Source organism: Hyperoodon ampullatus (assembly GCF_949752795.1).
Source record: "Hyperoodon ampullatus genome assembly, chromosome: 8".
Lineage (NCBI taxonomy): Eukaryota > Metazoa > Chordata > Mammalia > Artiodactyla > Ziphiidae > Hyperoodon > Hyperoodon ampullatus.
In genome coordinates this window covers 55,981,394-56,125,572 of record NC_136921.1, presented here as the reverse complement: position 1 = coordinate 56,125,572, position 144,179 = coordinate 55,981,394, and the positions used below count along the sequence as shown (strand labels likewise).

General features: G+C 38.9%; 1 protein-coding gene across 1 annotated transcript; it reads right to left on the bottom strand.

Moving 5' to 3' along the window:
• Window positions 1-103,463: 103,463 nt before the first annotated feature.
• Window positions 103,464-139,503, bottom strand: HNMT (histamine N-methyltransferase). The gene is made up of 6 exons (XM_079710493.1): window positions 139,227-139,503; window positions 132,495-132,547; window positions 116,239-116,346; window positions 115,064-115,194; window positions 111,465-111,558; window positions 103,464-104,044 (listed from the first exon to the last, which is right to left on the bottom strand). Exons 1-6 carry the CDS (start codon window positions 139,361-139,363, stop codon window positions 103,689-103,691), a joined length of 879 nt encoding a protein of 292 aa, XP_079566619.1. The 5' UTR covers window positions 139,364-139,503; the 3' UTR covers window positions 103,464-103,688.
• Window positions 139,504-144,179: the final 4,676 nt, after the last annotated feature.

The following is a 144,179-nucleotide window of genomic DNA, read 5'->3' as shown; positions in this document are numbered from 1 at the left end:
GAAACTAAATGTTTAGCGATGCAGCTCAACTAAAGGATTAAGGAAGCTGTAAAACTACTCAAAGATGTTTTGATGCTGACAACAATGTGTAATTAATCAGCCATCATCTCCTAAGCACCTACTATGGTCATAACATTATACTATCCACAGAAGAAATATGGATGAAAAAAAATCGGCCTCTAGGAGATTAAAACCCTCCTTGGCAAATGAAATCAATGTATAAGAAATCATTAGAAAATCGTAAAATGTAGTATCCAATTAACTACTAAATTAGTGTGAATTAATTGCTTCAGTTACTTATTCAGTTATATCGAGAGAATCCTATGTGCATTTTCTTGTGTCAGGTACTCACTTAGGAAAGGAGATTTGGTGAACTCAGTGTGATGTTGTAAAGCATTTCTATTTTGTTAGTGTTAATGTCTGTTTAGCCCTATTAAAGGGGAGCTGTAACACCTACAACTGCCAAGAAAGAGCCAGACATAAGGTCCAGATGGGTTTTGTTGGATACACACTACAGAATGCATCTCAATTACCATGAGCAGCTGAAGAGTTAGGAATTGTAGAATACTGGGATTTTTTGCTCTTTACGTCAAAGTGTTCCTAAACAATTTTATTGATCATGAATATTTGTAATCCAGCATAAACTGACAACTCAGTCCTATAGCAATATCTTAAATCCATCAACTCTCTTAGAAACCCCTGATTTCAAACTGCTGAATACAAGATGTTTGTTATCGGGATAATTTGAGATCTGGGGCATCAATCTCAATTCAAGAGATTTATCCAGTTCATTTCTGAACTGATTTTCCCCGATGTTTCATTTGGGAAAAGTACATAAGAATTGTTGTGCTGTGATGAATCTAAATGTATGATCTAATCCAGCTCCAGGGCTGTGTTAAGTCACTGCTCGGCAGGACACTGCAACAGAGTGGAATGCCAGTGTGATGAAACACTGGTTACAGGAAATAAATTTTAAAGGCTCTACATTTCTAAATCAGGAGGAGCCACTTTTACTGCTCTGAATGTTCCTCCAGATGACAATCTATGGGATTCCAGAAATGAAATGACAAACAACTTCACTTTGGAATTCTGTATATTGAATCATGATTTACAGAATGGTCCATCTTTTTTAAGAGAAGAAAGTAAATCCAGCTTTGTAGTTTATAGCCACAAACTTTTCCCCCAAAGTAATGTAATTGTTGTTTTGAAGAAATCAAGGAGCAAAGGAATGGATTAAACAGAGTCTAGCTATTTAGCTTCCTCTGAAGTCCACCTATTACCCTCATTCAGGAATAGATTTGGTTCAAACCTTCCCAATTCTCCTCTCTTAACCCCTGTCCAAGAGGTCAGATAAATTTCTTGAGTCCTGTGAGCAGAGAATTGTAAAGCCAACAGTGTTTGCAGATTAAGCTCAACTATTCATTAGAGTTTGTTCAATAAAAACTTACAACAGTGTAATTATTGAATCTATGGATCAATTTGGGGAGAATGGACACCTTAAAAAAAGTGAATTTTCCAGTTCACAAATGGCCATATCTCTTCATTTATTTAAGACTATTACACTTTCCTAGGCAATATTTGGTAGTTTTCTGTGTAGAGTTCTTGCAGTCACACATTAGATTCATTCTTTGACATTTGAAATATTTTTATCCTAGTTAAAAAGTTTTAAAATTTCCTTTTCCTTTATTTACTTATTTATTTTTTAAATTGAAGTATAGTTGATTTACAGTGTTGTGTTAGTTTCTGCTGTACAGCAGAGTAATTCAATTATACATATACATATATGTCTATATATACGTTTTTTAAATATTCTTTGCCATTATGGTTTATCATAGGATATTGAATATAGTTCCCTGTGCTATACAGTAGGACCTTGTTGTGTATCCATTCTATATATAAAATCTTACACCTGCTAACCCCAGCCTCCCACTCCATCCCTCCCCCAACCCCCTCTCCCTTGGCAACCACCAGTCTGTTCTCTATGTCCATGAGTCTGTTTCTGTTTCACAGCTAGGTTCATTTGTGTCACATTTTAGATTCCACATACAAGTGATATTATATATGGTATTTTTCTTTCCGACTCACTTCACTTAGTATGATAGTCTCTAGTTGCATCTTTGTTGCTGCAAATGGCATCATTTTGTTCTTTTTTTATGGCTGAGTAGTATTCCATTGTATATAGGTACCACATCTTCTTTATCCGTTCATCTGTCGATGGGCATTTACGTTGCTTCCATGTCTTGGCTGTTGTGAATAGTGCTGCTATGAACACGGTGCACATATCTTTTTGAATTATAGTTTTGTCCAGATATAGGCACAGGGGTGGGATTGCTAGATCATATGGTAATTCTATTTTTAGCTTTCTGAGGAACCTCCATTCTGTTTTCCACAGTGGCTGCACCTACTTACGTTCTCAACAACAGTGTGGGAGAGTTCTGTTTTCTCCACACCCCCTCCAGTATTTATTGTTTGTAGATTTTTTGATGATGGTCATTCTGACAGGTGTGAGGTGGTACCTCATTGTAGTTTTGATTTGCATTTCTCAGCATCCAGTGATGTTGAGCATCTTTTCATGTGCCTATTGGCCATCTGTATGTCATCTTAGGGGAAATATCTATTTAGATCTTCTGCCTATTTTTTTTTTTTTTTTTTGCAGTACACGGGCCTCTCACTGTTGTGGCCTCTCCCATTGCGGAGCACAGGCTCCGGACGCGCAGGCCCACCGGCCATGGCTCACGGGCCCAGCCACTCCACAGCATGTGGGATCTTCCCAGACCGGGGCACGAACCTGTGTCCCCTGCATTGGCAGGCGGACTCTCAACCACTGCGCCACCAGGGAAGCCCTTCTGCCTATTTTTTGATTGGGTTTGTTTTCTTGTTATTGAGTTGTATGAGCTATTTGTATATTTTGGAAATTAAGCCCTTATCGATCGCATTGTTTGCAAATATTTTCTCCCATTCTATAGGTTGTCTTTTTGTTTTGGTTATGGTGTCCTTTGCTGTGCAAAAGCTTGTGAGTTTGATCAGGTCCCATTTCTTTATCTTTGTCTTTATTTCTATTGCCTTGGGAGACTGACCTAAGAAGACATTGGTACTGTTTATGTCAGAGACTGTTTTGCCTATCATCTCTTCTAGGAGTTTTATGGTATCATGTCTTATGTTTAAGTCTTTAAGCCATTTTGAGTTTATTTTTGTGTATGGTGAGAGGGTGTGTTCTAACTTCATTGATTTATATGTGGCTGTCCAACTTTCCCAGCACCACTTGCTGAAGAGACTATCTTTTTCATATTGTATATTTTTTCCTATTGTATATTCTTGCCTCCTTTGTTGAAGATTAATGGGGGGAAATCTGGTGGCCCAGTGGTTAGGACTCCACACTCTTATGGCCAAGGGCGTGTGTTCAATCCTGGGTTGGGAACTAAGATCCCACAAGCCATGTGGAGAGGCCAAAATATGTATATATATATATATCATATATAATGGTGGGGGGAAAAAAAAGATTAATTGACCATAGGTGTGTGGGTTTATTTCTGGGCTCTCTACTCTGTTCCACTGACCCATATGTCTGTTTTTGTGCCAGTACCATGCCGTTTTGATTATTGTAGCTTTGTAGGATTATCTGAAATGTGGGAGGGTTATACCTCCTGCTTTGTTCTTTTTCCTCAGGATTGCTTTGGCAATCCTGGCTCTTTTATGGTTCCATATAAATTTTAGGATGATTTGTTCTAGTTCTGTGAAAAATGTCATGGGTAGCGATTGCATTAAATCTATAGATGGCTTTGGGTAGTATTGCCATTTAACAATTCAAATTTCATTTTCAGTGCTTAATTGCTAGTTAATATTCTGTGTATTCTGTATGTCATGTGATCTTGCTGAATATACTTAACAGTTTTAGTATATTTTTGTAAATTCTTTAAGATTTTCTATGTAAAAAAGTACTGTCTATAAATGAAGATTATTTTTTTCTTTTCAACTTTTATGCCACTTTTTTCCTGCTTTATTGAACTGGCTTGGACTTTCAACACAATAATAAGAGTAGCATCCCCTAATTTAATTTTTAATTTTGATAAGTAAAGCCAGAGCAATCTTGAGTAATTCATAATGCTTCCAATGATATATAATAGTGCCTGTTTCCTTAAATACTCTCTAGAACTGAATGTTACCATTACTTAAGGCTTTTATCAATCTTATGAATGAGAAATGATACTTATTATGCTTTAAATTCACATTAATATGGTATAAAATAAGAATTTAAAAACATGATTTTACTAATATATCATAAATATAGAAAATTCAGTAGCTTTTCTCTTTATTACTAGTACTCAGAAACGGAAAAATGGGCAGCTCAATAATAATTGCTAGCCCTTCCATTGTTTAGAAATACATTTAATAGAGCCTATATAATGGAAATTATTAAATATAAACAAATACAAAATAAGGTAATATTAAGTGGAATGCAGTTCCACTGTGAATCTTAATGCATTTTGTTTGGAGAACTGGATTAATAAATTATTTTAAAGTTTAGATGATGGAATAAGCCTCTGAGAATAAGAAAATCAATGAATAAAAAAGAATACTTAAAAGAGGAGCTTGTTTATTTTCACTTTTATTGCCATCTATTTTGTTCCTTGCTGTTTCCCTTTTAATGAATTTTTCTATATCAGTATTTGTTCTTTCTGACTGCAATCTCCCTTAGTAATCTCATGTTGTTTGTTTTTTTAAACTGGACCCCCATCCATAGTAAGATGATCTATAGATTGAAATTCGTGGGAGGAATTTTCTTCTGTTCCTTTGGATATTTTCGTCTAGGCTAGGATTTTGTTTGTTTCATGTTGTGTTCCTTCCTTTCTGTCATTTTTCTCCTGGAGTATTTTGCATATTTGATATGCCTTCCCACCATCTGTCTTTGAAGTCGAGTTGTTTTTCCAGAATAGCTAACTTCGGATGTTGGAGTGGGGTGTGGAGGGTTAAACAGACTATCATGACATTCTTTCATTCTATCATGTCCATTGCAGGAATACCTGTAAAGACAAATTTTATTACTTCCTCACTTAATGTTGAAAATTTTCAGATAGTACAACTTCTCAGCAGACACAGATAATTGCTAATTTCCCTCAGATAGTAAAGCCCAACTTGAGTCATCAAAAACAAGCAAGGCCATAGTTTGATTGTTAGAGGGGAAATGACATAGCTTTTGAATCAAGACTTGGGATTAAATTCTCTTGATGCCATATGACCTTGGACATGTTAATTAACCTCTCTGAGCCTCAATTTTCTAAACCATAAAATGGGGATAAGAAAACTACTTCAAAACTTTTTTCAAAGATTAAATGGGATAAAATACCTGGAACATATTCAATAAAAATGAATTCCCGGGCTTCCCTGGTGACACAGTGGTTGAGAGTCCGCCTGCCGATGCAGGAGACATGGGTTCGTGCTCCGGTCCAGGAAGATCCCACATGCCGCGGAGTGGCTAGGCCCATGAGCCATGGCCACTGAGCCTGTGCGTCCAGAGCCTGTGCTCTGTAGCGGGAGAGACCACAACAGTGAGAGGCCTGTGTACCGCAACTCCTTTCACAAACCACCATTAGTTCAATAATTTAATCAACTGACATTTATTGAGCCTAGTACTTCATACCAGGAACTCTGCTTGACATTGAAGATGTAGTGACAGAAAAGAGGAGCATAACTCTGGCCTCATGGAGCTTGTGGTCTAGGAGGAAATAATGACAGTTAAGGAGTGATTTAGTAAGAAGATTGCTATAAAGGAAACATAAATTGGTGGCATGATGGCATGTTATGAAACAAATACAAAAAAGTTTAACTAGAATGCAGAGGTCTTTTTTTGTTTTAAAATGTCTTAGGTAAGAGGAAGCATTGTATAACCAAATGGAATCATCCACTGATTAATATGTTCTGTATCATGTATCAAATTAATGTTGAATATCTTCTTTTCCGACTGCCAAAGATCTATGAAAACATCTACTTTTGGTTTTCCCCTGTGGCACATTTGAAGCTGTGTGCACACTACCAAAATACAGGGAAATGTTTTTTTTCATTTTTTTCTTCTCTATTGTTGTTTTCCTAGACATACCCTTTTTAGAGCTAAAATCTACTACTACTCTTTAAGTACTAATAATATGCCAGACACTTTTTTTTTTTTTTTTTTTTTTTTTTTTGCGGTACGCGGGCCTCTCACTGTTGTGGCCTCTCCCATTGCGGAGCACAGGCTCTGGACGTGCAGGCTGAGCAGCCATGGTCCATGGGCCCAGCCGCTCCGCAGCATGTGGTATCCTCCCGAACCGGGGCACGAACCCATGTCCCCTGCATCGGCAGGCAGACCCTCAACCACTGTGCCACCAGGGAAGCCCCCAGACACTTTTTAAATTAATTAAGTTAGTTTTATTGATGTAACATTGGTTTATAACATTGTAAAAGTTTCATGTGTGCAAAATTGTATTTCAGCTTCTGTGTACAGTACAGTGTGCTCATCACCAAAAGTTTAGTTTTTATCTGTCACCATACAGTTGACCCCATTTGCCCTCCCCCCAACCTCTTTCTTTCTGGTAACCACTACTCTGTTCTCTGTATTTATGTGTTTGTTTTTGTTTGGTTTGTTCATTTACTTTTTTTTTTTAATATTCCACGTATGAGTAAAATCATATAGTTCTTGTCTTTCTTCATGTGATTTGTTTCACTTAACATAATACCCTCAAGGTCCATCCATGCTGTCACAAATGGCAAGATTTCATCTTTTTATGGCTGAGTAGTATTCCATTGTCTCTATATATAAAACACATCTTCTTTATCTACTCATCCATCAGTGGACACTTAGGTTGTTTCTATATCTTGGCTATTGCAAACAATGCTGTGATGAAAGGAGTACATATATCTTTTCAAATTAGTGTTTTCATATTCTTCAGATAAATACCCAGAAGTGGAATAACTGGATAATATGGTAGCTCTATTCTTAATTTTTTTAAGGAATCACCATACTATTTTCCATAGAGGCTGCACCAGTTTATATTCCCATCAACAATGTAAAAGAGTTCCCTTTTCCAATGCTTGTGATTTCTTGCCATTTTGATAATAGCTATTCTAAAGGGTATGCATTGATACCTTACCAATTGTTAGGGAAATGCAAAGAAAAACCACAATGAGATATCACCTCACACCTGTTATTATGCCAGGCATTTTAAATACATCTTCTGTGATCCTAACAGCAACTCCCTATGATAGAAATGATCTCTATTGTATGAGTATACTGAAGCTCAGAGAGTTAAATACCTTGCTATCATTCAGCTGTCACAGGGTCACTAAACTGGTAAGCTGACTATCACACGGGATGGTCCCTATTGAGCCAGACATAAAACTTTTGGTTGCTGGCTTGTGAGACTGTCCAGGAGTTGGTACCATGAAGAATGGGGTAGTCTTGGGTGTCAGACAACATGGATTTACCATATGGTGATTAACATCTGTAAGCCATACCTTTTGTCTTGTTATGCCAACTCAAGGGCAAACATTTTTCTAGGTCAAGACTAGTATCTAATAATATTTTATATCTTGATATAATTATGAGTGCTATAAAACACAGATCCTTACGTACAATAGACAACCAATAAATTTTTTCTGTCTGATTGAAAAAGAGACAAGAAATGTGTACTCAACTCCACAGTACTTATTTTATATATACCGTTATGCTTATATCTGGATAAAACAGAATTTGCTTATTTTCTTAATGTTGATTGAAATGAGTGATCTGTTTGGTTGTTTTTTTAATATTACATTAGGAGTTTTGCAGAAACAGTAACCCTCAAGAGTATGGAAAGTTTTTATGTCTTGTTGATGTTTTCTCTGAACAAGTTTTGCCTTTTGGCTTTCAAGTTGGCCCTAATGGAAATAATTGTAACCAAGTAAGACATGATGATTTTAGATAACCCACTTTCCTTCTTTACATGATGACTGGTTATTTAAACAGGGGTTGGTGATACAAATATTTTTAAGAGAAATAAATTTATAGCAGTAGATTTGTCTCAATAAGTTGAAGCCAGTATCAGTCATACCCAATTTTGGCCGTATCTCATCAGTAGGAATGATAAAGGAAGTTTCATGGTAAAATCGGTGGACAGAGACTTTTATGGTAAAATCAGTGAATAGAGACTTTTTAAAATAAAATAAACAAAGTCACTGACAATACCCAATGAAGTTAGCACATTAGCCCATAACCATTTGCTATGTTATTCTTCATTAAAGGAATGAGTGATACAAGTCCCTATCATATATAATGATGTTCCAGACTTAACAGTCCTTTTGTAGCCTCTCATTGACCCCAGGATCCTAGTTTTTTTTTCTAACAGGACTTACAATGCTCTTTGTGACAAAATGTAATTGATAGTGCTCAAGCTGTAAAGCCCAGTAAATATTGGTTTAAATCCTAGTTCATCTTCGCTGGTCGTGTGCTCTCAGGCAAATTCTGTTAACGTAGATTAGAATCTGAATGCACTTCCCTGTTTTTAAGTTAGGAATACTAGTACCTATTTCATAGAACTGTTCTGAGGATTCCAGAGATTATGTATAAAGAGCCTAACAGCTCCCAGCACATAATAGGTCTGAAAAACTGTAGCTTTCCTTTTTTTTTTTCTTTTTCCTCCCTCTCATTGATATAACATTAAGTGAGGATATTCGTTCTTGCTTCTGCTTTCTAAAGATTGTGATGTGATTATGGCTTGGATTTGCCTAAAACTGTGCTTACATTCTGAAAAGGACCTGGTACCTTCAAATATAACTGTGACTTTTCAGAGGGAGGTTAAAATATAAATAATGAGGACCTTTGAGGGACGCAGCAAGACTGATAACTGATGCAAAAATTTTTATTATTTTTTGAGTCTTTAAAGCACAAAGCTCATTAATGCATTCTGTAAAATCACCCCGTATTACACATTTGTCTGCTGGTATGTGAAAACATTCCTCCAACCTACCCCTTAGTTTCTGGGACCATCACAAAAATAAAATAGAATTTAAAAAGACACAAAGAATAAAAATAGTCAAAGACTTATTTCTTTCCTATTTCATTCAAGAGAGAATTATCAAGTCCTTTCTCAATACCATGCACTGCTCAGGGATGTGGGGATACATCAGTGACCTCATGGAGCTCACATTCTAATTGGGGGAGACATAAGTAACAAGTCAATCTTAGTGTAGAATATATCAAAAGGTTACATGTTATATGAAAAGTATACAAAGCAACATAGGAAAGATTGGAAGTGTAGGGACAAGGAGAAGCTGTAATTTTAGTTAGGGTGGTCAGTGAGCAAACACTTGAGGACATGAGGAGGGAGCCATGAAGATTTTGGGGAGCAGGGCTGACTTGTCCAGAGGGCACAGCAGACACAGGGCCAAGGGCCCACTAGATTTGGGGAGGCCTACAAAAATATTTTATCTTTTTTTTAAGTCAAGAAAAAATAAACTCTTAGAGCTGAAGAAAATGTTTAAATTTTTAACACAGACTGGATTATGTCCATCTTTATATCAAAAAAACCTGTAAAATATACTTTTTAAAATATGTTAAATATGTATTAGTTTTACATATGTGTGTAATATGTATATATGTTATATATTTATGTACATGTATATGTGTATATATATATATTTTTTTTGTTGTTGTTGTTCATTTGTTTGTTTTTTGTTAGAGTGAGGGACCCACAGAACAAAGTACCTAAGGCATAATGCAACCCTGTTTGGGAATAGGGCATCTAATCAACTGTCCCGTTAACATCAGGATGTGATACATTAATGAAATATAATTGGCTGTATCAACTAGGAAACAGTTTGGGGAAGAATTTGTAGGGCTTTCAGAGACTTATAAAAGTCATTTAAATTGTGATATTGTACTTCAAATTCTCAGATACCTAATTAGATCACAACAGATGAGCTATAGGAGTTAAAAGTAGAAATATCCTTTTTCCCCCAGTAGTCTGTCCGTTTGTTATTTCTTGTAGAATTTCCCAGTATCTCTGATGACAGTCACATTGATAAAAAGCCCTCCATATATTTTATACGGTTAGTACAGGGAGGATTAAAAAATAACAACACAACAAAATGATAAGAATAAAAGAGGATTGATGGTAATTTATTTTCATTGGGCAAATCATGGAATGGTGATGGGGAGTTAAATTTAACTTATTCAGAATACCCCCAAGGAGCAAGAAAAAGTATACTTCAGACTGTGGAGAAAAGGAAGGTAAAAAGTAGGATGAGAAATTAAAACACTTGGATGGCAAAAGTAATCTGATGAAAAATAAGGAACTGGGTTAACACACGAAATGTCACCAACTAAATTCAAAGATTAAGGGGAGTTTTAAAAAGTTAGACATCTCTGTTATGTTTGTGTAGATTAAGGGGAAATTATAAAATTCCATTCAGTTTCAACTATTTTTATTTCATGGTCACATAAAAGAGTCTCTGTATTTCTTAGACCAAATACAGATAGATGGTCTCCAATTTATGATGGTTCAACTTAAGATTTTTCTGCTTTATGATGGTACAAAAGCAATATGCATTCAGTAGAAATCATACTGCAGATTTTGAATTTTAATATTTTCTGGGCCAGGGGTATGTGGTATGATACTCTGACCTGATGCCGAGGTTGCAGCTCTCAGTCAGCCGCAAGATCAGGAGGGTAAACAACCCATACACTTATGACCATTCTGTTTCCAGACAGCCTTCCTGTTTCTCACTTTCAGTACAGTATTCAATAAATTTCATAACATATTCAACACTTTGTTATAAAATAGGCTTTGTGTTACTTGATTTTGCCCAACTGTAGGCTAATATAAGTGTTCCAAGCAAGTTTAAGATAGCTGAGGCTAAACTATCATGTTTGGTAGGGTAGGTGTATTAAATGCATTTTAAAAAAATTTATTTATCTTATTTATTTTTATTTTTGGCTACATTGGGTCTTCGTTGCTGTGCGTGGGCTTTCTCTAGTTGTGGCGAGCGGGGGCTACTCTTTGTTGCACTGTGTGGGCTTCTCATTGTGGTGGCTTCTCTTGTTTCGGAGCACGGGAGCTAGGCACACGGGCTTCAGTAGTTGTGGCATGTGGGTTCAGTAGTTGTGGCTCGTGGGCTCTAGAGCGCAGGCTCAGTAGTTGTGGCAGACGGGCTTAGTTGCTCCACAGCATGTGGGATCTTCCCAGACCGGGGCTCAAACCCGTGTCCCCTGCATTGGCAGGCAGATTCTTAACCACTGCACCACCAGGGAAGTCCCTTAAATGCATTTTTGATTTATGATATTTTCAACTTAACGATTGGTTTATCAGGATATAGTCCTATTGTAAATTGAGGAAGATTTGTAATTACATTCCAATTTTATTTCTTTTTTAAGATTTTTTTTTTTGATGTGGACTATTTTTTTTTTTTTTTTTTTTTTTTTTTTTTTGCCGTATGTGGGCCTCCCACTGTTGTGGCCTCTCCCGTTGCGGAGCACAGGCTCCGGACGCACAGGCTCAGCGGCCATGGCTCACGGGCCCAGCCGCTCCGCGGCATGTGGGATCTTCCCAGACCGGGGCACGAACCCATGTCCCCCGCATCGGCAGGCGGACTCCCAACCACTGCGCCACCAGGGAAGCCCTGATGTGGGCTATTTTTAAAGTCTTTATTGAATTCGTTACAATATTGCTTCTGTTTTATGTTTTGGTTTTTTGGCCGAAAGGCACATGGGGTCTTAGCTCCCTGATCAGGGATCGAACCCACATCCCCTGTGTTGGAAGGTGAAGTCTTAACCACTGGACCACCAGGGAAGTCCCTGCATTCCAGTTTTAGAACTCAAATTTTGAAGAAAACATTTCTTAACAGTTTTAAATAGATGTAGTGGTTCAATCTATGGAGGGGGGGCTATAGGTGGTGTTGAAGTGATGGTGGGGGTGATGGTGGGGGTGTGTGTTTACGTGTATATACACACCAGAAAAAGAGGAGATTAGCATTGACTGAGTGACTGATTCATGGGCTAAGAAAGAAGGGAGAAAGAGATGACTCCTGGAAGTACAACCACAAAGAACAGAAATGAGCAGCCTTCCTTCCACATAATTTCTCTTCTTGTATATCCTTATTACTCTGTCATCTACTAATCTCTCCCTAGGTTCCCAGATTCTTTCCTATTATAGGTTTACAGGTATGTACGTATCATAGGGATACAAGAGCAAGGTTATAGTCCTTATCACTTAAATAAATCAGAGAAGAAAAAATAGGACAAGTGAGGGCATAGAGAAAGTGCAGGAGTTGAGAGAAATGATACATATTCTATAGAACTCTTTTGAGGATTCAAGAGATTATATATCTGTATGTATATAACTGTATATAACTGAAGATGAATTAAGTTAGGATTACTTGACATGTTTTTCTTCTTTCATTCTTATTCCAACATCCGAAAAACTTTAAATTGAAAGAATAAGCCAAAATGTATAGATTTAGTGGTGGCTGACCATAGCTAAATCGAACACAAGGAAGCTATTCAGAAATTGTGGTACCCCCTCCTCTATTCTCCCATGTACATTGTCCAAACCTCTGCTAGACTATCATCATGACAATTATAATCTTGTCACCATTGTGCTATTAATATTCTCATTTTCCTTTTTAACTGAATGAATTTAAAATCTCCATCTTATTACCTCTGTAGGGTGCTTGCTTCTAAAACAGAGCTGGAAAAGTAAAGGTGCACAGTAAATGTTTGGTTAATTGACTTAAATTTCTAGAAAGTAATTTATACCCTGAATATGCTATCCTACAGAGCGTAAGAAATTTATTCTACTGTTATAAGGTGCAGCATATATAATTTTATTAAGTAATAACATTGAGATACACAGTATTTAATACATTTCTTAAACAATTTATGATTTACCATTTCTTATTAATAGATTTGTCACACTCAGAAGATCAGGAGAAAAAGTTGGGTGAAGTGACTTGAAGGAGAAAAGAGAAGTTACGGGACTAAAATTGTGGCTATTATTGGCATATGGACTCTCACCTCTTCACTGAACTCAAAGGACACTCCATTCTCCTGGAGAGTTATATGTAACTCTGGATGGTCAGATAATTACCTGTTAAATAGTGAATGAAAATTGTCAGGGGGTGACTGAAAATGCAAGTCATTTACATTCCTCAGGAGAATTTGCAAAGTAGTTCTGCAGCTCAAAGTAGTTTAAAGGAAAGTGGGTTGAAGGGTCATTGAAGAGAGATGCAACTGATAAAGGTTGATTGGAATTTCTTGTCATATTAGCCAGCTAATGATGTATTTAAATTATCCTGAAGGCGCTTTCATTATACTGTACTGTTCAGAATTTAACTCTTTTAGTTGGAAAGTCCTAGATAAATTTTTCAGATTCAAAGATGAATAATTCAAATGCTTAGACCTACATACAAGATGAAAAGAAAAGGGTGCTATATTGGCCACAAACTGAGGAAGTCAGTAAGATAAGCCCTTTCTTACAGAAAACTGCTACAGTAGTTATCATTGGGAAAGAACATAACATTTGGGTTGAGGGGAATAAGAGGGGCTTTATCACTTTACATTGAATTTTTGGAAAGATTTTAGAAGAAATTTAGATTATCTTGTAATAAAACATTTTTGAATAGTTTGTTGATGTTTATTATTGCTTAGTAATTTGGGGCTTAGAGTTATAAGTCATAAAATTTGTAGGATATATCCTCCAAAAAATTAATCCTGAGACTGTCCTGCAAGACATGAAATAAAATTCAGGTAAGTATTTTTATTCAACTTTCCACAGATCTTCTAACATGTATTTTCCATTCCTTATTAATATAAACAATTATTTAAGATTAAGAACATGTTACCAATTCATTTAAAATCATATTTTAGAGCAACTTTTAAATAACCTCTGTTATTTTTCTCACCAATCCTTAACTATTACTTTGTTATAGCATCCTACTTATAATTTTAAATAAATGCATCCTGGTAGACTGTGTCCTACATTGGGACCAGCTACTTGGAACTTAATGAGCCACCATAAATAATACCTCCTAGAAATTATGTGTGTGACTGCCAACTTTTGCAAGATGCTGATTACATGCTTCCCCTTGGGTTTTATCTTCTTTCACTTAAAGATGTTCTTTCCTTCCAGGTAAATTAGAAGAGATAGAAAGCATGTGTGTGTTTGGAAGTAGAGTATATGGTCTCTGGACCAACAGCATTACCTGGAAACGTATTAGAACTATCAGTCCTCAGGCCCCACCCCAGAACTGCTGAAAACCTTGGGGCAGCCCCAGCAATCTGTGTTATCAAGCTTTTCAGGGGATTTTGATGCACACTGGAGTTTGAGAACCGCTGAATTATATTCCATGCTTAGCTTTTCTTTTCTTTTTCTTTTCTTAAAGAAGATGGCACTTCTCTACTGATCTTCATTTTTTCTTCTTCTTTATTTTTTTATTTTAAATTAATTAATTTTTGGGGGGGCTGCATTGGGTCTTTGTTGCTGCGTGCGGGCTTCCTCTAGTTGCGGCGAGCGGGGGCTACTCTTCATTGCAGTGAGCGGGCTTCTTATTGCATTGGCTTCTCTTGTTCTGGAGCATGGGCTGTAGGCACACAGGCTTCAGTAGTCGTGGCACACGGACTTAGTTGCTCCGCGGCATGTGGGATCTTCCTGGACCAGGGCTCAAACCCGTGTCCCTTGCATTGGCAGGTGGATTCTTAACCACTGCACCACCAAGGAAATCCTTCTTCTTTTAACAGTTATTATAAGTCCCAGAGCTACACATAAAACCATTCTCCTCAAATTGATTGTTCATTCAGCCTCAGCCCCTAAGTGCCTCTGTTCTAGAGCCTCAAGAGTCATTTTCTTGAATAGTTTACATCCCTAATGAGGAGAACATTTTGCGAAGTATAGAAATAAAAGATTTCAAAGGACATTTAAGCAGGCCTCATTACAATATGCATAGTCAACAATACATATCTCATTTTCTGTTTTGAACAGAAAATTAAACTTGAGAGGCTTCAAAAAAGAAGAAGGAGAAGAAATGAAAGAGGAAGGGGAAGGAGAAAGAGGAGGTAGAGAAGAAGAGGAAGAAGAGGAAGAGGTATTAAAAGAGAAACACCTCCATCTTAACTTGAAAAGATTGAAGGAATTAGAATATTTACTCTAGATTTTAAAAATTAAAATGGTTCGATTGCTCTTTCTCTCAATCTGAAGAAATTGAATAAAATAAATTTAAGTCTAGATTTCAAAAGCATGATCAAATGAGTTTTTTTTTTTACAAATATTATTTTAGAAATAACTTTTTACTAGGACAGCTTACAGAGTCAGTTTGTAATTGTTACAAATTTTTGAGAAGTGGCTGGAGAGAATCACTTTAATTTTCAAGTAACACACAGCCAGCAAACACCCCTGGAAATATAACTTGGGAGGAAGGAATGCTACCTCTTTAAGAGCACAATAGAAAGTTAGCACCTGCTGAGTGGGAAAAGTTAATCACTGAATTTTTTCTGTTCATTTTTTTCTTTCTCTGTAGAAAGAGCCTAAGTAGCTTTCTGCTTCTTCCTTCAGCTTATTGCTTGGAAAGGAAAATGTAGACTCCAAAAAAACCTGCAAACTTTGGGGAATGATTTCAGCAATGGATCCTGAAAGGGCAGCCACAGGTAAGATTCCTCATCTGAGTTCTTGGGCTTTAGTGTAGGTAAGAATCCAACTTTGGACAGTATCAAAATTCTGATTCCAGGTCCCACCTCCCATTAGAGTTGCAAGGTATACCAATTCAGCAAGTCTGGGACATGGTCCAGTAATTTGCATTTTTAACAAATTTACTGAGATGGTTCTGATAAGATGGTAAAAAGTCTACACTTTGAGAAAAACTGGCCGTCATCTGATGTTTCCATAGGTCACAGAAATAAGATGTAAGTGTAATTAGATGTAGTAGATGGTGGGTTTGAAATGCTTAAGCCAGGATTTTCAAAAAAATATTTTTCTTGGAACATTAGTTCTGGAATGTCCTGGGATTGGTGCTCTAAAAACAAAGGGTTCCATGGTCAAATATGTTAAGAAAATGCTGCATTTTAATTCTTCCCTTTGGAAATTTGATTCACGAAGTCCATTAGAACATTAAAATCCTCTGAGAAATTTCTCAATTTAAAAACAAGGTTTAGATCTTACTTAATAGTTAAACAAACATTTTTACAAGGGATTTTTTTTTTCTCTGTAAAATTTAGTAACATTTCTCCAGAAGAGTTTTTCAATCACACTTGTTTGGAACAGGCTGTGTCAAACTGTAAAATTCTATTCTGTTCTGTTGGAAATAGAAAAAAAATTTTTTGGTGTTGGATAGTGTCAAAGATAAGCAAAGCTGGACACTAGTTATAGTGGTAAGGACAGATTTTAATCAGTAACATAGTTTTGCAGTAGGAAAAAGGATCCAGCAGGAACAAAATTCAACTTTGATTTGTACAGAGGTGACTGAGAATTTTTTTTTAAGATTTATTATTTATTTATTTATTTTATTTATTTTTTTTGGCTCCATCGTGGTCTTAGTTGCCACCCACGGGATCTTCGTTGAGGCTTGCGGGCTTCTCTCTAGTTGTGGCGCACAAGCTCAGTAGTTGTGGTGTGTGGGCTTAGTTGCCCTGCGGCATGTGGGATCTTAGTTCCCCAACCAGGGATCGAACACACGTCCCCTTTCTTGTAAGGCAGATTCTTTACTACTGGACCACCAGGGAAGTCCTGTGACCGAGCATTTTAAAGGGAAGATGAGGTAGTAAGGGGGTGGGCGTGCAGTCAGTGAAGTTTAGAAGTGAAAAATTACAAAATGCCGGGAGGGGTTGGTCCATGAGAAGCCCATCTGGGTTTGCTACCTGGTGCTTATTGGAGTTGGGCTTCCACCCACCACAGAGACTAGGAGACAGGAACCCTATCTTCAGGTGTTGTCTGGAACAAAAAGTAAATCAGTTTAGTAGCCTTGAGTTTTCTCAGGTAGGCATTTCAAGGAGGGCTAGGATCATCCTAGGGATACAGTCACGAGCTGTTAGAAATTAAGTTAGTATTTGTTCAAGTGTTTGTGTTTATTTAAGTGTTTGTTCAAGGCCAAGTTGAGGCCTAATGGAGGAGTGGGCTCAGAGGAGCCTGGCTCGTTCAAGGAATAAGTCTTTGTCAGAAGTAAGTGGGAAGAAAGTAGAACAATTTTAGGCTCAAAGGCAAATCAAGAAGTTTTCTAACCTCCCCATCAAAAACAGAGTCGGATAAATTCTCCCCAGTACATCATCTTGGAGTACCACATAATGCAAAACAGTGGGCACTCTGATGAAAGAACAAAGCTGCATAGTCAGGAAAACATTAACAAAAGCTAATTATAGATTAAGAACAGTAACAGTAATAACTGGTATTTTGAGCAAACACAACTCATAGGGTATAATCAAAATACTTTTATTGACTGTAATGTTCCATCGACAGTTTATGCAGTTGGGTAAGATTTAACCTGTGCAACTGGAAGACTCTGGAAAGCCTCATGCCTTTTCTGATCACTCCTTAATAGTAGAAGTATTAGACACAGTCACAATTCAGTAATTTGCAAATGATATATCTGAGAAGTGGTTAATATCCAAAGTATCAAAGAACTCATACAGCTCAATATCAAAAAATGCAGCAACCCCATTAAAAAATGGGCACAGGACCTGAATAGACACCTCCCCCACACACACCAAGAAGACATACAGATGGCCAACAGGTACATGAAAAGATGCTTAGCATCACTAATCATCAGGGAAATGCAAATCAAAATCACAATGAATGGCATCAAAAAGACAGTAAATAGCAAGTATTGGCAAGGATGTGGAGAAAAGGTAACCCTCCTGCACTGTTGGTGGGAATCTAAATTGACACAGCCACGATGGAAAACAGTACGGCAGTTCCCCCCAAATTAAAAATAGAACTACGACATGATCCATCAATTCCACTACTATGTATTTATCCAAAGAAAATGAAGACACTAATTCAAAAAAATATAGGCATCCCTATGTTCACTGCAGCATTATTTATAATCGCCAAGACATGGAAGCAATGTAAGTGTCCATCAATGGATGAATGGATAAAGAAGAGGTGGTATACACACACACACACACACACACACACACACACATACAGGAATATTATTCAGCCATAAAAAGAGTAAAATGTTGCCATTTGAGAGCACATGGATGGACCTCGAGGGCATTACGCTAAGTGAAACAAGTCAGACAGAGAAAAACCAATACCATATGACCTCTCTTAAATTAAAAAACAAAACAAAATAAATACCAAGCTTACATATACAGAGAACAGATTGGTAGTTGCCCCCAGGTGAGGTTGGGGGTGAGAGATGTGGGGGGAGTGGGTCAAAAGATAAAAAGAAGAAGTTGAAAACAACAGTTCTCACTTGGGCAGCACATATACTGAAATTGGAGCAGCACGGAGCAGGTTAGCATGGGCCCCACACAAGCATGGCGTGCAGATTTGTGAAGTATTACACGTTGAAAAGAAAGGAACAGTGGTTTCCAGGAATTGGAGGAAAAGAGAAATGGGGAGTTATTATTTAATGGGTATAGAGTTTCAGCTTTGCAAGATGGAAGGAGCTCTGGAGATGGATGGTGGCGGTGATGGTTGCACAGCAATATGAATGTATTTATATCGCTGACCTGTACATTTTAAAATGGTTAAAATGATAAATTTTGTTACATATATTTTACCACAATAAAAAAATAACACCAACAATTTAAAAAAGAAACAAAGAACAAAGTATATACATATTTGTTTTGTCCTCTTTGTCCTGTGGGTGCTTTTCTCGATTTGTTGGGGGCACCTGTGTGACCCCTCTCTGACTGGGGCTTTCAGTCACTTGGCAGTGCTTTCTTTCCCTTTGGTCTTGGTCCTCCTTGGCCCAGCCCCTCTAAGACTTGCTCTGTTGGATTCCCATTGACCTCCCAAATGAATCCCTTGGATAAAAATCAAAACCACTCTGGTCTTAGTTTCTCCCCCATTTGGCCCACATCAAGTTCACAGAAATACTCTGTTGTCCTTTAGCTTGATAAGTTCTGGGAATGGAGACAGATTTCGAAACAAGTACTGCTTTGCTGCCAAAGCAGCTTTCTGGTTTCTCTGGACCCCTAGATTTCCTGGGCACTTGTCAACCAGTCCATTCCGTCTGCCATTCTTCTAACAAGTTTTCCATTTGGCCCTGCAGAAGCTCTGCTTTTTAAACTTGAAATATGGTAGGTGGCACCTCCCTTCACTTTGGGTGGGTAGGTGGCAGAACTTAAAGCACAGGGTGTGCTCTCTCCCAAGTGGAATTGCCAGATAAAATACAGGATGCCCAGTTACATTTGAATTTCAGATAAACAACAAATACTTTTTTAGTACAGGTATGTCCCATGAAGTATTTCAGACATACTTATATGAAAAAGTTATATGTTGTTTATCTGAAATTCAAAGGTAACTGAGTAACCTGTATTTTCACTTGCTAATTCTGACCACCCTACACCCAAGAAACCTCTTCTCAAATCTTTCCCTTCCATATCGCTCTCCAGTGTTTTTATCCTCTAAGAGTGGGTGATAGGTTTTAAGAGATGTGAAACTCATTCTCTGGATTTCTTGACTCACTTTCGTTGAGTACCTTACTGGAGAATTCTCAGTCTATCGTGTGCTGGTGCATCAGCTGAAAGATAATTTAACAACTTCTCGCATTATTAGCAGCAGGCATTTTGCAGAGCATTGGAGATGGCAAACCTTTGTAGAAATACTCTGGATATTTTAAGTAAACTGAGCAGTCACACACAGAGACTATTTGAAATAGTCATATAGGGCTCTGACACAAAGAATTAGTGTCCAAGTAACAGCAGCCTAGCATAAGGACAGCATGGTACACAAAGAAGTAAATCAGCAGATGTTAAAATGAAAAAAAAAAAAAAAAGATGAGGATTATAGAGCACACAGGAGCAGAGAACTCTGTAAGCTAAAAGTTGCTACCGTTTCCTTAAGGATAAGAAAATTAAAATTAGTATAAGAACATTGAACATCTACAGTTTTCACGTATTAAGGTAATTTAATTTTATTTCCATTATGAATTATCAGTCATTTCTAATAAATCCTTTTTGTTGTTTCATAAAAAAACAAGTTAAAAAGCTCCTGCAGGTACTATTATGGATCTATATCTGGACCTGAACAGAGCAATCTACACCTTATGGACTGTAGTATTATATGGGCTCATTTCAGTTGGTGAAATTGTTTAAGGACCTCTGATACCAAATTGAGGTAATATGCTTAGTATGAACTCGCAGAAGGGATCTGACTCCAAGAAAGAATTCTAGTTTTGTTAGAAAATAAGACTCTTTGGGGAATTATGAAAAGATGGTGACCTATACACATAGGTCATTTAATACATTTACCAGTTCTTTGGGGATGGTTTTCTAGAGGTATGATTGCCGGGTGAAAGGGTAAATGCATGTGAAATTTTACTAAATGTTGCCAAATTCTACTCCATAGCTGTTGAAATGTATGAGTGCCTGTTTTCCTATTCTCACAACACAGCATATGGTAAGACTTTGGATTTTAGTCGGTCTTACGGTTTGTTCGAGTCTACTTTTGTATATTTATGCTTAAATTATTTATTTTATCTTTTTCCATTTTAATGGAATTTTCTCTTCCTTTGTATCTTCAAACTTTTATTTACATATATGAAGTTTCCAATTTTTCAATGCTACTTTAATATATTGCCATTTTACTATATTCACTTATTTGCAGTGGTTTTCCTTTGACTCTTAGGACTTTTCCAGATATTCAGTCATAATAGAGATTTTTTACTCTTCTATTGCAATTCAAATTTCCAAATATTTTATTTTGTCTAATTACATTAGCTAAGATCTTCACTGCATTATTACATAGTAGTGCAGATAACGGGTAAATTTGACTTGTCATTTAGTGAGACTGTCTTTACTATTTCCCTATTAGTTGGCTTTCAAAATGAGGTACATATTAAGAAAGGATCCATCATTTACTATTTACTATATGTTTTTGTCAAAGATGGGTGTTGCAGTTTGTCAAATGCCAGGTATCAAAATCAGACAGTGTATTACTAACACTGAACTACTCTTGCATGCCGAAAAATATTTCCACTTAGTCATGGTATATTCTTTCTATTTAAATATAATTTTTATTGAAAAGTGAACAATTTATTAGGCACAGCTGATTGAGTTTTCACAAAGTAAACATTCATGTAACAGTATACCTATCAAGAAACAAAAATTACAAAACACCAGAAACTTCCTGCCACCTTCTAGTCACTACGGATACACAACAGAATAACCATCATCATTCCTTCCAACACCATGGATTTGTTTATTATGCCCTTACTCCCTGGAGGCCCCCAAACTCAAGCCATCAATGGCTCAGCAGTGTTGCTTTCATCTAAGCTGCACTGGCAACAATAGTAGCCACTAGCCACGCAGAGCTATTTAAATTTAATTTAATTAGAATGAAAAACCAAATAAACTCAGGGAATAAGACTAATTAAAGCAAAATCAGGAATAAATAGTTAAGAAAAAGACAGTAATAACATCAATTAACAAACTGGTTGTTTGCGAAAAGTAATGAATTAGATGAATTATTGGCTAACCGATTCAAAGCAAAAAAGAAAAAAGAAAAAAAACAACACAAATACCTCACCATAGAAATGATAATGGGAAAATATCCACAAATACAGAGGAAAATAAAGGAATCACAGATTACTACTTTGTTCTTTTTTTTTTTTTTTTTTTTTTTTTTACAAGTAAGCTTGAATGTGTGGATCAAATAGAGGAGCTGTCTAGTAGAATTTAAATTACCAAAAATGATCTTATAGGGAAATAGAAAATGTAAAACCTTAAAATTTTGCTCAAGCTTGATTAAAATATTAACTGAAACCATAGGACAGAAGTCACAATTTTATTCAGTAAAAAACCTTAGGAAGGAAAAGTAATAGCTAACCCAGTTGCTTCATAGAATATGAAGTCTAGGATAGTCTTTATTTTTTATTATAAATATAATAAACACATAAAATCAACAGTAATCACAGAGAAAAATGAGTGTGTGTTTGAAAAAGAAAAGGGAACATTCCACTTAAGTTATATTTCTACATAGTCCGTATCTTGGCAATAAAAGATTGAGTTCCTGTATAGCTTAGTTTATTATAAGAGCAAGACCTTGATATTCTGCTCTTTAACCTAAAGTAATTTATTGCCATGACTTTAGTATGTGATCCTTAACTGAGGGGCTGTCATTACTGTAATCCTTTTCCTTCTTGTTAGAATAAATTGTATTTTTTAAAAAAATGATGATTGTAGGAAATTTAATGTTATCACCTGTAGTGTAGGGTTAAATGGAGTCCCCCTGAAAGACGTGTTCTCATTGTGACACCCAGAACCTGTCTATGTGACCTTAGTTGGAAAAAGGGTCTTTACAGGTGCAGTGAAATTGAAGATTCTGAGGCGAGATCATCCTGGCTTATCTGCCTGGGCCCTAAATTCAATGACAAGTGTCCTTAACAAGAAACTGTAGGAACAGGGAAGGTTTTTCTCCTACAGCTTTCAGAGGGAGCACAACCTTGTCAATACCTTAATTTTGGACTTCTGAGCTCCAGGATTGTGAGAGAATTATTGTGTGGTTTTTTTTTGTTTGTTTGGTTTTTTGTGGTACGCGGGGCTCTCACTGTTGTGGCCTCTCCCATTGCAGAGCACAGGCTCCGGACGCGCAGGCTCAGCGGCCATGGCTCACGGGCCCAGCCGCTCCGCGGCATGTGGGATCTTCCCAGACCGGGGCACGAACCCGTGTCCCCTGCATTGGCAGGCAGACTCTCAACCACTGTGCCACCAGGGAAGCCTGTTTTTTTTTTTTTTTTCAAGCCACTAATTTTGTAGTGATTTGTTACGGCAGCCCTTGGGAACTAATACATCACTCCTGTTGTAATGTTCACACTAATACTGTAATGATTACCTTGGTATCTGTCAGTTCATTTTATTTGTAACTCTCCACGATAGGTGTGGTATAAATTTACTTCCTTAAGAGAAAGGTTTAAAATATTTTGTCTTGGATTTCCTAGTAGAGGTCTATTTGAGAAAAAGAAATTAGTTATTCTAACAGATTCATTTTATACCCAAATGGAAAGCTTGTATTTTTTATTTTATTTTATTCATTTATTTCCAGTTTTATTGAGATATAATTGACATACAGCACATGTGTAAGTTTAAGGTGTACAACATGATTTGACTTACATACATCATGAAATGATTACATCATCTCATGTAGGTACAACAAAGCTTGTATTTTTGACAAGTGAGATAAATTTGAAAACATTAGCGGAGCAGCAACCATGGAAGAAACGTGCCCACTCCCTGTGCCTCTTGCCGTAATGTTGGGTTCAGAAAAGTTTACATTAAAATTTTTAGACCTTCAGGGGATACTAATTCCATAGCTGAATTATGTGATAGTAAAATTTGGTAGAGATAGAAGAAATATTTTTAATTATTATGATAAAAATAGTCTAACATTAAAGTAATAATAGTAGAAAGGACAATTATATAATTTTATAAATGCTTATGAAAATTTTAGAGACTATAAAAGTAGGGCATGTATAAAAAGAGTCCTTGTCCAAATTGTTTTAATAGTAGGACGTTTCAATACAAGCAAATACAAGAAAGCACTATTACTAGTTCAAAGGATAAAATAAAATACTGAGTACCTCAATTGAAGCCAAAACTGTGTTTATCAAATGTTAACAGCCTACCATAATTTTAAACGTTCAAAGTAGAAATAAATGGTAATAGTAGCATCATGCCTTATGATACAGTAGTGGAGTCATTCCCACTAAAGTCATCACAATATTCTGGAAATTCTATCCAAAGTGATTAGATGATACAAAGAAATGAGAAGTGTAAATGCTTGAAAGGGTGAGTGAGAAAATAAGAATATTTTAAGATTATACAGTTCTTTACATATAACATCAAGATAATCACTAATTTCCAAAAATGCCAATAGGTTTCCTACATATAAAATATATATAATAAAGAAAAGTGTTCATTACTAAAGCAAAAAAGTAGTTGAAATGCATTGACAAAAGATCAGCATTTAATGTACAGAAATTATATATTGAAGAAATGCTTCAAATTATAGTGAGGGATATCAATATATACTTTAATAACTGGGAAAAGATTTCTATTTATGGCAATATGGTAGATCAGATTGATTATCTTGTTTAAAACATTTTTTCTAAAAATTTGCTTTTAAATGAATAACCTGGTTTTTTAAAAATGATCAGAAGAAAGACTTCAAAAAAGACTGAAAGAGCTTCCCTGGTGGCGCAGTGGTTGAGAGTCCGCCTGCTGATGCAGGGGATGCGGGTTTGTGCCCCGGTCTGGGAGGATCCCACATGCCGCGGAGCGGCTGGGCCCGTGAGCCATGGCCGCTGAGCCTGCACGTCCGGAGCCTGTGCTCCGCAATGGGAGAGGCCACAACAGTGAGAGGCCCACATACCACAAAAAAAAAAAAAAAAAAAAAAAAAGACTGAAAATAGAATTTGGTAGTATTGAACATAGCTTTTGCTCCAAGGGAAACTGTTAAATAGTAGTTACCCTGAGCTTCTGTTTTGATGGTCAAACAAGATACTGAAGAGGGCATTTGGTGCCTAAGACTTGTGAAAGGTGGGGAATGCAATAGGCCTCTGTATAAAGCTGAAAATCTAAATGGATCTCTTGGGATCAAGAAATCAAATTACCTCACAGAAAGAGACGGCAAGAAAACTTGCCTGAGTTGACATTGGTACTAATGGAAAAAGAAATACATCTTCCCTGAGATGTTTTATTTGCTCACATCATTTTATGGCTTAAATTCACACTACCTGTTTCATCTGAGAGGCGTCAAGTGGAAATTTAAAGTGGTCGAAGTCATTAGGGCCCCAAGCTAACTGGCAGAAGCAAATGAGAATCTTTTTTGAAAAAAAAGAAAAAAGAAACCAAAGGTGTCCAATAATTATCTCAGATAAAATTCTAAACAGTATACATTCACAGTCTATGGCCCTAAAACAGTGAGTCATCAGGGGAATGTATCAATAAAGTCACAGTAACATACTCCACACCCACTAAAATGGCTAAAATTTAAGAGATTGACAATGCCAAGTACTGATGAAAATGTAGAGTAACAAGAACTCTCATGGATTACTTGTATACGATAGTATAATTGCTTTGGTGAAATGCTTAACAATTAATTATAAAGTTAATATACACTTACTCTACAGCTGAGTAATTATTTGCCAAGGCAATTACCTAAGTGAAACATAAATATATGTCCACCAAAAAAAGACATATGTGAATGTTCATTTCAACTTTATTCATATTAGCCAAATCATGCAAAGAACCCAAATGTCTATCAACTGCTGAATGGATAAGCCATTTGTTGTACATTCGTAGAATGAAATAATGCTTGACAATAAAAAGGAACAAACTATTGATACAAGTAAAAACATGGGCTAAATAAATATTGAGGTACCCAGGCAATTATTGCTAGGCAGTGGATGTATTGGAGAGACTAAAAACAAACAACAAATTATGAGTTCACTTGGAAAGGTAATCTAAGCATATTTTACACTAAAAATAATTATACAAATAAGCAATTTGCTAAACAGCATATTTTCCATCTCATTTCTGATTTCAAAGCATAACTTCAAATATATGCAACTATAAATAGAAAGACGGATGGATAGATGGATAAATGGCTAGATAGATATGTTTAAAAATTGACAATGGGCTTCCCTGGTGGCGCAGTGGTTGAGAGTCCACCTGCCGATGCAGGGGACACGGGTTTGTGCCCCGGTCCGGGAAGATCCCACATGCCGCGGAGCGGCTGGGCCCGTGAGCCATGGCCGCTGAGCCTGCGTGTCCGGAGCCTGTGCTCCGCAACGGGAGAGGCCACAACAGTGAGAGGCCCGTGTACTGAAAAAAAAAAAAAAAAAAAAAAAAATTGACAAAAGTCTGGAAAGATAAGTATCAAACCCTTAACAGGAGATGTCTACTCTGGTTATGGGATTGTATAGAATTGATGAAGGAGTATATAAAAAGAGAACTTGCACTGTTAAATTTATAAGTAAGAAGAAAGTCTTCCGGTTCTGGATAATTGGTTTCCTTTGGTGTGAAATCTGAGTTGAGAGGCTGGCAGATATTCACACTGAAGTCAAGAAACAGGCTGCCTACGCAGGGAACTCTACTCAGTATTCTGTAATAACCTATATGGGTAAAGAATCTGAAAAAGAATGACTATATCCATGTGTATAACTGAATCACTTTGCTGTACACCTGAAACTAACAAAACATTGTAAATCAACTATAGTGCAATAAAATTTTTTAAATGCTTGAAATAAATATGACAAAATTAATAGTTGATGATTCTGAGTTGTGGGAATATAGGTTTTCTATGTGTAATGTTTTAAATATCTAAAATAAAGAATAACAAAGAAGAAAAAAATAAACAGGCTGCCTGTACCATAGGCAATATGATCAACATTATAGAGACTCAGAAGGGTCTGCAGTCAGCAAGAGCCAAGGGGCGCCCAGTTATCAGAAGAACCAAGGACATCAGCAGAAAATGCTATCAGAATACCTGAGATAGAACTGAGTCAATCAGTCGTACCCCCGGAGATGCTAGATATTAAACTTTCAAAAAATTCTAGTATATAAAAATCATCACATGAGGACCAAGTGGGTTTATCTCAGGAGTGCAAAGTTAGTTTAACATTCAAAAAAATAAGTGTTATGTGGCCATGTTAACAACAACAAAAAAAGGAGAATTATAGATGCAGAAAATGAATTTGATAAAATCTAACGTGCAAACACTATAGAAACCTGAGGAGACTAGGAGTATAAGAGAATTACCTCGGACCTCCCTGGTGGCGCAGTGGTTGAGAATCTGCCTGCTAATGCAGGGGACACGGGTTCGAGCCCCGGTCTGGGAAGATCCCACATGCCGCGGAGCAGCTAGGCCCATGAGCCACAACTACTGAACCTGCGCGTCTGGAGGCTGTGCTTCGCAACAAGAGATGCCATGATAGTGAGAGGCCCGTGCGCCGCGATGAAGAGTGGCCTCCGCTTGCCGCAACTAGAGAAAGCCCATGCACAGAAACGAAGACCCAACACAGCCCAAAAAAAAAAAAAAAAAAAAAAAAGTTACCTCAATCTGATAAAGGATATCTACCCCCAAAACCTACAGCTAACACTGAAGTCTAGGGTGAAAGACTGAAGACTTTGACATTTTTTTGTTAAATGTTTTAAATTTTTATTTGGAGGTCTAAAAAGAAGCCTAGCAACCTTCTTCTCGTTTTTTAATCCACTATAATTCCTATTTGTCATTTATTTCAGGAAAAACATCAGAGAATGAAAGATCATATTTCATCTAATCTAAGACACAATCATTTTGTATCATACCATTATTTATTGTGCAATTAATAAAAAATTGCCAACTGTCAGATGCCAACAATTATGAGAAACATTTTAATTTTTGAAATTTTAAAATGTGAGATAAAAGTTCATCTCAGAGTTAATGAAATGAGATACTTATCAGAGAACATGTAAGATGCAATAAACATATTATGGAAATATAATACAAAAAGAATGAAAAAATGCTTACTAGAACTGAAAATTTTTGAAGACTTTGCCCTTAAGATCAGGAGTAAGACAAGATGTCTATCCTTGCCACTTCTATTCAACATTGTACTGGAGGCTCTAGCCAGGGCAGTATGGCAAGGGGGAGGAAATAAAAGGTATTTAGATTGGGAAGGAATAGGTAAAACTCTCTTTATTTGCATATGATGTTATCATATAAATTCTAATGAATCTACACACCAAAAAAACTATTAGAAATAATGAATTATGTAAGGTCACAGGAACAATGCCCATGTAGAAATTAATGCATTTTCATATACTACACAGAACAATTGAAACTAGAAATTCCCCTTTTTAGGTCTTGAGCAAATATTGAACTTCTCTGAGTCAAGTTTCCTGACCTATGAAATGAAGGAGTCGGAGAAGATGGAATGATCTTAAAGGCTCCTTTTCACTTGATTCTCTAGTGTTTCACTACTCTGTAACTTCGTGAGATCAGAGATTCTGTTTTGATCATCATGTTATTTCACAGAGCCCAGAACTGTAGGTGTAAATACATTGTCTGTTGAATAATAAAAGAATGACACACTGGAATAAGCCGCCAAGGAACAGGAATGAGTCTCCACTTGTGCAGATGTTTTATGAAATAAGTAAAGAGCTGCCATCTGGAGAGCCTTGTAATTCGAAAGTCAGAGAGACTAAACTCTGTGGTCTTTTAAGGTTTCCTTTGGCTCTAGGAGTATATAATTCTTCCCATCTGAGAATATCCATCGTGATAATGAACTGCCAATCAGAAAGCTGTTACTTACACTAACTTGAACGTTGCATTGCACTAGGCACTGTGCGGGAAGAACAGTAGACCATTCCCTGCCAGAGACCAAGAGTCAGAGGCAGAAACCAGAATGGAAATTATGTTCGATCTACAACAGAAGCTCAAGTGTTTGTAAAATTACCCTCTAACTTCTCTCTCTTTCCTAAAATTATGGGGAGCAAAGACCTTTGGCTGTAATAACTTCAAATCACAGAATACTTAACCTAGTTTAATATGCAATTGCCTTTGAATGTATCTGAGGTTTGCATGCTTCATTATTCTTTTGGCAACCAGGCTGTAAAAAAGTTGGCGTGTGTAAGCCTACAGAATGATCCCTGTTGGAATGTGTATTTTACCAAAGTTCTGCTTCATATCACCCCTGGGAGGCAGGTCAAAATTAAACTTTATCTTGGAAGCAAACACACACACACACACAGACACACACACACACAGACACACACACACACACACACACACACACACACTCTCTCTCTCTCTCTCTCTCTCTCTCTCTCTCTCTCTCACTCTCTCTCTCTCTCTCACTCTGAACTAAAACCAAGAATCTAAATAGTAGGCAACTGAGATTATTTCCCCTGAGCCAACATAGACTGAACTCAGAGCCAGGCAGCTCCAAAGGATCAGGTGTCAGGTGACCTCCGAATGAGTCAGTAAATGTGTGAGTGCTAGAACACAAGCAGAATTGGTGACCAGAACTCATTTCAGAGGGAGAACAGGGAACCAGGGGGAGTAACAAACATGTAATTTCAGACAAAAACTTATGGCCCCTAGATTCCAAATGTACTCACATAGTCAAAAGCACTTATTAGGGTAAAAAGATATTAAAGTGGAAATATTTAGAAAGATGAAGAGTATGATCATAAAGCAACCTAATTTTTTTTCCTCCCACTGTCCATTTAAACCCCTTCTGTATGTGAATGAAAAAAAGGGAAAAGAATATATATAGAGAGAAGGAAGAGTTGGAGGAGGAGGGGAAGGTGGGGAGGTGGATTTATTTTAAGGCACTGACTCGTATGATTGTGCAGGCTGGCAAGTCCAAGATCCAGAGAGCAAGCCAGCAGGCTGGAATTCAGATAAGACTCAGTCTGAAATCCTTTAGACAGGCCAGACAGGCTCAAAATACAGGCAGGATTTCTGTGTTGTAACATTGGAGCCAAATTCCTTCTTCAGATAACCTGTCTTTGCTCTTAAGGCCTTTAACTGATTGGATGAGGCCCACCCACATGATGAAGGAGAGTCTGCTTTACTCAAAGTCCACTGATGTCAATGTTAGTCCCATCAAAAAATACCTTCACAGGGCTTCCCTGGTGGCGCAGTGGTTGAGAGTCTGCCTGCCGATGCAGGGGACACAGGTTCGTGCCCCAGTCCGGGAAGATCCCACATGCCGCAGAGCGGCTGGGCCTGTGAGCCGTGGCCGCTGAGCCTGCTCGTCCGGAGCCTGTGCTCCGCAACGGGAGAGGCCACAACAGTGAGAGGCCCGCGTACCGCAAAAAAAAAAAAAAAAACCTTCACAGCAACATCCAGACTGGTGTTTGACCAAACTGGGCACCATAGCCTAGCCAAGTTGACACATAAAATTAACTATCACAGTAGGTAATTCTCCCCCAGCCCCTTGGATGAAAATAAGAGTAATAATTATGATTCTCTGCTTCCTCCTAGGAAATGAACAGTTCTCAAGTCATTTCAAGCCACAAAACAGTCTCAATTCAAGATTTAAAATAGTCTAAACATCCAGGTCCATATAAGGCTAAGGCTTCATCCCTCCATCAGCTCGGGTCTGCTTTGGGCAGGCTGCCTGTATTAGTGGTGGGAGAGGGAGTGTCTGCTTCTACAGGTCCTAGCCTAGTACCTCGATTTTTCCTCCCTCATGCACTAGGCAGACTCTGGTACCTGGGTAGGGCAAAGCGGAGAGATTCCCGCACAGAGGATCGGTGCCGAGCGGCACTCACCAGCCCGAGAGGCTTGTCTGCTCGCCCGCCGGGGCGGGCGGCGCTGGAAGCTGAGGCTCGGGCTTCGGTCAGAGCGCAGGGAGAGGACTGGGGCTGGCGGCGAGAACTCAGCCTGAAGGGGGCTAATGTGCCACAGCTAGCCGGGAGGGAGTCCGGGAAAACTCTGGAGCTGCCGAACAGGCAAGAGACTTGTTCTTCCCTCTTGGTTTCCTGCTGCGCGAGGAGAGGGGATTAAGAGCGCTGCTTAAAGGGGCTCCACAGACGGGCGCGAGTCGCGACTGAAAGCGCGGAGCCCAGTGACGGGCGTGGGACGCTGGGGCTGCTGCTGCCGCCGCCAAGAAGCCCGTGTGCGAGCGCAGGTCACTGTCCACACCGCCCTTCCGGGAGCCTGAGCAGCCCGCCACTGCCGGGGTCCCGGGATCCAGGGGCGGCTTCCCTGGGAGAACGCACGGCGCGCCTCGGGCTGGTGCAACGTCACGCCGACCTCTGCCGCTGCAGGCTCGCCCCGCACTCCGTGCCCCTCCCTCCCGCCCGGCCTGAGTGAGCCAGAGTTCCCGAAGAGGCTGCTCCTTTAACCCTTTCCTGTCTGAGCGAAGAACAGACGCCCTCCGGCGACCTACACGCAGAGGCGGGGCCAAATCCAAAGCTGAGACCCGGGAGCTGTGAGAACAAAGAAGAGAAAGGGAAACCTCTCCCAGCAGCCTCAGAAGCAGCGGATTAAAGCTCCACAATCAACTTGATGTACCCTGCATCTGTGGAATACATGAATAGACAACAACTCATCCCAAATTGAGGAGCCAGGAGTCAGTACTGTGCCTCTGAGGTGGGAGAGCCAACTTCAGGACACTGGTCCACAAGAGACCTCCCAGCTCCACATAATATCAAACGGCGAAAATCTTCCAGAGATCTCCATCTCAACACCAGCACCCAGCTTCACTCAACGACCAGCAAGCTACAGTGCTGGACACCCTATGCCAAACAACTAGCAAGACAGGAACACAACGCCACCCATTAGCAGAGAGGTGGCCTAAAATCATAAAAAGTCTGCAGACACCCCAAAACATACCACCAGACGTGGACCTGCCCACCAGAAAGACAAGATCCAGCCTCATCCACCAGAACACAGGCACTAGTCCCCTCGACCAGGAAGCCTACACAACCCACTAAACCAACCTTAGCCACTGGGGACAGACACCAAAAACAACAGGAACTACGAACCTGCAGCCGGCAAAAAGGAGACCCCAAACACAGTAACATAAGCAAAATGAGAAGACAGAAAAACACACAGCAGGAGAAGGAGCAAGATAAAAACCCACCAGACCTAACAAATGAAGAGGTAATAGGCAGTCTATCTGAAAAAGAATTCAGAATAATGATAGTAAAGATGATCCAAAATCTTGGAAATAGAATAGACAAAATGCAAGAAACAGTTAACAAGGACCTAGTAGAACTAAAGATGAATCAAGCATCGATTAAAAACACAATAAATGAAATGAAAAATACTCTAGATGGGATCAATAGCAGAATAACTGAGGCAGAAGAACGGATAAGTGAGGTGGAAGATAAAATAGTGGAAATAACTAATGCAGAGCAAAATAAAGAAAAAAGAATGAAAAGAACAGAGGACAATATCAGAGACCTCTGGGACAACATTAAACGCACCAACATTCGAATTATAGGGGTTCCAGAAGAAGAAGAGAAAAAGAAAGGGACTGAGAAAATATTTGAAGAGATTATAGTTGAAAACTTCCCTAATATGGGAAAGGAAATAGTTAATCAAGTCCAAGAAGCACAGAGAGTCCCATACAGGATAAATCCAAGGAGAAATACGCCAAGACACATATTAATCAAACTGTCAAAAATTAAACACAAAGAAATCATATTAAAAGCAGCAAGGCAAAAACAACAAATAACACACAAGGGAATCCCCATCAGGATAACAGCTGATCTCTCAGCAGAAACTCTACAAGCCAGAAGGGAGTGGCAGGACATAATTAAAGTGATGAAGGAGAAAAACCTGCAACCAAGATTACTCTACCCAGCAAGGATCTCATTCAGATTTGATGGAGAAATTAAAACATTTACAGACAAGCAAAAGCTGAGAGAGTTCAGCACCACCAAACCAGCTTTACAACAAATGCTAAAGGAACTTCTCTAGGCAAGAAACACAACAGAAGGAAAAGACCTACAATAACGAACCCAAAACAATTAAGAAAATGGGAATAGGAACATACATATCGATAATTACCTTAAATGTAAATGGACTAAACGCTCCCACCAAAAGACACAGATTGGCTGAATGGATACAAAAACAAGACCCATATATATGCTGTCTACAAGAGACCCACTTCAGACCTAGAGACACATACAGACTGAAAGTAAGGGGATGGAAAAAGATATTCCATGCAAATGGAAACCAAAAGAAAGCTGGAGTAGCAATTCTCATATCAGACAAAATAGACTTTAAAATAAAGACTACTAGAAGAGACAAAGAAGGACACTACATAATGATCAAGGGATCGATCCAAGAAGAAGATATAACAATTGTAAATATTTATGCACCCAACATAGGAGCACCTCAATACATAAGGCAAACACTAACAGCCATAAAAGGAGAAATCGACAGTAACACAATCATAGTAGGGGACTTTAACACCCCACTTTCACCAATGGACAGATCATCCAAAATGAAAATAAATAAGGAAACACAAGCTTTAAATGATACATTAAACAAGATGGACTTAATTGATATTTATAGGACATTCCATCCAAAAACAACAGAATACACATTTTTCTCAAGTGTTCATGGAACATTCTCCAGGATAGATCATATCTTGGGTCACAAATCAAGCCTTGGTAAATTTAAGAAAATTGAAATTGTATCAAGTATCTTTTCCGACCACAATGCTATGAGACTAGATATCAATTACAGGAAAAGAGCTATAAAAAATACAAACACATGGAGGCTAAACAATACATTACTTAATAACGAAGTGATCACTGAAGAAATCAAAGAGGAAATAAAAAAATACCTAGAAACAAATGACAATGGAGACACGACGACCCAAAACCTATGGGATGCAGCAAAAGCAGTTCTAAGAGGGAAGTTTATAGCAATACAATCCCACCTTAAGAAACAGGAAATATCTCGACTAAACAACCTAACCTTGCACCTAAAGCAATTAGAGAAAGAAGAACAAAAACATCCCAAAGTTAGCAGAAGGAAAGAAATCATAAAAATCAGATCAGAAATAAATGAAAAAGAAATGAAGGAAACAATAGCAAAGATCAATAAAACTAAAAGCTGGTTCTTTGAGAAGATAAACAAAATTGATAAACCATTAGCCAGACTCATCAAGAAAAAAAGGGAGAAGACTCAAATCAATAGAATTAGAAATGAAAAAGGAGAAGTAACAACTGACACTGCAGAAATACAAAAGATCGTGAGAGATTACTATAAGCAACTCTATGCCAATAAAATGGACAACCTGGAAGAAATGGACAAATTCTTAGAAATGCACAACCTGCCAAGACTGAATCAGGAAGAAATAGAACATATGAACAGACCAATCACAAGCACTGAAATTGAAACTGTGATAAAAAATCTTCCAACAAACAAAAGCCCAGGACCAGATGGCTTCACAGGCGAATTCTATCAAGCATTTAGAGAAGAGCTAACGCCTATCCTTCTCAAACTCTTCCAAAATATAGCAGAGGGAGGAACACTCCCAAACTCATTCTACGAGGCCACCATCACCTTGATACCAAAACCAGACAAGGATGTCACAAAGAAAGAAAACTACAGGCCAATATCACTGATGAACATAGATGCAAAAATCCTCAACAAAATACTAGCAAACAGAATCCAACAGCACATTAAAAGGATCATACACCATGATCAAGTGGGGTTTATCCCAGGAATGCAAGGATTCTTCAATATACGCAAATCAATCAACGTGATACACCATATTAACAAATTGAAGGAGAAAAACCATATGATCATCTCAATAGATGCAGAGAAAGCTTTCGACAAAATTCAACACCCATTCATGATAAAAACCCTGCAGAAAGTAGGCATAGAGGGAACTTTCCTCAACATAATAAAGGCCATATATGACAAACCCACAGCCAGCATCGTCCTCAATGGTGAAAAACTGAAACCATTTCCACTAAGATCAGGAACAAGACAAGGTTGCCCACTCTCACCACTCTTATTCAACATAGTTTTGGAAGTTTTAGCCACAGCAATCAGAGAAGAAAAGCAAATAAAAGGAATCCAAATTGGAAAAGAAGAAGTAAAGCTGTCACTGTTTGCAGATGACATGATACTATACATAGAGAATCCTAAAGATGCTACCAGAAAACTACTAGAGCTAATCAATGAATTTGGTAAAGTTGCAGGATACAAAATTAATGCACAGAAATCTCTGGCATTCCTATATACTAATGATGAAAAATCTGAAAGTGAAATCAAGGAAACACTCCCATTTACCATTGCAACAAAAAGAATAAAATATCTAGGAATAAACCTACCTAAGGAGACAAAAGACCTGTATGCAGAAAATTATAAGACACTGATGAAAGAAATTAAAGATGATACAAATAGATGGAGAGATGTACCATGTTCTTGGATTGGAAGAATCAACATTGTGAAAATGACTCTACTACCCAAAGCAATCTACAGATTCAATGCAATCCCTATCAAAATACCACTGGCATTTTTCACAGAACTAGAACAAAAAATTTCACAATTTGTATGGAAACACAAAAGACCCCGAATAGCCAAAGCAATCTTGAGAACGAAAAATGGAGCTGGAGGAATCAGGCTCCCTGACTTCAGACTATACTACAAAGCTGCAGTAATCAAGACAGTATGGTACTGGCACAAAAACAGAAAGATAGATCAATGGAACAGGATAGAAAGCCCAGAGATAAACCCACGGACATATGGTCACCTTATCTTTGATAAAGGAGGCAGGAATGTACAGTGGAGAAAGGACAGTCTCTTCAATAAGTGGTGTTGGGAAAACTGGACAGGGACATGTAAAAGTATGAGATTCGATCACTCCCTAACACCATACACAAAAATAAGCTCAAAATGGATTAAAGACCTAAATGTAAGGCCAGACACTATCAAACTCTTAGAGGACAACATAGGCAGAACACTCTATGACATAAATCACAGCAAGATCCTTTTTGACCCACCTCCTAGAGAAATGGAAATAAAGACAAAAATAAACACATGGGACCTAATGAAACTTAAAAGCTTTTGCACAGCAAAGGAAACCATAAACAAGACCAAAAGACAACCCTCAGAATGGGAGAAAATATTTGCAAATGAAGCAACTGACAAAGGATTAATCTCCAAAATTTATAAGCAGCTCATGCAGCTCAATAACAAAAAAACAAACAACCCAATCCAAAAATGGGCAGAAGACCTAAATAGACATTTCTCCACAGAAGATACACAGACTGCCAACAAACACATGAAAGGATGCTCAACATCTTTACTAATTAGAGAAATGCAAATCAAAACTACAATGAGATATCATCTCACACCAGTCAGAATGGCCATCATCAAAAAATCTAGAAACAATAAATGCTGGAGAGGGTGTGGAAAAAAGGGAACACTCTTGCACTGCTGGTGGGAATGTGAATTGGTACAGCCACTATGGAGAACGGTATGGAGGTTCCTTAAAAAACTACAAATAGAACTACCATATGACCCTGCAATCCCACTACTGGGCATATACCCTGAGAAAACCATAATTCAAAAAGAGACATGTACCAAAATGTTCATAGCAGCCCTATTTACAATAGCCCGGAGATGGAAACAACCTAAGTGTCCATCATCGGATGAATGGGTAAAGAAGATGTGGCACATACATACAATGGAATATTACTCAGCCATAAAAAGAAATGAAATTGAACTATTTGTAATGAGGTGGATGGACCTAGAGTCTGTCATACAGAGTGAAGTAAGTCAGAAAGAGAAAGACAAATACTGTATGCTGACACATATATATGGAATTTAAGAAAAAAAAAGGTCATGAAGAACATAGGGGTAAGACAGGAATAAAGACACAGACCTACTAGAGAATGGACTTGAGGATATGGGGAGGGGGAAGGGTAAGCTGTGACAAAGTGAAAGAGCGGCATGGACATATATACACTACCAAACGTAAGGTAGATAGCTAGTGGGAAGCAGCCGCATAGCACAGGGAGATCAGCTCGGTGCTTTGTGACCGCCTGGAGGGGTGGGATAGGGAGGGTGGGAGGGAGACGCAAAAGGGAGGGGATATGGGAACATATGTATACATATAACTGATTAAATTTGTGATAAAGCAAAAAAAAAAAAAAAAAAATCAATTAAAAAATTGTAAAGCAATTATATTCCAATAAACAGGTTTAAAAATAAAAAAAAAAAAAAAAAAAAAAAAAAAAAAAAAAAATAAAATAGTCTAAACATCCAGGTCCATATAAGGCTAAGGCTTCATCCCTCCATCAGCTCGGGTCTGCTTTGGGCAGGCTGCCTGTATTAGTGGTGGGAGAGGGAGTGTCTGCTTCTACAGGTCCTAGCCTAGTACCTCGATTTTTCCTCCCTCATGCACTAGGCAGACTCTGGTTCTTCCAGGGTTGATATCAAAATGAGCAAGAGTCACTGATGCTGTCATGAGCTGTTTGGTATTAGCACTCTCTGGGCTTCAAAGAAATTTGAAGGTGACCTTTCTCTCAAGGGGTGTTTTTGTCCGCTTTTATAGACACATTCCACCCCCATGTTGGGATGTCTCACTTGTCTTCCCTTGACACAAGTACATAAATGTCTTTCCTCCGACTTAACACTGGTATCTCTTTCTCAGCTCCTAGGAACAAGCTGGTCCATCATCTTTATGTTGGTCACCCCATTCTTGCAGGCAGTCATGTTCTTTCTTTCACACGAGTCTCAGGTATGGATCTTGGTAAATACACAGGCATCAAGACCCTGATAAACTGGGATCCTGCACAAAATGCTGTACTAACTGTGCTCTCTTTTTAGAGCAGCTCATCAGGGATAGCTTCAGTCCACCAGATTTCAGAGACCTAAGTTGGCTGTCAGTCTCCTTCACCCTCTAAGCTTTCAGGGACAGAAACTGAGGTCCTGGAATTGACCCATGAGGTCCCCTTCTCTTGTGCAGTTGACCCTTGAACAATATGGGTTTGAACTGCTTGGGTCCACTTATACATGGAGTTTTTCCAATAAATATGTACTGTGGTTACTACATGATCTGTTGTTGGTTGAACCCCTGGATGCAGAACCATGAGTACTGTGGGAGGATTGTCAAGTCGTAGGTGGCTTTTCAACTGCTCCAAGGATCTGAGTCCCTAATCCTCACATTGTTCAAGAGTCAACAGGACTGAATTTAGGGAAAACTCTCCCACCACTCCCTAAGGAAGGTGTGTTTCCTCTAAGGCTCCCCAACTACTGCCAGACCTGGGCTTTAAGCTTTCTCCCACTTGTCCCCCAAAGCTATCAAACTCAATTTAGGAGATATGTAAATATAGGTCAGAGGCAAGTTTGGTGTCCCCTTATGTCTCTTCTATGCATATAAAAATATTTTATGCAGGGTTTTTAGTTAGTTTTTGAAGGAGGAATTCTTCAAATAACCTAGCCTAACATCATTTCTAGAAGCTAAATTTGAAGTTTTCCAATTCTCCAATATAACACACCACCTTGGAATAAAACTGCTTACTTATCAAAATATAATTAAAGTAGTAACAACTGATGAAAATGATTATTTTAGCTAAAAACCTTCTTAATCTTGTTCTACAGAATGACAATAGATGTGAAAGAAAAAAGGAGCGTGGTTTGTGGTCAAATAAATTTTTCAGATGCTGTAATAAACACTTCTGGACAGGTTTCCTCTGAACTTTAATATGCATACTTATGTAAAGGAGAGGCGTATATATTGCTGTCCTTTCCGAACATATTTTAACACAAAATTTCTTTTATACTGTAGCATCTCCAAGGACTAGTGTTCCACAGCATGCACTTCAGAAGAAAAAAAAAATCCTAAAAACTAATAGCTGCAGATTTGGGAAGATATGGTCATATATGTGTATGATAATTTATTTTTCCCAATGTTTATGTACCTAACTTTGCCTGTTTTCAGCTTTTATAAAACCACTTTGTATCTTTTGCATATTGCAAAATGCTACTTGTTAAAAGATCAAAAAACAGACAATAACTATTATATTATTGGCTGTAAACTGATTTTTCTGTTTTCACGTTGATATTTAAGGACTTAAGAAATCTTGAGTAGATATGATTTCAAGATAAACATTGGCACACAGGATCTCTTAATGATTTTCTGATGAGTCCCTATGGATTCTTTCAGGACCCCTATTTTCATATTCAGTTCTCTCAAAGGTTGTAGTAACATACAAATATTTGCCCTGGTGGCTGGGGCTGGGGTGGGGGGGGGAATTGTGAGGTAATTCTGAGTTTAGAGAAGATAAATGTGAAGGAATACAAAAAATCAATGAGTTTTCGTAAGTTGAATCCTACATGAACTTTGTGAATCATTTGGATTGAAAGTGTGGCCCCCCTTCACTCTAGAATTAGTCCCAAGACTTATTACTAGCACTGCTTGACACTTTGTTAAATATTCGCCATAAATTCCTACTTTCATAGACAGTTTTAGTTTTAATTAGTTTGCACTGGTGTAGCGTTCCTTACAGAAGGAACGTCATTGTGGTTGGGATTATGGATGGATTTCTCGAGTAATGATGAAGGTTACTAACAAAAGACCATGCAAACTCACATCATCTCCCATACTCCTAATATAGAACAGCAAAGAAGTTTAACTTCCCCATCTTATTTGCAGTTATTTTCTTAAATTGCATTATATTAAAAGAAAAAGCTATAAATTATTCATATATCTCTTACCTAATCCTGGATTACATTTCAAAATGATGTTAATCAACAGGCTATAGAAAATGGTACGATATTTATAGCAACATGGTAACCAACTTAATTAAGTAATATCAAAGACAAATTGAAATCTCTATGTTCTTTCTCTTGATTCAGACAATTTTTGTCATGATATGATAACTCAGATGAAATTACATGGCTTGATTACTTTTTAAAGTGATTATTGAGTTCTCCAGATACTTACTGGTTCCTCAGGATCAGTTATCCACATTTATTAAGTGCTATATCTAATTGGCAAATCTATTCCACTTACACTTTTTAAATCGCTCCATTGTTGGTCAAATTGCGTTTGACGGTACCAGACTCCGTTATACAAAGTAATTTAGTTATAAATATGATTTTAGGTTTCCCTAATGGTGTTTCTCTGATTATACATGACAACTTGGATAGACTAGAGCCATTGTAAAGACTGGAGCTGCCATATCATTTTCCATGTTATGGAATCAGTCTGTATTCTTTATAAATGTGGATCCCAGCAGCAGGTTTAAACTTGATTTGTTGCATCATCGTTTATACTATAGGCAAACTCAAGTGAATAGCAGTACAATAATATCCATAGATCAATAGATGAAGAAAACCCATAAAATCCAGATTGTTTGATTATAGAACTAAGAGTTAAAAGAGACATCGATGATCTAGTACAACTTCTAACTAAGACAGAAATCTCCTCTGCTATGTACCAGATAGGGGATAGTTATTTTTTTATTTATACAAGTTCAACAATTAAAAAAAAGAAAATCACTTGCTAACAGGGAATCCCATTACAGTTCAAAGCATCAGAGAAGTATCACATCCTCGTGGTTAAGCCTATAGCCTATAGAGCCAGATTGTGTGTTGAAATACCATTTCTACTGTCTCCTTACTGGGAAGCTAAGTACATTTCATCACATCCCTGTACTTCAGATCTGTGATGTGGAAAGTAGATTTCTATAAAGATTAAATTCATTGAGACATACAGAGACATAGAGTTAATAATGTATAAACACACCTGGAAGAACTATTGGCATTAAACAATAATATTTTTTAGAAAATTATTCCACATATTAAACTAAACCTGTCTCCCAGTACCTTCCACTCATCAGTTCTAGCTCTGACTCTAAAAGTGCACAATGTGAAACATTCCCTCTTCTACATTTCCAGTCTTGGTCTTCCAGACTTCTTTTCTTCAGACAGAGAGTTACCAAGTCTCTAATATACATGAATACTATCTTCAAGCCAGTGGAGGCCTAGGCTAAGATGCATGTGTTTCTTGATTTCTTTGCTGATTCATGGCACTCTACAATGATTTTTAAATTGTTTTTTTTTGAAATTGAGATGTAATTGACATATAACACTATATTAGTTTCGGGTATAAAACATAATGATTTGATATTTGTATGTATTGCAAAATGATCACCACAAAAGGTATAGTTAACAGCCATCACCACACACAGTTACAATGTTTTTTTCTTGGAATGAGCACTTTCAAGGTCTACTCTCTCAGCAATGTTTTTTTTTAAATTAATTCTTTTTTATTGGAGTGTAGTTGATTTACAGTGTTGTGTTTCTGCTGTACAGCAAAGTGAGTCAGTTAATATATATACACTCTTTTTTCAGATTCTGTTCCCATATAGGTCATTACAGAGTATTGAATAGAGTTCCCTGTGCTATATAGTAGGTTCTTATTCTCAGCAACTTTTAAATACATAATACAGTATTATTAACTATAGTCACCATGCTGTATGTTACATCCTTATGTCTTATTTATTTTATAAATGGGAGTTTTTACCTTTTGACCTCCTTCACCCACTTTGCCCACCACCTACTGCCGCCGCCTGCTTCTGGCAACCAAAGAATCTGTTCTTTATGTCTGTAAGCTCACTTTGTTTTTGTTTAGATTCTACGTACATGTAAGATCGTACAGTATTTGTTTTTCTCTGTCTGATTTATTTCACTTACCACGATGCCCTTAAGGTCCACTCATTTGTCGCAAATAGCAAGATTTCCTTCTTTTTTATAATGCTGGATAATACTCATATATATATTATGTGTTCTCTATCTATTCATCCACTGATGAACGCTTAGGCTGCCACCATGTCTTTACCTTTGTAAAGAAGGCTGCAATGAATTGGGGGCACAACGATTGCTTTTAAAGAGCCTCAGCATGCCTCATATCCCTTCACAAACTTCACGTTCATTTTAGAAAAAACATAACCACTAAATTTAGAACGAGGAAAGTATGTCACACGCCAAATACAGGCACACACAATGTGTGCTTTGTTGCTGTGGCTGCTGGGACTAGAGACAGAGCACATCCTTCCAGAGCACCACTTCCCTCTGTGGGGCGTCCTAAGGCTGCAGAAGAGCAACTGGATCAAAATACACAGTAAATATTTAGTCATCTTTTCACGTTCAGAATCTTTTCCATTTCCTCACGTACTTTTTTTTTTTTTTTTTTTTCGGTACGCGGGCCTCTCACTGCTGTGGCCTCTCCCGTTGCGGAGCACGGGCTCCGGACGCGCAGGCTCAGCGGCCATGGCTCACGGGCCCAGCCGCTCCACGGCATGCGGGATCCTCCCGGACCGGGGCACGAACCCGTGTCCCCTGCATCGGCAGGTGGACTCTCAACCACTGCGCCACCAGGCAAGCCCCCTCCTGTACTTCCATCAAGCCTTCAAGAGGTCAAAGACACTTATCAGGAGGAAGATTACACAGAAGAAAATAATACGTATTACTCCTAAAAAGGTAGACCATAAAGCACGTAGTGTCAACGATGGAGTGTGTTCTCGACATCGATACAGGCCCTTCGGTCCACAGATACAATGACCATCACATGGCCCTCTGCCATTTATCTATGCAACTTGGTTCAGATAATTCTGCATGATTACAAATTGCACAGGAGCCTTGTTACTACTCTTCTATTAATTCTAAGACCCGAAACAGGTTATTTAACTTCTTGTTGCCACTTCTAATGAATGATGTTTAAAAACAAGCCTGCTTACTTCACAGAATCGGGTTACCGTGAGACAAGAGAAACTTCGAAATATTGAAATCACTCTAAAAGTATAAAATTAAAAAATTATCAGGATTGTTGCTACTGACAGTCCTGAGAAGATGCTGGGTACATTATCCGTTTTTATTATCCAGAATATTCGGGTATGCATAGTAGTTTCTTTCCAGAGCGTTCAGACACAGGATCTGTGTCAAGTTTGTTCAGTTTTTCTCCAGCTGTGACTGACATTCATATATTGTTTTTCCAAATTTGGATTGAGTTCTCAGAGGGCAAGAACCAAGACTTCTCATCAGGGAACCTTCACAAAAGCAGATATTTAATAACAGTAATTAAATAAATGTGTGGCCCAAAGCATTAAAAAACAGTAAATTTTCAGCATAACAGTTCTTTAGTGCTTCAAAAGCTGGTCTGAGAAAATCTGCCTAAAATGTCAGTGTGAACGCATATTAAGAAAATTTTAAAACTGTGAAACATTAATATTAAACCAAAACATTAATATTTTTAGCCTGTAAGGGAATGCTAATACTGAGTAATTCCTATAGTACTTTGATAATAACAGGAACATTCTTGGCCATGAGGGTACATTTTACTTTTGGTCTCCTTCTCTTGCAGATGTGTGTGACTTATTAATTTGTTCATGAACACAGTAGCCCTGCATGGAGCATCCACTAGATGTGTGGCTCTGTTCTGAGCACTGGAAATCCAGTGACACATGAGACAAATTGCCTGTGCTTAAGTTACAGTAGGAGAGACAGAAACGCAATAGTTAAACAAACATATACATGGATATACTTTCAGACTGTGGTAACTGTTGCCAAGAAATTAAAGGGGAGAGAGCATAGGAAATGGAAAAGCTGTTTTTTTAAACAGTTTTTTAGAATTTCTTTTTATTTTTTTATTTTTGGCTGCGTTGGGTCTTCGTTGCTGCATGTAGGCTTTCTCTAGTTGTGGCGAGCCGGGGCTACTCTATGTTATAGTGCGCGGGCTTCTCATAGCAGTGTCTTCTCTTGTTGCGGAGCACGGGCTGTAGGCACACGGGCTTCAGTAGTTGTGGTGCCCGAACTCAGTAGTTGTGGCTCACGGGCTCTAGAGCGCAGCAGGCTCAGTAGTTGTGGCTCACGGGCTCTAGAGCGCAGGCTCAGTAGTTGTGGCACATGGGCTTAGTTGCTCCCCGGCATGTGGGATCTTCCCGGACCAGGGCTCGAGCCTGTGTCCCCTGCGTGAGCAGGCGGATTCTTAACCACTGTGCCACCAGGGAAGCCTGGAAAGGCTACTTTAGAATGGATATCAGGGTGGGTGTTTCCAAGTAGGTGATATTTGAGCAGAGATCTAAAGATATGTAGGGACAGGCTGTGCGAAGATATGATGAAACTGTTCCACAGAGAGGGAATATTGGGTGTAAAGTTTTCAAAGAAGAGAAGAGCTTGGAGTGTTGTGAAAACCTCAAGGAGGCCAGTGTGACTGAAGGGGAGAGTGTGAGGAGGAATAAAGTAGGAGGTAAGGCTGGAGAGTAGCAGAGGCCAAGTTGCATAGTCCAAGGGATCCTCCAGTAAGGAGTGAGGCTCTTATTCTAAATGTGATGTGAGGCAGTGGACGACTACTGCGGAGGAAGTGACAGAATCTGACGTGTGGTTTAAAGAGCTCTCTGATGGCTGTGTAGAGCAGAAACTGGATTGTTGCAAGAGTAGACACAAGGGGACCAGTTGTGGGTCAATTTCTACTGTCCATGAAGGAGATGGTGTCTCAGAGTATGATGTTTGCAGAAGCGAACAGCAGGAATGGGACTTAGATATATTTTGAGAGTGAACCCAACAGAGCTTTCTGATGGATTAGATATGGGGGAAGTTTAGGCGAGAGAAAGATTTGAAATAATGGAGCCATCTAGATTTGTGCAGTGCACAACCTTCATCTGTGTACAGGTGAAGCTTTAGCAAGTGAATGAATGCTCGTGGCTGCAATGAGGAAGAGAGTGAAAAAGCAGACTTGGGCGGGGGGGTTGCGGTGGGAATATACAGTTTTGATTTGAACATGTTATGGTTTAGATACCTCTAAACTACTACTGTGAGTACTAACTACTTAGTTAAGGGTGAGTCTGGAGTCAGGGAGAGGTCTGGTTGGGGAATACAAATTGGGTATCATCGGCATGTAGACACTACATAAGACAATGGGATTGGAAGATCTCTGAGGGAGGTGGAGAGAGAACAGGGCCAAGGATGAAGAACGGGAGAAGGACAATAATCAGGAAAGAATAGAGGAAAAGAAACTGGCAACTAAGACTGAAGAGAAGTGGTCTGTGAAATAAATTTCATGGAGAATAAAGTGAAGAAGGTATATATTAGGAATCTCACTGAGTGGCAGAGTTAAGGTAAAGACATTGAACTTACTAATGGATTTAGTGAGATAAAGGTGTTGGTGACATTGATGAGTGATTAGTGAGGAAAATCCCTGCTGTGAAGTTGAAAAGAAAATGGAAGCTAAGGAAGTGGAGACTGAATGTAGATGATCCATTCAGTGATTTTTTCCCCCTAAAAATAGCAAAATAAATTGACAGTAGCTAAAAGGGGATGTAGGATCAAGAGGTTTTTTTGTTTGCTTGTTTGTTTTTTACAATGTGTTTGTATGTTCTATTAGTCAAGGTAAGCTAGATTATGTTGCAGTAACAAATTAGGCCCCAAATTCCAGTGGTTTACTACAACAAAGGTTTATTTCTCACTCATACCACATGTTCTAGGAGAGTCAGCTGGAGGCTCTGCTTAGATTCCACTGATCTTAAATATGCAAACTCTTCAATATCTACAGTAGAAGAGAAAGATTAGAAAAGAATGAACGAGATTTTCATTCTCTTAGCCTGAACTGATGCACGTTTAATGGTCAGAAGTAGTCACATGGCCCGCCTAACTGCAAAGGAGGTGGAAAATGTAGGAGAGCTAATGAAAGCTTTAGTGGCCATCACTGCCTCTACCACATCAGCCAATAAGAAGGATGCAATAGGGAAAATACGCTGGATGTAAGAACTGACTTCCTGAGCAGACCAAAGGGCATGGAAATCAGTGTACTTCTGGAGAGACAAGTTTTAGCAGCCCTATCTGAGTGAGGATGTTTTACCCATTGTATCAGGAAAGAAAGTTGAGTATATGGACACTGAGTCATGGAGACTGGGAGACTTGATTACGGAAGGTGAGGGCATTGTCTTCTGAATACTTTATTTTCCTGGGGAAATTAAAAACAAGGTCATCCATTAAGAACGAAGGAAAGGGAGTGATTTCTGCAGATTTCAAGAGACTGTCAGTAATGGTCTCTAACAGTGGAAAACAAGTTTACTAGGAAAACAAGATAAGATGGTAGAGGTAGCACAGTGTACTAGTTACTCTGCATAGATCTTGGAGGCAGACTGTTTGGAATCCAGCAGTGGCTGTGTCACTTATGACTGTGGCCTCGGGTAACTTACTCAGCAGCTAAGGACCTCAGTTTCCTGATCTGTAAAATTGTAGTAATAATAGTACCTACATTATAGGGTTGTTTGGGGGATTAAAACAGACTGACACCATGTTGTTTCAGTTGTTATTGTGAGGATAGCCTGACATTGGGAAAACTTCAGGTTTATGGTCTAAAAATGAAATGATGCCGTGTAGTACAGCTGTGTGTTCTTTCCTCCATCCATGTTCAACTGCTGAGTTGCTAGGAAGGAGATGTGGAGTAGGCAGAAAATTAGATTTTACCACAATTAGACTAGATGTGTATGAGAGGGTATTTTGTCCAGTGCACTATTGCCAGGTAGTCTTAATCTTCCAGGTTTGAAGATGTCTGCTTTCACATTGCTTTATTTTTTATCTGAAATCCTAAGCATTTTTCTAGTTTCTATGAGTTCTGTGAGATTTCACAAGGCGGAACTTTGTAGGGGCCCTTCAGATTGTTTAGAAAGTTGGAATTCTATTTATGATTAAGTTAGTCTTCTTCTCCAAGAAAAGCACCATTGATGATTCCTTAAACGTGGTACATTTGGGACTTCAGGGAACACGGGTTTGATCCCTGGTCTAGGAAGATCCCACATGCCATGCCACGGAGCAACTAAGCCTGTGCGCCACAGCTACTGAAGCTCACGCACCACAACTACTGAAGCCTGTGCGCTCTAGAGCCCACAAGCCACAAGTACTGAAGCCCGCACACCTAGAGCCCATGCTCTGCAACAAGAGAAGCCACTGCAATGAGAAGCCCACGCACTGCAATGAAGGGTAGCCCCCGCTCGCTACAACTAGAGAAAGCCTGCATGCAGCAATGAAGACCCCATACAGCCAAAAATAAATAAATTTATTTTTTTAAAAGAGGTGGCACATTTGACAGCAACCAACCTGCAAGTCTCTTCATGAGGAAACATCACCTAGAGCTACAGAAGTCAAGTTAATTATTTTCAAAGTTTGTCTCTTGGAAATGAAGAAAATTATTTCTTTTTTTTTTTTTTTTTTTTTTTTGTGGTACGCGGGCCTCTCACTGTTGTGGCCTCTCCCGTTGCGGAGCACAGGCTCCGGATGCGCAGGCTCAGCAGCCATGGCTCACAGGCCCAGCCGCTCCGCGGCATATGGGATCCTCCCAGACCGGGGCACGAACCCGTATCCCCTGCATCGGCAGGCGGACTCTCAACCACTGCGCCACCAGGGAGGCCCGAAAATTATTTCTTTACCAAATGAAGTTACATGACTGGGATAAAGCTCACAGTATTTTTCCCGTAGGTGACTCCTTTTTCCTCTATTTGAGAATCCCTGAGTATTTGAACTTTGATCTTTATTGGGAAACAGCACACCAAGGATCTCTGCTTCAATTATCTTGCCAGCTTATACACTGCTTTGTCAGTTACTAATGATCTGAAGCAAATGTCACCAAGTAGAAAAGAGGAGTAATTCTAACGAGATTATATGGGCATGCCAAATCTATCTTCTCTCCTCACTCAGGAATCTGCAAGGAGGCCAACAAAGGACTTTGTTATTGTGAAATAGCAATAGGACAGTTTTCTCCATGTTTTTCTTTGCCTTTAGAAGTCTTTTTTCCAAAATTCATCTCTAGTTTCCTTAGTAACTCAGTCTTTACAGAAACTCTTGTGATGTTTGATACTGGATATTACTCGCCATCTAATTCATTGGACTTCCTCATCCTACAACTATTAGATTTCTGATTTCAAAGGGCAAGTGGCTGGCAATATGCATGATGGCCTCTTCAGTTCTCATTAAAATATGATTGTAAATATATGAAGCAAAAAATATGGAAACAGCAAAAGATGAAAGCTCAGAATAAAGAAACGAAAATTGGAAAATAACCTAATGCCAAAATCAAAGAAAAATTGTAATTATTTATTTTGCAGATGGAGCCAGGTGGGAAGATGCTCCATATTCCATTCTTCTATTCCAAGACCTGGACGATTAAGGAAATAAGCAGTTTTTCTATGATGTCAGGTATGATATTTACCTTATTTGAGTGGTGGAATTGTGAGTGATTTTGATATATTTGCCAATATATATTTCTTACTTTCTAATTTTTAAAATCTAAATAGCTTTAAGAAGAGAGTATCTATGGATCAGCAAAGATAGTCTCAAATGTGAAGTGGTTGTTTTGGGGATTTCAAGTTTGGGTGATGATTTTGTCATTCTATTTTATTATATTCCCAAATATTTTTTTACTATATTCATATGTTATATATAATTATAGAATAGAATATAGTTTTTAAAAGATAATACTATAGAGGACTCTGAGAACATTGGTTTTATTGCCTCTTATTCCAAATCAAATTTGCAACAAAATATTTTCTTTCCTACTTGATATTTTTTATCACCAAAGTGAGAAAGATTATCTTTTTTATGAGTAAGACTTGTGTATATGTATATATAAGAAATTCAAAATGGTTGTCTGGTCTTACCCAAAAGGGAGGGTGTGTTTGAGTGGTCTGCCTTAAAATATAGTCTAGGTAGCACTCAGAACTTACAATGGTTATTCCAGAGCTAGATTGTGTAGAAGCTAAAACTGAGGATGACTTTTGAATAATAATCATTTTAACAATGTGGATAGAATTATTGAGATAATCTGTGTCAGTAATAAAATATTTTTGGATGCATAAGGGGCTATGGCATATCTTAAAACATATAGGAGTCATCCTCAAAAGCAACTAAAACTGAGGTATGATAAGAGACTCTTGTAACTGCTTTAGACTTTATTGTTTTATTATTGTTATTATGATTAAGGCATAATTTACATACATTGAATGTACAGATTTTAAGTGTACAGTTCTGTCACTTTTAAAAAATCCATATAACCTGTATAATCTGCATCTATATGAAGGTATAGAACATTTCTATCACTACAGAAAGTTCTGTTAGGCTTCTTACCAGACCATTTGGTTTCTTTCCAGTTTAGGGCTTTTGTGAATAAGGATACTATGAATGTTCTTGTCCATTACAGTAGATACACTCATTTCTGTTGGGCATATGTCCAGGAGTGAGGTTGCTAGGTTATGGGGTATGTGTATGTTGAGATTTAGTAAGTACCTTAAAACATTTTTTCTATGTGACTGGACCAATTTACACTCATCCCGCTAAGTAAGAAATTCACAGTTGTTCCATATACTTGCTAACACTTAGGATTGTTCATATTTTAATTTTACTCATCCTGGTATGTAATGACAACTCTTTTTGGTTTTAATTTGCATTTTTCCAGTGAGTAACGATGTGAGACTTTTTTCATATGTTTATTGGGTGTTTTGATGTCTTCTATTATGAAGAGCCTGCCTATCACAGTGTATCATAAATGTCTATTTGCTTGTCTGTAATTATGTTCTAACAACTGGTCTGTGAATTCCCTCAAGGTAAGGAATGTTTTTAATAGACCTTTCTTTTCCTGATACTTAGCACACTGCACTAGCCCACTGAAGATTCTAAAATATATTAGTTTGAACAAAAAAGGGATAATTATTAAATAGCTCCTCTTATGTGTCAGGTGCTCTTTGTGTATTACCTCAGTTAATCCCCACAGCAAATCCACTTACCGATGGGGAACTTGAAGCTCAAGAGAGCTTTAAGTATTTGCAATGGCCATACAGCTGGTGAGTGGCTTGCATTGCTATAGACTAAAACCAAGACTTTCTCATTTGAAAAGTGTTTCCATTGTTCCTTCTAATCCACTACAATGGCTTCAAATTAGAAAGCAGTCTTTCATTGTATTCATTTTGCACCCATTTTTACTGCTCATGATGGCAGAGGATGGTGTGCTAATATCCAAGTTTCTCTTCTTTTCTCTGGGCACACAGCTAAATTACCTTTCCCAGGCCCCTTGAAGCTGGGTAGGGTCTGTGACCAAGTTACAGCAATAGAATGTGATCTAATATTGTGTAGTATACCACTTCCAGGTTTCACCTATAAAAATCTCCCACACACAATCTTCCACTTGCTGCCTACATGTTGAAGATGGTGGCAACATGAGCTATAAGGAGGCTGGGTCCCTGAGTGACTGTGTGGAACAGAAACTCCTCCCCTCCCCCCACCACACTGGTCTATCATGAATGAACTTGAAGCTGTCATCATGATAGACCACGGAGATGTCAAAGTTTGTTATAGAAGCCCAGTCACCTAAGTCTCTCTCTAGATATTGGTGATGCGGAGATGATAGACTTCGAGAACTTCAGTTTGGTAAATAAAGAATTCTAACACATGACAAATGTTATAATAAAGGTACAAACTAAGTTCTATGGCAAATGATGGAGACAGATCAGTTCTGCCTTGTAAACTTAAAGAATATCTCAGTGAGGGAATAATATTTTTTTACCTTGTCCTTGGAAGATCAGATCAAAGTGATGGGCATTTCAGGTTGTAGAAACAGCGTGAGGAAATGTGTGGAAAGCTAAAAAGCATGGTGTACCGCTTTTGCCTGGAGATTTGTGAAGTTCAGTGTGGCTAGATTACAACTCTTATGAGGAGGATGGTAAGAGAGAAATTTTAAAAAAAGAAAAAAAGTTTGGTGGCCACAATTGAAGCATCTACTCTACCATGGAAAGGAATTAGAACTTGGTGTTATGATCAATGGGGAGCCATTTTTTATGAATTGAAAGGAAAGAAACTGGACCAGGAAAATCATTTAAATGCATTGCAATTATCCAGATAAAAAATAATGAGGATCAGAACTAAAACATTGTCAGTGGGTATTAAGAGGAGGTAGATTTTTAAAATTAATATGGCTGTGGAGATAAAATGAATGACATTTAGACTGTTTCTTTTGTTGAATGTCACCCACTATTAGAAAAGTATTACATAAATCAAGTCCAAATGAATCTTTGGTACTTTCAGGTCTTCTTCTAGAGCCTCTGTTTCTTGTTAGAATGTCAATTGTTGATTTCTTTCTCTAACTTCTCAGAACTTCTGGCAGCCTTGTTCTACTTAAAATGTGCTCAACAATAATATTCTGTCAATGAAAAAAACCAAGTTAAGATTTCTGTAATAGTTCCTTGCATGCTGTTCCCCAACATTTCAGTTTGTTTTCTGTTTTAGATGGAAGATAAACAATGTAACTCCACAAATAGTTATTGAGCTCCTATTATGTTCTCAGCATAGCAGTAGTCAATAATGATAAAGAGAGTATAATCCTCAATTTTCAGCCTTTATGAAATTCCTGGTCTAGAGTCAGTAGGGAAAAGGAAATCAAGAAGGATAACAACTCCAAATGGCAACAACACAGTCTAAAGCTGCTACCAAAATGAAGTATTATGAGGGTTCAAACTGCTAAGAAGATTCAAAGGAGTGATGTTAGGTATTTGGAATGGTAGTTGTGGTTTTGTGCAGACTTCACGCAATGTGATATAGGTTTCAATGATGAAGGTGATGATGATGGTGATGATAATGATGATGATGGTGGAGGACAAGTTCCTTTTAGCATCTGTAATTATATGACACTGTAGTTACTACTGACATGCCTGTGGGCATATGACCAGGAAGGCTGTTCTTCCACATGCATGCCTGATCTCCTGCATTAATGATTCAAATCACTGATTATATAATAATAATAATGAGAATTGCTAGCCAAAGAGTCAATTTTCACTGTTTGTTTTGCTTCTCAGGCGAATAAAGGCAGTTTTAGAAAGGCTCCCGTGAATTAACAGAATAAAGCAAACACACAGGAAGAAAAGTATCACCAAGGATTAAGGAAGCTCACGTTAGAATCAGAGTAGGAGACACACAGAAGCTTAGCAAAAGGAATGAAGGAGCAGTTTCTTTTCTTCTGCCCCTGAAAATATACTTGCAAACTGAATCACAAGCAGAGGAGGAAAAGGTAGGCCATTGTATGATGAGAGGAGGAAGGAAAAAAAAAGCAGCAAGTAGGATTTTAGTTCATTTTTTAGAGGATTAAATAAGGCTGATGCCAGGAGCATGCTGAAGTAAATTTCCCAAAGGGGTAAGATTTTGGCAGAAAATCAGAATCATGTATTTAGAAATGAGCATTATTCTTTAACTATACCAACAAAAACTCTAAAGTATTCAGCCTGGAAATGAATTTGAAAGAATATAATAGATGTATTCATTTATTCTGCAAACATATATTGAATGGCTATTATAGAACAGACACTCTGTGAGGCATTGGTAGGAAAAAAGGCCGAGACAGTCAGGCCTCCCTCAAGAAGTTCATGCAGGGTGACTCACAGAAAAACAAAAACAGAAAAACAATAAACACGGTGATGTGTATTGTGAAGCTAGGTATGAGCTAGCTGCTAAGGTAGTATGGAGAAAGAAATTCTTCATCTGGCTGGGGCGGTCAGGAAAGGCATCCCAGAGGAAAAACTCTCTTGAGTTAGGATGTGCAGGATGAATAGAAAATGGCCAAGGGGAAAAAGCGGGATAGATATTTAAGGCAAAGAGAAACAGAAGAGAAACAGATCATGCACCAGTGATAATTGCTGCACATAAGACTCACTGTTGGATGCTAAAATTAGTGGGTAAAATCTTTTGAATAAACAAAATTTACACAGTCTCAAAGTATCTCCCCCAAGGTATGTATTAACTACAAAGGCAAAGATAGTAATTTTACAGTAGAAAAATTCAGCAGAAACCACGTTCTAGTAGCTAGAGATCAGCATCATCAATGAAAAGCCATGAGCGTTATGAACCCAGTGATACGATGCACGGAGGAGAACACAGCACTTCTGTATTGTTCTTGCCCAAAAGGCATAACTTCAGTCCAATCATGAGAAGACATCAGACAAAAGAAAACTGAGGGACATTCAACAAAACAACTGATCAACGCCCTTCAAAGGTGTCAAGGTCATGAAAGATAAGGAAAGACTGAGAAACTGTTACAGACTGTAGGAGACTAAGGAGAATTAAGAACTGAATGCAAGGTGGGATCCTGGTTAGGATATGGAACAGGAACAAAGTTAGTGAAAAAACTGGTAACATTTGAATAAGGCTGTTAGCTTAGTTAATAATACTGTCCCAATGTGAATTTCTTTTACTCGATAAATGGACTGCTGTTATGTAAGACATTAGGGGGAGTGAAGGATATATGGAAAGTCTCTGCACTGCTTTTCCATTTTTTCTATAAGTCTACAGTTAAGAATTTAAAAAATTCTTTAAAGACACTCAAGTTTAAGATAACAGAATGTACACATGGGAGGATGAATACATTGATAGAATCTTCGTGTTGGATATTTGTGGGAGGTGAGGTTGGCCGAGTCCTTCCGAAGGAGTTTGGGTGTAGGTGACAACAGGCCATTGAGGAAGTTAAGCAGCAGAGTATCATAATCAGGTTTGTGTTTCATGCACATCCTTCTGGTGACAGCATGAATGTGAAGGTAAGGACTCTGGAGTTGGGACAGTGTTAAAGTAGCTATAGGTCCAGAGAAAGATGGTAAAGACTTGTACCATGACAGTGGTACAGGCGATGGAATGGAATTCTAGAGTTGTGCAACAGGCTTCTAAGAGATTCATCATCATTCCCTTGTTAAAAATCATATGTAAAAGTTTCCTAAGCTGATTTTCTGTACTTATTACCCATATACCTATGTATGTAGCCTACACTGTTGGCCGTTTTATCCTAATTAGGAATTTACTTATCCTCCATCCCATATGTGCTCCTGCTTCCTGACTTCCAGACTGCAGTTTGATGTCATTACCTGAAGATCAGCTGCTCCTTATATACAACAGGCCAGATTTCTTTCAGCAGACCATGCAACCTGACGATGGGCTTTTCCATTCCCAGAGCACTCTGCATGTAGGCAGCAATAAACAGATAAGGAACTTCCTCTCTTTCCCTTTGCTAAAGTTGCCAATTCATCTAGCTGATCAAGGCCACTTGAATCCAAGATCAAATAACTTCTTAGCCATTACTCCTTTGTTAAAGAAACAGAAAAGAAAGAAAAAAAATAAGTGAGATTGTCAATGAGAATATTTCTTTAATCTCAAAACCAAACAATACAACCCACCTTCCAAACTATTTCTCTTCTTTGAATCTTGTCACCACTTTACAGCATTTTGCCACTGCCTCCAAAATTCACTACCTGGGCTTCCACTTGAGGCTGCTTTGTTCTGCATTGTATTGATAATTTACCCTGGAGTTTTATTTTAAAAGACCCAGAAGTGGGAAAGGCTTCAAGTAGGATAAAAAGGCTGGCAAACGTATCCTTCAAAACCTCTACTCCATCCTGCACCCTCTACTAGTTTCTTGAATGCTTCCCTGTAAAGGGAGCCCAGGTGACCATCAGGTGGCTTCATAATAAAGCACATTTGATTTGATAAGTAGAGGAAATAAGTTGCCTTCCCCAATGATATTTTATCTGTATTGTTCTGTTAAGAACTTATTCCTTTTTAATTAAGCATAGCTTCCTAAATCTTTTTTTTTCAGTATTCTTTCTTTAAAATTTTTTTATTGAAGTGTAGTTGATTTACAATGTTGTGTTAATTTCTGCTGTATAGCAAAGTGATTCAGTTATAAATACATATGCATTCTTTTTTTTATATTCTTTTCCATTATGATTCATCATAGGATACTGAATATAGTTCTCTGTGCTATAGAGTAGGACCTTGTTGTTAATCCATTCCATGTATAATAGCTTACATCTGCTAACCTCAACCTCCCACTCCATCCCTTCCCTAACCCCTCCCTCTTGGCAACCACAAGTCTGTTCTCTATGTCCATGAGTCTGTTTCATAGCTAGGTTCATTTGTGTCATATTTTAGATTCCACATATAAGTGATATCATATGATATTTGTCTTTCTCTTTCTGACTTACTTCACTTAGCATGATAATCTCTAGTTGCATTCATATTGCTGCAAATGGCATTATTTCATTCATTTTTATGGCTGAGTAGTACCCCATTGTATATATGTACCACATCTTCCTTATCCATTCATCTGTTGATGGACATTTAGGTTGTTTACACGTCTTGGCTATTGTGAATAGTGCTGCTATGAACATAGGGGTGCATGTATCTTTTTTGATCAAAGTTTTGTCTGGATATATGCCCAGGAGTGGGATTGCTGGATCATGTGGTAATTCTATTTTTAGTTTTTTGAGGAGCCTCCATACTGTTTTCCACAGTGGCTATACCAACTTACATTCCCACCGGCAGCATAGGAAGGTTCTCGTTTTTCCACACCGTCTCCAGCATTTCTTACTAAATCTTTTTCTAACAAAGCAAAGACCCCTGATAGGAAGGCTCTGCCATGGCCATGTAGTGTGTTCAGTGTTATCGGATCTCTGTCCTCCTTGAGTAAAGCAGGTAGAAAGCCTGAATATGCTGGACACTTTAAGAGGAACAGTGGCAGAGGGTCAGGGTTAAAAAGGTATAGCAGAAGTTCTGGCTTTCCAAGGATGCCACACCTCCACATATTAGCAGAATCCCTGATTTATTCCCACGTTTGCCCCATTGGTTTGCATTATGTAGGGGATTGCCTAAGACATTATTTTAAATATAGAGCTACCGACTGCTTTGAACATTGGAGTAGGTAAGGAGTAGCTTGGTTTTAGGTGAAAGAGATTAGAAAAGGATTTCTGAAAAAGATCTTGAAAGAAGGAGGGAAGAGACTGCACTCACAAGAAGAGCTGGAATTAAATTTTTTAAGTTAAGGCACACTAAAAATCAGCTAAATGCCCAAGCTGAGACTGGGAACAAAACATAGAGGAACCAGGGTTTGTAACCAGCATGGTGCAGAGCCGGGTGTTAGGGAAAGATGAATTAGAGACAGAGTGTAGACATATAAGCATTTGCCTGAATCATGTGTCTATTTGCCTGAATATCTTGGGTCTAGTTACCTGGGATGTAACTTTGCTCCCATCAGCTGATGTAAAAAAACATGATAAATGTTGTCAAGTCTAACAAGTTTAGTATGAAGGTTATTGAAATCCTTGGCCTATTTTGTGACCCTGTGACAGGGTGGAGGAAGCCACTGTAGATGAGAAATCCAGTAACAAAACCATCCCAGGGAGAAACTGTAGGTGTGTTTCTATTGTAGGAAATTTTTTGTGCAAATATTATGGGAGATTCCCAACTGCTTCTCAGGCTCCGAATTAATTGGTTCTTCTTATAAGACAATAAGGAGAATTCAGAAAATATAAGGGAAACTTTAGACAGAAAGGTTTTCAGTAAACTCCTTTTATTTTCTGCTCAAAATGACATTAATAATTAAATATTACCCACACTGGTTTCTCAGCTTGGTGTGAATGAGTTCTTTTGCCTTTAATTTTTCAAATGCCAGAGTACAGATTCAAGATCTCTTCTGTTTCAGGGGGAGGAAACAAAAAGAGATTCTTCTGCTGTCAAGCTTGTGGACAGTGCTTCTCCCCTCTTGGGGACCTATCCTCTGTTACACCAAGACCAATAACAGACATAATTACCTGTTACATCATTCCCTTTCTCATTTGAATGTAAGAGGTGGGCTCTTTTCTGCTACCTGGCTTTTACAAAGTAACAAGCAGGCAGAATTCTTATGATAGATAAGATACAAAGCTCAAAGAACATGCTACGTTCACTTCCCATTCCCTTTCTCATTTGAATGTAAGAGGTGGGCTCTTTTCTGCTACCCGGCTTTTACAAAGTAACAAGCAGGCAGAATTCTTGTGATATATAAGATACAAAGCTCAAAGAACATGCTACGTTCACTTCCCATTCCCCTGTTGTAAATCGTGCACTGGAGTGCACCGTGCTGTTCTAGGGACAGTATTATCAGTTCCTTATACTCATAGTTGAAGAAAGTACTGTCACATGAAAAGTGGTCAAGAAGAATTATTCCTGGGACATGTGATACAGTTCCAAAGATAAAACTTCACCTAGCTCATAATTTTACCCTGAGCGAGCCCTGAGTTCAGGGAAGAGTCCTAACAGCAATATGGGAGTGGGCTCTCTCCATCATAATCCCTCCACTCAGGACTCTGGGACAGTAGAGCATCATCACTCTATGTACTTACTCTCCATCAGTGGTATGAATGCTGCTGTTGGGATGCAGAGGTTGTCTATGGGGATTGGTGGGATTTTATAACAATTACCAAAAACTAATCTTCGTTCAACTTCCATTAAGCATGATGTGCTATATATTAAAAATATTACTTACCAGGGATAACTTATCCATGACCTTTTGCAGCATGAGGAATTATCTTGTCATGTATTATCATAGTAAATCCTCTCTCTCCTTTATCTAATAGCAAACATTTTTAATAGGTCTCTGAGAATCTATTTTAAATATTCAACCTAATACAGAATGCTGTAAATATATATCTTTTGCAGATAAAGAGAGCTGCTTTTCTTTTTCATTGGAGATCCTGGGCTTTAGATAGAGGGACTGCTGGGGAAGGTGAAATGTTGAAAGCTATGTATCTGACTCAACCCCCTCACTTTGAAGCAGAAAGCTAAGAGGTTAGCCGATAGTCCAAATTCAAGGGCAAATCAGATGCAAACCTAGACTCACGCTGAGTTTCCTTCATTCTCTGTCCAGCACTTTATCCTGCACATTGACTGAGAACAGGGTTTAGAGGCAGCTGCTGTCCAGCAAGCCAAGAGAGGAAAATTCATGCAGGTGTGAGAGGAAGGACTTTGTAACATATATGGTGAATTGTGTTGCTGTCTGTTACTACGCTGCTAGGAGGTGAAGTTGCTTCTGTGGAGAATAAAGAGGTCTCCCTGGAATTCTAACATAAGCCAAGTTATATGTGCAGGAGTCATGGACGTTTGTTCTTTAAACAAATATTTATTAAATAACCTTTGCACACCAGACATTGTGGTAATTGTTGTCTAGGGATCTTGGGGGCTGGGGTAAGCATCTCCCTTCCCCAGCTTCAGGGATGTATGAGAAGAGACATCACTTGATGTCTCTAACTCCCCCCACTCTCCTCTCCCTCACCACACACATCTTCCCCAGTTAGGTAGTAGAGGTGGACAGTGACCTACCTACTTACTGAAGAGTTTCAAAGAGGAACCTGGCATGACTCAGCCCCCTTTTATTCTCTTTCTCTTGGGAATCTGTCTGGTCGTGTTCAGCATAACAGTAAAAGTTCTGTTCTAATGGGGATGAATCCATGGTTTCCCCTCCATGCTTATGACAGGAGCTGTCAATTTATCTAATACAAAGCCTCAGTTATATGAAACCAAATTTGCCTCACACTTATGTGAAGTATTCCATCAGCTTTATTAGTAATAAAATTGGCTGAAGTCAGGCAAAGGGGTGCTAGGTCTACAAACAGCATTTGGGCCACTACAGTGCAGGGCTGGGGTCATGGGTGTACAACCACTGCAGTCATACAGGGTCCTCTACTTGAAGGGCCCACACTAGGCTTAATGCTTTGCTGTCATTGTCTTGAAATTCTGAATTTTTGAATGAGGGGCCCACATTTTTAGTTTTTTACTTGGCCTTACAAATTCTGTAGCCAGTCCTGCCAAGGTTCTTAGTTCAACAGTGGGGACTTAGACCATGGGCTGTGTGGCTTAATCTTAAGCTACTCAAGATGACCTTGGCCTGGTATTGCAAGATCATTTTAGTCATTAGTGGATAGAACATTTGCCACGTCTAAACCTTAAGGTGGCTGGGATCTACCTACAGAGCACTGGTAAGACTCTAGCAGTAACACGTTAGGTTGATCTGGATTTGCTACCCCCAAATTACATTCCATATTCAGGACTGCAGAAGGGATTCTGTATTCCTGAGGCTTTTCGAAAGCCTGGAGTATCACTACCCTCACCCCCTCCCAAGCATAAAAATTGGCTTCAGAGTGATTCAGGACTAGTTAATAACTAAGCTCTTTCTGCATTTTCCTGTATTTGAAGAGCACATGTCAGAGATTTGGGTCCTCACAGGACCCCTACGTGCAAGTTTCAGAAGCAATAAAGGCTTCAGCTCCAGAGTACTGGTCCCGCTAAAACCCAGGTAAAGAAAGTGAGAGGCTCTCTAGGAGGCAATTTCCTAGGCCTAATCAATTCCATAACACGGGACTTTGTTAATAGACACTGAGGCATAGGAGTAAGAATGCCTACCAGAATTCTTACCGTAAAACTGTGCTTCTAGAACAAGCTCTACTCAATAGAAAACTGGGGTGCCAGGGACTCAGGGATTAAGGGAGAAATGGAAATTAGTAAAATTTAAATACACTGAATGGGGAAGATTGATACCTCAAAAAAGACTTGTTGATTGGACTGCTACATTGCAAATTTCTAAACCCCCAAAGGTACACTATATCAAATGGCACTTTCTGGGTGACAGAACCCCAGGCAGAATCCTCTCAGATACGATAAAGGCACGATGCCCAAAGAAGCTTTCTTTAAAAAGATCTCCCAACTGAGTTTAAATTTAGGTCTTGGTCTTCTTAAACAGGCACGGCCTAATTGACATTCTCTGGAGCAAAAATTAAAAATTTCTGCACTTCTTTCAAATACCATCAAATCTTTGCTATATTCTTTGGCAGCCCTAAATTCTGGGTTTCTTTGCCTGAGATGAGGACTTGAGGACTGAAAATTACCTTTGTTTCTGTGTTTGCTAGGTTTGCAGCAGTTCTGAAATAATATCTTGTATTCGAATATACCTTTGAACTCTTTAAAGAGTGAGGTACATTAAAGATTTTATGTGGAGCTAATTGAACTCTTGAGGTCCAAAGGAACTGCCTGTATTCTAGTGATGGACAACACAGGCTGTGGCTTCTAAAGGAGCCCAGCTCCATTTGATCACTGAGAGAACACCTTCAACTGAGACAAAGCAGAATACAAAAAAGACTTCACTTTCTTTGGGCTTTTCATACCCAAGAACAATATCTGATTTTGGACTTTAATTACCTTCAACTTTGATGTATTTGAACTTGAACTTTCAAGGGACTCTAATCTATGGGTTTATTTTCTCTCAAGGGATTTGATCCTGGAAGGGAGTTTATATTCAGGTATTGGGAATTTTACTATTGAATTAACTTTAAGTTTCCCAATGAGTTATATTAGGCAGTGTACTTGAACATAATTTAGAACTGGGCGAAAATAGGCAGACAAATTTCACCTGGCTACCGTGGTTTTAGAATTAGTTTAATTAATGACCCATTTCAGTGGGGAACAATCTACACTGTCATCTGCAACCTCAGGAGGGTCCTTAATGAAGGAGTGATTGGTATGGGGGAGAGCTTTATGAAGATAGAATCAAACCACCCTAATGGGCTGCCACTCTCCTCCTCCAATGAGATAACCATTCTGGTGTTGACCATATATTTAGGGTTAAGCCAAAGGAGTTAAGCGAACCAAAGTCTTGGGAATGTTGATTGGAAAGCATCCTTTATCTTGGTTCCTGTTTCCTGTTTCCAAGGGAAGAGACATCAATCAGTAACCTCTTGGCTTCTCTCCTCCTATCTTATTTTTTCCTCTCTAAGGCAGATAGAATGAATTACCAGATTGGTGTGATAGGGAGAGGGACCGGGTGTTCTCAGTCCCTTGCTGTCTTTTTGTGCTCTCTCTGCCTTCAGAGAATGTGCATTCTTGCCTGCTCTTGGCCTTGTGCTAACTTTGTGCTTGAGGCTTCCTTTGGGGAGACCTATAGTCTTCTTATGCTATTTGAGATTATGTATTATGAAGTACACTGTTGCTTTTCACTTAAACTACAATCTCTTTCAGCTGTATAATGGCAAGTTAATATTTTAACTCTCATTGCCTTGTTGTAGACACTGGAAAGACTTCTATTTTATAAGCTAGATGATCTTTCTCTAACTATTTAACCTATTTCTCAGTTTTTCCCCATGTGTAAAATGAGATAATACATCTACCTACTTTTTCAGGATTGTTATAGGTGGAAAGAGTTAGTGGCAAGTGCTTAGGAAAATGCTATATCAGTGTTTGCTATTACTATGTTACCTTATCTACCAATCTGTACAGAATTTGAGGAGTGAGAATGAGAGATGCATTTTATTGGGTTTCCCATGCAGCCCAACAATATGTACTAAGTACACAAAAAACAATGTCATGGTCCTGGCTTCAGCCTTGGGGTGGAAACAGACAAGTGAATCAATAATTGTAGTACAGCATGTGACATGTTATAATAAAGACCTGTGCTCTGTGCCATGGGAATTTGGAGATGGGACCAACTGACAATTTAAATGTTACTGTGGCTGTACTCAACACTAGTCCAAGGCAAATTGTGAATTGGAGCTTCATAGTTTTCAGCCCCAGGGTTACACCTTCATTTTAGTGCCTTCTGTCCCCATTTTTCTGCCACACCATGATCTATGCTCTCTCACCACTGCCTGGCTGCCCTCCTGGAGTTGCTCCCTCTAATATTCAGTTGCAGACTCAGTTGCACGTTGGGACAACAGCTGCCTGAGGCACCCATCCATATCAGCTGCCAAACCATCGTTGAGGGTTGAAAACATCACTGGATATGTAACAAGACGTAGAAAACTGAGTTTATCAGAAAGGAAAGGAAATTGGGTACCAGATGAGGATTATAGTTTTAAGCAACAGAAGCTAGCTCAGAAAGATTGAGCAGACAAGGAATTTATTTAAAAGATATTTAGCAGATCACAGAACCATTGAAAGCAAGCTGGGGACTATTATGTTCATGGCAGTGCTTTAAAACCACATTGTAATACTGGTCTGGGGAGGAAACTGTAGCTGAGGCCACTGTACACTAGATGACAAAATGTGTACCAGTCACTAGTGCATTAGGACCTCTGCTCCTGCAGCCACTGTTGCTGGCTGCATGATGCCTCTTCTGTACAAAGCAACTTCACATCTTCTGCAGCCACCACAGATCCCAAATGATGGACACCTTCTTAAATCTTGCAAAACAACAACAGTGACGACAACAACAGGACTGAATTCTGTGCAGTTCTTGCTTTTGCCACTGCTTACTTTCTACCAGTTTTGCAAAGGTGCATCCAGTTGGTGGAGTCCAGGTCATATGCCTGAATTCCAGTGGTGAGGCAGCTGGCAAAGCCAGTTTTCTGGCTTCTCCCTTGGGGTGGTGTTGGGAAAGTATTAGACAGCCAGAAAACATGACAAATGTCTAGTATACTACTGAGAGCCTTGGAGGAGGAATGAGACCCTTTAAAAACTTGATTGAATAATGATTGATGCCAGTAAGTATCTTATAAGGTTTTTTCTTTCTTTTTTAAAGGAATGGAAAGGTTTTATTTTTCTTTTCAATATTAGCCATTATTATTATTATTATTCATTTTTCCTTTATTTCTCTTGCTGTTGAGGTTCTACCCAGCCTCCAAGTCAAAGTGAAATCCAGACGTTCCTAAAGTACCCCATCCCAACACCTCTCTCCCCTCAAACACAACTGTGCTTTGCTCTTCTTTTATAACTCATCACCGTTTCAAAGACTTTTATTTGAGTCATATATTGTCTTTTGCCACTGCCATCACCTCTTTTATGACCTTTCTAGAAGCCGGAATTGGCTTCATCTTGGGTTCTCCCATACATAGGTAAGTTGCTCATATAGAGCAGAATTTCAGCAAATATTTGTTGGATCGAGCTAAATATTAATTCTTATTTTGTCTCATACCCCTGCCTTTTGTTAATTAGGCATAGAGGATAAAGTATTTTAATAGGACACTGAGTTATCCCTTCATATAACTCATTTTACATTTTTTAAAATTTTAATCCATTTATTTTTATTGATGTAGAGTTGATTTACAATATTATGTTAGTTGCAGGTGTACAGCAAAGTGATTGTTATATATATATTATCATTTTCGTATTATTTTCCACTATAGGCTATTACAAGATATTGGATATTGTTCCCTGTGTTATACAGTAAATCCTTGTTGCTTATCTATTTTATATATGGTAGTGTGTATCTGTTAATGCCATGCTTCTAATTTATCCCTCCCAACTCCCTTTCCCCTTTGGTAACCATAAGTTTGTTTGCAATGTCTATGTGTCTGTTTCTGTTTTGTAACTAGATCATCTGTATTATATAATATAATATAATATTTGTCTCTCTCTTCCTTAACTTACTATGATACACTCTAGGTCCATCCATGTTACTGCAAATGACAATATTTCATTGTTTTTTTTTTTTATAGCTGGGTGGTATTCCATTGTGTATATATGTACCACATCTTCTTTATCCATTCATCTGTCGATGGACACTTAGGCTGCTTCCACATCTTGGCTATGGTAAATAGTGAACATTGGGGTGCATGTATCTTTTTGAATTAGAGTTTTCATCTTTTCCGGCCATGTGCCCAGGAGTGGGATTACTGGATCATATGGTAGCTCTATTTTTAGTTTTGTTTTTTTTTTTTAAGTAACTCATTTATTTTTATAAGGGCCTTCTGGAACCACTTTGAAAACTTCTTAGGTGTAGGGGTTCCGTAAAAACAATACAGGTAACCACCCTTGGGAAAGGTAAAGTAAAACCTCATGATCCAGAGGAGAGGTATATCCAGAATAACCCCCTGTATTTCACAGGGGAAAAAGGAAACTTTCCTGATCCTTCAGAGAAAGAGTGACAGTAAACTGAGAGAGCTGACTTCAGGAACCAAATAGGGTATGTGTGGGTTGAATTCAGCACCAAAAAATAGAGTCGCTTTCAACCTCTTCTTCCCTTGAAAACTCATTGCTGGAAGCTAGTCGAGTGAAAACCTGCAGTGCTGGATATTATCAGCCAAATTCTTCAGTGACACTTTCTGGTAGTAAAAAACCATGGGGTCAGAAGCTGCAACAGACTGATTAAAGAAACAGCCTCTCCTTCTTTGGACATGGAAGTCAAAGAAGACGGTGGGCACCTCTTTTCTAAAGTTTCTCTGGGAGTTTGATCTGGTTTTATTTTAATTTGGAGAAATAAATTGTCATCAAACTTATAGGCTGAATTACAGTACCAGAAACCAAAATTATGTTTTTACTGCTATAGTTGGAAAGGACATGGGGAAGACTGGGAAGCTGGATGGGAAATGTATGACAGTATAAAATATAAGTATAGGTGATTTAATGTGATCACAGATAATAGCTTTTCTTCAGAGTAAGTTCTCATTGCTATTTATTCTTCTGCTGCCTTGCGAAGTCCTTTTGAGGGAAGGATTATAGAATGTTTGTAGAAGAAACTTGGAAATTGTCTAGTCATTTCATCTGACAAAGAAGTACCCCGGGGCTTCCCTGGTGGCGCAGTGGTTGAGAGTCCGCCTGCCGATGCAGGGGACACGGGTTCGTGCCCTGGTCCGGGAGGATCCCACATGCCGCGGAGCGGCTGGGCCCGTGAGCCATGGCCGCTGAGCCTGCGCGTCCGGAGCCTGTGCTCTGCAACAGAAGAGGCCACAGCAGTGAGTGGCCGGCGTACCACAAAAAAAAAAAAAAAAAAAAAAGTACCCCAAAGGCCCTTGAGGAAGTGAGACCTAATAAAGGTCACACAGAGTAAACAGCAGAAGTGGGACTGGAATCAGATCTCTTTTGGTACCACCTGGCCCTGATCAAAAACTATCTAAGAAATACTCAAAGACAGCATCCTTTACTTTTCCCCTAGGCATCAGGCAGACTTTGTTTCTAGCTCTCATTTTCAAAATGATTACATTGTAAATTTTAACAACCATGTTGGAAAACAACAGAATTCCAATGTTAATTGCTATTTGAAAGTGGAGGGAGACTTTGCAAATAGTTTACCCCGCCCATCAGCAAACCCAGTTATGAGGCTGATCTTTTCTTTGTGACCTTCCTCCCCAATCCTAGTCTAAAAATATTTGCTGATGAAAAATCTATTCCAGCTAGTCCATTTTTCAGAATATGAACACCTCTCTTTGCCTCTCTTTAACACTGGGCATCTGTGGGTCCTGTTTTGGTTTTGTTCCTAATTACTATGCTATTAGCTCACTCTTCATCTGTTCTTGGCCATTTAGTCTGTGCGGACTTGTTTTCTCTGCCCTACTGATTATGAGATGGGCAGTGGGATAACTGAAACAACCCCACTGAGACCCAGTAGGTAACCTCGTCCAAGATTAATTGTCTCTTTTGACCAAATTATCACTAGCCATCCCCCTAAAGCATTCCTTTTGAAATCCGTTAATAAAGTTCCCAAATTACCAGTCAGGGGTCCATGTGGCTTAGGCAGACAAATCCTATGAGTTAATCCTATTAATCCAGTTTGGGGCACAGTTTAGACCCAGGGTGCCTCTTGAGAAGTTATATCTAGTTTTAAGGTTGTATTTGGCAGCTTCATCTGAGGGAAGTTTACTAAACAACCTGGTATATAGTTTTCTCTGGAAACCTCTGTGTGTGGTTATGTTTTGCACACCATAACAAAGTGAGACTGGTTGATAACCTAGCTGTAGTCACCTAAATGGAAAGCACACCCATGGTTTGACCAATGGAAAGACATCTGAGACTCTCATTCAGATAAATCTGAAAAGTTCCAGTTAATTCATTCTACTTAATGGTCTCCATTTCCAGCCATTCACTACTTATTACAGAACAGTGAGAGCAGGCCCTCAGAAGAACCCCACACTTAGTTTAATGCTCTACTATTGCTGTCTTGAAATTTAATAATTTAATCTTTGAATGTGTGTTTGGTAAGTGAAGCCTCATGGTACAATGGAGCATATACTTGAGCAAAGGACATACGCAGAAGAAAGGTAATTACCTTTTATTTCAGTACTTTTTTGTGTGTGTGTGGTACGCGGGCCTCTCACTGTTGTGGCCTCTCCCGTTGTGGAGCCCAGGCTCCGGACGCGCAGGCTCAGTGGCCATGGCTCACGGGCCCAGCCGCTCCGTGGCATGTGGGATCTTCCCGGACCGGGGCACGAACCCGCGTCCCCTGCATCGGCAGGCAGACTCTCAATCACTGCGCCACCAGGGAAGCCCTATTTCAGTATGTTTGATGGTACTTTTTTCTGATTTTTGAGCAAGGAATCTCATTTTCATTTCTGTTCTGAGTGAGAGTGGCATATATCGCAGAGTCCACACTTCACCTTGGCCACTTATATTTCCACAGGGCCCTGTCATTTTCTGTCCTGGCTTACATTGTACCCACACACCTGCATCACCTCAGTGACTAAGGTTCACTTTATCTCATTTTTCCTAACAATGATTTAAACTATTTTTTAAGCACTTACTCTGTGCCATTCACTTAATTCACATTATCCATGTAATCATGGCACCTCTCTGGGACCACTGTTCTCAGTAGTCCCATTTTACAGAGGAGGCAATTGAAATTTAGCTTCAGGAACTTGCCTAAAGTCACATGGTAAGTGTTGGGGTCAGCATTTGAACTCTGGCAGACTAAAGCCAGAGCCAGTGCGCTGCATTCATAAGCATAAGTGAGAAATGTCTTTAAAATGCTCAGTCCAAGAATATGATGGGAGTATTACATTTTTATTAATCCATTTCATTATTTACTTGTTGGCCTTTTAACCCTTTATTGATTTATTTTGACTTTTAAAAAATATAGTACTACATTATAGTAAGTTTATGGCCCACTAAAATCTGTTTTAATGAGGCATTAATGAGGTGATAGTAGACCAGTAATCACCTGCCTTCTCTCACTTCATTTTCTTTATTGAAAGTGAGGAATATTTGAGTGAACTGTTGTTTGGTTTAAGGTCCTCAGGTCAATATTGCACTTTAATTCACTTAATCATCTCTATTTCCTGGTCACTCCTTCTGTCTCTGAGACTCAGTTTAGAAAATTGTGTGCAGTGTAGATAGCAAGTTCAAAATCCGTAGAACTGGATTTCTAGAACCTGATTCCAAGAAAGCATACATGATCTCCATACCAATCTTGCAAATGTATCCGAAAACTGTTCTTTTCTGTCCTGTTCACCCTTTAACTCCGGGAACAATCCAAAGGCCCCGCTTCCAGGCATTCACTCTCTCTCCCTTGACTGCTACACCAGTCATTCCAAATTCAAAACTTAGATGATATTTCAGTCTGTGAATGCAAAGGGATGAAAAGTTTCCTTTTCGTTTCATTTCTCATCTTTCCCCACTGCTGTTAAGTCTAAATCTAAATGTTACACATTCTGTAGGGCTCCCGTTAAATGGGCCAGTGAGGAGCTGGCAGCTGAGGTAGAGAATATGTCGATCTTATGCTGAGCGTTTCCTGTCCTGCCTGGAGGCTGCTGTATTGCTGGCCCTGGACTGTCCAGGGTGGAGAGGGTAGGGGAGGCGCTTTCCCTCTTGCTGTCACTGAAGCGGGCAACCCTGGTTAAGATGCATACATCAGTTTGCCTCTCCCAGGGATGAACACAGTTTCGTCTTTCTTATGATCTTTGATCCGGGAAGTATGAAATGCAACTGTTTTCAGGAGAACAGATTTTCCTACGGAGCTATGTTCTGTTCCTCGTGAGTTTTCCTAAGATGCTTTTGACGAGCAAGGAGAGGGAATGTGGCAGCAGCAGGAGACTGCAGAGGAGGGTACATTACAAGTTACCGGAACATCCATCATCATCGAGAGGGCCTAGGCTGTGACCTCTGTGGCAGAAAGCAGTTCCAAAGAGAAGAAACTCCTTTTTGCCACTTTACTGCTTATAGCAGCCTCTGTGCTGTTAGCCTAACAATATTTCTTGAAGTTCGAGTGATTTCGTGATAGTTTTTATCTGAGGGCCTCATTTTCCGTGATCATTCCCAGCTGGACTAGAAAGAAGAAGCTGCAGTTCTAGCTGTGACCAAGAGTCAAACACGCCCCCAGGGCTTCCCTGGTGGTGCAGTGGTTGAGAGTCCGCCTGCTGATGCAGGGGACACGGGTTCGTGCCCTAGTCCGGGAGGATCCCACATGCCGCGGGACGGCTGGGCCTGTGAGCCATGGCTGCTGAGCCTGTGCATACGGAGCCTGGGCTCCGCAACGGGAGAGGCCACAACAGTGAGAGGCCCGCGTACCGCAAAAAAAAAAAAAAAAAAAAACGCACCCCCAGTAAAGAACCACCTGTTTTGAGCTCTCCCATTGCTGCCAGCCATAATTACACTCACCGAAGCTTCCAATATCAGCAGGCTGGGAAGTAAGGGAGGAGCTGTCTGGGCCTTACCTCCCGGCCACAGGCAGATCCTTTCAGGCCTAATGAACACTGTCCTCTGTCAGCAGGAGACTCATGCCATCATATGCTGAAGTGTAAGCATCACCAGTCACCAATCACACTCAGCTTTCACACCCACTTCACTCCCCAAAACGGAGGCTTCCTTTGCACACGCCCTTTCCCCAAACCCTTCCACCGGTCCTCTGGAAACATGACCCCATGGGCAAATTCCCCTAATCCTCAGCCTATCTTACGAGGTCCCTCTATCCCTTTGTTTTATCCAAACCCCATTTCCTGTAGCCTACTGAAAAGGAGGGTTTATCTAGTAATAGGAATAGTAGGTAGGGTTGTCTCCCTTTCTCCTTGGGGCTAATTCCAGGCCATTCCATACGCCTTTGAGTAAGACAGACTCCTTCTATATCATCCTACTGATCCTTTACCAACGCTGAGACATCACCTCTCACTCACTGAATATTGTATCCCTTGTTCTCTCTCTTAACGTCCACCTCAATTTTGACCCCTCTTCCAGAAAACTTCAAAGACAATGTCTACAATTTGTTCAGCCCACGGGTCTCTCATTTCCTTGAATTAACTCTTCATTTCAAATGGCCTTCACCTCCATTTAACTTCAGCCACCCATTTCCACATACCTGTGTGAAAGTGTGATTATAAATCTATGATCTATAAATTTCAACTGAGCTTTCAAAAGTGCTTAACATTCTAACTTGACTGTGCTACTATTACACAGATTCTACTACATGCTTTAAAATATCCTTTGTATATTCTTCACCTTCTTCATAACACCTGAAGTTCCCCTCTACTCAGTTTCACTAACTATTGAAGCCTGTGCCTCATACCACAAAGCAGAAACGATGAGATGGGACCTCCATTTCATCCAGATCAATTTTCCTACATAAAACCCATCCTCCTCTTTTCCGTCTTACTTTAAGGAAAAAATATCCTTTACAGATATTAAGGCTCCAGATATCCAGGTCTTCTCTCGCCTTCCCAGAGACCTCTCCATATCAGTTATATCTTTTTTCTCTTAAATTTGAAGCATTCTCCCTTAGCAGATTCTTCTCCTTAGCATTCAGACATATTCTTGAACTACCAGCTTGATCTCCAACCCCATGCAGCCACTGCCCAATATTTTCCGCTGGTCTTCACCGTTAACTTCTTAAATCATCTCCTTGGGCATCCTTAACGTCTCTCTTTCACTCATCCGTAGCATCCAATTTAATAGCAAATTAAATCCGTTGTAGCTTCAGAATATTTCCATAAATCTGCCTTTTCTCATCATGTCAACCACTAGCACCTGGCCCAAGCTGCTCTCATCCCTCACCTGTCCACTCCGGTAGCCAGCTGTGTGCTCTCCCTGCTTCCTCTACCTTGCCTCCTGCAGTGGCCTCTGCTGAGAAACCCCCAGTGGCTTCCCATCTGAGAGGAAAAGCCTGAGTCTTGAAAACAGACTTTCAAGGCCTGACACGATCTGCTCCAGCTCCCGCCCCGTCCCCACTCTGACCTCACCTACAACCCTTTTTTCACTTTATGTGCTTACTTCAGCCAACCTGGCTTCGCTGTTATTTCTCAAAAATGCCCTGTGCTCTGCTCAGTATTCTGTAACATCCTAATGTGGAAAAGAATTTGAAAAAGAATAGAGGCATGTATAACTGAAAAAAATAAATGTTTCTGCTTTTAAGAACATCAAGGCATTTATCCCAAGGTCCTCAATAAAGGGGATTTTTTTTTCTTTGTAATAATAATGAAAAAGGGCACTTAGAGCAGGCTTCTCTCTCCTACCCACCAAACCACATAATGACCGTTCTTTATTTTGAAGAGACCTTGGAATATTTAACACTGTGTATTAAGATTATAAAGCAGGAAGATATTCTTCAAAAGAGAATGTATATGAGAAGTAAAGTTGACCTTTGCCAACCTGGTGAAAAAATAAGTGCCCGTGTGCAGCTGCCTCAGGTGTTTTGTATGTGATGCTCCTTCCGCCTGGAATGTGCTGCCATAGAAATTCTCATGACACATGCTCTATCTCTTACTTCCTGTAGGTCTGGGCTGCAATATTACCCTAGAGAGAGGACTTCCCTAGATAAAACAACCGCCACCTCCACTCAGTACTTCCTCTCCCCCTTAATAGCACTTCATTCTTTCCACCTGACATATTGTATATTTAATTATTTGTATGCTTATTGTCTGTCTCTCCTCTATAACAAAAGTGCCTTCAGGCATGTTGTTTTGTTTTTGTTTTTGATTTACATTTACTACTCTAGCTCCAGCATCTAGAACAGAACCTGACATGTAGTAGGTCTCAAGAATTATTTCCTGAAAATGTTCCATCTTATCATTTCCACTTTATTCTCATGGCCATTCCACACTGGTCTGCTTCTTTTTTTTTTTGCGGTGCGCAGGCCTCTCACTGTTGTGGCGTCTCCCGTTGCGGAGCACAGGCTCCGGACGCGCAGGCTCAGCAGCCATGGCTCACGGGCCCAGCCGCTCCGCGGCATGTGAGATCTTCCCAGACCAGGGCACGAACCTGTGTCCCCTGCATCGGCAGGCAGACTCTCAACCACTGCGCCACCAGGGAAGCCCTGGTCTGCCTCTTTGATTTCTGCATTTGTTCTTATTAAGGTCTTCAGCGACCTCCTTTGCTAAATCCTCATCTAACTTTACCTCACAGCAGGTTTTGATAGAATAGGTAACTCCCTTCCTCTTGAATCATTCCTCGTGGCTCTTGTGATTTTCCTTCTGGGTCCCTGGTCCTTAGTCACATCCCTGCTGACTTTTATGCAGCCCTTAAGCTGTGGAATTCTTCGGAGACCTGTCTTCTCATGCTGCACTTTCTTTCCCGGTGATCTCATTTCCTCCCATGGCTTTATAAATACCATCTATTATTATTGGTCTCAAACTTATTTTCCTGCCCAGCATTATCTTCTGAGCTTCACTAAGAATCATTAAGAATCTCAATATGATGTATGAAAAACTAAAGGCCAAACTTATTATCCTTGAGAGTTACTTCCCTCAGAAAATGGTGTCATTGCCTAACTCAGAAAACTCAGAGTCTCTTCCCTTTCCCTTATTTCCTACGTTCTGTTCCCCACCAAGTCCTGTCCATGCTGCTGTCACACCATACCTTGTGTCTGCTGCCTTCTCTTCATCCTTTGTCATACCTAAACCACCATCACTTCCCACCTGCAGCACTGTGACAGTCCTCTAAGTGGTCCTTCTGCCTCTGCTCTGGTCTCCTTTCCATCTGTCCACTACACACTCTCTAGTATGATCGTGCTGCTTCCTGGCTTAGAACACTTCAAGCAGTCTTCAGCACAGTTAGGTAATAAAGTCCATCACGATCTGGTCTGTAGCTGTTTCTTTTGCATGATATCTTACATCTCTCCTTCATCCTCAGTCTCTGCCTACACACAGCAGTGCTCACGAATGGCTTTTCTTAGGGCACCTATTATGTGTATTATGGTAGTAATGTAACCTATATTATATCCTATCACATCTTTCATGCAAATGAACATTAATGTCATTAATTTTTAGATGAGAAAGGAATTTTTAGTTGAATTCCAGGGAAATTGATCCTGGCACTGAAATCATATTTATTGAATGAATGAATTTGCCCAAGACCACATTTCTAAACATTGCATAGCTTCTCTACCACGCAGGGTTGTTGGAATGATATACGTGTTAATTTTTTGAAAAGCATAAAGTTCTAAAATGTAAATTTAAAAAAATCATGGTACATTTTGGAAGTTTGGGTTACCCTGTATTACACAGGCATTCCTGCTGAGTGGAAAATAAATAACTAAAAGGCTGAGTCCCCACCTTTAAGGAGCTTAACTCCTCACTAGGCAGGCAAGGCTTGCATATAGTAGAACTCATAGAGAACAGTATAATATGACACTAATAAATGCTGGGGAGAATAATTGGGGCAAGTCCTCTTCTGCATTTTGTTGAGGAAGGATACAAATAAAGGGCCCCCCGCCCAGTCAACCTAATCTACTGAGTGAACCAAAGGAGTGTCACCAGTTATAGCCAGATCTCTAGTGTCCTATGTGAAAGCCCCCAGCACTGGACTTAGCCCAGCATACATAAGCCACAAGAATGTGTTACATCTGATCTTGCAAAATAGTATCTAACAAAAGAGGTTCTCTCTGACACCATGTCCACCCAACCCTGCAACTCCCCACCCCTTTAACCTGGTTCCCCTTTAACATGGTCTATTTTCTTTCTTCTCACCACCTGACACCATATATTTATTTGCTTGTTGTCTGCTTCTTTTTGTTTATTCTGTCTCCCCCAACTAAAATTTAAGCTTGAAGAAAGCAGAGACTTGTGTTTCGTTTGCTGTTGTGTCCCTCGTCAGTAACGGGGCTCTCCTTTGGCCGTCACTGAATAAATAATGTGTTAAATGCATGAAAATTGAGGCACTAGGTTGAATAGAGTCCATTCTTTAACTAAGGGACTCAGGGATTAGGATCATCATTTAAACAATGCTCTAATATTATCCTTTCTTGACTGGAAAATACCACCTGCTTCTCTGCTCTCAATTTCCAAGACTGACATTTTTTGCTCTTTTACCAAATCTCATAATAGGAGAAACTGCAGCCTGGCCACCTAGTGTTGCCAGGAATACGGCCAGAGGCCTGGGCCATGCCCTCTTCAGAGGCCCTCTGAGACCCTCCACAGGCAACTGTCTGGCGTCTCAGTGGGCCTCACTTTGGGCATGGCTCCAGTCCAGAGGATCACCAGCTCATCTCCAAATGTGCTGTTTATGAGGATTGATCCAGATACTGCCCTCCAGAACCCAAGAAACCCCATGCTGGCTCCATTCAGCTATGACAGTGTGCCCAAAAGCTACCACAGATTTCACTAAATTACGGAGCAAGTGTCAGACTTCCTTTGCATTATCAGACACATATTACATGGCCTCTTTATTGAGTTTTTATATCTTGAGGGGGTCCTAATAGGATGAAAGGGAGGCTTGCTAGGTGCAAATGAGTGCCATTTGACTATTTAAAGGCACATTTAATTAAACTGGATTCATTGCCTGCATGGGGCAGGTTAAATGAAAACTAAATAGATGGAGTATGATTATGTATTATTAAGAAGAGAGGCAGCTCTGGAGACCAAATTCTTTTAACAACATTAAGCCGAGCTCATTTCATATGCACAGTTTAGCACTGGCCTATAAGGAGAATGTGTTTTGAGAAAGTCAGAATGGTTATGAGCTCTAAACAGCTTTTAATAAAATGCAGTGTTTCAGGGAAGGAGCAGCTTCTAAGCTTCACTTAAATATGCTAATTAAAGAAAATGAAGTTTCCCACTGCTTCCAGGTTCGCTTTGTTTTCCCTCTATTTTTTTTTTTTTGGGTGTGGTACGCGGGCCTCTCACTGCTGTGGCCTCTCCCGTTGCGGAGCACAGGCTCCGGACACGCAGGCTTAGCAGCCATGGCTCAAGGGCCCAGCCGCTCCACGGCATGTGGGATCCTCCCAGACCAGGGCACGAACCCGTGTCCCCTGCATTGGCAGGCTGACCCTCAACCACTGCGCCACCAGGGAAGCCCTCCCTCTATTTTTTACGTTCGTCTCAACCAGGCTGCTTTCCTCTTTAGCTTATAAACTCCTAGAAATGCTCCAGATTCCTTATTTACAAGATGTCAGGATTTTCTGTGAGTTGATCGGAAGAAGAAAGCCCAAGTCTGTCAAATCAATGACTTTACTCAAATTGGCTATCTGGGTCTGATTGTCCCTAGACTAACCCTAAGCTTCTAGCTGGTTTCTAGACCATTGTAACCAAATGGGCCCACCAAGTTTGGCAATAATAGTAAAAATAGCTGTGATCTGTTGACTGTCTGTAGTTGGGCAGGTGGTTTACATACATCATCTAATTTGATGCCCACCATTCCCCTAAAAGATAGGTATTGATAGCCTCACATCCCACAGAAACAGATCGAACAAGGCAAATAGATGTTGGTGCAGCTGGGATTCAGACTCAGGTCTGAGTGATTCCAAAATCCCTTCTCTCTCACGGGCAACAGCTGCCCTGACCCCATCCGGGGAATCACAGCTCTGGGGGAGGGGGCAATATTTGAAAAGCATGTGAAATAGTCAGTGTGATTTGATATTACAAAATAGAACCAAAAAAAAAAACCTTCCAATAACTTTCAAAGTGTGAGCCCCTGTAGAGGAAGTTTGACACAGTTCTCTTGGCTGCTGGTCCACAGGTTAAAAAACAAAGTTGAGAAGCGCTGATCTGATTTATCCACCCCAGGCATACAACCTTCTGATTTTGCCTCGCCAGTTCCCCCTTCTTCTGATAGCAACACCTTGATGTAACTTCTTAGAGTCCGCTCTCCTCCATTTTCAGTCCATGTGGCCTGAGCTGTGTTTACCCTGCCCTTTAGTTTCATGACTTTGCACAGGTCCTTGGTCTGGTCAACAGGGTTCCAGATTGATTCGTGAGACCCACTCCAGGAAAGGAGCTCCAGCCCTCATACTTTTTCCGCTGGAGCTATTGAGAAAGTGATACCCTCTAAGCTGGTAGGATACGTACCTGGCGTTGCTTATGGTCCTCTTGTCATCAAGAGGGAGAGCCTGCCTGAAAAGAAGCCAGACCCAGAGATGGAAAGGCTCAATCCATCTCTGGAAAGAATCCCAGAGGAAAGAATCCATCTCTGGAGAGAATCCCCGATGACATTGTTTGAGAACCCGTGTCCAGCCATGCATGAAGTCAAACATCTACACATGGACTTTCCAAGTTCATGAACCAGTTAATTCCATTTTGTTCTTAAGCCAATCTGAGTCATTTTTCTATCACTAGCACCTGAAAAATTATGGTTTCCCCATCCCCACCCATTTTATAGTTGTAGAACCTGAAGCTCAGAGAGGGAGAATGATTTTCTCAATTTTGTTACTCCTAGTTAGGGACGTAGTTAGGTCTAGAATCTAGGGCCCCTTCTTTCCAAGTTAGTTTTATCTCCCTGGACCATTGATTCTCAAAGTGTGATCGCTGGACCAGTGGTACTTGTTATGCTTGTTATCATCTGGCACTTGTTAGTAATGAAAATTCTCCAGACCCTTTCCAGGTCTACTGAATCAGAAACTTTGGGGGTTGGACTAACAAATTCCTTTAGGTGGCTTGGATGCCTGCCCAAATTTGAGAACCACTGCTCTGGATCAGTGTTTTCCAAATTTTTGAAGTGGCAGAAACATTTTTTAAAATAGAATATTGCATAGGAGCTCAATATATTGATAAATACCGATAAGGGCAACTTACTTTGCTTGAAGTGGAGGCAAGGAGCCCAGAAACCCGCTTGTTCCTGAAGACACATGACAGCGCTTGAGAACATTTCCAAGGAAGCTCTAGGACCCCATGAGTCACAATTCAGACAGAGAAAGATTGGAGAGATGCTGTGTTACATCCACCCCAATTCTCATCACTTCAGGGTACTTCCCCATTACCATTTATGCTCAAATTTTCTATAATCCCTGAAGTGCCATCTTAGGGTGAGCTATTCAAAATCTCTACATAAAAAAAGAGCCTTTTGAATATTTACAGAATCAGAGGGGAAAGCTGGGATTGGGGAGTTCACAGTAACAAAGACCTGCCTTGGGAAGTCCCAGGTCCTGTCCCAGCTCGCCCCAAATCCAAATGTGGACATAACGAAGTGAAGAGGCAGCAGCTTCTTTTCAAAGAGCTAAAGATCCAAACCTTTGGTGTCTGGCAATGGTGTAGGAAGTGATTTATATTCCCCTCAAACATGGATCGCTGTAAACCTTGCAAATTCAGTAGGGCTACTCCTTGACATATTTATGAAAAACGGAAATGTGTTATGGAACCTGGCTCACCCAGCCAGGTGGTGCTCACCCAGCGTTGCCTGGAGAGACTTGGTCTCTTCTGAAGAAAACTGTCTAATCACCTGTGTGTGCTGTGGCCTCAGACACCTGGTGCCCTGCCTCCCAGGGACGTTTGCAGGGGACAGGGCAGTGTTAAACAGAAAGGCAAGCATCTGCCAGGAAATATTTGGGGACGAGGAGATTTTACAGCCCTCCTAGGAACACTGGTAACCGCTTCCGTGTCTTAGCAGTGGTTAGTCATTATCCCTGAAATGCCCTGTGATCTTCAACTCAGCCCATTTCCAAAAATTCTTATTATTTTATAAGTTCAATCATAATAAGTTCAATTACCATCTCCCTTATAAAACTATACGTGGCTCCCTATCTCCCTGTCTTCCTGACATTCCTTTTTCAGTGTTCCCATTGATTCTTGTACATGGCTCTGTTATAACATTCATCATATTATTTTAACACTAATAGCATTTTTTGGGTAATAATAGAAATACATTTTATATTTATTACAGTCATTTTGGGGATACATTGCTTCATTATGTGGTAAGAGTAGGGACCATATGGTTCATCTGTGTATCTCAAGAGCCGGGCACAGCATCTGTCGCACCATAGGTGCTCAAAAATATTTTTTCTGTGAAAAAAATAAATTTCTTGCTAGGCTTGTTCTACCAAGGTCAGCTATGGAGTTCACCAGCTTGAGAACTTAATAACAGCCAGTGTGAATCTAATGCTGAATATAAGCCAGGCCCAGTGCCTGGTGAGTTTCAGATGAGGAAACATGTGAACTTGTCCAAGATCAAGTAACTTGGGAGTGATGGAGGAGTGACTCAATCCCAGTCTTGTTTGATTCCGAAAGCTTTGCTCTTATATCTGTCTCGCCCTCTCATTCATCATTCATTCATTCATTCATTCATTCATTTAACTCACACTTAAGGAGAGCCCCCTTTGCTTCAACAGTGTGGCTGGATATGTGGATATCCTGTGAGAGGCTGTCCTCATCCTCAAGGGCCCAGACTTCCATGAGCTCACAGAATGGTGGAGAGAAAGTCCTCAGAACTGCAACAAATAGATGGACAAATACAATCCTGTTTGATAAGGGCTCTTGTCTGGGTTATATGTAGTACTTTTCTTCTAAAGAATATAAAACTCTGAGTACATAAGCAGTGAGATCATAAAGAGATTGACCTCGTTTCAGTCCTTTCCCCCTATAGAAATGAAGCCCATTTCTGTACAACATCCTGAGGCTTACAGGCAGATCAGATTAAGCAGGTTATCTTGGTAATGTTCATTATCTCAGGGCTGCCTGCCTGCCTATTCCCTGCTCTAATTGCTAGCTTTCCTGGGCAGAAATATTTCCAAGCTGCATGCTCTGCACTTTCTCCTCCTTTTTAATATCATCAGATTTGAAATAGACATACACTGCAGTAGGTTGCTGGAAACATTATAGAAGCCCAGTAGGAGATATTTGCATATTTATGAAAATAGTTTACCTTCTGCTTTGACAGTAACAAATGCTCACAGTCTCAGCGGTTTGTTCACTTTGTCCAAGGAAAGAACCAGGAGTATATTAACAATTTGAGAAGAACTTTTGGGGTATGGTTACAAATGATTTTATTTTCCTTAATGTTATTATTCCAAGAAGTTTCTGTTTTGGCATAATTTCTCATGCCAGGTACAACCTTCTTCTGGCCATGATAGACATGGAAACTTTTGGAATTCTCCCCAAGATGTGCCAAGCATTTAGGTCAGACTTTGCCAAACTTACTAACCAGTCTACACTCATTGTTCATCTTTGACAAATATAATTTTGTCAATTTTTATCAGTTTTTTGGATAACTACTTAAGATGGATCTGTTTTGTGAGTTGCTTTCACTTTTCTAAAAATCTTTCTGAAGCCATTAAGTAAAGGAGGATGCAAATCTGACTCACTGATGGCTAGTTTTTAGCCTTTTTTCTATGAAGAGAAGATTCCGGAAGGAATGTTTGAAAACAGAGAGATGAAAATTACAGTGGTTTTAATGACACTGCATCTCTGGCAGCCAATGTTTGTGTTAGACTATCCCCAGCTACACCACCAGTTTACTGTAATTTTGAAATAGTTTAAAAGACATGAGCCCCCTGTGGAATAGGCTGAATGACATATTGGAAAGACAAAGGTTTTGACGTTAGAAGGACCTGGACACAAATCCCCACTCTCTCACCTACCTGCAGGGCTCTTCAGGGAAAATTCTTAACCTTTTTGAGATTAAGTTTCATCAGCTGTATTATGGGGCTGGTCTTGCCCACCTGCATGGTTCTATAAGTTTTCAGTGACAAAGAAATATGGGAGAATTCTGAGTACGAAAAGCTCCAAAAATATTAGTAGGTGTTCAGTAAGCTTACTCTTGTTCAATAACCATATTCTTGGAGTATGTATTCCATCTTTTACTGTACTTGTGTTAGAGTTATTGTGTAGTATCAGTGCCATTACCAATTGCTTTTGTTTCCTATGGCTACTGTGACAGACTACAACAAACTGGGTGGTTTATAACAATAAAAAATGATTGTCTCACAGTTCTGGAGGCCAGAAGTGTCAAATCAAGATGTTGGCAGGGCTGTGCTCTCTTAAGGCTCGAAGGGAAAAGCCTTCCTTGCCTTCTCCAAATTCTGCCAGCTCCGTGTGTTCCTTGGCTTACGGCTGCATAACTCCAGTCTCCATCTGTCTTCATATGGCCTTCTTCTCTTTGTCTTCTCCTATTTTGACTGCTGTAAGGACACTTGTCCTTGGATTTAAGGTGTACGCAGATAATCCAGGATAACATCATCTTGAGATGCAAAGACCTTTTTTCAAAATAAGATCCCATTCACAGGTTCTGGAGATTAAGGCACGGATGTATCTTTGTAGGGACCACCATTCAGCCCACTACACTAGGATACTGTGAAACTACAGTGAGGCAACTTAAAAGGTAAATTCCCTTAGTTGCATAAGAGGGTGGAGCAAAGCCTTTAAGTAAACTACAACCTGAGTGGACCCATGAAAGGTAATGGATGTGACGAGATGATAATACTGAAAAGTTAGGCAGGAAGACAGAAGAGAATGAATTTAGGGGAGATGGTCCCAGTTGTGAAAAGCCAAGTCTGGCTACTCTGAATGACTCTGTAACTTGTCTGCAGTAAGCTCAGTCTTTCTAGAGTCTCCCTGGCTCAAATATTTCTGAAATCCCAGAGTAGGAGTAGGGCCATGGCAGTGAGTTAACTAACACAGTGAATCAGTCTTTCACTTTTTAAAGAACTGCTAGGGAATTTACCTGGTGGTCCAGTGGTTAAGACTCCTCGCTTCCACTGCCGGAATCAGGGGTTTGATCCCTGGTTGGGGCACTAAGATCCCACATGCTGCATGGCCCAAATAAATAAATAAATAAACTGTTTGGATCTTAAAAGAGACAGAGAAATTTATTTTTTTAAAAAAAGGGCTTCCCTGGTGGCGCAGTGGTTGAGGGTCCGCCTGCCGATGCAGGGGACACAGGTTCATGCCCCGGTCCAGGAAGATCCTGCATGCCGCGGAGTGGCTGGGCCCATGAGCCATGGCCACTGAGCCTGCGCGTCCGGAGCCTGTGCTCCGCAACGGGAGAGGCCACAACAGTGAAAGGCCCGTGTACCGCAAAAAATAAAATAAAATAAAATAAAGAACTGCTAGTTAAGCAGGAAATCAGATCCTCTTGAGACTCATTTTCATAGAGATAGTCCCAAGCAACTAGAAGCTGAACTTCATAAATATTGGCCTCCATTGTAGTTCCTTGGGGAAATTTCTAAAACACAATTCCTGTACTCAGACAATCTGTTACATCTCTCGATATAGAGCTCTGGCAATCTGATTCCCTTTTGACCAAATCTTTTTCACCCCTTATGCAAAAAGAGGATACAAATAGACTAGAAAGTTAAATGCCCATGTCTACCCACCAGTATTATCCAAGCTCCAGACATGACCCAGACGTGTTATTTGGATTTTACACCTGAATTTTGGAGCAAGGGCTTTATACCTTCATTTAATGTCATTCTCCCGACCACACGCCCCCCACACACCTTTTATAAATTCCTTAGAAAAATATGTCTAAGCAAGCTATGCTTAAAGACAAAGAAAGGTGGAATCTTTACATTATAGGGACAAAAAGAAGTATAGGATCAATGGATGAGGAGCCAGTGGGGAGGTGTACTCAGGGAGAGAGTCAAAGACTAGGCATACAGCCATCACTTCTCCCCTAAATGTTACCTTCTGGAGACCTTTTCTGTTGCAATACTGAAGAAGCTGGGTCTCTGTGATTGTTGTTAGTATACAGGGGAAACTTACAAACCTTGGAATCAGAGGAACTTGGATAAGAATCCTAATCTACCACTTACTAGCTTTGCTTTCTCAAACAAGTGTTTAGCTCTTTTAATCATTTGTACCATTATTAAATCGAAGAAAATATGACCTAATTTAAAGCATTGCAGGGGAGATTAAATGAGAATTGAGAGCTTTGAGCTTTGTCATCACAAGAATCCATTACTTTATAATTTGTATAAGCTTTAGTAATTTACAGATTAACTGTCCATGGTACCTTTAATTCAGAGCATCTTTGCTGCTGGACCTACCTCTTTGGCTTGTTGTCTTTTCATCTTCAGATTCTCAGGCCTGCCATAAACTTTGCTCCCTGATAAGTTAACTGATGGGTGCTGAAGATTTAGATGAAAGTACTGTCATTTTCAGAAATCTCTCCTTAAATAAATACATGAAATTCATATTCTTATCTTTCATTTGCCTTTAAAAATAAACTAATATAGGGACTTCCCTGGTGGCAGGGTGCTCAAGAATCCACCTGCCAATGCAGGGGACGCAGGTTCGAGCCCTGGTCTGGAAGATCCCACATGCCACAGAGGAACTAAGCCCATGCGCCACAACTACTGAGCCTGTGCTCTAGCGCCCGTGAGCCACAACTAGTGAGCCCGCATGCGAAGAACCTGTGCTCTGCAACAAGAGAAGCCACCGCAATGAAAAGCCCTCACACTGCAACAAAGAGTAGCCCCTGCTCGCCACAACTAGAGAAAGCCTGCACACAGCAACAAAGACCCAACCAACCAACCAACCAACCATAAATAAATAAATAAATAAATAAATAAATAAATAAATAAATAAATAAAACAACTAATATAGATAGAACTTTCTGGTACACTTAAATGCTAGTTTGAGATCACTCAGCTCATTTGCATGGATGACCTCTACTTGAATTCATTTCTCTGGAAATAAAAGTTTAGTGCACTACTAATTCAACTTAGTAATTGGAAGACTTCAGCAAATGAGGAAAATTCTAATTTAAAGGGACTGGGGACTTCATTCAAATGAAAAAAGCTTCACTGATGACATGAGTTAATTGTGCAGTTAACATGAAATAACCTTACCTAACATTACAAAGATTTTAAAAGAATCAGTTTGCAGGTATCAATGATTAAAAGATTCTTTAACGGGAAATGGCATTTCCTGAATTTTCTCTGTGTTGTGTATTAAAAGAGACAATCACCGGTCACTCGAGAATCTAATACTCTCCATAATATTATATAGTAGAGCCCTATTATGTCCCCAAATCTAGGCCTAAAGATAGGGTTTCTTCAGATTCCAAGATACCATACTCTTTCTTTTGTGGAATCCTTACCTTCTACCTCTAAATGTTGGCGATCTCAGGGCTCAGTTCCAGACACTGTTATCTAATTACATACCTGCTTGGAGATTTCATCCATCCCTCTGGCTATGAATACCATTCGTATGCTACTGATGCCCAGATACTCCATCTCTCTGAGGTAGAGTCATATATCAACCTGCCTACTTAACATCACCACTTGGATGCCTCATAGTCATGTCAGATGTAACATGTTCAAAATTAAATTCTGTCTCAGGTTGGGTTCCTTAGAAGCAGAGCCCTAGGCAGGAATTCTCAAGTGATTTATTATATTGATATTGATTTAGTGATATTCAGGTGATTTATTTGGTCAGTGCTCTCAGGAGAATGGGGCAGGGGCTGGGGAGAATAGGAGAGGACTGGAGAAAAGAGCTAAGTGAGACTAGCTTCAGTATCATCCCACAGGGAAGCTCTGGAATGCAAAGTGTGCACTGCATTGGTCTCACCTTGAGGCAAGGAAGCTGGCCTTTTATAACCACGTGTCAGGTTTCTGGCTCCCTAGGAGTGGGAGGTTGGAGGACATAAGTTCCCAAGCACTGTTTTACTGGGAAAATTCTCCAGAAAAGGTGGCAGCTGTGAGCAATTAGCATCCAGCACTCATGGCAGCTGGGGAATGGGTGTATCTGCCAACGGAGAGGGGAAGAACAGGGTAGCAGTAGCATCCACTAAAGATTCTTAATGGACCCCTCAATATGTGGCTCAAATTCTACCTACAACTTTTATCTGAAATCCACCCACTTCTCTTCAACTCTGCGTCTAATACCTAGGCCACGCTACTATCATGTCTCACATATCTGGCACCTCTGGGTCTACTCTTACTCACCAGCAATACATTGTCCTCATAGAAGCCAGAGTTGTTTTCTTTGTTTGTGTGTTTGTTTAAAACACCAGTCTGATCACCTTCAAATCCTTGAATGGATTCTTATTGCCTTTGTAATTAATCTTGAACTCAAGGTCAAGATCCAAATTCACCAGAGAGTCAGGCCTCTGCCCCCAATGCCAACCTCAGCAGTGGCCTCTCTCCCTCTGCTGCTTCTGATGCTGCTCTTTGGTCAACTCCTCGATCATTAAAAGCTTCTTCTGCCTTGTGGCCTTCCCTTTTGCTGTCTCCTCTGGTGAGAAAGCTCTTTCCTCATCTCTTTGTTTGCTTGGCTTCTCATCATTCAGGTCTCTCAAGTGTTCAAGGACGCTTGTCTGAGAGAGGCCTCTCCTGACCTGTTAGCTCATTCACAGCACTAATCTCAGTCTGCGGGGTTATTTATTTGTTCTCTACAAACCTGACTATTGAATGAGCCAGACTGGTGTATGGAAGCAGAAAACAACTTTCTATTAGCCTTGATCTCTTAACTCATTATCCTCCACAATAGGTAATCCCATAGCATCTCCTATTCCTCTCAGGTATTAAAATTCTAATCGAGGGAGACATCTACACTTTAATTCCTTAGACTTATACTATATAAAGCTTTTTAGCTTCCCCAACTTGGGCCTGCCTCAGGCTGGAGAGACTGCATTGGACAAAGAGGGCAAGATCAGCCTTTTTACTATTTCCCTTAGTTTACATCCCCCTCCCGCCCTCACTGAAGGGTGTAGGCTTCCTGTGCCTTCTTCAGGATTGAAGCAAGGGCAGAGCCAGGTGGGGTGTAAAAGGACTTACTTCACTTGGATAATTGTAACCTGGCATCAGGGCTGTCTATGAGTTGTAGGCCTGACTGCTGATTCTCCAGCTGAGACTCCCCCTCTGCAATTTTCTGATATAGTAAATGCCTTAGGTGCTGGTTGATTACACCTCCTTCAATTCCTGGCTTCCTGTGGCCTATTCCCCCAAGCAGCCATGTTGGTGTCTCCTCACTCCTTTGACCAATCCACTTTTGAGATAACCCAAGTACAGTTCCCTTTTGCAAAGACCATATCTGGAGCAGAGGAAATAATTCAGCTTTGTGCTGCCCACCTCAGGGCATGCAAGACTGTCTCAGTCCATTCAGGCTGCTACAACAAAAATACCATAAACTGGGTATCTTATGAACAACAAACATTTATTTCTCAGTTTTAGAAGCTGGGAAGTCCAAGATCATGGGGCTGGCAGATGCTGTGTCTGATGAGAGCCCACTTCCTCACTGATGGCCATCTTCTCACTGTAACCTTATGTGGCAGAAGGGGTGAGGAATCTCTCTGGGATCTCTTTTATGAGGGCACTAATCCCATTCATGAGGGCTCCACCCTCATGACCTAGTCATCTTGTAAAGGTTCCATTTCCAAATACCACCACACTGAGGATTAGGTTTCAGCATATGAATTTTGCGGGGACACGTTGAGTTCATAGCAAAGACTTTCCAATGAAACCTGCTACCAAAGGTTACACGGGGTTGGCTAGAGGCATTCAGCTATGAGTAGTAAGATATCAGAACCTATATCTCCCAGACTTCTGCTTTCTGAGGATTAAACTTTCTGAGGATGAAGGAATCTGCTCCCCTACCCTGGGCTGTACTCTGACAACACCCTGTTCATCACTCCTTACTCCCAGGCTTCTCTTATTTCCTGTTCTTTATAGCCAGGAGGTGAGTGTTAAAACAGTTGGCAGAAGTGATTCTATCCAATCTTCTTGTATAGCCAACATAGAAGATCTAACCCTACATTTAGAGTTTGGAGTCCATTACACCTACTATTCTCAGCTTTAAGACCTCAGTTAAAACTCCAAGATAGGAAAAGCCCCATTTAACATCCTGTTATTTTTTTCCCTTTTGTCTGTAATCCTCACTAGAATATATATACTATGAAAGCTGGTATCTTGTCCATCTGGTACTCTGATGATTCCTCACCACCTAGCCCAGTTCCTGGCACATAGTTTGTGCCCAGTAAATATTTGGTGAGTAAACTAACAGTGCTGTATATATAAACCTTTTTTTTCTTAGTTCCTTTATCTGTAAAATCTGTTTAAAACTTAACTCTCAGGGAAAAAAGAGACAAGAGAAAAAATTATGCAGCACACAGAGAAAAAGTAGGGCACTGATATTCAGATTATAAACTTTATTTAGGATTTGAAGGGCCCCAGAAGTCAGTATCAGGGATTTACAACCCCCGACGGATTCCCCAGGGGTCTTTTGTTTAAAATGTAGTATTTAAACTGTTTACTACTGTTTTCCTACCCTAGTTCTTGGTAAATTCTTCGCATCACTCATCTCCACACCTGCTCTCCCTAGAAGAGCTCTTCAACAACAGTTAGTCTGTGTAGTTTCGCAAGGTAAGAGACCCTTTCTCCTGCCACGGAGGCATCAATCTCACCAACCCTGTCCCACTTCAGCTGCTCCTGCCTCCTTCCCAAGAGTTCAGAGATCCACAGTGAGAGCCCTCTTTCTTTATATGAGGCAGGAAAAAGAGAGTTACCTGGAAAATTTTCTCTATCATTGGGTGATCAACAAATCACAGTTATTGTAATAATTATCACATCATTATTATCATGATATGTTAGTAAGCCATCCTGCCCGTCTTTTATGTAGTGAAAGTAATGAACTTCCTTTCATCACCACTTTACTTTGTCAACATGTATTGTTTCTGCAGCTAATTAAGCAAACCAGTGTGCATTTTCATGGTCAGAGTGAGCAATAAATTCTGCAAAAAAAAAATGTTCAAAAGGAAGGGGTGGCTGTCAAGGAGACCTGAGGATTCCACCCTGGAAGGTCAGTTGTCTAATGAGAGGGCATCTAGCTCCCTAAGGGGCTCCTTGTGTGTCAGGTAATGATTTTGCAGGGTCAGTGCAGGTGAAAATGCCGTGAAAGTGAATGGTAAGTGTTGAGAGCAGAGGGTTGCAATTTTAAACAGGAAAGTCAGGGAAGGCCTAATGTAGAATGGACTTTAAGTAAAGACCTGAAGGAGGTAAAAGAGTCATGGGTCTTCTGAGTAAAGAACATTCAGGCAGAGAGATGTTAAGGACTAATAGCATTACATTGGGGTGAGGAGTGATTAAAGAGGGACTCAAGAAGGAATATACAGTTTCTGGCCAGAGCTTCTAGAAGGATGGCATTCTTATTCATTGAAATGAAGCAAAGATGAGATGGAGAAGGTTGAGATGGAGAAGGTTTGCTTGGGGGTGAGTTTGGGGAGATTAGGAGCTTAATGTTTAGGTGTATTAAATTTGTGTAAAGCCTATTACACATTTAAGAAGAGATTCCACAAAGGCAGTTGTGTCTATAAATCTAGAACTCAGAGAGAGAGAAATCTAAGAGCTGCCAGCCTATCAAGAGTACTTAAATAAATTAAATGAAAAGCCCCAAGATAATAAGAGTAAGTATAGATTAAAAAAATAAAAGACCCAAGATTGAGTCTTTGCCACTCCAAAAGTAAGAGGTCAGGGAGATGAGGAGGACCTCAAAAAGAAGCTGTATTAGTCAGGGTTCCCCAGAGAAACAAAACCAACAGGATTTATGTAGCAATATAGAGATATATAGAAACATATATTATGAGGAACTGGCTCACATAATTATCATGGCTAAGAAGTCCCATGATCTGCCATCTGTAAGCTGGAGGCCCAGGAAAGCTGGTGGTGTAGTTCCAGTCCAAACCCGAAGGCCTGAGAAACCAAAGGAGCCAATGGTGCAAGTCCTAGTCTGAGTCTGAAGACCAGGAGCATGGATGTCTCAGGGCAGGAGAAGATGGATGTCCCTGCTCAAGCAGAGAGCAAATTTGCCCTTCATATGCCTTTTTGTTCTATTCAGGCACTCAATAGATTGGGTGATGTCCACCTACATTGGTGAGGTGAAGATCTTCTTTACTCAGTCTACCAATTCAAATGCTAGTCTCTTCCAAAAACAGCCTCATAGAAATAAAGCTTTGCCATCTATCTGTGAATCCCTTAGCCCAGTTATCTGTGAATCCCTTAGCACATCTATCTGTGAATCCCTCAGTCAGTTGACATGTAAAACTAACCATCACAAAAGCCTTAGAAGGACTTCCTTGGTGGCACAGTGGTTAAGAATCTGCCTGCCAGTGCAGGGGACACAGGTCTGAGCTCTGGTCTGGGAAGATCCCACATGCCACGGAGCATCTAAGCCCAGGCGCCACAACTACTGAGCCTGTGCTCTAGAGCCCGTGAGTCACAACTACTGAGCCCACGTGCCATAACTACTGAAGCCTGCTCGTCTAGAGCCCGTGCTCTGCAACAAGAAAAGCCACCGCAATGAGAAGCCGGTGCACCGCAGTGAAGAGTAGCCCCTGCTTGCCACAACTGGAGAAAGCCCGTGTGCAGCAACAAAGACCCAACACAGCCATAAATAAACAAAGAAACAAACAAACAAATAAATATTTTCAAAGGGCTTATACTTCCTATTAAAAAAAAAAAGCCTTAGAAGTAGTGGCAAATGAGGTGTGAGGCAAAACCTGAGAGGGGGTGTCCTGAAAGTCACAGGACTGCATTTCAAGATAGAATGTGACAAATGCTGCTAATAGATGGAATAAAGTGAGGGCTAAGGGTATACCATTGGATCCAGTCATCTGGAGATCACTGGAGATGCTGAAAAGAGCAGGATCAGTGGAGTAGTATGAAGTAAACAGAATGGGCTCAAGGGAGAATGAAATAACATGAAAATGAATGACAGTGAGTACAGAGAACACTTTTTTTTTTTTTTTTGGTGGTACGCGGGCCTCTCACTGTTGTGGCCTCTCCCGTTGCGGAGCACAGGCTCCGGAGGCGCAGGCTCAGCGGCCATGGCTCACGGGCCCAGCCACTCCGCGGCATGTGGGAACCTCCCAGACCGGGGCACGAACCCGTGTCTCCTGCATCGGCAGGCGGACTCTCAACCACTGCGCCACCAGGGAAGCCCTAGAGAACACTTTTAAGGAGAGTTTCTGTAAAGGGAAAGACAAAAATAACTGGTAGCTGGAGGAGGAAGTAGAATTAGTTAAGAAATTTTTTATGTAGGAGAATAAACAGTAAATTAGGATGTTGATGAGAAAGATCTAACAGAGAAAGGAAAATCATGGTTCAGGAAGAAGAGGGGATAATTGCAATATCTTTGAGCAGACTGGAGGAACTGGCACCCAGGGCACAATGAGAGACATCGGCGTTAGATAAGAGCATGGACAATGCATCCAAAGTACCAGGAGAGAAGGTGGAGTGTACAGGGACAGATGCAGGTAGGTCAGCAGATGTGGGGGGAGTTTGCAGAAGTTCTTTTGGTTGCTTGTACTTTCTCAGTAAAATATGAAGTTGAGGAGGATGAACCAAGTCATCAACTAAGAAAGGAGGATGGGGGAAGAGGTAATTGGAGATTTCAAGTATGAAATAGTCCACTGTTAGAGTGGGAGAGAAACAGATATGGAAATATAATTTCCAGTTAGCATGAAGAGCCCATTTGAGATGAGTGGTCATGAATTGAAAGTGAGGCCATTTATCATAGTTTATGCTTTTCTTCAATCATGTTGAGTTGCACAGTTGCAGGCATGGAGTAGACAATTGAATTTAACTAGGGCTGTGCTTTTCCCTTTGAAGAAGCTAGAGAGAGGCAAAGAAATCATGAATACCTGCAAGGGAAGGTTTATAATTCTTGGTCACAGAACTAAGGCTGGATGAGAAAGGGAGTGAATCCAGAATGGTCAGGAAAAGTGAAACATTGCTATCATTGATAGATTTTAGGTTCTGATGGGTTCAAAGGGAGGTTGAAGAGAAGATACTGGAAGGAGTGGGCTGGAAAGATAGCAGGTAGTCATCAGAGAGTGCGATGCTGGAAACAGAGAATGTGGAAGGGATGTAGTTCAGATAATGACAAGGTCTGTGATATATTCATGAGAGCAAATGGCTGAGGAACACAGAGGAACAGATCCTAGGAAGAGAGGAGTTCTGGGACTGAGAAGCCAGGTGTTAGAAGGATCGTGTTGGACTAGAAGGGCGTTGATATCACCAAGAAGCTGGAGTGCAAAAGGAAGTGACTATGAGCCAGGATCAAAAATCTTCCAAAATTCAGAAGTAGCCTGAGTCTGAGTTGACGACTAGTACAAGGACGACTGGTGTGTGGAAGCACCTGAGCCTCTGAGATTCAAAGTGTTTTTGTGGAGAAGGAAGAGAAAATACAAAGGAAGGAGCGATGAGGGGGTGAGAGGACACCCATCCCTCCTGCAAGTCCAGTGTAGGAGACTGCAGAAGGGTTAACAGTTATCATCTGAAAGGGCTTTCTCAAGAGAGAGTCAGGGTCTGAAACATAAGGGGTCTTTAATTGTAATAGACCAGCAGTCCTATAAGTCATAGTGGAAAAGTTTTAGGAATTGGGTACAGTTAGAAGATGTGATCAGAAAATGATTTCATGGGGTTTAGCATATGGAGTATAGAGAATGAAAAGTTCTATGTGATCTCTTTAACAGTGGAGACCAGGACTTCTGGGGTGGCTTTCTTTTGCTGAAACTTTGAGTTTCTTTAACTACTGACTGATAGTTTTGTCTAATTATGGAGGGACTAATTTCTTCTCATGGGGCAAGATGCACAGGCGTGAATACATATGTACTGGGCTGTGTTTAAGAGATAATTTTCCCAGTGCTGTGATGCACTGTGCCTAAGAGATAACATATGGAAATTGGGTGGAAAGCAGTTTGGCTCAGGATAGCAAGACCTTTACAGATTAGGAGAAATTTGCATGGCAGTGGGAAGAAGGGGTTATTAGAGTGTAAAACAACATATCTGAAATCAAGCCTATCTTATTGTTATGGGAATGTTCCTTCCACTGTCAACAGTATGTCATGCCCCGGTATCGGTAATATAGATTTCAAAGGTGGAAGGAGGAAGAAACTGACTTACATAGATTTTGAGTCCTTACGTGAGTGATAGATTGCATATTTCGAAAGTTACAGAAGCAGAATTTTAATTTATTTTTTCACAAATTGGACTTCGTTTTTGTTGCTTTCAATTTCATTTCCATCCAATGGTGGAAAATATAATCGAATTACTTTTAGGTAAATTCAGACAAATAATGGATTACTTAGCCATTTTGAGTAAAAGTTCAAATTCAGAAAGTCTTTCTCTACCCATCCTTCTCTATATGTTTTGGGTAGGGAGAGTTTGGCTGTCACTCTAAGGGAGAGCCAGCACTTACATTTGGTCTGTATAGTGAGAGTAAAGTGAACAAACATGGTGCCATGGCCTGTCAGCAATGAACGCTACGTGACCCCTGGCATCCACTGTGCTCTCAGTGTCTTCCAGCCCCCCTGCCCAAGAAACCCTCTCTGATTACATCTCCTCATCATGTGTAAAATATCTGATGAGGACCAGTGGCCATTTCTTGACCCTTGCACACTCATTAGGGTATTAGAGGGCAGAGTGAATAGGGATCTCAGGAATGCTTTTTTGTGCCACTCTGGAGCTAATGAGAACACATCCTGGGGTATGGTGTCCTCTGTTTCCCTCTCTTGCCCTTACAGGTTTAGCCATGCTATGCTAGAAGTGACAGTTTTACTTTGCAGTAGCTCCTCATGATTAAAGAAAGATTGCTGTATGAGGTTTGCTGTCTCCCTTGCCGTGACCCAGGATGGAAGACCCAGATACACTATACTATCAGATCTCCAAATTTAAAATGTATTTTTTGTGTTACTTCACATATTTGACGTAGAGTCGTGCATATGTGTTTCTTCTCCATTCCCCAATAACAAGAATTCTCTCTTATGTCTAACATTCCTTTTTTTCCAATAACCATAATTGCTATTCTGGGTTTAAACCATCTTTAGCTTTTGAAGACATGGGAATTTGGTCAGGGCAGAGAGGAAATCATTCCTTACTGAAGTCATATGCTTTATCCTTGGAGTAAGACATTTGATGTCCTTGTTCTTTGGTTCCCCATGAAGAGAAAACTTTGGGCATATCATTGGATATGACACAGAGTAGGTTTTTACATTCTCCTGAAATATCCATTTTTATTTTAGTGAGAAGCTTGGGTTGATAAATGAAATAATATACCTGGAAACTGGCAAACTCTTTGCAAGAAAGGTGCTCTAGGAATGGGAATAATTGTTTCAAATTCTTGGGGATGGTAACGAGAGAATGAGCAGGTGGCTCATCATGCTTTCATTGGCTTCCAGGTTGGTTCCAAATGGCAAACTATTGCCTGGGCAAATATTTGGAATTGAAATGACCCTACTCCATTTGTTCAGAATATTTCAGTACTCTGTGTACTATGTAAGTCATGTTCACCATTATAAAAGGACATAAAACTTGCTAGGGAAAAAAATGTGATTTATTAGAACACTAGGATGGAGTTTGAAAAGGAAGCAAGTGAAAGAACAGGTATCTATCACCAAATGACAAAGATGCTAACAGAGGAAGTAAAGAGTCTGAGCACATTGAGAAATTTGAAGTTAAGATGGCAGAACTTTTCTCTAGGGGTGGGCAAACTCTATGTGCTTCATTGTTATAGAGACCAAAAGTATTTTCAAATGAAAAGTAGATCTTGAATTGTGGATTTTGTTCTAAAAAAGTCAAAGACAATATTGTGTAATTTTGATAGAACCAATAATTTTTATTGAGGAAATAACAGTATTTATTTATTTATTGCCTTAGTTAAACATGAAATCACTATATTTTGGAATAGCTCTTGAGAATAAAAGTAAAGCAGAATGATACCATGACTGAGGGCATCAATCAAATTAAGAGAGGGAGAAAGGAAGGAAAGAGAGAGAGAGAGAGGGAGAGAGAAAGGAAGGAAGGAAGAGAAAAGCATAGTTATTAAGTAACATGAATTAAGGTTTGGCTGTTGGAAACTGGCTCTCTATTGAGCTCTCTCTAGTTTATTTCATGAGATTAATTTTAAAAACAACAATATGGGTGGTATAGAGCTGGCATGTGGCACAGTTTATGCTATCAGATAGGCCTGAATCTGAATTCCCACTGTACCACTTAATAGCTGTTTGATATTAGGCAAATCTTAACCTGCCTTAGTTTCCACAACTTGCCAAAGTATCAAGTTTTTCCCTCTGTAAAATGGAGACATTAAAACCTACTTCATGATTTGCAGGAACGCAGTGAAATACATTGATTGCTTAGCATAGTATCTGGGACATGGGTTTAGGATTTTGCATTTAGTCCTTCTTAGTGAATTTGCTATGCAGAAGACTGCACTGATACCGTCTGAACTATTTGACTTTTCTTTCAAAGACATTTGGGAAAAGAGCCCATTTGCTCTGCTTTTTCCCACTTAATGACTGACTAAAACTGAAGGCCCAATGTCCCATTGAAAGAGGCTAGAAGGACCTAGATATTAGCGTTTCCTCGAAATAAAAAAGATTTATTCCTTCTGGCCACAGTTTAGTTGCTCCCCTGCCCCCCCACCCCAGCAATTGGTACATTCTGGCTCCGAGTTCGACAAACATAAATTAGTCCACCCCACCCCAAGCTAATGGTCATTCCTGAAATAGGAATCTATTATTCTCCTCTTGTTGTGACTTATCCCAGAAAAGGACATTGCACTGGGGGATGGGGTGGGGGAGGAGTCTCTAAAGAAAAGGAGAAAAAAAAAAAAGATGTAATTCTTTAAGATCCTGATCAAAAGGGTCCTGTCCATGAAATCTGTTTCTTTAATCCTCTAGTGAGAATTAATTGTGTTACATTCCCCCAAGTACTGAGAGTTTCTACAGTTCAATTTTGCATTTCTGTCTCACTTTATCATGTATTATATTTTTCTTACTTGTCAGTTCACTGGAGCAGTCAGTAACAGCTGTCAGGGCCAGGCTGAGCTTCTCCTTCGCCGTCACTTTCCCATCCTACCTAACTTCCGGTCTTGCGCACAAGTGTCCAAAGTCAGCCCCTGTCAATCACTCCCTCTCTGCAGAGCCCCAAGATGTGAGTTTCTTGGTTACTGTGATCATAGTCATGGAAATGCATGTTCTTAATTTGGGAATTGGGGAGATTTTTCAAGTAACCGTAATTATCTAATACCCCATTTTAAGGTAAGAAAGATCGAAGTTTGTGGAACCAGTTGCCCTTGTAATGCAGAAAGCCCTATTCTGGTCCTGCGGGCTTCCATCTCCTTGGCTGAGAAATATCACAGACTGGTAAAGTTCACCTCGAAGCCAAAGGCACATCTGTTTACACAGTTGTAGCTATTTCTGTTTCAATATTACATTTGCTTCTCCCATGCTCCTCTCCCTTCTCAGTAATGTTTTCTCACTGCTCCATATAAATTCTTCTATTTTTCAAGTTATTAATATGAAAGTGGCAGGAGTGGCGGCTCTTGCATGAAAGGAAACATCACTTGGTATATGTCGTTAACGTGAATGCCTGACATTTGAGTTTAGTTGTCACCCTCCTAAAAATTAAATAATGTCTTTTTAAGGCACAAAATTGGGACTGCTATAAAGTTTCATCTTAAATAGCCTTAGGTATCTGGGCCAGGTCTAAACATATTTTTCTTGGTGGGAAATGATTATGTCTCACAGGTCCCTTCAATACTGTTGTACACAGGCCAGCAGACCACTGTTCTTTTTGATTGGAAAATGTAAATCATACTTGAGAATTGCTCCAAAAAGACTCTTGAGCTGAGTCCTTGGATGCAGAGTTGCAGCTCACTGCAGATTCTGATAGTTGAGTTACAACTCACTGAAAATCAGGGTTTTAAAATGGAGGCACTGACAAACCTTTAAGCCAGGGCAGCACAAATGGCGCCTCGATAATTTATAATCTACAGGTTTATTATTACAATGACAAATGCACTGTCATTGTTAATAGGATATTTCCCAGCAAGGACTTCTTGTTATGCAAGCCAGGTTCGGTATGTCATGCAGCGCGATAGCAATAAAGTCTACAAGAGTTTGTAATGAACTTCAATTACTAATAGATTATGGTTAATGGGAAATATGTGCAGTAAAGATATGGGTTTTTATATGCGCCTTCTGGTATGCTACAAGGCAATGATTTATGCAACAATTTATGTTAACATTTTCTACTATGAAAAGGCCCAATTTGGTAGAAGGCCACTTCATCCATAACAAATATTTAAGATAATTTTGCACATAATATAAATGAAGGTATAAAATCTATTTAATTTTAGATTTTTATTTTTGTTGAAAATGGAGACTTTTTTCTTTCCTGAGAAGTACTGTTGGTTAAAAATTCTTCCTATAAAACAGAAGCATGAGATTTATTGATGTCTTTGAGTTAAATGTAACATTTTGTATGTTAATTTTTTTTTTAACTTCCTGCTGTAATTAGAGACCCACTTAAGATTTGATATATTCTGGTGTCTTACTTATGTAAGTATTATTTTAAATTAAGAAAACCCACAAGCATACATGTTAAATTAACATGAATTTGTAATCCACATCATGATTCCTCTTTCTACAGAGATTGATAGCTGTAATATGTAGATGTGCATATATAAATGATTTATGTTTGTGTGTATATGGGCGGGGTGGCATACACACAAACACACACACACATACAGTTTATATACATGTATATACACTGTGACAAAAACTGACAAAACTAAAAAATGCTAACCACAGCTTAGTCAAGTACAGACCAAAAAAAAATATATATATATATATATATATAATTAAATTACAAAAAATGAAACAATTCACTAAAAGATTTTGAATTAAATGATAGTGAATTTAAAATTATGAAAATAGAGCAGGCACAATCTTGGGAAATCACTGAAAGCATTTTTATATAGATCAAATGTGCGTGTAAGTGTGTTAATAGCTAAGATGGTTTATAAAAAGCTTGGTGTTTAGAATTAGCAAAAAATGTTTTAATGCTCTTCCTTTTCTTTTAATTCCTGAATTCATTTCTTTCGTGAGTCCTATATGATATCTTGCAAATAGCGTTGTAGACTATTGAACGCCGATGCACTTAACTACTGTCCTTACTTGAATAACGTTTGAAGCATGGTTTTTTCTCCCCGATCAATGATAGTGCTAAGAATGAGGAAAGGCCTTCGCATCTCAGGGTTACACTCTTGGACTTTGGAGCAGAGACCCAGCTCTGCCATGTCTTAGCTTAGATACTGTGCAAGTCTATCTAAACTTATCAAACGTCATTGTCTTCATCTATAAAATGAGAAAAATTAGTAAAAAAATGCCTTTTTATTTTGAAAATTAAATGAAATAACATGTCAAAAATTGTATATAGTGCCTGATACATAATTAGTTCTCACTTCATTTAGACATTATCAAATAATAATGCAAATGCAACGTTCAGAGGATACTGGTTCAGATATGTCAGTGAATGATGCAATATTTCTATAATTATTCCTATTATTATTACCAATATTCCATACAAGTTTCCATATCTGGTGAGCCAGAGAATCACCTGGTTGATTCATACAAAGACAGATTCCTGAGCCTCACACATGGTTCAGATCTAGGGTAGAACCAAGAAATTTGCATGTCTAATAAGGTTCCCAGGTGATTCGTCTGCCCATTGAAATTTTAAAAGTAGTGAGTGACTGTGATTTACAGAATTTGTTGAGGTTCGTGTCTCCATAACTTGTTGAAACAGAATTCAATACTATGATGAATGACTAATCTGCTAGGTGGATATTTGACATCATGCAGATTAAACATCTAGAATTCAGGTGATTGATAAAATAGGTACACTTATCTTGATATTTTAGCACTATTTGGGGAAAAAAAGTTTTTTTCTCAAAAATAGTCACCTACTCTCCTAGACCCAGTGTATTTTTCAAAGTTTTTTCTTATTTTCTCAGTGTTCCTTTTGGCCTGCTTTATAGATTAGAAGAAATAAAAAAAGATTCTGAAAAAGATGGGAAGGACTTCGTTAAGATTAACCTACTTGTGGTAGGTAGGGCATGGATTCAGACACTGCTACTTCAAATAAGTCAACATTGTACATGGAAGGTAGAAAGTTATTTCTGTTTCTTGTAACAGTCTGAAGGTAAGCAGTCCACCCCTAATGTGGCAACTCTGCTTCACCAGGTCTAGGGACCCAACTCCTGTTCCTCTGCATTTCCTAGGGCATTGCCACTCTTGTCTGCCTGGTCTGAGATTAGCTCACTGTCACATCCACATTCCAGCCATCTAGAAGGAAGAAAAGCAGATGAAGAGAACATACGTCTTCCTTTGTTGGCATATCCCACAATGTTACTTCTCACATCCCATTGGCTAGAACTTAGTCATGTGACTATATCTGGCACAAAGGGAGTATGGGAAATGTAGTCTTCATCTGGGCAGCCGTATACCTAATTAAAAATTAGATATTACACTGTCACAGAAGAAGGGGAGAATTGCTACTAGGCAACAGTCTCTGCCATATTACCTTCAACTCTGGCCAGCAGGAGCTACACAGGCCTTATGATTTGCCATTTCAAAGTCTCTTGTGTTATGGATACTCACTAAGTGAAAATATGTGTGTACAAGATTAAAATAATAAATCAATTCACTGGGATTGTCCTTCTCTGCCCAAGAGGGCAGGCCAGTCATACAGGAGCTGCCGTTTGAAGATAATACATTGTTGGATCAAAGCTGATTAAGTCAAACAGGTGTTCTCTTTGTACCAGAGCCAGCAGTTGAGATCAGTCCCCAGGAAATAGAATGAAAATTCGAAGCTAGGAGATAATTCCTATAAGGAAGCTTGGATAGTTAGGATAGAAAGGAACAGAATCAACAAGGATCACCCTTAGGCAGCAAGATGTGATGGTTAAGAAAATGGTGTCTGTGGTTTATCGCTATGGCTTGGCATTCGCTGTGAGAATGTGAGGAAAGTTACATAAGCAACTTAAACCTCAATTTCCTTCTTTGTGAAATTGGGATAAAAATAATGACTATCCCATAAGCTTGTTACAAGGATTAGATTAAATAATGTGACACAATACCTAACACATCATAAACACTCAATAAATATGAACTATTATTAAAGTTGAGTCCTTAAAATTCCTTAATGTCTGTTATTTAGCAAAGAATCTCCATGATCAACTATTTTTCAGGCTGGAAATCTATAAACTAGAGAGACCAAAGAAAACACAGGGAAAACAGCTAAGCCTGGAAGCTAATATTTACTTGCCCATTCTGAGGACACACAGATGGGAAACCCATGGGTCACCAACCTTGCCCAAATAAATCCCTCCCATGAGGTGTCTCCTGAAGCAGTAAGCCCTAGCTAACTAATTTCCTTGTCTCATTTTCTAGGTGTCTTTTATAAAATGAGAAAGAAGTCCAAACTCTTCTCCCAGTCAGACCTGGAGAAATTAAAAACCTAATAGATAATAATAAACAAACCACAAAGACTGTTACACTTCTCCCATTAAAAGCTATTGTGGGGTAGATGAAGCCACTTGGAAAATGTGCAGAATAGTAGCAATCTCTTGATAAATAAGCCACGGTTGCAACGTGTTTGTGCTGATAATAGGTAGCGTGGAACAACTGCCTCTTCTACAAAACCCTGGGATTTATGTCCAGTCCGCCTGCAACAGGGACTAGAGAATTAACTCATGAAATCTATCCATCAACATGTAGAATAAGGAATCACAGTATAGAAATGAAATTAGCATAAAATTAGTTAGCTGTAGGGCATAAATAGAGGTACTGACATTTTCCTGCCTCTTCTGTATCAAATGTCTTTGGAGAATTCACAAAGCTTGGACTGTAGTTGATAGCCCCTGTGATTTATTTCAACATTTTCTACTGTAGGCAGGTTGTTTGCAGAGTCCTTCAAGTATCATTAAGACAAATCAGGAAACATAGATAATTCTTCAAGAGAAGAATATGATCATGGGAAGACACTGCTTATATAGGATAGCCTCCAGAACAGCACATCACTGTATTTATTAAACCATTGCAGCAGAGATTACAGCAATCTGACATGGAGTCCTAATGAATTTTTGGCACATTTGGAAATTGTGACTGTTGTTGCCCAGGGAGCCTCTTAAATCAATCCCCCTTTTACTGCAGTTGCCTTTTTACGGTGTATATCATGTTGAGAAATGGATTACATGACCCATAGCTTTAACTACCCTGCATTTGTTGATCGCATACTATGAATGCATATTGCACAGTGTATGAATTACGGGGGAGCTAGGATAGGGGTGACAGATAATTTAAACATGAAATGGGTGATGCTTGGCACCTGGTAGGAATAGAGGTAGAGTAATACAAGCAAAAGTCAAGGCAAATGGATGAGAGAACCCAGGTATTTGGCAATAGATTAAAACTACCTTATTATTGAAGTATAGTGTTCAGGAAGAGTGCCATTTCACCATTCAGTGAGGTGACTTTTTTTTATACTACCCTTTGACCATCCTATTGCTTTTTCTTTTCTGCAATCAGATCCCTTGAATTTGCAGATGGGCATTTGGGGGCAAAGGCAATTTAGTCTGATGAAGTGTTACTCTTTAAGATAACCTACACCTATGATGACAGAGGATCATAAACTTAATTTTCCCCGTGTATAGAGGCACAGTGTGAAGTCAGAATGTGTAAGGGCTAGCTTACCTTCTTTTACAAACTTATTTTGAGAGTGGAGCAAGTCATTTAACTTAGTATCTCAGCTTCATCACCTCCAAAAATGGGTAATAATAATCAGTCTTTCAAATTCATTATGTAAGAATCAAGTGAGATCTTACACATTATTCTAACAATGACATTTGGGAGGCAAGAGGCAGACACCCACACAGACACCTTGGGGAAAGGGGTACTTGTTTTCCGGCTAAACATAGACAGGAATTGGAAATGGTAAGGAGCATTACTCAAGACAACCAAAGCACATCTCCCGTTCCAAGGCCATATGGTCTTATTCTCTCTGTAGGTCTGCTCCATTCCTCCCTTTCTAACTGTGGCATCCTAGTGAGGTCCTCCCACGTATGGCCACTGTGGTGGCTACTCTGGACTAGCATTCATCTCATGACTTTTCAGCCCACCTACCGTAGAAAGCCACCTAACCTCCTGACTGTCCTTCAAGTGTGTCGAGCTCATTCCCACATCAGGGACTTTGTACTTGCACTTTCTTCTTTCTGAAATGCTCTTCTCCCGACTCTTGGCATGGCTGCCCCTTCACTTCATTTAAATCTCTGTTCGAATTTCACCCTTAAAAAAAAAAAAAAGTCTTCCTTGACCATTCCAACTACTCTTATTTTCCCCTCCAGTACTCTTTTCTCCTTATCTACTTTTGTTTTCTTAATCATGCCTATCATTATCTGACAAATACTGATTTTTCGGTCCACCCTCCCACTAGAAATCAGGTCACTGACATTGAGAACTTTGTTTTCTTTACTACTTTATCACCTTTGCTTAGAACAATGTCTCACACAGTCAGTAGTGGTGGAATGTATATTTCATGAATGAATGAAAAGATGAATGCCTAATTTCCCCAGGTTTGGAATTCTAAATTAGTAAGAGAATTAAAGGGATTCTTTTATATTTGTGAAGAGAAACCACTCCAGTCAATCTCTGGCCAGCCTATGTACTGCCATCCTTGTGTCAGCTGCCCACCCTTTCTTTGGGCTACTCAGACAGGGTTGAGATGGGGCCACTTTTCATAGTATGGAGCACTGGTACTTATAGTATCAGGCAAGCAGATGCCCTCAGGTGGGATTTGAGTGGCTCAGCCCTGGTGGTACTTGGGCTTCGTGAAGCACCAGTTCAGCAACAACAGAGAGACCATCTACCTTTGGCTAGAAATGTCAAGGTCAGGAAATAGGTTGCTTCTTCCAGGTACTATCTCTCTCTCTGGCCTCAGTCATAATTTTCCTCAATTTTATTTTTTTTAATGTGTTCTGCATTTTATACTGAATTTTTATGAGCAGTTAATAATAATTATAGTTAATATTTTTGAAATTCCCTATGAGCCTGTCACTTTATGAGCATATTTCTGTACCTTAACTCCTAGAATCCTCATGACCATCCTCTAAGGTTGGTACTGTGATTATCATCTTCATTTTGAAGATGAAGAAATCTGATAATAGAGAAAATGAATTGCCTGAGATCTCTCAGTGAGTAATTAATATAACCAGGATTTGAACCCAGGAAATCTGGTTCAAGCTGTCCATCTAACAAGACTATTTTAGGTAATCACTCCCTTGTGGGGCTTATCAAGAAGTCCTTATTTTCTTAGAAATAACATTCTGATGGGGTACATATATGTAAATATGCTTTTAAAATGACAAAATACTCTGTGTAAGCTATTTTTATCAAGCAAACATCTAAAATACATTAAATATACATTTGGGTCAGTGCAATGTCACAGACTTAAGATCTAGTATTTTCTGTGACCTTTGCATCTGTTTTTTATGGATGCACACCAGAAATTTAAATTTTTTCTTTTGCCCAGATTGGCAGAGTTTTCTTTTTTTATTTTGTTTTAATTTTTTATTGAAGTATAGTTGATTTATAATGCTGTGGTAGTTTTTGGTGAACAGGAAAATGATTCAGTTATATATATATTTTTATTTTTCATATTCTTTTCCATTATGGTTTATTACAGGATATTGAATATAGTTCCCTGTGCTATACAGTAGGACCTTGTTGTTTACCTATTATATACATAGTAGTTTGTATTTGCTAATCCCAAACTCCCAATCCACCCCTCCCCCATCCCTCTCCCCCTTCGCAACCACAAGTCTGTTCTCTATGTCTGTGAGTCTGTTTCTGTTTCGTAGAGAAGTTCACTTGTGTCATATTATGGTTCCACAAATAAGTGATATCATATGGTATTTGTTATTTTCTTTCTGACTTCACTTAGTATGATAATCTCTAGGTCCATCCAGGTAGCTGCAAATGGCATTATTTCGATCTTTTTTATGGCTGCATAGTATTCCATTGTATATATGTACCACATCTTCTTTATACATTTATCTGTCAGTGGACATTTTGGTTGCTTCCCTGTCTTGGCTATTGTAAATATTGCTGTTATGAGCATAGGGGTGCATGTATCTTTTTGAATAATAGTTGTGTCCAGATATATGCCCAGGAGTGGGATTGCTGGATCATATGGTAGTTTTGTTTTTATTTTTCTGAGGAATCTCCATATTGTCTCCCATAGTGGCTGCACCAACTTACATTCCTACCAGCAGTGTAGGAGGGTTCCCTTTTCTCCACACTCTCCCTAGCATTTGTTATTTGTAGAATTTTAATGGTGACCATTCTGACTGTTGTGAGGTTGGTACCTCATTGTAGTTTTGATTTGCATTTCTCTAATAATTACTGATGTTGAGCATCTTTTCATGTGCCTGTTGGCAATCTTTGTGTTATCTTTGGAGAAATGTCTATTTAGGTCTACTGCCCATTTCTTGATGGGGTTTTTGGTTGTTGTTGTTATTGAGTTGTATGAGCTGTTTGTATATTTTGGAAATTAAGCGATTGTCGGTCGCTTTGTTTGCAAATATTTGCTCCCATTGCGTAGGTTGTCTTTTCATTCTGTTTATGGTTTCCTTTGCTGTGCAAAAGCTTGTGAGTTCAATTAGGTCTCATCTGTTTATTTTTGCTTTTGTTTCTATTGCCTTGGGAGACTGACCTATGAAAACATTGCTACCTATGAATTATGTCAGAGAATGTTTTGTCTATGTTCTCTTCTAAGAGTTTTATGTGTCATGTCTTATATTTGTCTTTAAGCCATTTTGAGTTTACTTTTGTGTATGGCGTGAGGGAGTGTTCTAACTTCATTGATTTACATGAGGCAGTCCAGCTTTCCCAATACCACTCCCTGAAGAGACTGTCTTTTCTCCATTTTATATTCTTGGCAGAGTTTTCAATTAAGAAAGTTGCCAATTTTTACAGTAAGCAAGGATCAAGGCCCTAAAATACTTTGCTCCACTTAATACTTTGGATTTGGCAGGACTCTTTAACAAATGCAGAAAAGTGTGAGAAACACTTTAAATAAGTTAAGGTTTATACTAAGGGCAACAAACAATTTTGTTGGGTTTCCTGAGCTGTGGTTACAACAAGAATATAAACACATAGGTATAAGATAGGTGCTTGAGAAAGAAAGTAATCCATTACTTAGCATCTTCTATATGCATGGCCCCATGTTAAGCACTGGGAGATGTACCATGATGTATAAAACAACATTCCAAATTCATGTTGTGGGCTTTTTTTCTGAACCACAAAAACAGACTTGAATATTCAATATGTGACTGCCTCAAGTCCTTTGTAATATCATGCAGTGCAGGCAGAAGCCAATAGTTCCATCCCTCGTACCTGTGGTACCCTTGTATCTTTCCACCACTGACTGGTAGGTAACTCCTAAGGATTTTCTCTTAAAAAAGGCTTGACTGTTCACATTACATTAAATTGAAGCAGGTGAGAATTTATTTATCTTCGTATTTTATAGTAAGGGCTGTCTGAGAAAAAGGCCATATTTACAAACATCCGTCTATAGACGGCTAGTCTTCTTCATCTTTAAGCAGCATGTTAGTTCTATTCTTGTTTTGTTTTGCACATGTGCTTTTTAGAAAAGACCATAATTTGCTCTGTAGCCTTGATTTCCATTTTTTTGCGAAGTTGTTCAAGGTCATCATGGTCCATATCCGTCAATCATGCCTGCTTCACAGATTTCCTTTGTCAGTAGTACACATCAGTATGATTAATGGTTCAGGGTTCATATTCAGGAATCTGATTGGATAACTGTCATTTCATTTGTTGGAACTGATAATTCAAAAAATATTGATAAAGTTGTCCAAGAAAAGAGAGTAATGCAAGTCAGTTTTACTTATTATGAACAATAAAGCTTGGTGATATGTTGGTATAAATAGGCTGTATACTCCAGTGTATTTCCTGGGCCTGAGGGAAGGCATTAACCCTTTTTAAGTGACTATACCACAGCATTAAGTGGTAGCTCTGTGATGTGAAAGAGTGAATATCATACTATGTTGAACATTTCATCACTGGTGAATCAGGGTCGGTGACCTCTTTAGTAAAACCTTACTTTTGTTCTGTTTCTAACAGGGAGTAGTAATTATTTACTAACTTTTTAAAATATATGTATTTATTAATTATAAAATTAATTACTTAAGAGGTGTGCTTTGTTTTAAGAATGATAGATGTTTATTATTAAAGATAATATAAAGATTATCAAAAACTTTTCAAAAATCCTCTGAAATACTATTGTTAAAGATGATTTTTAAAAAAATATATTTATTTATTTTATTTTATTTTTGGCTGTGTTGGGTCTTCGTTGCTGCGAGCGGCCTTTCTCTAGTTGTGGCGAGCGGGGGCTACCCTTCGTTGCACTGGCTTCTCCTGCTGCAGAGCACGGGCTCCAGGCGCGCGGGCTTCAGAAGTTGTGGCTCGCAGGCTCCAGAGCGCAGGCTCAGCAGCTGTAGCACATGGGCCCAGCTGCTCCGTAGCATGTGGGATCCTCCCAGACCAGGGCTCAAACCCATGTCCCCTGCATTGGCAGGTGGATTCTTAACCACTGTGCCACCAGGGAAGCCCTAAAGATGATTCTTGATCTTAGAGGAGATCTTAGACAGAGGGGCATAGGGATGATGGAGTATTGAAATAGACTCAAGTGTTTTCAAGAAATTTAGTGAATGATAAAACGTGTATTTTAAGTCAGTGTTTTTTTTTTTTTTTGTCAATTGTGTTGTTATAGATGGTGGTTTTTTTGAGGAAAATCAGCTTGTTCTCAACTCACTCTTGATACTTATGTAAACTTCAAACATATCAAAGATTTTTTTACAGTGAAATTATAAAATTATTATGATTAAATATGTTAATATTCTAAAACCTTGGTTTTAGGAGGCCTTTTAAAATGTGTCAGAAGTCCAGGAATTAAAAAAGGAAAAAAACTAAATTTGACTGAATAAAGTAGAAAAACTTCAGTATAGCAGAAAACAAACAAAACACTACAAAATCATAGACAAAATTAAAAGAGAAAACAAAGTGGGAGGAAATGACAACACATGACAAAGTTAATTAGAGTAATCTATAAAAATAAGAAACTACAATAAAGAAATGCACATAGAGAAATACTTCTGCACAGAAGGGGAAAAATCAATAAACATATGTTTTCTTAATGTCCAAGGTATCAAAAAGCATATACTTTACTAGTATTTTAAAAATCCATAGCACATATTTTTATTAGTATTCCAGGAAATTCCATTATAATTAACAAATGGAAAGGATTTTATTGTCAATAAGCCCGTGAAACTTAGTTGTCTCATTTTTCCAGATTATGTGGTATGTAGACAGCATGTAGTCTCTTTACCGATAGAAGGGATGGGGTAAGACCAGCAGTGTCATATATGATTCCACATGGAAGTCCAAGAATATCTTGGGATTTTCTAGATTTTACATATCAGAGAAAATGCTCTGTTTATGTTATGAGATATAGTTATAATTTTAATACACAAATAAGTGAATGATCAAAATTGTTCAAACTATAGTTTTTGAATACATTCTCATGGTGGATATTTATGCCTCAACCACTATGAAACTCAGACTGTTATTGAAAAGAACCTTTCCCTCTTTCTTTACACTGAATTCAGGCTCTTGCAGATCTTTCATAATTTCTGCTTTGAGATCGGGTGGTGCTGTTGTACTAAAGTTGAAGGTTTCTGTCAAAAAATCCCAAAGCAGGTCTCCATTTTCATTGCCATCAATAAAACAGTCAGATATGTCCATGGTGGACAGACAGTCATAACACTCATACTTAATCCCCAACTTGTCCAGCATCTGCATGAGGTCAGATGACGTGATATACTGGCAGGGGTCATCCCGGGGTAAGTGAGATCCATACTTTTTCCATAGCTTGTCCCAGCCACTGGTTCCTGTGCAACAGAACAAAATTCATGCTTTCAGCGATTCTTCTTTTCCTTTACCTACTCTGCCAAATAGTACACTAGATGCTTGGAATAGAGCAGTTAGTTTTAAAAAAGAAATTCTTGCCTTTGTGTATAGCTCAGTTCAAGGAGTGAAGGGGGTGGGAGGAGAGAAAGTTAAATAAATAAGTAAATAAATCATATATCAGATGGTGCGAGTTCTAATGAAAAACAAATCAGAGCAAGGAATAAGGGGGATCAAAGAGTTGAATGGGTTGCTGTTTTATATCAGGTGGTCGCAGATAGTCTCTCTAATAATGTGACATTTGAGCAGAGACATGACAGCAATCCACACAGATATCAGAGAGAAGATTACTCCAGGTAGAGAGAAGAGCAACTGCAAAGGACCTGAAGCAGGAACAGGCTTGGCATGTTAAGAACTAGCCAGGAAGCCAGTGAGATTGGAATTCAGTGAACAGAGGGGAACGTGGAAGGAGAGGATGTTGTATGGGTGATGGTGAGGAGTAGACTGGGTGCTAAATCATATGGAAAAAGATGAGAAGCCATTGTAGTGTGGTCTAATAGAACTTTCTGGACTCTTGGACATGTTCCATATTTGCATTGTCCAGTATCATAGCCACTAACCACTTTATGGTTATGGAACATGGAAACTGTGGCTAGTGTGACTAAGGGAGTGAATTTTAAGTGTTACTTCATCTTCATTTCATTTCAGTTACTTCAGTTACTTCAATTCATTTCACTATCAGTAGCCAACTGTGGTTTCCATGTTGGACAACACAATATTAAGAGTGACTTAACCTGATTTGCATTTTCATAAGGTCACTCTGGCCACACAGATGGACTATCCTCTATTGAGAATAGACTATGGGGGCGTAAGAACAGAGCAGGAAGAACAGTAAGAAAGCTACTGCACTAATTTGGGTGCTAGATGATGTTACGCTGCACCAGCAAGATTGGAGGTGATGAGAAGTGGTTGAATTTTTTATCTATTACACTCCTAGATCCAGTGCCATTTGCTAATGATTTGGATATTGTTAACAATAATAATTTGGATAGTGAAAGAAAGAAAAGAATCAGTGATGACCCCAGTCATTTTGGCCCAAGCATCTGAAAAGAGAAAATTGCCATTATTGGAAATGGGAAGAACGAGGGAGGAACCTTTTTAAATGTGTTATCAGGCGTCTGGTTTTGGAAACATAAGGTTGAGATCCCCATTGGGCATTCAGGTGGTGATAGGAGGAAGGCAGTTGTTTATGTTAGTCTGGTTCAGAGGAAAGGGTCTAAGAGTAAAAATTGAAACAGAAAGAAAGAGCACAGCAAATACAATGATAGTTTACCCAAACCAAAGACGGGGTAGCCTCTCATGTCTGTACAATTACAGGATGCTGCCTTGGACTGCAATAGCTAGGTTGAGTCCTAAAAATTTTGTCTCCAGCTTTAGAAGATATATTAGCAGTGTATGTTGTATTTAATTGAAAACCTGGCCCAGTGTAGAAGCTAAGAGATGCAGCATCTGTGGGAGAGATAGGTTGGACTGTTCTGACACTTCATGAATGAGATGAGGTTTGGTATTTAGTCTCTCAGAACCTCAGTTTTCTCATCTGTAAGATAGAAATAACCATACTTACCTCAAATGCAACTGCAAGTATTAAATGAGATAATTGAAGTGAATCACTGCTCAATGGTAAGCACATGGCAGATGTGTAATAAGTACTTACAAAATAAATGAATATTATATGGAATTACTTTGATAATGTATTTCCACTGGTTGTAATATTGAGAATGTAAAAAAAAAACAAATTTGCTTTTCAGAAATCTGTAATAATGCTAATAGATCAAAACAAAAGAACAGCTATTTATGGACTTTCTAATATACGCATCTAATAGTGGGCTGTTACAGAGATAGTGGATATGTGCAGCAATTAAGAGTGGTCTCTAAAGTGTGACTTTCTGAGTGTGAAGCCTAGCTTTTCCTCTTACTAGCTGTATGAATCTGTGCCTTAGTTTTGTCATCTATAAATCAGGGATAATAATAGAATATCTTCATAGGATTGTTCCAAGGATTCACCAAGTTAATAAAGTAAGGCACTTAGAACCATGACTGGCACATAGTAAACACTGCTGAAGTGTTAGGAAATTAAGTTGGACTTGGCCAAAGCAATATAAGAGAGAACTTACAACTCTATGAGTTTCCAGGATTAAAAGTTAAGATTTCAAAGGCATGAACTTTTTTGGTTCCGAAAGCTCCTTTATGATGTAATGAAAGTAATTGGACTCTCCAGAAAAGTATACAGACACTATATAGCCACACAATTCTGCATATAATTATAGGACATTGGCCTCATCCATGGGCTTGGCTAAAGTCTCCTGATTTAACTCAACAAAAGAGAATAACCAAGGCAGAAAATGGTAAATAATAAATAGCCTAGATAATTGATGTTCCAACTAACATTTCAGAAGAGGGAACGATAACTACAGGATAAGCTCTAGAAGAAGGTGGAATTGGATAGAAGCAGAAAAAAATAAAACCTGAGTTCAGTGAAAAAAAAATGAGGGTCATGAGCATGTACTACAAAAATCTTTCATTCCAAAGACAGTGACTGCCTAAATAAGAATTTGCCTGCAAACAAGACTACAAGAAAATAAATATTTCAGTGGTTGAGGAAAGGCTCTGTTATCATTATTATTATTATTTTTTCACCCTGGCAGAGGAAAAAGAACCAAACACTAATTGCGGAGAATTTGCTGGTGTCAGTGTTCTGTGACTCAGTGCCATTTCTGAGCTGAGCAACTAGAAACTTTCTGACTGATACATTATCATAATGGCTCTGGGTGGGCACAACATATGGTGTTACTTTTGTTTTCAACATGATATAAACCAGGTCCCTCACCCCACCCCCCGTATTAAAAATAACACACCATGATTTGCCTCCTTCCTTAGATAAGGAGAGAGCAAGACAGAAAATGTCACTGATCTGGCTAATCTCCTGTAACCAGATAAATTGCATTTTAATTAGCAACTCTCTCAACGAATGCCTGGCTACTACATTTGCAGAAAAACATGCCACTAACATTATTTTAGTGTGGGATACTCCTCATTTTAAAAATCCACCTCTTCTTATTTCTCTTCTTTTTCATCCCCAAATCAAATCTTTTATCATCATAATCAGGAACTTCTGTTTGTTATAAATAAATAAATATTTACTGAGCTGGGCTAACTCTTTAATGGATACTTAGGAACCAGAGGAAAGCCTCTGTTCTGCCTATTTCAGTGTGCACTGTGTGTGTGTGAATATGTGTATCTTCTTTATTAAGTCTTTTATTCTTGTTTATTAAATCCATCCAGATCTCCAGAACTTTCTGTATTCTCTGATTCCATGTCTATCATGTTAGCTAAAACATGGTATCTTTTTTTGAATGGACATTCAGAACTAGTTGTAGTTGAAATAATAAACAATTATTCAGTTCAATTCAACACATTCACTGGGTGTCTTCTTCTAGTTGCCAAGGGTTTTGCAAAGATCTGGGACTAGAGAAAAGAGGCAGAGCCTCCTGCTCTCCAGGAACTCTCCTTAAACTCCCTCTCTGCCTCTGATCAGAAATTAGCACCTTTTTGAAAGTATGTACATGTCTGAATCCTCCATTAGATTAGGAACCTTTCAAAGGCAGAGGAGTAACTGTCATCTTTGCAACCCCAGAGCCTAGCAGTGACCAACTAGAGGAGCTCAATAAAAGCTGAGTGAACCAATTTACATGACTATCCTATGCAGTCAACTTGGGACCAAGAGTGTAGGCTGTGTTTGAATATGCTGAATACACCTGTCACCTTAACCAAGCTAGGTGCCCTGCATAATTAAATCTAGAAACTGACCCCATATTTCATTATCTTAGAGTCTAATAAATTGCAAAAAATGGATGTCCCTATGGTGCTCAAATAACTGAGTAATTCAGTTTATTCACAGAGAGAACACATCAGTTCAGTAACAGGTCAGTGTCTGACTCTGGATGGACAGGCAGAAGCCTTAGCTGTGGGGCATATTTAAGATGACCTTTTAGAGCAAGATGTTAATCCAGACATACCATTATGTGCTTAGGTGAGATACTGGCTTGATGAGTGTTCTTAGAAATTTAATTTAGTGACTAGTTCTAGGCTTGTCTGACTCTGTTGGCATCGAGTACTCAGTTTGCTGTATTGCAGTGAGTCTATGGATGAGAATATTGCCCCCAAAGAAAGGAAATACACAAACAGGCTTCTTCACTTCTGGGTAATTATGAAGCAAATTCCATTTAGAAAGTCACTGCAACACATGTGATATAAACAGAGCCTAGTGTGAACCATTTTGGTGTAGGTGTTTCAAGTTTTAGGGTAATATTCAAGTTTAAGGAATGTTTTCATTGGGCAAGTATGAAGAATGGGGTTTCAAGTTGGGGCTGAGAAGGTAGTTTAGGGTAATGGTTTTTCTACAGTGGTAAGGTAGGAAGTTGATCAGGCACCTCAGATGACCTGGGGAGCTTTCCCAAACTTGTCTGCTATCTACAGACTGGTCTGGCAGATAGGGATTTGCAGTGATATCATCAAATGAAAAAGTGACTAATACAAATGTGGATCAATTCTATACATGTTAATTGACAATGATATAAAACAAATCTTATTAGAAAGTTCTTGTGATTAACTTTGTTTTCACTGTTGGAAATTGACTATGCTCTATTTTCCTGAAAGTTGACCCATATGTTTGTATCGGCTTTATTAATGCGACAAAGCAGTTCTTGCTATTTTTAAAAAAGAAGACCATAGGCACTTCCATACACCGAGGGGCCAACAGAATTTATCTCAGAGAAATATACTGTTGTTAAGATGGGTTTATAGGTGCACAGGTTTATCTAGGTCAGAGAGGCAGAGCCAAAGGGAGTTAAACTGCTCTAGGTAACAAATAAGAGGGGTAGAAGGGGGAAGTAAGGAGCTGGTGTTTTAGGAAGAGCACGGGAGTTAAGAGGGTTGTGTGTTCCCAGTGTTTTCCTCTTTGGGATACCTGCCTCCCACGCTGTGTGCGGTAATGAAAAATTGTAAGCCGTGTGCTGAAAAAGTTAGTAAAACATCTCCACCGTCAAACTACAGAATGAGTAAGTTTTGACTCAAAATAACCTTTTATGAAAGCTAACTGGTTTTTGCGCTTTTACTCCCTTTCTTTGATTTTTTTCCCCCATGAATGTATATAGACATAGTACATGTGAACTACATGTATGCATAGATGCCGTATTATGTAGGTATGATTATCTGGAAATAGTCCTTGCATGAACTAAGACTCACAGACCAAGTTCACACAGCTAGGAAGTGCCTCAGCATTCTTGATTTTATGTATCATCCTGCATTTCACTGGGCCTGTTTTGGTTTGCACATATCCTGATGCCAATAAACCATGGATTCTATTAACGTATTCATGATGTAGCCAGCAGAATACTGTATCCATAAGGGCACTTAGTCCATTCTCAGTTGCTTGTAGACTGCTCATGCCACTTTCTAAACCTTAGGCTGGCTTTTTCTTTTTTTTTTTTTTTTTTTTTTTTTTTTTTTTTGTGGTACGCGGGCCTCTCACTGTTGTGGCCTCTCCCGTTGCGGAGCACAGGCTCCGGATGCGCAGGCTCAGCAGCCATGGCTCACGGGCCCAGCCGCTCCGCGGCATATGGGATCCTCCCAGACCGGGGCATGAACCCGTATCCCCTGCATCGGCAGGCGGACTCTCAACCACTGCGCCACCAGGGAGGCCCTGGCTTTTTCTTATTGGTAGGCATATACTCATAGAGAGCTGCCTTCTGACACTCAAATACTTGACCTCTGAAAATATTTAAGCATAAACCAAATATATATAACAGTAGATCTGCATTTGATATGAAATATATCCTAAAATCAAACATATATGACTATTGGATGAATTGCTATTTCTGTCTGCAACACTGTTTCTTTATTATTGATACAGTTTATCAAGGATAGACTGCCCTCAGTGTTGATAACTAAATTTACTTCTGTATTCCTAAATGCAGTACAAAGTGCTTTACCCAAGTGTCCTAATTTAGAGAGAGGTTGGTGGGAAACATCCAGTTTACAGAAGCCCTTCTAAATGGTAAGATAGAACTCTCCCACACAAATGAGTATTTTTAACTAACCTGAGATAAAAATAGTATATCAAATGTTCCCTTAGAGAAGAGGTTGTGTACAGGAACTCTCATTTGCCAAACTCCCACATGAGTTCAAACCCAGGATTATAGGCAACAGCTATGTTTGCCATCCTTAAAGCCATTCCTCATATTTAAGAATACATGGGGACTTCCCTGGTGGCACAGTGGTTGAGAATCCACCTGCCAGTGCAGGGGACATGGGTTTGAGCCCTGGTCCGGGAAGATCCCACATGCTGGGGAGCAACTAAGCCCATGCACCACAACTACTGAGCCTGTGCTCTAGAGCCCGTGAGCCACAACTACTGAGCTCTGGCGCCACAACTACTGAAGCCCACGCACCACAGTGAAGAGTAGCCCCCGCTAGTAGCAATTAGAGAAAGCCCACGGCCAGCAACAAAGACCCAATGCAGCCAAAAATAAATAAATTTATAAAGAAAAAAAAGAATAAATGAATTATGCGACATATGGTTTCTGAGTACGGGGTCTGGTATAAGCTTAGGAAGATAGAGGCTGCTGTGTACGTGGAGTGAACCTGTCTAGCACTGTGTGGACAATCCACAAAGACTGCTGAATGAAAGAAGTAATGAATTAATGAATGCAACAACGTCAGTGTTTCATTTGCTAATCTGTTTACTTATGTTCTCCGTGTGGTACTTACTGTATCATTGGAAACAACATGACATGATCAAATGCCTTCTTTGGAAAATAACATGACAATACAAAACAAAACAAGTGGACCATTTTTGATACTTATTTGAGAAAACCTAAACGAACAACATTGATAATGGCTCTAGAAATGCAAATTAATCAAATATGATAGTGTCCCAAATATTTAAACCTTTATTTTATTGATATTTATTAATAAACATCAAAGAAGAGAAAGAGACTTCAAGAGACAAAAAGGAGGTAAATAGAAATATTTACTATTTTTAGTCTCATTAAAAACATTCCTATCTGTTGTATTTGCTGTATGTTAAATAAATATTTTTTATAGAGAGACAACAAGGATATATTTTCCCGAGAGAAAGAAGTAAACAGATATTTAATTCCACTGGAACTCCTAAATTGAAAGCTGTTGTGAAGGACTTTCCTAATACTGTGTTAATTAATTGACTCTGATCAGAAGCCAAATCAAGAATTTCATAATGAAGATGAAATATACCAGCTGCCTTCAAACACATGCATCCATATGCTATCACTGTTTTAAAATTCAGGCTGAAGGAAAATAACTTACCGGACACAAGAGTAATGAGAATCTTAGCACTGGTAGCTAAGAGACTATGGAAGAATTTCAGGGTGGCTGGGATGTCTTTTACATAATACAGCACCTAGAAATGAAGGAAGAGAGAAACAAGATGCTTTTCTATGCCAATGTCTTTGTTGCTTGGACTAAATACTCACTAGAAGGTTTGAGGTTCAAGTTGAGTGGATTTTTATTCAACAAAACACTTAAGAAATTTAAAAATTAAAGATGTTATATATAGAGATAGAATAATAGTGTGAGAAAATATTTGGGGAGAAGGGAAACTATGGTATTTACTCAACTAGAGTCAAACAGCTTAAACTTTACTCTTTCTGGCTTCATTAACACAGACATTTATAGCTTGAGACAGTCTGCATTCCACATGGGGGCACTGAATTCTAATGCTCACTCTATATTTTGTGAGTTTTAGTAGTTCTGGGCAAAAATGGTGCTGGCACCGTAAAAACATTCCATTTTATGGAGCGTTGCTTTAAAATTAAGCCCTTTGCACTAGCTTCACCGTAGGCTCACAGATGCTTTTTCTAAAATCATGGAAAATGTGACAGGCTTTGATGTTGACAGATTCTCTAGGGAAATGGACTGGATAAAGCCTAAAGTTACAAGCATGGTCCCAGGGTGCTAGGAGTCAGCCCACCCTTTTTTTTTTTTTTTTTTTTTAAATCTTTATTGGAGTATAATTGCTTCACGATACCGTGTTAGTTTCTGTTGCACAACAAAGCAAATCAGCCATACACATACATATGTCCCCATATCCCCTCCCTCCCATCCTCCCTATCCCACCCCTCTAGGTGGTCACAAAGCATCCAGCCGATCTCCCTGTGCTATGCTGCTGCTTCCCACCAGCTAACTATTTTACATTCGGTAGTGTATGTATGTCGATGCTACTCTCACTTCTCCCCAGCTTTGCCCTCCCACCCCGTGTCCTCAAGTCCATTCTCTATGTCTACCTCTTTATTCCTGCCCTGCAACTAGGTTCATCAGTAGCTTTTTTTTTTTTTCTTTAGATTCCATATATATGTGTTAGCATACGGTATTTGTTTTTCTCTTTCTGACCCAGAATGAAGTAAGCCCACCCATTTTTAATAACTGAACCATCTCTGGTGAAGTGCAGGGAGAGGTCTTTCCACCCAACACAGATAGAGCTTGGAATTAAACACTGGCAGTAGAAAATTTTCCCTAAGGACTTACATCACTGGAATCTACCCCCATAGACACTTCTTACATCTCATCTTCAGCTCTCTTAAACAAGAATTCAATATTTTATGTAGATGCCATGATAGAATTTATTGCGTAAAGCAAAAACAACCTAAGCTCTGCCCCTCTCACACAAATGAATGAAATACAATGGAGCTGCACACGGCTTGTGCAGCATCACAGGCCATATTTAGCATCATGTCACTCCATGCTATTCATCACAGGGACCATACATAGACAGGCACCCAGATGCAGCTAATCCACAAGATGGCTAACGATCCATGACATGACCTGGCTGAAAAGAGGAGGTGGGTCATAGCAGATGCTCTGAAATTTGATCTAATAGACACAGAATCTCTGCAGTTGATTATGAATATTAAGTTGAAGGATGTCATGAGAATGCTAGGACCGCAAGGAGCAATAGAGAGACAGAGAAATAGCACAGAAAAATGCAGAGTAGATGGAGAGGGACAGAGGAGTAATGCAGAGGAAGCAGAGTTGCTATAAGAAAGAAAGAACAGACGTGGAGCTTTTGAGAGAAACTGGAGAATGATCTCTGAAGCTGCAACATTATAAAGAATTATATATATATATAAATATAGATATAGATATAAATATAGTTATAGATATAGATGTATTTAAGTAGCTAGATAGTGCAGCAACTGCCATGAATTCTGTACACTAAAGAGAACAGTCTTACATATATTTTTCATTTTGTTTTATGTCATATTACCTTATTTAGAGCATTCACTGGTATGTTTGTAGAATACAGATTTTTTTAAATGCTAAAAAAAAATTTTTTTTTATAAGAATGGGATCCAGAGCATATGTAGAGGGCTTGGCTTTTTTTTTTTTTTTTTTTTTTTTTTTTTTTGTGGTACACGGGCCTCTCACTGTTGCGGCCTCTCCTGTTGCGGAGCACAGGCTCCGGATGTGCAGGCTCAGCGGCCATGGCTCACGGGCCCAGCCACTCCGCGGCATGTGGGATCCTCCCGGACCAGGGCATGAACCCGTGTCCCCTGCATTGGCAGGCGGACTCTCAACCACTGTGCCACCAGGGAAGCCCAAGGGATTGGCTTTTGATAAAGGGAGGCTTTTGTAATAAGAGGAAAGAAAGACATGGTGCGTACACGTGCAGCTATGTTTGTAATTTTGGAGAGTGAAAGATGATTTTCTACCTGATGGTTTCTCTTTTTGCTACAGAATAGGACATGAGGTCATCAGTTGGAAATGAATGGTGGAGGAGGGGTTACAGGAGGTATAAGGAGAGAGAGGGAGGTATGAAATAGTTATACAGGTGACCCTTGAACAAGGCAGGGGTTAGGAGCACCAACACTCTGTGCACAAATATTCACACATAACATAGAGTTGGCCCTCCCTATATGCAGTTTCTCTGTTTCTGGAGTTCTGCATCCAGTCATGTAGCATTTATTATTGAAAAAATCCACATATAAGTGGACCCACGCAGTTTGAACCTGTGTTGTTCAAGGGCCAGCTGTATGAGAAGGTGGGAAAGTAAGCCTAGTAGAGAAACATAGGTTTGCTGAGCAATGTAAAGCACTCCCTTATAGGTAAAAGATTTTGTCTGCTAAGAAAGCAAAGATGTAGGATTGCCTGGATATGCTGATCTTGGAGTCATTTCTTCCTATGCTTTTAAAAACTTTACTCCTTTGGGATGACTGTGCTTGTGGACTATAGAAAGCAAAAAGCATCTTGTTGTTCATCGTGGTATTTCTAAAATATACACATCTTTTAATGGTAGCCAACACCCAAAGCCTATACACCTATATGCTATCCAGATATGTCAGTGACCTCTGGAAGTATGTCCCCATACCACCTACTGAATTGTCTCCCCCTTTCCAAGAAATACACTATAAGTGCTAGACCATGGAAATAAATTCCTATGTAATGACTGACTAATGTCAGTAACACTCTGTTGACCTGAGAAATCATCTAGCCTGCCCTTCTGTCATGTGCACACGAGCCAGGTCATCAAAAGAAGGCAAAAGCAAGAGGATTCAGAAAAACTCTGGGATGTTGGTCCATCCAGACCATTAGAGTTACTGGAGAATTGTGTTAGGATGTGTTACACTCTACTATCTATGAACTTTCAATCCCACAAAAGTTAAGCCAGCATTGAAAAAAAAATCAGTAACTATGGGGGTATTTTGCAGAGAGAAAACTGGCTTTTTAAATGTTACAGAGAATCTCTTAGTATTGTCAACATCTTTAACTTCAATTTGGACAGATAATGGTCACTTGTAAAATCAGAAATCAGATTTACATTTTTCTTTTTAAAGTTAAAATATTAGGTACTCTGAAATATTTCTGAAAAATCTTTCTTCTGAGAGTATATAACAATAAATATTTCTTACCTGAATCATATGAATAAAGTCCCACTTTGGAAGTTCTTTTTTCTCCATCATTCTATTTTGATATTCAGATGATGTCTCCTTATGCCAAGTAAACTTTATGTTCTCGAGGTTTGATGTCTTGGCTACAAGCTCTAAAATACGGAGAAGAGGTGGCACACCATCAATTTTAACTGCAAATTCGGAACCCATTTCCATTTAGCATTTTAATGCAATCAGTGTTATATACATAACAGATATAAAGCACATTTTTCTTTTTTATAAATCTCCAGAAGACCAAAGAGTTCATCCTAGTTTTTCCTCTAGTGTTAAATGAAATTAAAGAATGGAGTCAATAAGAAATAATTATGAGAATCCTGATCAGACATAGGTACTATTATCTCAGTGTTAATGGGAAATCAACTGGTGAATTTTATCAATGGAAAATTGATGTAAGACAAGTGATATGATTCTGTAACTCAGGAGTCAGCAAACCATGGCATGGGCCATATCTTCCCACCACCTATTTTTAAATAGACTGCAAGCTAAAAATATACACTACTTTCTGATTTCATGCTTCTTTCATATCTTGTGCCATTACACTTTAAAATGGTTGAACAAAATCAAAAGAAGAATAATACTTCATGATAGGTAAAAATGATATAAAATTCAAATTTTAGTATTTATAAAGTTTTATTTCAACATACCCGCACTCATTAGTGTATGTATTGTCTATGGCTGCTTTTGGGCTTCAGTGGCAGAGCTGATTAGTTGTGACAGAGACCATGTGGCCCTCTAAGTCTAAAATACTTACTATATGGCCCTTTTTAAAGAAATGTTTCCTGATTTCCTGCTGTAAGCAATGAAACGTAAGCTCTTTAAGGGCAGGGATTCTGTTTAAATACCTCTGAATGAATTAATGACTCTGTCTCTAAGAATAAATATCAAAAATAATAGTTGATGACCAGGGGAGGGATGGAGAGTCAGTTAAAAACAAGGGGGGGGGATTCTAATCACTATTTATATTCTGAGATGTTTAGTCATTCCTGCCAAGAAAACAAATTAATCAGGTTCTTCTCTCAATAAGCTTACAAAGAACATACCACAGCAGCTATGTTGTTAATGATTGAAGGGACACATTTGGGATGACACGCTTTTCAGAATAGAATTTGATATACAGCACCATGGATTACAAGTACCTTTGTACTTGGTGATTTGTTCAGCAGTTGGTTCAACAACTTCATTGTTGATACTAACTCCTGGGTATTGAGCCTGCACTTTGGAGAGGATATGAAGATCAATTTCACCTGGAAGAAAAACATAGGGAACAGATCACCTCAGTCCAGAAAGAAATGATTAAGAATAATTTGAACGAGTTTATTATCTCTAGGAAAGCCCAGCATAAATAAAGAATAATACTCAGCTTTTGCCCTGCCACAATGTCTATGATGCAGAACAGCTAAGTTGTAAGTAGGAATAATAATGTGATTTGAGGAGGGCTATGATTGCTATTCATTCATTCACTCATATAGCCTTTATTTAATATCAATTATTATATTACAGTAAGTCTAAGATGCCCTTCATTATAGGATGCAAACAGCCCTTCTTTTTATATCACTAAATCAGAAAAAACACTGTCAATTATAATTTTAAGATTTCATCAACCGGAAGATGTATATCAATTTCAGAGATGTTAAGTATGAAAAAAACATGCCATAGAATTGATAAATTAGGCTAGGCCAGATGCATACAAAAAATATGTCAAATACAAAATATGTCAGGTATAAAAAAGGATAAAAAAGTATATCAGACATGTGCCCTCAAAAACACCATGGTCTAGTGGTATAGACAGACATGGAAAGAACCCTGGCTGGGTTGGACCAAGGTGGGAAGGAGAAAGGAGACGGTGAGGGGGAGAATAGGAGAAGAGGCCAGAGAGAGGGAAAGCTTCATGGCAGATCACTCCTGAGCTCTGTGTTACAGGGTAAGTGGAGGTTAGCCCAGGGGCTTCTGGGGAAATGGGAATTGCAGGTAGAGAGGACAGGAAGTCAGGAAACAGAATCGTATATGTGGGACTACTGGCAATTCAGAGTTTTGGAATGTTAGTCAAGGCAGTGCCTCCGTGCAAGAGGTGATCTCAGAGAGGTAAATGGAGAGGAAGTTATGGCAGAATAGATATTTATGTATTAATTCATGCACCAATGATTAATTGATTATTTACTATGTGCCAGGCACTGCACTAGGCTCTAGCAAATGATGATAAGAGAAGCAAATAGATACCTACCCTGATAAAAATTTAGCCTGTAGGTGACTATGTAAGAGGGATAGATGATGGTAAGTTGGATAGACTTGAGTTCCAAACCTGTCTGATCCGCTTACTTGGTATTATGACCTTTGGAAATTTGCTTTATCTCTCCAAGGTGCATTTTCCTCATGAGAAAAACAGCAATATTAATAGTACATAATTTATTGGGTGAGAGGATTAAATGAGGCAATGCATATAAAGCACAGTGCAAAATAGAGTTGGCACCTAATAAATATTAGCTGTTCATTATTTTTATTGTTATCATTGAGTCCTTCTCTTTAAAAATCTCTCTTCCTTCCCTATTACTGATGCCTCCAAATTAAGTTTGCACTTTTATTCTCTTAGTTATGATGTTGACCTTCACTAAAACAGACTTATCTGCTGGCAAGGCTAGCATATGAAAATGACATTAGTCTTTAACATTTTGGCATAAATGGCATTAACAGAACCTTTCCAAGGTTAGATATGGCGGGTGAAAAAAGCATGGGTCATAAGACTGAGAGGTCTGAAAAGGAGGAGATGAGGAAGATAAATCACGAACAAAAGATGCTAGACTAGGAAAAGAGGGCCGTCTAATGGTATAATGAGAGTCCCAAGTACTGGTAATGGGAGACAGTGGGGATTACGGGGGGAGAAGATATGGGAAGGAAGCTGAAACAGAGGATGAAGAAGCCTATGTGACAGTTTTCTCCAAAGCCGGTCCCACCAACCTGACACCTTTTAGTCCTTCCTTAATCATTATTCTAGCCGTCATTTATTGGCCACCTATTATTTGTCAAACACTGTGCTAGGCACTTGAATTGAAACATCTCACTTAATCCTGACCACAGTGCTATCACAAACGCCACAGTATTGTTCCCAACTAGATAAGGTGATTTGAGTAATTTGACACTGAGGGGACATTAATGTGCCTAAAGTTTAAGGCATACTTGTCTGACTCCGAAGTGTTTGTTTTTCTAACAACTTCATACTAAGAAATAGGAAAACACCAAATACTAAAAGGACATAGGAAGTTTTTCTCTACAGTAATTATTTTTGGAGGGTACAAAAGATAACTAAGGCAAAAGGCTGACAGGAAAATCTGTGGACTAATGAGAAATAGAGAGATTCCAGCTTGCCCCAAAAGCCCAGAGGCCAAAAGTTCTGTTCTTGTCTCTATCAGCCTAGCCATATATTTTATTTTATTTTATTTTATTTTATTTTTTCTATTAACATGCAATGATTTTATTATTTTTTTAACATCTTTATTGGAGTATAACTGCTTTACAATGGTGTGTTAGTTTCTGCTTCATATCAAAGTGAATCAGTTATACATATACATATATCCCCATATCTCTTCGCTCTTGCGTCTCCCTCCCTCCCACCCTCCCTATCCCACCCCTCTAGGTGGTCACAAAACACCGAGATGATCTCCCTGTGCTATGCGCCTAGCCATATATTTTAGATTTAAAAAATCATTAATTCTGAGGCTCCCAAATCCAACATTTTAAAATTCAGATAGTGGGATCTACCCAAATGGAAGAATGTATCTAGCACATCCCCAGGGCTTGTTCCAATCGTGTCCCTTTCCCAACCTGCAGAATGTTCTACCATAGAGCCACCCAGTCCCGCCTCCTATGGCAATGACAGAGGACACAATTCTAGAATTGCAATGGAGACTCGGAACCCGTAGGTTCATGTAACAACCTCTACAGAGCATAAGCCCACGTGTGGACACAAACCTTCTGTGCATTCACTGCTGGGTCCCTAGCAAAAATGAATGAATAACAAGAGGAGATAATGAAATTATTTCCTCAGGGGGTAGCACATAAAATGCAGTTCTGACTTCATAAGTCAGGTGACCACACTTCTTGTTTGCCAGGGACAGTTGTACTTGCTCCTGGTGCTAATGTCCCATCTGGTTTTGTTTCCCAAGTTTCTTTAATTTTTAACAAAATATTATCACTGCAATTTTATTTTTGAAAATACTTTTTAAAAAAATAACTATATTTTAAAGTTTTTTGTATTGAGATATAGTTGCTTTACAATATTATATTAGTTTTCAGGTGTACAACAGAATGATTCAAAATTTTTATAGATTATACTTCATATGTAGTTATTATAAAATATTGGCTATATTCCCTTTGCTGCTGTACAATATAGCTTATTTACTTCATACATAGTAGTTTGTACTTCTTAATCCCCTACATCTATCTTGCTCCTCCCCCCTTTTCTGTCCCCACTGGTAACCACTAGTTTATTCTCTTTGAGTCTGTTTCTGTTTTGTTATATTCATTCTTTCATTTTATTTTTTAGATTGCACGTATAGATGATAACCAAGTATTTGTCTCTCTCTGTCTGACTTATTTCACTTAGCACAAGTACCTTGTAGGTCCATCCATGTTGTTGCAAATGGCAGAAGTTCTTTTTTTTTATGGCTGAGTAATATTCCATGGTGATATATGTATCACATCTTATTTATCCATTCAACTGTTGATGAACACTTAGGTTGCTTCCGTATCTTGGTTATTGTAAATAATACTGCTGTGAACATTGGGGTGCATGTACCTTTTTGAATTAGTGTTTTTGTTTTCTTTGGCTATATACCCAGGAGTGGAATTTCTGGATCATTTGATAGTTCTAGTTTTAGTTTTTTGAGGAATCTCCATACTGTTTTCCATAGCGGCTGCACCAATTTACATTCCTACCAACAGTGTCCTAGGGTTCCCTTTTCTCCACATCCTTGCCAACATTTGTTATTCGTAAACTTTTTGATGACATAAAAGAACTATTTTATAAATTGACCGATATAATAAAAACAGTTTGTTCAATAAATAAATATTTCAAAAAACTGTAATAATTTTACTCCTTTTACTCCCTCCCACTCTCACTCTTAAAAGTATCCTGGGTTTGACAATAAACAATGTCACCATGCTCGTAAGACACTTATTTTCTGTGTTATGTTTGTTATTTATAACAGACTCTATTATTTCTTATTGTGAGATTATATATATATATATATATATATATATAGAGAGAGAGAGAGAGAGAGAGAGAGATCTCCCATAAGACAATATATTCCTTAATCTCATACCATATGTAGTTTGCATTCTTGTATCACTCAGAAATAAGAGAAATGCATTTAAAAAAATTATTTATATGAACCTCTTTCCCCCAAAAAAGAGAGTCAGTGGAGAGGTAGTTCAGATGTTCTGTAGTATTACAGTCTAAACATGTAGCATTCAGTTCTAAATAAATTTAGTTACAAATATTTTCTTGATACATCACCTATACTGTTTACTTTCCATCCAGACATCCAAGCTTTGCTCTTTTCTTCATCTTCCCTCCCTGGCCACCTGTAAGTTTTCCTGCTAAATGTTTCTTTACTTCCTCTTTTCCATCCATACTAGCAATGTCCTTGTTTAGGCCCAAATTACCTATCTCTTGGAATACTAAAATAATAACCTAAACATTCAGCCTGTCTCTGCTGAACTTTGTCTCCCTCAAAGCCATCACTACAACAACCATTTAAAACCCTGAGCTAATAAGCAAGCCCAATATTTCTGAGGTTAAAACCTTCTGATGGCTAATCAACTGGATTAAGTCCAAACTCCTTAACTGAGCACAGACCACCTTGCCTGCTTTCTTGTTCTCATCTCTCACAGCTTCATGTTTTGAAACTCTTGTCTCTGGGAACCCTGAATTTCTTGTATTTCTACGCTTCGCTCTCCCCCTCGCCCTCCCCCACTGACATCATGACTCTTCCATACATTTTGCCTGTGCTCGCTCCTCTGCCAGGAAGACTCTTCCCTCACCGCCTCATTCCATCTGACTGACTCTTAGGCATGAACTCTTCCACACATCACTAACTACCTCGGTAGTCTTTCTCACAGAGCCTAGCAGTAACATCAGAATCCTTCAGACAGAAGCTGCCAGTTATTTGACTGGAGTTGGCAACACAGATAAAACCTTGTGTTCCCTGATCTGAATTATTGCTTTAATTCACTTATTTTATTCACTAGCAAAGGCTTGATTCCAATGAGTTTGTTAAAAAGTATCAAGGACTCTAAAATGCTAGATTAAGCAACTGAGCAGGTTGATCATTAATCACTGAAAAGCATGTGAAGGGTTATCAGACCCTATAGTACCATGAGCCAACAGTAAAGAGATTCAAACAATGAAAAAAAAAAAAAAAGAAAGAAGATTATTTGTTCTTTCTCGGCTGAATCCTTCTGAATAGGAGCCATAACACTATGAATGTGTTCCAGTATCAGACGTTAAATGCCCTATAAAGGCTTTTAAAGAGCACCCAAGCCAAACTAATATGCCAAAAGAATGGGGGAAAGTAAACTAGAAATGAATCAGTCAAATAACTCAGAAATTCTCCACAAATTCAGGGTAAACAAAAGAAATGTGGAAGCCAGCAGTCTGCTGCTTTTATTGTGCATCGCAGAGCCTTCTGGAAATCTTAACTTTCAGGTCCAGAAAACAATATTTAAGAGGAATAAGGCAGTACTTATTCATTTTATAGTCAGTCTCCTTTCATATATGATCTCTCGTTAGGCATTGCTTGATCAGAATTCTGGCAATTGTAGACTACTTATTGATGACATCCTAAGCCTTTAGGCCAGCAGTTGTTTGAGTTAACTAAAGCCTTATTATTACATGTTTCCCCCTAAAGCTTTGGAACAAAATCTGCAAAGTTTCCTGTGACAAATGGAAAAATTATAGGGATTAAGTAAACTCTTTTCAATATACCATCCTTCTTTTTTTTTTCTTTTCTTTCCTTCCCTCCCGCACCCCCTTTTGTGACTAGCAAAGCAAATTAATGATTTTGGAGTCTGGGCATTTTATGATGATGTAACTGATTTTCTCAGTTGATCAATATGTGGACCTTGAGCAAAGTTAGGAAAATCCAAACATGTGTCAGCATGAATCAAAGATTATTTTCCATTAGTCTGAGTTGTGGGTTGCTTTTTTTGTTTGTTTTTTTGTGTTTTTTTTCTATTAGGCTGGGTTGTGGGTGTTTTGTTTTTTTTTCTGTTCTGTTCACTCCTGTGTTATTTTCTATCCTGACTTTTTGATTTGGGAAGTTAAATGAAAACTAAATTTTTAAAATCTCCTTCCTTGCAAATCTCTTTCCTTTGTACTACTCCGTCCCTCAAATCAGCTACAACTATATAGTATGACTTCCCATGTCTCCTTTCTGACCTAAGTTGAGTGTTTTACTTAATTTCACAGTCAGATATTTTTGTGGTTATAATACCTTGCTTTCACATGGGCCATATTTTAAATGCATCATACCTATATTTGAAGAGCGACATATAATTGAAACCTGACAGTGGAACTTAAAAAGTTCAAAAATAGGGAAAAGGTAGGGATATTATCTTCCAGACAACTTTTCTCCAGTCCCTGAACTTCAAGGATATATTTCATGAGATAGCAGAGGAATGTTGCCTTTTTGCTTGAAATCTGAGGTCATTTGGTTAAAAAGGAAAAGTTAGAGGCTATAGAGAAAATTGAACTCAAATTTAGTATTCACTAGAAATATCTTATGCAAATTTGTTAATATCTCTGCCCTTTAAATTGCATATCTGTAAATTAGGGATAATATGGTCTACTCTGCAGGGTCACTCTGAATGGTTTTTTTTTTTTTTTTTTTCTTTTTTTTTTTTTATTATTAGTTTCTGCTTTATAACAAAGTGAATTAGTCATACATATACATCTGTTCCCACATCCCTTCCCTCATGCATCTCCCTCCCTCCCACCCTCCCCATCCCGCCCCTCCAGGCGGTCACAGAGCACCGAGCTGATCTCCCTGTGCTCTGTGGCTGCTTCCCACTAGCTAGCTACCTTACGTTTGGTAGTGTATATATGTCCATGCCTCTCTTTCACTTTGTCACAGCTTACCCTTCCCCTTCCCCATATCCTCAAGTCCATTCTCAAGTAGGTCTGTGTCTTTACACTCTGAATGTTAAAGCCATTATATGGAGATAATTTACCACAGTTCATGATATATAGTAATAATTCAATAAATTAAAGTTATTATACATTAATTCAACAAATATTTTTAAGCACCTACTAAATGCTAGGTTCTAATCACTGGAGATACAGCAATGAATAAAATAGACAAAAACATCCAACCATTATGGATGATGATAAGTCCCATGGAGAAAACCAAGGCAAAAAATAGCAAGGGGAAGCCATGAGGGGAAGCTCTGTGATTTTCAGTTGGGTGGTCATGTAAGCCTCCAGGAAAAGGTGACATTTAAGAGAAGGCTGAAGGAGACTGGGAAAGAAGGAAATGAAGATTTGCCTTTCTAAATGGGCAGCTCCATAATAAAATGACACTGTGAAAGAGCACTCATCATGTATTCGTGATGGCTTGTCTTTCTGACTGAGCTACATTCAATGAAACACAAAGCCCAGCTTGAGAACCCTGGGGCTGCCCCAAATAAGAACATCCTCCATGCCAAGAAAATGGAGGATTAAAGACTGGTCAAGTTATCTCCAGCCATTTGATTTCCGTCTATTCTTGCTTCATTTCTAATATCAAAATATATGTGAATTCTTTAGAGTATCAGCAGGAAAAATTTTATTCTATTACAGTTGCATTAAGATTACAATCTTCCTTTTTCCCTCTACTAGAGTATCAGGCACAAAAAAATTGTTTCTAGGGAAAAAAATTGCCCAGATAACTCTCTGCTTATTGATGAAAAATAATTTCAGCTATGGGTTTGCAACCAGAACAAGAACAATCTGATTCTGAGCTGCAGTGTAAAAGATAAAACATTCTTGACGAGATCCCTTCTCTTTTCTCTCTCTTTTGCCCCCCTGGGAGCCTCAATATGGAGGCAGTTCTGTCAGTATGGAAAGACAAGAGTAGAATATTAAAATAGCTGGAGAGTCTCAGGAAGGGGATTATAAATATAAATTCTGAGCCAAAAGGGCATTGCCATTTACTCTCATGTGTCTTCTGGCTGTTGGCCCAGGAACAATACTGCCTGATTGCTTTGCAACTTCAGAAGAAAAGCCATGCTACCAAAATGTTCTATGAAACACAAACATAGAGAAAATGTCCCAAAGGGTGCTGAACACTGAAGTGTAGAGATATTTCATAAACAACTCAAAAAAGACTGCGTTTTGCCTTACCTTTCAATTTATACATTTTAAACATAAAGATATTTGCTACTTCAGCACATACATAGAGAGGTACATTCTATACCTACCATATTATGATGTTTATAAGTTATATTGAATTACCCTTAATAAAGTAGCAACTTTCTTCTACCTTCATCATGCCCAAAGACAGGATTTATAAGATGAAACTACTTGAGCTGACAAAGTCAGTCCAAGATAATCACGTAGTTGGTGTGATTTCATCAATATCAGCATGCATCCGTGTTCTTACGCGCTCTTAACCTTCACTATCTCTCATTTGACCCTTACACCATTGGCCCGCCACATTAATAGTGGTTAAAACACAAATGTTGCTGAGGAAAATTTTCCACCCTAGTGTGCGTAAAGTCTGAGAGCCTGTTACCCTTGTAGAAAAAAAAAGCAAGAAATAATCAACAGAAAACATCAAGGACCTGAAGGACCAGAGAGCTGACAACCACCATCCTCTTGATCCACATCACCCTCACTCTCATCACCATGGCCACCATGTCCTCGCAGCAGCCATGGGAGAACAGATGGACTCTGAAGAAAAGCTCTGCTACGCTACAACACAAGCGAGATTGTTCTTAAAGTATTCGTATGGGTGCAATACTATTACTGGTGAGTCAGAAATAGCCAAAGGAAAATTGTCATGAAAACGTGTGTCAGAACAGTGCTTTGGGCATCAGCCAAACAGCTGAAGGAACTGTCAGAAGTCAGTGAGTCTTTCTTTACCATCATCTCTCATCAACTATAAAATTATAATTTAAATTGGGTTTATTTTTCCTGTCCCTGGCTGTAAAATTAATACTATAGAAAACTCAAGACATAGAAGTGTAAAGTAAAAATAAAATAAATATCTCACTACTGGAGAGAGCAAAGGTTAATGTTTTGGTTTATTTTCTCCTAAGTTGTTTTTTTCCCCTTTGAGGAAATAATTTTCTTTAGTTTACCCATTATGATTATTATGTATAAGAATTATTTTGACTTTCCCACTTGAGAGTTAAACCATGAATATATCAAAATTTATTTGAAAGTGCTATTTGTATTCTCAAAAACGGGTATGTGGAATAATCAATTTCATTATTAACCTTTTATATATAATATAAATAAAAGTATATATCTAAAAATATATAAATGTGTGCATTTATATGTGGAAATATATATGAATATGTATTTATACATAGAAATACATTTTTATATATAGTTTTATATGTATAGTTATACTTAGTTTTAAGTTTTTTTGCTATTCTGAAGCATCTGACAATGAACTGTGAATTTTTGTGCAAAAATCTTTTTGCAGATTAATTCCAAGAACCAGAATTAATGATTAGAATGAGATCCTTGATCTTTGGTGATATAAAACAAAACAAAACAAACAAAAAAACAGGTGTCAGAAGCTAGCTGCTGAGAAAGGATGCAGGCTAAAGAACTAAAGAACATTCTCAGGGGCCCTCTGGGTAGGCAAGACCAGTCCAATTGCTGGAACTCTTGGAGGTGGGGGGCTGAGGTACAGGGTGGGTGGAGAGGATGTATAGAATCTATGAGGAGAGGCTGAAGCAGCAGCAGGGGCTGTGTTGGGACATCAGGGATTGGCTATTTACCAAGTATGTCAGTATTTTAACAATGAGCATCACAAGGGCCTTCTGCAATAGATGAATATCAGAACTGTTCTTGATATATAATGCCACGCTACTTTCAGGAAAACTTCGTTTCATTTCAAACTCTTACCTTTTGTACATGAAAGCTTTCATGTCACTGTAACCTCATCACTATTGCATATTTGCTTTTTAAATCTTCTCAAATTGTTCTCAGTAAAAATTTGAACTTTTCTTCAAATAGGTTTCTTATATTTTGTACTGAATATATTAGTAGCTCAGCAATCCAGTATTTTTTTTTTTTTTTTTACCATTTCTATCAGTTTGTTATCGTTAATAGAGACAAAGCCTCAAAAGACCTTGGGCATTGACCCCAATCTCTAGGACCCCCAATCCCCTTGTGGCATATATGATTAGGTTCACCATGTATAAAATGAGGATGACAGCAGACACCCTACACCAGGGTTACATGACTGTGTGTATTAAATCACAAAGTTCTTTTCAATAGTGTATGTCAGGTAGAAGCATATTCACCGACTAAGAGACTGTGTCCCAAACTGGCACAAGAACTGGGAAGATATGAACTTGTCCTTCAGCAAAATTGCACATAACCACATGCCACAGACTTTCTAATACATTGTAAAATAATCAAAACTGTAAATGAAAAACACTCAGATGTTGACAAAAAAAGAAATGTGTATCTACCATATTGTTTTCTTCCTATTTTACCTTTATCAGGCCATTACTGCATTCTTATTAATTTTAAGGCTATACAACTGAGTTTATTTGCTTTTCTAAGTATACAGTCATTTAATCTGCAGATAATGATAGTTTTGTCTTCACTCTGCTCATTATCCCCATTTTCCTGTTTCAGGCCTTATTGAATTAGCCAAAACAATCTTGTTTATTTTCGTTTTAATGACAGTGGCTCCAGTATTGTAGCATTATGTTCACGTCTCTCCATTCTGTACTGTGTCTGTCTTTAACAGTACTTTCATGTTCACTGAAAGTTTTAAATACAATACAATGAGGTAAACTATTTTGCTGAATTTATATATGTAGAATAGTTTTTTTCAAAATAGCATAATTATGAATGCCTTTAACAATACTTTATATCTGATGCCCCAAATTATCTGAAGTAGACAGTCCTAAATCCTACAGATTAATAATTGACTAGAGTCCATATCCTTCCGGTTATGGAATAAGTGCTAGCATGCTTCACATAAGTAAAACAGTTCTTACTCATGTCAAGTTAGAAAGCAATTAGAATCCAGACAAAAATCGTCTGCATGTCTAGAAGTCCTATTTAAACTCTACTTCTTCAATATAACCAAACATGGTGTTAGCCACACCACTCTGAAGAAATGCCTACCTCTTTCTGGAAGGTTACTCATAAGATCATAGATTTTCTGGACTGAAAGCACCTTTAATGGCCCAAACATCCAAGAAATCAGTGCCTGATTCCTTTCCATAGCATATGTGCAAAGTGTTTTTCCAGCCTAAGCTAGTACTCCTAGAGTGACTGCTCTTTATATCCCAAGATGTGTGCTTTCATTTCTGAACAGGTTTGATCATTAGTAAATTCTAATACCGAACAAAGAAATCTCTCTCTTTTAACCACTGGCCCTTTATGGGCAAATATTCTGTGGTTTGCTCAATAGGAAATATCTGAAGATGACAATAAGCACATTCAAATTCTTTTTCTAGGCAAAGAAAGTCCCCCAATTCCCTATATTTCCCCAGTCATTCCTTAGTTGCTGATATAGACTGTTGGATTACTCTAGACCATTGGAAACTTTAACCTTGGCTTCCTACCAGCTCCTGCTTCTAAACTGGATACACTGGCTCTTCCAGTTCTTGCCTTAATTACATTTTTCTACTTCTATCCACCTAGCTTAAACTTCAGGGTCACCTTAACATGTCATTTATGAAAGGAAACAAGATTAATAATCTGATAAAATTAGATTTTCAAATAGCTGGTCTTTACTAAATACAGAATCTCTCTTTTGCCAAGTCGATAATTAACTTTTATATCTATTTAGTACAGTTTGTTGGACTGGACTACAATCAAGAGACTTGGGTTTTATTCTGCCTTGATGGTTCTCAGGCTTTTTGTTTGTAGAATGAGGGTATTGATGGTCTCTAAATTCTCTTCTATTTTTTAATCTCTGTAGTAATGTTGGTGTCCATATATTACAGAATAAGAAGACAACCTAACTCAACATGTGTCAGCATAATTATTTTCCAAAAAATGTTATAAAAGGGTTTATACCACCTGTGTTTCATATGTGAATTGCTTCAGTGGATTAAAAATTTATATATATACTATTATATGTTATGACACCTGAGTTGGTACATAATAGGTTAATAAAAATAAAAGTAGAGAGCTGGATAAAATGAGATTATTTGAGTCCTGTCTAAACCTTATAAAATTTTCTTGCATTTGAACGTAAGAACTGAACAATGCAGCAGATAAAATGATTATCCTTGAAGCAAGGCCCAGAGCAAGGAGAAAACATTGCCCATTACTCCTTCTGGAACCTTTTTCCATGTATAAAATGTGCACTATAAATTAACAGCATTCTCCCTTACCAAAAAGTATGGGTTTCTTTTTCTTCATGTACCATCAAACATAAAGACAACACTCATTAAAAGTTGAATAATGAAGAAGCTCCATTGGGTGGTTTAATTTTAAGAAGCATCAGTGTTGAAGATGGACCAAAAAAGCATGTTCTATGAGACTTAGAATACAATGAAGTTGCTCTCAATAGCTAAAAACAATTGGGAATTCCCCGGCGGTCCAGTGCTTTTACTGCCAAGGGCACGGATTCGATCCCTGGTCAGGGAACTAAGATCCCACAAGCCACAAAAAAAAAAAAAAAAAAAAAAAATTGTTGAAATAAGCATGATATGAATACTCTAAGACCTCGAATAAAGTAAAGCATTCCCGTTGCTCACTTTGTTTCATGAAAGCATACAAACTTATGCACATACACATACAGCATTACACTTCTCTATTTGGCCTTTGTAAAAACTATATGGTCTATATTTCTGTACATGATTTGTTTTTCTCCTGATTTCCTCTCTTTATTTTGTGGATACATATAATATTTATTTCAAACATTCTCCTAACATTAAATATATAATCTATAAATAACAGTGCTGCTTATCAATTGTATTTCACTGATGTAGTAGATCACTTACATGGAAGGAAGTAAGTAAGAAGACCTGGAAAAGTTTTCCATCAACTTCCTTTCTTTTGAACTGCTCAGAGCCCTAATAATTGCTTGGCTTCTGAACTGAATTGCCAAACACCTTTTTCTTTTTTTTTTTTTTTTTTGCGGTACGCGGGCCTCTCACTGTTGTGGCCTCTCCCATTGTGGAGCACAGGCTCTGGACGCGCAGGATCAGCGGCCATGGCTCACGGGCCCAGCCACTCTGCGGCATGTGGGATCTTCCTGGACCGGGGCACGAACCCGTGTCCCCTGCATCGGCAGGTGGACTCTCAACCACTGCGCCACCAGGGAAGCCCCAAACACCTTTTTCTAAAACCTTACATTCTCTCTTAAATTATGAAATCCCTCTCCACCCAAATACCAACCTCTATAGAAGAGACAGAAGACAGATAGGGTACATAGCAGCCCCTGCTCATGCTTCCGAGAAGAAAATCAAACAGGCCCCCAAAGAATATGAACATTAAGTGATATAAATGCAGCAATTTGATTTAGGGAAGTTTTTAGTTTGTTTGCTTTTGGTGTGTTTTTTCATCATGATGGTGAGAATGGTATCACAATTACAAATATATAGAGAGTATTTGCACCAAAGATATGCAGAATAGGATCTGTAGGTATATGGACATCCAAAAGAAAACATCCAGGAAGTAAAACCAGAGAGGCCCATAAGCTAAGACCAGAGTAGAACCCTGTAAAATGCATTATGGGAGCCGAGTACAAGGTGTCAGATGGGGCCAATGGCCTCATTTGCCAGGGACTGGAGTTCAGACACTAATTTGGAAGGATACCTAAGCCACAGGATAATGCAAAAGTCTCAGGCACACTGTAGATTGTGAAACATGTGGCGAACCCATTTCTCTAAGGCAAGTACAGGAAGTTCCTCACTATATAATAATGTATTTTTCTTCTGCGCACGCAGTCCTTGCAGTTAGGCAATGACAGATTATTAGATAAGCATCTCCCAGTTGGTATATAAGCACTCAGACTAACTGAGTGAGGTATCCTTTCCCCCAAAACACTACTCTTTCATGCCAAGGACCTCTAGACCTAGGGGTTTTAAGTGCCTTGCTTTTGATTTCATGTAACTTACTTGAGCAGTGAAGACTAAGTATTTACAGCTTGAATTTCTCTTGCAGTTCTTATGTTTCTGATCAGTTTCTTATGAAGAATGAGCTTAAAGGGCACCCATATTCTCCCCAAGGCAGAGCTTGTTATTAATACAATGTTAGGGCTCAGTCAGAAGAACACCAAGTGCTGCTCCCTCTGTTTGGAAAAGTTCTCTGTATTAGCCCCTATGTGCACCTTTATGTAAGGAATCACTGTGTGGGGCAAATGTTCCTTTCTCTAGATAGCTTATAAGCATCTTGATAAATTTACATTAGAAATTCAATTAACTTTATATTAAAAGGTCAATTAACTTGGCCACGGTAGAGATTGTTTTTAATTACTTTTCCTTGTAGGGCTTCTTTTCTTGTCCAAGCAGAAGTGACACTATCAAATGATAGTCTCATTGCCTGTGGTTGCCTGAAATTCATTTGCAAAACACACTGAAAATGACTGTCTTGGTTAAATGAATTAATAGGACACTCTTTGGGCAATTCATCACTCTTATAAACCTTAGGACATAAAATATCACAAGCAATAATAGAGTATTTTAGCTTAAACACACTGTATTAGATCATTCATGACAGTATCTTTCATTACCTGTCCTTGTTGGTTTCTGTTTTCTTGGTGAAAGATGATAATAATGTAAAATTATTTTAAGAGTCAGTCCTTATTACATTATATTACAGTGTATTTTATGAAAAATGAGCAAATGATGACATCAAAAACTAGCTATCCTATTCCATTAGAGGGCTCTTGGTTATCTTTGTGTTAAGATGGGCACAATTCAACTCATTCATGTAGGATTAGAACATTACCCTTAGAAGACTCAAGAGATTACCATTTGGCACTATGTGACAAGTGGTAATGTAGTGTCCACTTGTTACCAAGTTGTAACCTATACTAACCATCACTCCGTGGTTACTTCAAATGAAAACAATAATAAGGATATAAACATATGAATAATATGTTTAAATATTATATATGACTATATATTATTATATATGGATATATTATATATTATAAATAATATATGACTATATTATATTATTATAGTATTAATATATCATATATATTATATAATATATATATTATTATTATGTTAACTCGGACCTCCAGATGACTAGCAACTTAAAAGTAAAGCAAATACTACTCAGGAGTTTGATATGAGGCAAAGTCTGGAGATGAATTTTCTTGTTTTATTTTTGCAGAAAGGACCTACCTCCACCTTATAGAAGCACTTTATAAACTAATCTATATAAACCTCACTACAAACCTATGAGACAATTCACTGTTCCCATTTTACTGATGAGCAAACTGAAGCTTATGTTTCAGCCAAGTTCACACAATTCATTAGTGGCAGAGTCAGAAACTACACCCACATTAACCTGTCTTTCCAGACTTCCCATTTCCCCTAGGATAAAAGCACTGGCTCTAAGTAATGAGAACATGAACTGCTTACGAAAGGGAGTTGGGGAGTGTGCTGAATTCTTAGAGGGCAGCTTTAGAACTGAGCCAGAGGAAGGGAATGGTTTAGGCCAGTGCAACTCAAAAAGAGTGGGGTCACAAGAGTGTAAATTAACTATGTCATTAAGCATATTTTTCCCCATAGCAATGCTTTCTCAGTGAAAGGAGCTGTGCATTGATTTACATTCCAGTGCACACTTATCTTCTCATGCACCACTAATAGTTTGCAAACCATTAACCAGTCTATGGACCTTGCTTTAAGTGGCACAAGCTTAAGGAATGTCTTATGAAATTTCCCTTTTCTGTGAACAGTTAAATCATTTTGGATCAAAGTTATCCTCAAAGTTATCCTATATTTTTTCCATTTATATAAAAAAATAAGAAAGCCACACATATCCATATCATAGATAATAATGAAGGCCGATGTCCTAAACCCTATAAATCTATGCGGATATTAATCTTAGTTGAAGTAGTATGTCTCTTACTAGTTTTAATAATCTAATCTCTGCCAAAAGCAAAGGAAAATGGCTTTCCTAAAGAATGAACAATATTGCTGTCAGACAGCATGATGTTTGGAGCGAAATACAAATTTTAAAATGTGTTATTCATACCTGCACCTCCACCAATGCTTAGAATCTTAATTTCAGATTTTGTGTCTCCAATACTGAAAAAGAAAAAAAAATGTAGTTTAAGAAAAATGTGCCAGGTGGTTTGTAAAATCTGATCATCAAGTCTAGTTGAAGAGAACAGACTAAAATTACAGTGAACAAAAACTAGGCCAACAAGAAAGGCCTCAATCATTTCAGTGGTTATATTGCTGTCTTCAGAAATCTTTAGAAGGTTCCACTTATTACCAATGTTGAACTGGGATACTTTTAGAAACAGCACTATAAACATCTCAGAGGTAGGAAATAGCATTTGTTTGAAGATTGTTTGGAGAACAAAAACAGAAAAAGTGGGCTTTGAGTCTGGTAATATATAAGCCATTCATTGTAGATGGGAGAAAGGCTAAGGTGATTCATACTCTCTCTGATATTTGCCTCCTTTCCTTCTTCTTGCTAACTTCCTTTCAATAAACAAATGTTTATTAAACATTTATTATGTGCCTATCCTAAGCACTGATACATAAAAATGAAAAGACCACTTTGCTCTTAAGTTGAAATGTGAGACAAAAAAGCCCAGTATTATGGCTCTATGCAGAGATAGAGTGGAATTGATGGACTGGGATGCAACAGTAGGACTTTCTTTAAACTGATGTAAAAAAAAAAAAAAAAATGAGGGGTCAGAAAAAGGACGAGGTGCACAATGCCTGCCACGTTGAGAATTTGGATGACTGGGTGAAGCGTGGTATCTAAAAGGAAGCTGGACAATATGATTTTATGGCAAGTTTATGTTTTGTCAGTTTTTTTTGTGTTTTTTTGGGGGGAGGTTTTGATAAATCTGAATTCAACAGACATTTGGATATGCAAGATTGAAGCTGGGTAGGAGAGAGATCAGGATTGATGATGTATTCTGGAGAATTATCATATAGTAATGGTCGAAACTAGGAGAATAGATTCTATCACCCAAGGGTATAGCAAAGAGAAGAGCAGTGGGATTATGACAAGATACCAACTTTTAAAAGTCAAGGGATAATGGGAAACACACAAAGAAGACAGAGAGGAAAGCAGTAAAGCTCAGAGAGATGATAAGAGAATTAGAGAAGGAAAAGGCCATTGTACGTGGCAGACTGTACTACTAGAACATAAAAAAAGGACAACTCTCCATTGAATTTGGCAATATGAATATCTTTGATAATAGCAGCTTTAAAAGGTGGTTGAGGGCAGGAGTCAGATGGCAGTGGGATTAAAAGTGAACTCAATAAAGAAGAAGAAGATCTAGAGATTTTTGAAAAAGGATGAAAGAGTGAGAACGAAAAAGGGAGACTGCTAGAGAGGAAACATGAACTGAAAGAATGGTGCTTGTTTGTTTGTGCTTCAGGATGGAAAAGAAGCCTAGCTTTTGGCTAAAGTGAAGAGCCTTCCCAGAGTAATAGGAAGAAGACAGATTGAAGCAGAGTTCTTAAGGACACTGGGAAACACAGAGTCAAGGACACCTATGAATGAGTTGCCTTCCTCAGTTCTAATTATCTTCCAGTTCATAATCATGAGTCCTAATACACCCAACCCTGTCTGTGCTCTTGGTTAATTCTTAAAAATGCTTCTATCACTAGCTAGCATAGCGAACAGAACACCTAGGTTGAAATCCTAGCTTCTAGTATGTAACCTTGAGCAAGTTATTTAACTTCTCTGTACCTTTATTACTGATTCTAAGAAATAGGATAATAATACCACCTACCTTATAGGGTTATAATTATAGTATCTGCCTTATGGAGGAGTTGTGAGGATTAAATGATATAACTGATGTGAATCTTTTAGAAATGTGTCTGCACATGACAAGCACTCAACTTATTATTATTATTCCAGGCACAGCTAAGTGATTTATATGACTTAACTCTTTTTAAAAAAAAAATTTTATTGAAGTATAGCTGATATACAATGTTGTATTAATTACTGCTGTACAGCAAAATGACTCAATTATACATATATATACAGTATTTTTTTATATTCTTTTCCATTATGGTTTATCGTAGGATACTGAATATAGTTCTCTGTGCTATACAGTAGGACCTTGTTGTTTATTTACTCTGTATGTAAAAGCTCACATCTGGGACTTCCCTGGTGGTGCATTGGTTGAGGGTCTGCCTGCCGATGCAGAGGACACAGGTTCGATCCCTGGTCCGGGAGGATCCCACGTGCCGCGGGGTGGCTGGGCCCGTGCGCCACAACTACTGAGCCTGTGCTCTAGAGCCCACAAGCCACAAGTACTGAGCCTGCGTGCCACAGTACTGAGCCCGTGTGTCACAACTGCTGAGCCTGTGTGCCTAGAGCCTGTGCTCCACAGCGGAAGAGGCCACTGCGATGAGAAGCCTGTGCACCGCAATGAAGAGTAGCCCCTGCTCGCCTCAACTAGAGAAAGCCCGCACGCAGCAACGAAGACCCACAGCAGCCAAAAATAAATAAATAGATAAATAAGTAAATTTATTTAAAAAAAAAAAGCTCACATCAGCTAACCCCAACCTCCCACTCCATCCCTCCCCCAACCCCCTCCTCCTTGGCAACCACCAGTCTGTTCTCTGTGTCCGTGATTCTGTTTCTGTTTCCTAGGTAGGTTCATTTGTGTCACATTGTAGATTCAACATATAAGTGATATCATATGGCATTTGTCTTTCTCTTTCTGATTTATTTCACTTAGTGTAATAATCTCTAGTTGCATCCATGTTGCTGCAAATGGCGTTATTTCTTTTTTTTTTTTTTTTGGCTGCATTGGGTCTCTGTTGCTGCGTGCAGGTTTTCTCTAATTACTCTTTGTTGTAGTGCACAGCTTCTCACTGCAGTGGCTTCTCTTGTTGCTGAGCATGGGCTCTAGGAGCGCAAGCTTCAGTAGCTGCAGCATGCAGGCTCAGTAGTTGCGGCACGTGGGCCCTAGAGTGTGCAGGCTTCAGCAGTTGTGGCTTGCGGGCTCTAGAGCACAGGCTCAGTAGTTGTGGTGCACAGGCGTAGTTTCTCCACAGCTTGTGGGATCTTCTGGACCAGGGATCAAAGCCATGTCCCCTGCATTGGCAGGCAGATTCTTAACCACTGCGCCACCAGGGAAGTCCCACAAATGGCATGGCTGAGTAGTATTCCATTGTGTGTATGTACCACATCTTCTTTATCCATTCATTTGTTGATGGACATTCAGGTTGTTTCCATGTCTTGGCTATTGTGAATAGTGCTGCTATGAACATAGGGGTGCATGTATATTTTTGAATTATAGTTTTGCCTGAATATATGCCTAGGAGTGGGATTGCTGGATCATATGGTAATTCTATTTTTAGTGTTCTGAGGAACCTCCATACTGTTTTCCATAGTGGCTGCACCAACTTACATTCCCACCAACAGTGTAGGAGGGTTCCCTTTTCTCCACACCTTCTCCAGCATTTGTTATTTGTAGACTTTTTAATGATGGTCATTCTGACCGGAGTGAGGTGGTACCTTATTGTAGTTTTGATTTGCATTTCTCTAAGAATTAGCAATGTTGGGCATCTTTTTATGTGCCTGTTGGTCATCTGTAGTGAATTAACTCTTTGAATTCTTACAACTCCTCTATGAGTTAGATACTATTATCATCCTATTTCATATATTATGATGATAACTAAGAATTATTGAAAACTTGCTATTTTCTGGGCAAGGATCTAAAGGCATTATATGTTACAACAACAAACTTTACTATTTACAGCTGTATGCTGTAACCATCCTCACCCTGCTTACCACCTCCAGATAGGGGATTGAATAATTCCTCTGTGAAAAAATAATCCATTTCACTAAATAAACTTATCTATATTGGCATCTGAGAATCTCCCATCAAGTTCAAAATCTACATCGATTACTACAGTGAGCCAACTGCTCAACAGACTGTTCCTGTACATACACAAAGAGGACCTGAACTAATTTTTAGTGCCTCATTATTTGATTGGATGGACAACCAAGACTCATCAGTAGTTGGGGAGCTCCCCTAACATGAGAGAGACCAAAAGAAACAGAAAAGGAGAATTTAGAAGAAACATGCAGAGAGCAGAGGAAAATTTTATAATAGATAAAAGACGGTATTATATCTATGAAAGACGAACAGGATGCTATAAAAAAGGAACATTCTTGGAAATTAAAAATACAATAGCAAACAATAGAGGGCTGAAAGATAAAATTGTGAAAACTGGAAATATAAGAAAATTAGAGAATCAACTGAGAAAGTCTTCTGTTTGATGAATAGAAGTTCCAGAAGGAAAGGAAAAAAAAAAAAAAAACAGAGGGCAGGAATGATTAAATAATACCAAAGCTTCCCTAAACTGAAGGATCTGATCTTAATTGAAATGGCCCAGGGACTACTCACAAAAATGGGTGAGAAAGACCCACACCATAACTCATCATCTTAAAATTTCAGAATACTAGATATGAGAGAAGATCCTAAAAAACAAAAAACAACAAAAAGGTCACAAACCAAAGATGAAGAATTTGAATGGCATTAGATCTCTCAACAGTAACTACAAGACCATGGAAAAATATCTTTAAATTTCTGATATAAAATCATTTTCATTGTAGAGTTTTATACCCTAACTATCTAACAATGATGAGCAAGGAGTGAAAGCATTTTTAAATACACAAAGTCTCAAAAAATTTACCTCCCATGCACTCTTTCTTAGAAAGCTCTTAAAGGATTAGCAGGGAAGAAAAAAAAAAAAAAGACTAAAGAAACCAAGAAAAAAAACAGCATGAGATCCAGAAGCCAGGAATTCAGTACTGGAGAGAGAAGGGAATTTCTAGAAGATGAAATAAATTCCTCATCAATACTTGTATAGCAGGCCAAAAGCAAATCAACCCAGACTGGAAAAAAGAACAGAGAACTCCAGAAAAGATGTTCCCATGAGGAAAAATCAGCAGGTTACTTGATCTGTTGGAATATATTGAGAGGAGATTCATACTTCTGCTTGGGGTATAAGTAGTGATAGGTACATAGGAAGCTAAGTAAATAAACTAAAATCAAGACAATAGTTAACTCTAGGAAAAACAAAAGGCTGTACATGAAAGGAAATATAATGATAATAGTAATGATAGTATAAATGCATTGTTCAATTATGAAAAATATTTACACAGGCAAAATGATATGATATAAACAAATTAACCAGAATTTAGACATATATATATATATATACATACACATATATATTATATATACCCACTATATATATATATATGTTGTATTGACATGATGGGGAGAGGGATGTGCATGTTTATTTAGCTACTTTAATACATCAAAATTAAGAAAGAGAATAACATGTTATTTAGAATTAGGAAAGAAAATTCCATAAGCAACAACCAAATGTTTTCAGAGTGTTGAAAGTGGTTGTCTCCGGAAAGCCCGAATCAGGAATGGAAGTGGGTAAGGCAAGGAACCACTATTTTTGTTGTTGTTACTCTAAGCATCCATAGTATGTCTTCAAACCAAACGGATGGCTGAAGTAAACCAAGGATCTGCATAAGCCACAGACATGAACACAGTTGCTTAGTATTGCAAAAGAACTCAGAAATTAACTCATTACCTTTAATTTTAGAAATGAACAAAAAGACTCAAAGAAGTAAACTATAATTAGTTCCTAGATAAGAAATTGTATTTGCTGTCTGCTTTGATTTTTGCATTGTTATCCTATTACTTATTACTTATTAATATATGATATTCAAGTTAAAAAAAACATTTAAAAACTGAACCATGAAAAATAGAAGATAGAAAGGGAAATAAAATTCTATATACATCCAACAATGCCTTCTCTGGTCAGGTGGAGTTAACTGTCCTGGTGAAAGAATTACAGGCCTACAATAGAAAAATCCAGCAAAAGATAAAAATAATCAGTTTCCTTTGCTGATAGGAAACTTTCCTTTCCAGTTGCAAATTGGATCCCCAGCCATTTTTCCCAGTTTTCCATCATTATTTCCTGAAGCGCAGAGTAAGTTCCAGCAATGCACCCCCAGATAGGTGATTTGATTATCATTGCCATGTGAAATCTGTTGCTCTCATAATGCTTATCAGCTCTGGCACAAATTGAACACATTAATCACCAAAAAAAAAAAAAAAAAAAGGAGTCTGCGAGAAGGATAGACACTAGTGAGTTTCACTGATAATGGGAAAATGCTTTTTTAGGGCCACATTGCTAATATTAAGTTGAAAGTAAAAGACAATTTTTTTTTTTTTTTGGAGAGTGGTAACTATAATGGATAAGGAAAATGAATTTAAATGGGTATTAAGAGAATTGAGAGGTACCCACTCAATCCTCAGGGGTAAATAGTATTTGGTAATTATTTGATTCTAATGCAAAAATACTAGACTCCGTTGGGGATTTTTTTTTTTTTTTTTTTTTTTGAAAGTAAAATTTAGAGGAGGGCTGAAAAATCTGGGCTCAAAGATTGGGATCTTATCTTTTCCCAAAGGAATGTGGATTTGTGCCTTCAGATGGTTAACGCTTATCTCTGAGCAGCTGGAAATCCAGCACAAATCAGAGCCTTTGAACGTTTCAAGCAAGCGTCTAACTGAAATGCGGCAGGAGAAGGGGCACCGGAGGGTCGAGCGGGGCGGCTGTCAGTACCTCGTTCTTATCCCCGCGCCCAGCCTCCCGGGATGGCCTTGACCCATCTATCACTGCACAGAACGAGACCGAGGCTTGTCCCTGGGACAAAAACGGCCCTTTTTTTTTTTTTTTTTTTTTTGGTTACCTTGCTATTATGCCCGGCAGCTTCTCATCCATGAATTGCTTCATGCACTGATGCTCCGTGGAATTGTCGAGAAACCTCCGGAAAGATTCAACATATCTGCTGTGGTCAGAAAACAAGCTCTTCATGGAAGATGCCATGTTTGGTTTTCTGAGAAAGACAAGGAGGGAAGTGAGGTCTAACTTCTCTCTTCCTTCTCTTTCCTGTTCCTTCTTTTTATCTTCACCCTCACCAGTTTCTATCCAAAAAACCAAAAACCACAAAAAAGCCCTGCTTTGAATTTAACGTGCTGGAGAGGCTGGGTTTGCAAAGCTCGTTACTAAGTGACTATTTGTACAGGACTTTGCCCCTGAGACTTTAACCCCGGCACAGGCGTTTTAGAAGAAATGAGTAGTAAAGTAAAGCAAAGCAGTAAATCCACTGCTGAAACTTGTTTTAAAACTCTTGAAGTTAAGAAAGTCCTAAAAACAGACGACACTCAAATCACTTCCTGTTTTGGCAGCAGGGGCCAGCCGGTAAGTTCCCAGTGGGAAAGTGGCTGCTTTCAGCGCCAAAGGCAGCAAAGGCAGGAATAAACAGGCCAGCTCCAAGGTTACAAACCGCTTCCAGAAATCTACAGCTGCTGAATCTTTGACAAAAGATTGTCATCTGCCTCCAGGCTTTCTGTTAGGAGAGTTTCATGCCTTCACATCCCTAAACACTTGAACTTTAAACTCTGCTGCATTTCTTCATATGCTGATTGATTTGTTGTGATTCAGGAACAGAGCTATTAACTGAAAGGTCTGAGAAGCCTAGTTGGGAGGTGAAGATGGGGGAGAGGAGGAGGGGGCAGAGAAAGAAGTCTCAGGGAAGAATGCAGGACACTGGAATCCTTCAATCCATAGGAAGCCTTCCCTTAGTGCTTCTGAACGTGGGATCCTAGAAATGTAGGATTGGATGAGCCTTTGGAGGCCCAGTGGTGTCACCCATCAAAAGAGCCAAAGCGTTTGAGTGTCCACATGCTGGGCCTTTTACCTGGGAAATGGTCTTTAAGAAATCCACCCCTTATCCAACATGGGATGTTAATAATAGTATCCAAATCATGAAGGACTTATGAGAATTAAATTCATATACCTCTCTTAGAAATGTGTCTGCCTAAACCATTCTCTTCCTCTGATTCAGGTCCAAAGCTGCCCTCTAAGCATTCAGCACACTCCTCAACCCTCTTTAATAAACATCTCATGGTCTTACTACTCTTAGAGCCAGTGCTTTCATCCTAGGAGGAAATGGAAACTCTGGAAAGGCAGATTACTGTGGATGTACTGATAGTTTCTGACTCTGCCACTAATAAACTGTGTGAACTTGGCTGAAACATAAGTTTCAGTTTGCTCATCAGTAAAATGGGAAGAGTGAATTATATCTCACAGGTTGTAGTGAGAATTATATAAATAACATTTATAAAGTGCTTAGCACATTATTACTGCTTAATAACTGGCTCCTTCTGCAACAGTAAAACAACAAAAAAGCAGTGGTTTTATGTATGGACACTGAAAATTGAATTTTATATTATTTTCACATGTCACAAAACATTACTCTTCTTTGGATTTTTTTCAATCATTTAAAAATGTAAAAGTTATTCTTAGCTCGTGGGCTGCACAAAATCAAGTGCTGGCCTGGATTTGGCCCAGTGGTCCTGGTTGGTCGACCTCTAGGCCTCTATATATGTGCTACTTAACTCCCATCTCTATGCAAAGAGCCTCGCCTTCTTCATACTGACTCTCACAAGCTTTTAATTCTTATATTACAATTTTCCACCCTTCTCTTTAGAACTTAATCCAAATCATTCATTCATGTATTCATCTACTGAACAAATATTTAGTAAGGGTCTACTGTGTGCCATTCTGCTGAGAAGAAATAACCTTAACCTCTATCTTCCTACTAAAAACTACCTTTAACTAAAACTCAGTCTTCGCCTGAGGCCCTCACCTGCCTCACCTGTTCGCATGTCTTTCCCAACAATCTGCTCTTCATGTGTGACTCATTAAGGATTTCCTCTCCATTCTTGTTGCTTTCATGATACTGAGAGTCTCTCTCTTTTTTTTTTTTTCACCCACTTTCCTGCATTAGGAGTCACACTTTCAGCATGACTTGCACTTGACTAAATGCTGGTTTTAGCAATCACAACTACCTTTTAAAATTGTATTTAGAATATCCGTTTCATAATCCATAATGCATCTGGAATGTCCCTGGAGATTAAAACATCTAGCAGGCTGGTTGGAATGACTAAGTTTTCCCCTCTTTTTTGAAAATTGGGGCAAACAGTCCAGCACATCTATCATTTGCCATGACTTCTCAAAGGTTACTGGCCATAGCATCATTATTGATTTTAAAAATTATTTTAGTACATTGGGATACGATTCTTCTAGGCCTTGAAAGATTGTCAAGTTTAGAATTCTTAGATATTCTCTTACCTACTTTGGGCTTCTGTTCCCTGTTACCTACCACTTATTAGGTTGTTACTGTGTCAAAGTGCCTTCCATGAATTATCGCCTTTAATACTCCTAACCCTCTGAGGATGAAACTATTGATATCATCAAGCAAGACTCAGAGCAAATAAGTTGTACAAGATCGTATAACTCATGAGAGAAGAGTCTGGATCCAAATTCATGTTGTTGAGCTCCATGGACCATTTTTTTAAAATTACATCCTATTACCTCTCACCACTTTGTAGCTTTCCAACATAAGGATTATTTTCCATGGTAGAGAAGACTAGAACAAAGCAAAAGTGGAGTAGTTCTGTATTGATCCAATCACCTATTAATATAATACTATCTGTGCTAGGTCAAGAAGCAAAGGGTTTCCCTTGTTTATTCTTATTGCTCTTATATTCTTATTCCATTGCTTTATTCTTATTAGGCTTATGTGCTATTCCAAAAAAACAAACAAATGAACCAAAGATAAAAATATACATAAGCAGAATTCTAAGGACCCACTTTTATTGTACATAGCATTTTTTGGCTCTCTCATTCACCCTGGTATAAAGTCTTCTGAATACAGTTCTTATTGGACTGGCTTCTTATCCTTAGTAATATGCCCCATAGCATAGCATATATGTATATGACAATGGTAATGTTGTTAAATTATCATAATCAAATAGTTAGAAGAGTTCATTTTATTTTCTCTCAACAAGAAAAGAGAAGGAAGATGTTTTTATACAAATTGATTGGCTTACTTGGTGTGTTGGTTTGTTTGAAATTTAGCAAGTAGGTGACCACAGTAGTCTTGAAGGGAGGTTTGAAATCATAGTACATAAGATTTTAGAGCTCAATTAGACTGGCAATTTCAGGCAAATATAATAGATATCAGGAATCTTAGTTTCAACAGGACAGTTGGCTAAGTTTCTCATGAGTGTAGAAACAAGCCAAGAAGCAAGAGACCTGAGTGTTATACAAGCTTAGCCTCTTACTAACCAAACAACATTGGATAAACAACGTAAGTGCTCTAAGCTTCCTTCCCCCGCATCCATGTTATATGTAAATATGGGAAAAGAAGGTAGACTAGATGATCTTTAACATTCCTTGAAGTTCTGATTAGTCTTCATCTTTTAAAAAAATAAATTACTGTGAGCTTGTGAAACTGAAAATAGATAGATTCATACCTAAGAGAGCCACTGTATCCAAAGACTGTAGATAATTGATAACCTAAAGATAGTCTCTGGATAGGCAGCCCCTTGACTTTACATGAAATGTCATGGGCCATATTTTATCAATGTAAATTGCTTAAGCTCACATAGGTGATGATATGCCATATGTCTTGTTTTTAATGGCATAGTTGCTTCAATTGCACTTTATTGACATGCAGTTTATAATGGTTTTGTTTTAATTAACTTATAACAGAAAAAAAAGGCCCAAAATACCCAGAGAGGAAACAAACCAAACAAAATAACGCAGAAGAAATATTTGGGGAATCATTAGTTAAGAGGGAGAGGGGTGGATGAGTAGACGAATAATGTTAAAAGCTGTAGAAAACAGTGATATTCTAGAGATGTAAAGCTTATATGAAATGTTTAAGGGTGATTATGAGACAAGACAAGGAAGAAATAGTCTAAGAATTTAGTTCCTATTTAATAAGCCAAAAATTTAAAAAGTCACCTGCAAAAGTCTAGAATCCCTTGCAAAGATAGAGGTTGGTAAGTACTTAGAACCTGGGAAATTATCAGGAACTGGACAATTGTCAAAAAAAGAAAGAAAGAAAGAAAAGAGAGAGAGAGAGAGAGAAAGAAAAGAAAAACATAAAATAATACAATTCATCAGACAACCTTTGCCTGAGTCTGTGATACAGATCATCTCGGTTACTGACTCAGTGACCCTAAGGAGTCTCATGTTGAATTAGGGATCTGGTGAAGGTTAAGGGTTCATGTAAGAGAAACTTTTTTTTTTTTTTTTAAATACATGGACTCCCGTATTTTTTTTTAATTAATTAATTTATTTATTTTTGGCTGTGTTGGGTCTTCGTTTCTGTGTGAGGGCTTTCTCTAGTTGTGGCGAGCAGGGGCCACTCTTCATCGCGGTGCGCGGGCCTGTCACTATCGCGGCCTCTCCCGTCGTGGAGCACAGGCTCCGGATGCGCAGGCTCAGCGGCCATGGCTCATGGGCCCAGTTGCTCCGCGGCATGTGGGATCTTCCCAGAGCAGGGCTCAAACCCGTGTGCCCTCCATTGGCAGGCAGATTCTCAACCACTGCGCCACCAGGGAAGCCCCCTGGTGGTGGTTTTTAGCATCTGAAAACCTCAGGAAATATGCCTGATATACTATTATTTGGGCACTTCAGAAAGGAGCTACAGCAGAGGATATGAGGGAGGGGGTCTGTCCCAGGCAGACCCCATAGGGTCGTGCTTGGTTATGAGCATAGCTCCTAGGTCTGCCACTAAATATTATGACGTTAGGTAGGTTATTTATGTTCCCTGAGCCTTATTTTC

Coding starts and splice junctions, on each gene's coding strand:
- HNMT (XM_079710493.1), bottom strand. CDS start 139,363: ATGGCATCTTCCATGAAGAGCTTGTTTTCTGACCACAGCAGATATGTT. Junction 116,347..132,494: donor AAGCATTGGTGGAGGTGCAG/GTATGAATAACA, acceptor TTTTTCTTCCAG/GTGAAATTGATCTTCATATC. Junction 111,559..115,063: donor ACTTTATTCATATGATTCAG/GTAAGAAATATT, acceptor CTTCATTTCTAG/GTGCTGTATTATGTAAAAGA.